The sequence below is a fragment of the Corvus hawaiiensis genome, chromosome 5 (assembly GCF_020740725.1).
Source record: "Corvus hawaiiensis isolate bCorHaw1 chromosome 5, bCorHaw1.pri.cur, whole genome shotgun sequence".
NCBI lineage: Eukaryota > Metazoa > Chordata > Aves > Passeriformes > Corvidae > Corvus > Corvus hawaiiensis.
Window position 1 is genome coordinate 69,057,676 of NC_063217.1, and position 124,391 is coordinate 69,182,066.

The 124,391-nt window shown below is 40.4% G+C and overlaps 5 protein-coding genes and 2 long non-coding RNA genes across 15 annotated transcripts; 4 read left to right on the forward strand and 3 right to left on the reverse strand.

The window, feature by feature from the left end:
* The first annotated feature begins 201 nt into the window (after positions 1 to 201).
* On the forward strand, positions 202 to 17,536 carry LOC125326793. Of its 2 annotated transcripts, XR_007204001.1 has the most exons (3): positions 202 to 572; positions 11,353 to 11,488; positions 16,303 to 17,219. It is a non-coding gene; the product is annotated as an uncharacterized LOC125326793 (long non-coding RNA). The 2 variants fall into 2 exon arrangements; XR_007204002.1 differs by lacking the exons at positions 11,353 to 11,488; positions 16,303 to 17,219 and adding an exon at positions 17,470 to 17,536.
* An 810-nt stretch (positions 17,537 to 18,346) lies between these two features.
* PGRMC2 (progesterone receptor membrane component 2) lies at positions 18,347 to 30,765 on the forward strand. The gene is made up of 3 exons (XM_048302860.1): positions 18,347 to 18,710; positions 28,346 to 28,501; positions 29,552 to 30,765. The coding sequence occupies exons 1-3, from the start codon at positions 18,383 to 18,385 to the stop codon at positions 29,647 to 29,649; spliced, it is 582 nt and encodes a 193-aa protein (XP_048158817.1). The 5' UTR covers positions 18,347 to 18,382; the 3' UTR covers positions 29,650 to 30,765.
* A 3,830-nt stretch (positions 30,766 to 34,595) lies between these two features.
* LARP1B (La ribonucleoprotein 1B) lies at positions 34,596 to 63,691 on the reverse strand. Of its 3 annotated transcripts, none has more exons than XM_048302857.1 (19): positions 63,411 to 63,691; positions 55,717 to 55,778; positions 54,912 to 54,971; positions 52,914 to 53,082; positions 51,299 to 51,442; positions 48,335 to 48,478; positions 48,060 to 48,228; positions 44,086 to 44,230; positions 43,713 to 43,887; positions 42,741 to 42,913; positions 42,200 to 42,571; positions 41,227 to 41,347; positions 40,506 to 40,711; positions 40,008 to 40,114; positions 39,372 to 39,526; positions 37,731 to 37,875; positions 37,126 to 37,235; positions 36,767 to 36,894; positions 34,596 to 36,561 (listed from the first exon to the last, which is right to left on the reverse strand). In XM_048302857.1, the coding sequence occupies exons 1-19, from the start codon at positions 63,631 to 63,633 to the stop codon at positions 36,340 to 36,342; spliced, it is 3,030 nt and encodes a 1,009-aa protein (XP_048158814.1). In that variant the 5' UTR covers positions 63,634 to 63,691; the 3' UTR covers positions 34,596 to 36,339. The 3 variants fall into 3 exon arrangements, with proteins under 3 accessions (XP_048158814.1, XP_048158813.1, XP_048158816.1); XM_048302856.1 differs by having other exon boundaries at positions 39,372 to 39,529; positions 63,411 to 63,689; XM_048302859.1 differs by lacking the exons at positions 48,060 to 48,228; positions 48,335 to 48,478; positions 51,299 to 51,442; ... (2 more) ...; positions 55,717 to 55,778; positions 63,411 to 63,691 and adding an exon at positions 47,046 to 47,292 and having other exon boundaries at positions 39,372 to 39,529.
* A 241-nt stretch (positions 63,692 to 63,932) lies between these two features.
* Positions 63,933 to 70,414, forward strand: LOC125326184. Its single transcript, XR_007203707.1, has 2 exons — positions 63,933 to 64,189; positions 65,621 to 70,414. It is a non-coding gene; the product is annotated as an uncharacterized LOC125326184 (long non-coding RNA).
* Positions 66,733 to 87,303, reverse strand: ABHD18 (abhydrolase domain containing 18). Of its 5 annotated transcripts, none has more exons than XM_048304180.1 (14): positions 87,198 to 87,303; positions 84,983 to 85,137; positions 83,521 to 83,629; positions 80,848 to 80,932; positions 80,256 to 80,356; positions 78,520 to 78,598; positions 78,344 to 78,428; positions 77,803 to 77,830; positions 75,783 to 75,921; positions 73,934 to 74,023; positions 73,553 to 73,654; positions 72,281 to 72,659; positions 70,108 to 70,270; positions 66,733 to 69,493 (listed from the first exon to the last, which is right to left on the reverse strand). In XM_048304180.1, exons 3-14 carry the CDS (start codon positions 83,610 to 83,612, stop codon positions 69,442 to 69,444), a joined length of 1,395 nt encoding a protein of 464 aa, XP_048160137.1. In that variant the 5' UTR covers positions 83,613 to 83,629; positions 84,983 to 85,137; positions 87,198 to 87,303; the 3' UTR covers positions 66,733 to 69,441. The 5 variants fall into 5 exon arrangements, with proteins under 5 accessions (XP_048160137.1, XP_048160138.1, XP_048160139.1 ...); XM_048304181.1 differs by lacking the exon at positions 87,198 to 87,303 and adding an exon at positions 85,616 to 86,975; XM_048304182.1 differs by lacking the exons at positions 75,783 to 75,921; positions 77,803 to 77,830; positions 78,344 to 78,428.
* A 210-nt stretch (positions 87,304 to 87,513) lies between these two features.
* Positions 87,514 to 97,680, forward strand: MFSD8 (major facilitator superfamily domain containing 8). Its single transcript, XM_048304218.1, has 12 exons — positions 87,514 to 87,641; positions 88,713 to 88,798; positions 89,744 to 89,787; positions 90,827 to 91,067; positions 91,384 to 91,497; positions 92,124 to 92,268; positions 92,884 to 92,942; positions 93,471 to 93,579; positions 94,551 to 94,685; positions 95,059 to 95,162; positions 95,265 to 95,524; positions 96,238 to 97,680. The coding sequence occupies exons 1-12, from the start codon at positions 87,538 to 87,540 to the stop codon at positions 96,451 to 96,453; spliced, it is 1,617 nt and encodes a 538-aa protein (XP_048160175.1). The 5' UTR covers positions 87,514 to 87,537; the 3' UTR covers positions 96,454 to 97,680.
* Positions 97,681 to 98,238: 558 nt separating this feature from the next.
* On the reverse strand, positions 98,239 to 110,726 carry PLK4 (polo like kinase 4). 2 transcript variants are annotated; one of them, XM_048304217.1, is made up of 16 exons: positions 110,571 to 110,726; positions 109,977 to 110,072; positions 109,430 to 109,525; positions 109,221 to 109,335; positions 107,334 to 108,366; positions 105,689 to 105,789; positions 104,124 to 104,497; positions 103,585 to 103,689; positions 103,107 to 103,209; positions 102,506 to 102,655; positions 101,998 to 102,128; positions 101,513 to 101,604; positions 101,157 to 101,295; positions 100,233 to 100,373; positions 99,228 to 99,334; positions 98,239 to 98,850 (listed from the first exon to the last, which is right to left on the reverse strand). In XM_048304217.1, the coding sequence occupies exons 1-16, from the start codon at positions 110,598 to 110,600 to the stop codon at positions 98,751 to 98,753; spliced, it is 2,913 nt and encodes a 970-aa protein (XP_048160174.1). In that variant the 5' UTR covers positions 110,601 to 110,726; the 3' UTR covers positions 98,239 to 98,750. The 2 variants fall into 2 exon arrangements, with proteins under 2 accessions (XP_048160174.1, XP_048160173.1); XM_048304216.1 differs by lacking the exon at positions 110,571 to 110,726 and adding an exon at positions 110,220 to 110,293.
* Positions 110,727 to 124,391: the final 13,665 nt, after the last annotated feature.

Here is a 124,391-nt window from a genome sequence, read left to right on the forward strand (position 1 = left end):
TCAACCCTGACATTTGGAATGTCTAAACCTCATGCTAAATTTTTTTTTGCACATCCAAAGTGGTTACATACACTCATGCTGATAAGTGTTTCTTATCTCCTGACATTTCAGATTAGCTTTTTAAAGGCATAATGACTATCAGGACATGTTTCCGTGTGTTCTGTAACACATTTCTACTCAGTTCAGACTTTAATTTCTGATACCCCACACACACATAACCTTTTCTCATTGAAAGCAAATTCCCATGCAAATGTGAAGGAAAAAGAAGAAATCTGAAAGGAAAAATAGTAATTTGCAACTCCTGAAAAACAGAAGAAAAAATTGATTCTATTCCGGAGAACAGCTGCTTTTATTTATGCATAATCAAATTCCAAAGCCAGAAGTTGGTAAGAATGGATTTATCTCCCCACTATCTAATATGTATCCAGAGCTGACCAATTGAGCTCATCGGTACAACAAAGCAGGTCCTGACCCAGGGTAACCCAACCCTTATTTTGCTGCTCTGCAGTGACTCCTTGTCCTGTGTCCCCGCTATCCATGCCTGACTTTGATCCTCACTGCTTTACAATGAGGTATGTCTTCTTATTAATTGTTTCTTTATTTAAACTTATGAAAATCAGATGTGGAAGTGTGCTACACAGTGTATTTCCCCTTAAAATTGCAAGTCTTGCAGTGCTTGCTAATGTGCAGATTGCGTGCCATAAATCCACCCTCATTAGCCAGCCAATCCAACACTAATAAGGGAATGGATTCCTTGAGAAGGAGTGGGCAGGACAATGCAGGGTATTAATTTCATGTACCAATATGCATTGGTATGTACCAATATGTATTCTAATTTCATGTACCAGGATGCATTTCCTCTTCCGCCATTCAGAGCCGCTGGATGAGCTCAGAGCTAATGATGACTCTGAAAATCAGTGGAATGGTGTTTATAGGTACATTTGAGACAAATATTGATGGAAATGGAGGCCACAATTACATAGAGAAAACGTACACTCAATTGTTTGGTAATTAAAAAGAGTGGTTTAGCATAAATAATAGAACTCAGTACCAATAGAACGGAGAATGTACTGTGACCTTTTTTTGTAAGATGCTGTTCTTGCATTAAGTGACTTCTAAATATAGCAGCATTCTGTAGCCAGACTACTTAGATAAACTGGAGTGGCAATGCTATTTCATCTAAAAATAGAGAAACACTTCTCCCTCGAAATACCTAGAGCCTGTACCTATGGTCTTGCAGGCAGCTGAAGGCAGTCTGTTTGCACAGTCACGGAAAGCAGCCGTCCTGTCCTGTCCTCCATCTCTGTTTGTAAGGATCTGCTCGTGGTGATAAAGCTCCACTTTACACAATGGTATTAATCCTTGGTCAGAGGCAGGAAATTTGGCCTAATTTCTTCCTTGGCCAAATGCCGTCAAACACACACCTCTCTGTGCTCTGATCATCAGGCTAACACTTTGCTCTTGGATGAGGGCCGGAGTAAAGGGAATGGTCAGGCACTGGTAATACTTGAAGTTGTGCTACTTGAAGAGAAAAGGGAATTCCAGGCTCATTGGGTAAGATGGAAAGTATGAACACTAATCCTTTAATGTAAAAAGAAACAAAGAAGGAACTCATCCTCATGACATGATGCCCAACTGTAGGTATGGGAAACACAGCTCCAGAGATGAACAAGGGGGAAAAAAAGATTCAGCTTTCTCATATGTGAGCCACTAATTACTGTCCATTAAAATCCAAACAAAAACCCCGATCCAAACCACAGATTTGTCTTCTAAAATTTTAAGAGTCTGGATTTTTTTCATGCATCCAGGTGGAACCTGCATGTTTATTATTAATTTTGCTTTATCAAGTATTATATTATTAATTTCATTTACTCCACATTAATTTACTTTATCAAGTCTGCAGTCTCTACTGCAAGGCAGCAGTCATATAGAGTCCCCAATTTCCATCTCTGCAAAGTTATGTGAATAATGATGAACAATGACGGGTATTTCTAAAATGTAGCTTAAATCATTGTCTACAGAAATTGGATTTGTTACCCCGGTGTGCAACAAGCCAAAAATTGCACACTTGAAAGGGACATTGATTATTTATTTCAGAGTTGCACAAGCCTGGGTGCTCAGTGATACTCCACAAATGAAGCACACCAACTACCAAAACTTTTTACATTTTACACATTTTAGCAAACAAAGGGGTTAGTGTTCATTGGCTACAAGTTACATAGTTCTCTTATTAATTAGTACTCTATCTTCCATGGGTTAATTATTCTCTCACTTCTAATCAGTCTGCATGCTCACTCTTTCTCTTCTTTTGGGTCAGTGGGTTTCTTGGGTTGGTGGTCCATGGGTTGGCCACAGATTTACCCCTGCCAGAATTACCTTTTATCCAGTTGGAGCTGATTATAGCACAATTGCTGAGTTAGAGTTATTAGTTTCCTCCGTATCTTGGGGGTTCTGCCAAACATCCTTGTAGCCCCTAAATTCTGCATTCTTTGTGTTCTCTATCAGTGGTACATCCTTCTTTCCAAGCTTGGTATGAGATCATTGAAGCATCTCCAGCCCTAAACCTTAACAAGGCAATTCTACCAACAAGTAATTTGTCTTTGTAACACCTGGACATCACTTAGATCTTGCTAGCTGCTACCTGTTTCAGAGTTTTAATCTCCTTTTTTGCTATTTAGGCTTGACAGTATACAAAGATCAAACATATAAGAACACCCTTTCTTAAGAAAATTTTATATATTCCACATTTTGCAACAATCAACTGTCAGACTTTTTGAAAAGGTACAGACATCGCCGTTCCTATTTTTTGGGTTCTTCTTTCCTGAATTGTACAAAAGAGTGATGAGGCTACAGAGCAATTTCTACCTTTTTCCCTTCCTTTGGGCTGCAATGGTTGCCTTTTGTTTTTAAGATGCTTCCAATTGTTAATACCAAGGAGAAGAGAATTGCTGTTATAAAGATTGTGAACAAGGAGACTGCTTGAAACCCTGTGTCATGGGCCTTCTGACATTTTTCCACAGACATCATGCACAGAACTTTTATCCTCAGCCTCAAAAGCAGTCAACACCTCAAGACTCTTTCAGATTGGACTGTCCTGTTAAACCAGTATCACTGCTGCTCTTTACCAAAGAGCCTTTTCATGAGCTGCCATTCAGTCATCCAAATTTTTAGTTCAAAGAGCTACCATGTCCTCCTATATCCACAGGAACTCTCACACCAAGGCAGAACATCTCACTTAGATGAACTCCCAAGTGCAAATCAGTAGAGAGGATACAGGAGAAAAGAGCAAGTATTAGCCACAAACTCTGCTGATCCCCAGCAAGACAATCATAAACTGCCCATTCTAATTGAAGTCTGCAGTCAGTTACAGAGCTTTGTTGCCTTTTGTTCTGGATCGTGAAGAGCAGTTGCAATATGTTATTTCTAATTCACTTTCAGAACATGGAGTAAGAAGGTATTTAAACAGGGAGACAAGGCTGTATCAGCTGCTCTTTGAAGCAGGCTATAAAAGAGCAGTTTTATTGCAGCTGCCATAATGAGGTAACACTTGTATTCCTGCCTGTAAAATGTCTGGAATTCAGTCTGATTTGAACTTTGCAGAATGTTTGCATATGTGGGTCAGTTCACAAGGCAGGACACTGTAAGTTGTTTGCTGTATCTGAGACACGTTGTACAGATCAAAGAGAAAGAAATAGACTGTTCAAGGTGGCCAGGTGGCTGCTGGTGGCTGGGAAGTGCTGGCTGAGAGTGTATTAGTGACACTGCAGCATCTCAGAACACGAGGAATTGTTTTCTAAAATAATCTGTTTTAGCTGGGCAGGAGGAAGGAAAGGGAGCTGTTTGCTTTTCAATCTGCTGCTCCTTCTGGTTGTCCACTTCTATAACTGTGATCTACTTCAGAGTAGAAAAAGAGTAAATATAATCAGCTATAGATGGGACTCCTGCAGTTCAGAAACCTGCTATTGCCTGCAGCACAGCTAAAGGCGTAGAAAATTTAGCTGAGATGTGAGATTTTATGATTGTATTAGCAAATATCGAAGTGCCACTGAAGACACACACTCCATAAATGGGTTGGAATGGAACTATTCACAGCTGATTGCAGGAGCAGCAGAGGGGAGGAGCACAGGTACAAACTACAGCAAACGCAGCTCTACTGATGCATGAAGGGCTGTAGTCTTGCCAGACCAGCAGGTGATTATTCCCCTTCCCCATCCTATTTTGTACAGAGGGAGGAACAGATCACAGGTACCCACAATGACATATCTCCAGCTGGGCTTCTTTAAATTCAAACTATGTCTGATAGCACAAATAGAATTCCTGATTTTTTATAGGCAATAATAATAATAATAATAATTTTTAAACATTCTTGCACTGAACAATGCTTTTACAAAAAATATATATTTTTTAAATGAAATCAAAAAAGAGTATGAAAGGGTGCCACAATGAAGCATTTCATCTACGAATGAAGTTGTGCTTTGTTTTCCAAGGTTAATTATCAAAAACTTCTAAGATCCTGCTAGAAGAAAGAGAACTCTTTCGTTTTTAATACTAGATCAAATTTTCTTTCTTAATAATTCTTTTCCTTAAAAGAAGAGTGTTTTTTCCTCTTCTTTTCATATGTGCAGCCTTTAATTAGTCTGTTAGACAAAAGCAGTATTAGCTAGACTCTGTCACAATTACCCACATTTGGTAGCTAATTACTCCTTGAATAGTCTTAAGGCTACCAGCAATTTTAGTACAATTGGCAGCCTGGGGCCCCCAGGAGCTGTTCCAGCAGCCAAGAATAGCTGGAACAAGGGGGCGGGCCAGCCGTGACCCTTTCTCCTCAGCCACAACCTAACATATCCACTATGCCAAAGGCAAGAGTAACACAGAAATGAAAATATTCCCAAGTGGCTAAATGTGCTCTCTTTATAGCCTTTTTAAACTAATGGAGTGGCATAAAGGGACTACGGGGAAATAGAAAATAGGACCTTTTAAATGCTAAAGCATTGGCAGGACTACTAATGATTTTTCAATTTTGCAATGTTCCATTAAAACAACAGTACAAAACACTTATATGGGATCAAATTCTGACACAAGACTTTTATTCTAGTGCAATTTTATTCACTGATGCCTCATATTGCAACAATTTACATCACTGCAATATGGGTGTCAAGACAGTAAAAAAACGCTGACTTGATTTAGTAGCATTTCACATGCATTTTACACAGGTAGAAATTACTTCACAAGGGACACAGAAATGTCTGTGATTTCAGTAAAATTACTCCTGCTGTACACTTGTGTGACATCAGTGGAAGACTAAAATTAACATAAAAATTTAAATGAGGACTTCAGTTTTAAATACACTGCTAATTCAGATTCTATTCCACAACTGCAAAAAGCATTGCTCTGCAAATTCAGCAGTAATGTGCTTGTAAAGAGGAAGGAATTCCTTTTTAAAAACTTCACAAATATTTGAGGGATCCCTTTCCACTACATTCTTTAAATTTAATCTTTAGCTTACCACTGTTGATGAGCAAATTGATATGAGTACATGGATGTGGCAGCATTGCAGAGGCTCACTGTAGGATGGACACAACAGCAATAGCTCAGCTCAGTTGTCAGCAGCAGCATCACAAGGCTGTAAGTTTGGAGACACATTGCCTTTGGCAGCAGTATTGACTTAAGGTACTTCCAACCATTTTTCCCTCCTTGCTGCCTGTCCTGTTCTCCCAAGAGCCATATGACTTTTATCAACACAACTGTGTGTTAAGGTCACCCTGTGAATCAGGTCTAGGGGATATAACAGGTATTAGAGAAAAATTCTGAAGGAAAAGCACTGTTATTCAGTTTAACCTGATTCAGTCTCATCATCCAGTTCCCAAACATAAACACATACAGCTGTGCTGGCACAGCTGAAAGGGTTTCAGGAACAAGTAGCTGGCAATTGAGGTGGGTCCTGGCAATGCCTGGAAACAGGAGGCTGCTGGCAAAAGTGTGCATGGAACAATACATTTACTGTTGTCCAGCCTGGCATTGCTTACTTGCATGTGCACTGGCCAGTTACAGGGCTGTGGTCCACAACTTCAAGTACTGCAGTAAGCTGAGGCACCAGAAATCCTTTAGCAGTGTTTGTCAGGGAATTTGCCTGCCTTTCTGGGAGCAGAGCAGGGATTGGAGAAACGACAGTGTTCTTAGCACCTGACTGGAAACCACCAGCAGGGAAACAAAAGTAACACATATCAAATTTGGGTTCCACCAAAGTGCAAACCTTGACCCTCCTGACTACCTTTAGCAAAAGGTGCTCCTCAGCTCAGCTGCTCAGTGGGAGTTATCCTAAGGTCTCATCCAAAGCCCTGTCCAAAATCCTCTCTGGCTTTAAGGTCCAGAAGGATTCCCAAGATAACTCTATGGTGTCCTGACTTGAGATTTCCTGCCAGCTGTGCTCCCTGAACATCAGAGTCCAGGACCTGAAGAACAGACAAGTGCAGCAGATTCTGAAGCGATAAAATTACTTCCTAAAAATGGTCTTGGTCATAGACTGGATAGTAGGAGAGATGGATTGTAGGACAGACAGAACAGCTATTGTGGAAAAAAAAAAAATCTAAATAAAGATAGTCCAACACTGGAGCAGGTTGTCCAAAGGTGTCTCTTGACTCTCCATTCTTCAGAACTCAGCAGGACAAGGCCCCAGTCAATCTGATCTCAAACGGTCCTGCTCTGGTCTGAGACTGACCAAGTGACCTCCAGGATTCCTTCAAATTAAATTATTAAATCCCTTCAAATTAAATTATTCTGCAATTCTGTCACCAAGGAGTGCAATGTGCATGACTGATGAGGCTTCAAGGATTTGAACTGGGTAATGCTCAGGAACAATCCGAAAGAGCAGCTAAAAAAAGCAAAGCCTCAGCCTATCCTTTTTATCACTTATCCATTTCCTCAAGCTCATAAGGTCACCAAAAAACCCCCTTACTTTTAACTTTAATTCCCCACTAAACTATGACAGGTAAGCACTTGATAACACAGGTGGCTGGAGAAGCTCAGTGTTTAGAAGCAATACCTGGAAGGTGAAGAGTTCTGTCCAATTTTCAGTTTTAACAGTAACAAAGGTTTTGATCTTGGGTTTTGAGCCTCCTTCCTGATAGTGGAGATCACATGTCTTTTCCCACCTCTTATTTCAAGTGCTTTGGAAATGAAGGAAATATCCATAGCTCTGACACTGCTAGTAGTTGCATCAGAGCAGTGAGGGAAATAGGAGTTTGTTTGTAGCACAGGAAATGCTCTCACCCTTTCTTAGTATCTCTTAGTACAGAGCTCATGGCAAGCCTTGACATCGGGGAAGCAAGGCCTCAAGTGCAATTCAGGAAACACTGAGAAGGATAAGGATAGGTAAAAGGCCTTAACTTACCTTTCCAACACGAAAAAGAAGTAAAATAAATTCTTATTTACAAGAACAATATTATTCTTATTTTCTGTAAGGCTGGAAGACCTTAAGAGACCTACCCAGGAAATCAGAAAGTGGTTTTGCCTTGCATTAGAGCCTTTCCAAGCACTTTTTGTTTGGGGGAATTCCTTTTCTATCATCTGTGGGCAAATCCTAAGTTAGGTGTGTCATTATCATCGCTGTGCAATGAGCTCTAAGCACACTGGGAGTTAACAGTATAGCAATTATAATAATTGTATATAATTATAAATTGTGTAAAATGTTTCTGTGCATTTTGCCCCACTAGTGCAATGTGAGGGCTATGGGGTTTTTACAGATTTGTATCTAAAAAAGGCTAATTAGACCTATACAAAACCTCTACACACGACATGTTAAGAGCACCAGGAATTAAAGCAAATAAATACTATGTGCACACAGCATCATATTTACACCAATGTCTTACAATGGTAAGAGAAATGGCTCTTAATAAATTCTTCTACAGTGCAGCGTACAGCCAGAGTATTTCTTTGAGAGAAGACCAGATAGCAATAGGGACGATGGGAGGAAGGGAAATAGGAAGGTAGAGGAACACAGGGCTACATCCATTCCTGAGAAATCAAGTCTCTGCATATCAAAAATCCCCTGGTATATTTCTCCCACAGGTGTGTAGTCACATCCCACTAACTATTCTCTTCCATATTGTCCATGACCAAAATGGAGGAGTAAATTGTCAATGTCTTTTCAAAATATCCTGTTTATTTTGAATTCTGATAAAGGCCCAGCACATGTGAGTTTTCCTTTTGGATATCTTCACATCTTTTGCTCTAATGCAATGTTGCACCAGGGCCTGTCACCAAGCTCAATTCACAAGTGGCCTCCAAAAGTTTGAATTCTAGTCTTCCCTGTATTTTTGCCTTTCCTACGCAAAGAGCAAGAAGATGCAGGAGTTCAGCATAGCATTCATGGGAAGGGCACAGAAGTGGCAGAGGAAAATTCTGACTCCTAGAGTGTGGTGTTACACAAATTTGCTGTTATTCCGTAAGAAAATGCATCAGGAGAAATCACATGCATGGGTTTCTTTTTTCACATGACTCTGATTCCCACCTGGTTTACCCCAAATTAACAGGCCTTATCATTCAAGGAGATTGGATCCTCTTGGAGCATCTGGGTCAGCCATACTCAATAATCTTCGGTAGCTCCTTTACTTCAAGATTTGTGGTCAGTCCTGAGACTGTGAGCATCCACAACAGCCTGTCTAAGAGAGTGCCTCTATAATATCTGCTGCACAGCAGCTGGATCCATTCCATCCCAAGTGCACTGGAATCACAAACAGCACAGCAGGTGTTTCTCTTGCAGGTAGAAGTCAAATATATAAATCACTTTCTGGGTTAAGTATCCTCATATGTAGCAAATTGCTATGTATCATCAGACCTTAACAGTGTATTTCATCAACTTTCACTTGGAAGTGTTTTCTGCTGATGAGCTTTTTGCAAAATTCAACCCCAAAGGGTGTTTGAACTTCTTTTCTTGTACAGCTTTAGTACTTGCATATAATGTAATGTGATTGCAGTTAAAACAGCACCGCTGGTGCAGATTACATCAGAATGGTCTGGAGTCCAAGCCTGTGTCTGGAGTGAGTGATGGGAGTGTTTTGTAGGAGTTGAATAGTGGTGCACTGCCAGGAGCCCAGGTTATTCCTCCACAGAAAACTGTGTTAAAAATACCAATTTCTCAGTACAATCTGGTCCCATTTGGAGAACAAACATAATCTTTTAAGAAGCAATAGTGGTAGAAGAAGTAGTAATGGAAGAACGCTAAAGATGCTTCAGCTGTGCCAAGACTGATTTTGGAAAGTTCACCAAAATGCATGCAGGGAAATAAAATGGCTCTTCAACTGCTAAAAAAGTAACTTCTTCATTCTTCCAACAGTGCTAGCTTAGTAGAGTAACAGCTCTACAAGCTCAGACCTGCATAACAGGATTTCTTGTTTAATTTGGGGTGTGCAATGTTTACATTAGATGAGTATGTTGCTTATTGATTATTGATTCTAATTTTTAGGGGTCTTGTACCTGGAAAACTTTTATTAGCATCACTCTCCCAATTAGGAGGACACTTTTATTCACACTGTTATACCACCACCATTGGTATAGATGTAGTCATACCACAACAAATGGGACTTACAGCCCCCAGTACATGCTGTACTTTCCAAGTGTTCTTGTATCCATATGACTGCATCTGCTCCAGGATACCTTTTCCTACTTTAACTTATGCCTGGGATGGAGGTACAGGTATGTTCTTACCTTACGTTTGTCAGGGATAATACTCCTTTCCGTTTATTCCACATTGCCATCCCTTTTGCCAGGTCTGCTCTAAGTTCCCAGCTCCATTTGTTTTCATGCACTTTGCAGATTAGAGAAAAAAAATCAGCGGGCAGCACAAGCTGCCATAATCCCTGCTATTCTTCAGTTAAATCTGTTCCATAGGCTAGTCTAGAAAACACCCAAAACTTGCTGTTCTAGCCCAGTAAAGACTGCAGTACAGGTGGAGGCAGAAACAGGTAGCCAGGGTGGCCTAAACAATGCTAAGCAGTGCTGTCATTGAATGTTGCATTGCATTCAGTCACAATCCCTGGCCAAAGACTGACAATGGTGCACTGACAAAAATAAGTTAATACATTCTAAGGAAATTTGAATGAAAATTAACAAAATCCCAACAAAAGTCTTACATGACCTCAGTCTATTTTATATGAAAATTGGTAAAACTTGCATATACTTACTGATGGATTTGGCCCTCCAGCTTAGATCTCAAAAGTCATTGGGTTCACACTCTAATGTTCTGGTTTGCTATCTTCACTTTCCCACAACTATTGTCATGACAATTCAGCTTCAGAACGAAATGTCAAGGATGCATAATATGACACAGAAGCTACATATTTAAAAGATGAAATATGGTGGGAAACACAAAATCAAATTGTTTCCTTTCACAATATGGGCCCAAACCTAAGCAAATAATTTCAAGAATTATGTTTCTAACTATCATTATGACTAATTTTTTTCCCACCTCATTATTTACATTTACACATGAGTACACTCAAGATTTCTATACAAATCATATTCTGGAACATTTCTGTACCTGGCTAAGATGTAAAATATAATGTGAATTTGTGACTCTCCCCTTCTTTCCCTCTGAGGAAAAAATCGTCAGTCTATTTCCAGCTAATCAGATATAGACAAGCTTTGACTTGAAACAGATTTTTCTAAGGTCTTTGCAGGGTTTATAGCATATTAGGGTGGTAGGCTATCATTCTGCGTGATAGTAAATAGCTTGAAGAAATAATTTTGTCCCAGGAGAGGTCCTATCAGATGCAATACTGTCTGTTTGTACCACTCTAACTTTGTGCTGGATCAGGCATAATTTACCCAGCTCAACTGACAGAAAGCTGGCATAAACCCTGAATAAACAATGTAACATATGCTCTGGCTCATTTGGTAAAAATGCAGTCGTGGGCTCACACCAATACAGATCAAATTTCAGCTGCCAGGAAACCCCATATTCATAAATTTTATATGACTTACTGCAGAACCACATCCTTACATTGCTTCATTTTCTTCTACACATTAATTGAGTTGTAATTACTTTATGATGGGCACAAATAAAGAATACAGCATTATTTGAAATCTCCCTGACAAATACTTGTGTGCCATGAATCTACTGTAGCATAATGGTTCTTCAAGCAGGGAAAAACACGATCTCCAGAGAGTACCAATGCCTCTTCCATAACACTGGTGTACATGATTTTGTATCTTCATGGTCTCTACAGAAGTTAACACACAGAAGGCAAAGCAGACTGTGACATCCCTCTGCAATAAAGATGTTGGACTGGCAGTGTATCTGCCCCACTGGAGACAAACTCGTGTACCTTTGTGCTGCTTTTCACCTCTTTGCAGGCACTAATGGCACTGGAATGGAGGAAACAGGTTACTCTGACTTCCAACAGTTCGTAGACCTGCACAGGCTTTATGCTGTGTCTGAGCTCCGCTATGCACCTCTGCATACTTGAATCTCTTTTCAGCACAAATTACTGTAAGTACATGGTTGCTGTTACCTTTGGAGGAAAAGTTTAGGCTCTGAGATTACTTCTGCAAGACTGCATCAAACATAGATTTTAACAGCACAGTTCCCAAACACTTACCTCTGATAAAGACAACGTCTCTTTCTGACTCTCTCCAGGCTGTTTCTAATGCCCATCCAGTTTCCAATTTTAACAAACTGATCATTAAATTATAATACTGCATTCCTTCTTTGGAACATGGATTTCTCACTCAGTTTCAGCCTAGTCCTGGTCATGACTCAAAACCAAAAGGAAGACATAGGGGTACAGAGGTAACAGATGGATATACACGCACCAAGCCTGCTTTTGCAGTGTCTCCTGTTTTATTTAGCCATACACAGGCCTGCTAGGTGAGTGCAAAACACAGGTCAAGGGCTCCTATTTTAATTTCTTAGTATTATTTACTTCTTGAAAAGAGGTTTTAATAACCAATGATTTGCAAGGTATCTAGTGTAGCCCACTTGTGAATTAGAAGCTCTGAATCTAGCCTCAGATGTTCTCAGACTAATGTGTACAATCAAGAAAACATAACAAAACACAAAAATTACATTCTTCTTCTTTCCAGTTGTCCTTCAAATCTTTAAATACTTAATGTATTTATTATATGCACAATAATTACACTCCTCTCATCACTCTAGGATCTAGATTACTCCCAAAAGGATATGGCTGTCTCTTCTCAAATAAGGCTTGCCTACATAAACTACCACAGGGAGTACTTCCCCCCAGAAAAAGTCGGGCCAATAACTTTTCCTCCCAAAAGTTTTAACACCAGAAGAAATATAACTCCACTTCTGAAGGTCTTGAGGAATTTGGTCACGCTTATGTCAAAAACACTGTTTTCCAGAGTCAATCACTGAAAGGACAAACTGGAACCTTATTCAGAACCAGTGGCATTGCTTGCAGTTGTGGATTAGCAGTTGTTAACATACTCGGGTAAACCTCATCTACGTTCTCCTGACATTATTTTAGAAGCAAGTCCCAGACAATGTGGGACCTGCAGAGAAATATCAGCTATTGTTCTCAGCCACTGCTGAAACAGAACATGGGTTTGGCAGGCAGGACAACACTTCCTTTTATGCTACCAACAGTTTACACTTGTCTGTAGCCTACTTCATTTCATTTGAGAAACTGAAAGTGAGGACTCTGACAAGGTTTGGATCTTGTAAACTTTTGCTAGGAGTTGGTTTGAGCTGACTCACACTTCTGGGAAGCATCCATGCTTTTGAAAAGAAATCAGGAAGACTAAAATTAGAACGACTGCATGCATTCAGATGAGGCCATTTTAGGGAGTAGTTTATTGCTGATATATGGGGTGGTCTGGTGCTAGAAAAATGGTTTGGAACCACCATGTCTGTATGTTATGAGGTTTTATAGAGGCCTGTGGTGCTTCTTCTTTAAAAAACTTTAGCTTAAGTAGCCATAAATTTCGGCTGTAAAGCACCACAATCATTGTAAGGTTTCCACCAGGTAAGGGTTGATTGCTTTTTTAGATGACATGTCAAATTAAACATAAATCTTGGCCTGTGCTTTTCTGTGAGCATGGGATGGTGTTATATCTGATCTTACAGGTTGGCTTGCTTTACTCTTCTTCAAAAATTCTGGCATAATGGCCAGAATGCTTTATCACTAAGTGAACAAAAAATGTCTGAATAAACAACTTCATTAACATTAAAAACATACAAAAGGAAATGTTTAAGAGCAGGGCTATCAAACCTTCTGTCAGCTAAACAAAACCCTCGTCTTAACTACCTAGTAGAGTTTGGCAGACCAAACCTAAAGTGAAATCTGTGAAAATAAACTCTATAAATGCACTGTCATAACTTTTAAGTGCTCCACTATACAAGTCAGTGCTCAGGGACCTTGTAATTAGTCTTTATAGAATTTTTATCTGCACATAAAGTTTAGATGCTGGAAACTATTTGTTGCCCTTCTAGCAAGTGCTTTCTTTCCTCATTTTTCCTCATGCCATTAAGTTGTCAGTTTCTCGTCCTTTGTTCCTGTTGTACCTGCCGCAAGTTTGGAATTTGGTGTTCCTCTTCGGCATCTCCACAGCAATGTCACTGGGAATGAGATACAGTTTTTTGCTATCTGTACCAGTGGCTTTGCTCAGTCTCCTAACAGGCCCTTCCATTCTCTGAGCACCTGCAAAATTAGAGAAAGAGAATTTGTTGATCTGAGATTCCAAAGAAAAATATTGTCAGGCTTCTCTCTGATAAAGGCCCCAGTTTACAAACTGTAACACAAAGGCTGTGCTGTCTACGAAAAGAAAAGGTGTTCTGTTCTGGTAGAGGAATGTCTTCAGCCAATGGAAAGGTTTTGTAGACTCTGGTGACAATACCATGACCATGTATCAGTGAATGTGAGTGTTAGTAACAGAAATGACCCAGCAAAACTCACCTTATTCATCAAATCAATCAAAATTCTGGCTGTGCAATAGGTCTGTAGGTAGTATTTATTAGAAAGCAGCAAAGGCTACTGATGAGTTGCTGATGTAAATGATCCTACCTGATAAGCAAAATCTGACTGTATTCCTCAACTTCCTCCCCTTTCCTTATCAAAAATAGAAAAATACAAAGGGCAAATACTGAAATGAACATGAATTTTGCCACAGAGGACCTCAACAATTTACTCCTTCCTATGGCTGCTTGCCAAAGAACTGGAGCTGTATGTGTGCGCACAGTTTTCACACACACCCCTCCAAAAAGGAGAAGAAAAAAAATTACTGACAAGGACAGACTGACTTTTGGTGACTTTGAACCCTGACACGCTTTGTCCAATGAAGAGGTCTAATTATCATGACAACTCTACCTCAATCTGTTTCCCATTACGTGTGAATGATGCAGTTCTACATTACGACACCACACTGAAGAAAAGGCATCGAATGGTATGAATGGTGCCTATTTAAAATACACAGGTCACTGCTACGACACATGAACACTTGGTTGTGTATTTACCATTCTCCCTCCTCGATAAAGAGGTGCACTTTGGGATGGAATAGGCGCCATAAACGTCTATGTAAACTGCTTAAACGGCTTTTGCCCTTTACAGAAGCCGATCTTTCCATGAAAAACCAACACTGTAACAGATATGGCTAAAAAAATTTATGTTGGCTTGAGACACTGGCTCCTTCGCTTTGATCCTACAAAACAGTATGTACATGTAAACACAACAGCATTTTACAAGGATTATCCCAAGAGTTAAAATGAAAAACACCATTTATAAAGACTAAGAAATAACAGTTGCTTTTTTACCAATGAAAAATTGAGCTCCATACCAATAAGTCTGAGAAATATCCTAGCCCAAACCAGCACAGTAGGCCAATATGAATTTTGTTACGTGACTGTTCATACTGTATTTTCAAATTTTTTAATGAAATTCCTGAATAATTCAGCAGTCCTTCATTATAAGACATGATATTAAACAATTTTAGATAGGTCTACATGTAGAACTTTAAATAAATATAAAATAAATATGTGTAAAGGAATTCGGGCAGGTACAATTTTGAAATAAGACATCAAACATTGCACTGACCTCATCAATGTTTCCAAGCTGTATCAGCTTAAAACAAAATTGCCAGCGCATCCCATACATTAAGATGTGTTTAAAAATACCCCAAATCAATGGAGCTGATTGATTGTTCTGAGACTCCAAATGTATTCAGAAATCCCTACATTACTTCACACACAGTCCACCTCCTAATCTATCCCGAATGTAGCCTGTCCTTGTGTGATAAGAGATGTTTCTTCAGCTTCAAAATCAATGGAAAATAGGCCTCAGCCATGAGAGTGGCTGGTGTCAGAGTTCAATTTCTGTTCGTAAATCTGTGCTCTCCCTGTGCTTTTCCCTCAGTTCAGTCCTCTTTCCAGAGGCTGTAATAAGCAGTGTTTGAAAAGAAAAAGTGAACAGTGTAACTCTGAGTTGAGGCATTCACCTCCTAATGGATAAGTTATCCAGAAGATGAGGAAGCAGAACAAGAACTGTGTGTGAATATAGTGATGAGTTATTCACTTTCTAGGTGTTCTTCAAATTTTCTTAGGGAAAAAGAACCCTGTAAAATTAAACAATTACTCAAAACCAACCAAAGATATAACATCTGTAATTAGAAACCTCTTTCATACATTTTTTCAGGGCTTACTAAGCACTTCATGGGAAACTGTCATATATAAATATTATTACTATTTTGTTTGCTCCTCAGATCAAATCCATATGAGTGAACTAGCTGTGCATGGATTTCAGAATTTGAAAAACTCTGAGGGTTTTCTCCCCACAGAAAACCCACAGTGCCCAACTTTCCTTTCACTCCTTCAATCATATTGCTGCAATTACTCCCCTGACACCTGCAATTATATACATTAGCTATACCTGGGCTTCCCAATCATGGATCAGGATCTATGACAGCTGGCTGTCAATTAGATCCAAGTAAGATTTGTTCACACCTAAATAATCACTGAGAAGGGCAGGTAAAGAACAGCAGAAGCAGCACAGTAACGCTGAGAGACTTTTCGAGACCATTTATGAGTTGTGTAACTCTTACACTGTACAGGGACAGACTTTTTGTCTTGGCAAACCAGTCAGGCAAGGAAGAAACACTGGAAAGTCATAGTGGAGAAACTGCGTTTTCTGGCATTTCTCTGGCAGGTCAAGCTAACAGCACCATAATAAAATTTGACAGGTTTGGAAATAGTCTAATCCAGATTTATTTAGTAGTTGTCTGTTTTCTGGTGTTTAAATTCCTTCAAGTACAACTCTTCTAAATGTGGTCTTTTAAATTATTTTATTTCCTTAGGGCAGGTTCCTGAAACTCTTCTTGGTTTCCAGCTCTTATCTGGGGATCAAAAATAGCCACCATGGCTCACAGAACCTAAGCCAAGGTGCCCCAGCCAACCCCAGGTAGCAACATAATCTCTTAAGAAGGCATCCAGAACAGAAGAAACGAAGATTAAAATGAACGGTTGAAGTTGCCACATCAATTTCTTAAAGTATTCCTGCCAGGATTGAGCACACCACGGCATTCATGCAGTGGGAAACCACAGGTTTTCAAAGAAACATGTAGAATGATTTAGCCATTCTGGATGAATTTAGAGGCAAGGTCTTTTTAGGAAGATGGGTAAAAATACTTCACATCTCTTACCACTTGTTTTTGTTTTCTGAACCCATCTTTGAAATACAAAGGAAGTTAAGAGAACACATAAAGATGATGGGGAAAAGTCTGTATCAAACTTAGGAGGGAAGGAAATCCAGAGATACAGCTGCAACTCCATCTTTTTCTGATCTGCACCATAGCTGTGCCCAGACAATTTAAACATGTTATAATTCTGTAATAAAAACTGTTGTTAACCACAATCGAGCTGTGACTTGTTCACATAAAAGGACTTTCTTAATAGTGTTTACTTATACGTGTATTAAATAGAGCCTGCTGGGTTAAGGAGAATAGTGGTAAGTATTTTAATTGCAGGTCTTTAACTAGCAAGAACTTTATCCTGTTTCCTCACAGAGGTAGTCATTACCGAACCGGCTCAGAGGGCAGAAGATTAAGCACCTAAACCATTACACAGGGTGTTGAAAACTCGGGGCTTCATGTAAATGCCAAGTATCCTTAGTGTTCATTTCCCATTGGGTTTAGTCCCTTGCACTGTCTTCCCAGAAAAACATCTGAGTTTTCCAAGCGAGTTACATGGTAGTGAATTTCTCCTAAAGCTGGTATTAGGCAGGGATGCTTCAGCACCACGGAGTTACGTCGAGTAACAGCGTTTCTCAAGTACGAAGTACTCCCTGTACCAGCCGCAGAGAGTTGCGGAGCCAGGCTTACATTCCCTGGGCCCTGCTACACATCCATAGAGCAGCTCTTCTGTATTATCCCATGAGATGGTCAGGGCTGCTTGGGAACACGTTCACAAAGTGATAGGTGCAGAAGGGCTAAATTCTGCTTTCCGGTCTTTTGTCTTCTCTGCAGGTGTCCTACTGAGACGATCTACAGGCATCCTCTCTCCCCTTGGAAATAATAAAACCCTTAAGAAGTCTTTCTCCTCGCGTAACTGAGCAAACTCACCCCCGAGCACGGGTAGTGTAAGGAGGTATACGAGAGCCATCTATGTGCTGCCAGTGATGTATTTCACAGCACGGGAGGTGACCCTACTGCATCAGCCTTCTGTTAGCAATCACCCCGTTTTCTGACAGCCAAAAATGGAAGGGTACGTTTACCCTCAGCAGCGAAGTGCACCCAACAGCCCCCTGAGCCGACGCCAAAGGCTTCGCCTCCTCCGCCTCACAGACCGGCCCTGTGTCACCCGAGCGGGCAGCGCCGCCGCCTCAGAGCCCTGCGCAGGCAGACGTGTCGCTCACTCGGCAGCTGCCGAGCGGGCGCTGCACGACGTGGCCGCACCGCGGTGGCCAAACACTGCCGGCCTTCGACCCTTTCCCCGGTGGCAGGGACGGGCGCCTCCCGCAATCCGCCCTCCCCTCCCGCCCCGCGGGTCCAACGCGGCGCCCTCAGACCCTCCCCCCGCTCCCGGCGGTTCCCGCCCTGTGCCGCGGGGCGGCGGCGCGAGCGGCCCCTCACGGCACAGCGCCGCCCCCCGCGCGCCGCCCCCGGCCCCGCCGACGCCACCTGGGCGCGCGGGTAGGGGGGAGGAGGGCGGTGCGCGCGCACGCGCGCTGGGGGCCGCGGCGCCTCTCGCGCGAGCGGCGCGAGCGCGCCGTTGGGCTCGGCGCGGGGCGTGCCCGCGTCCCGATTCGCCGGCGGGGCGCGAGCCGGGCGGGGGCGGGGCCGGCGCGGGCCGGCAGCCAATGGGGAGCGGGAGGGGCGGGGGCGGGGGCGTGTCCGTCGCCGGGCGTGTCCCGGGCGGGCGCGCGCTGTCCGGGCAGCGATGGCGGACGATGGGCAGGGGCGGCTCCGGACTGAGGGCGGCCGCGCGGGCGGCGCGGTCGTGGCGGCCGGCGAGATGCTGCTGAGCGTGGGGCTGCTGGCGCTGGCGCTGCTGGCGGCCTACCGGCTGTACCTGCGCTGGGGAGCGCGGAACGGGCCGGGGGGCGCGGCCCGGCAGGGCGAGGCCGCCGCGCTGCCGCGCATGAAGCGCCGGGATTTCTCCCTGGAGCAGCTGCGCGAGTTCGACGGCGCTCGCAACCCTCGCATCCTCCTGGCTGTCAACGGCAAAGTCTTCGACGTGACCAAAGGCAGCAAGTTCTACGGGCCCGGTGAGACGGCGGGGGGGATGGGGGAGTCCTGGCCTGCGACCCGCCGGCGGTGTTACACTGGTGATGCTCAGCGGGTCTGGGTTGTCCTCAGGCAGCCGTCATTTTCCCAGATGCCTTGATTTGGATGTGCCATGGTTAATTCTATTTTTTTTTTTTTTCCTTCTGTCTCTTCTAGTAGGTTTCTCAAGTGCAGCTGAGCAGTGCTTTCTTCGTTGTAGCGCTTACGGCTCAGGAGAGGAAACCAAACAGCTGGTTATTTATTTAGGTGTAAATGCCATATTGAGTATGACTTTTAGTCGGGATAGAGACAGGCAAGGAGAGCTCTGGGACTAGTATGTTGCTGCTGTTGGGAAGAGTGGAAATCAAGCCAATCTCGTAAACAGGCAGACAGACCACTCCTCTTCGGAGAGGAAATGTGTATTTCAAAGGTTCAGAAAAGTAAGCTTCAAAGAAATGTTCTGGTTTTGTATTCAGCTTGTACACTGTGAAACTGCAGCATATTTTCTCATGATAAACAGCATTCTTAATAATGAGGTGGGTAAACTTACTGTGTTCACAACTGATGCCAAAGGAAATGAGGGTTATGACTGCTGATAATTTTCTTCTTTAAACAATGGTGGTTTGAAAAACTTGATCTAATCAAACTATGCAGGAGTTTTCATAGTAGGCATGGCAGTCTTCCTTGTGAGAGGGGTGGAGGGGAGAGAAGATGCCTCCCACTCCCCCAGGAAATAGTTCAAATTAAGTAATCATTTATTATTATTTAATAATTGGGTTTACAAAAAGAAAAATACAGAGCTGTCATGTTACAAGCCTTTGGTTCTTGGCGGGGAAGGGACAAGCAGTTCTGTGGTTGAATTGGGCTAGAATTTTGTAACTACTTCACCCTCAAAGTTTGTGATGCCAGTTGCAGAAATTGAAACTGCTGTAATTGAATCAAAATGCTTTTTTCGCTGGCTACTGTAGAAGTTCACAATGGAATCTGAAGTACCTTGCCATGCTTTATATTGTTTATTAACCAGTAAAGCTGAGAAAATGTAGCCTGGTGAGCTGCAGCTTTCATGACATTTAATCAGGCTAGTTCTTTTGTCTCTCTTATTTAGGGGTTTTTAAAGTGAGACCTGTGAGCTGACATAAAATGCAGGTAATACATATGCTGCATGCAACTTAAAACACCAGTAAGCTGACAGAGTGCTCCGTGAAATAATACTGAACCCTGATCTAAACCTTCACTTTCTCCCTTTTGTGTATCAAACTTCAGTCAAATGTTAGGTTCTCCTCTCTAGATACCATCAGTGGTTCACACTGTCAACCTCTGGAAGCCTATTATTATGAGGAAGCTAAAACTTAATGTTCTAGGACATCAATCTGCTTTTTGATAACTGGTAGCAGCTGGTTTCCTCAAAAGCAGTGCTTCTAGCTTTTCGTGAAGAGGGACAAAGGCTTTTTATTTTTTTTGTCCCTGTAGTGAAAGATTGCCTTTTTCTAACAGAAGTGACATCATTTTCTTCTATCAGATCTGTAACTTGGGGTGTTGCATGTAAAGCTCAACCAGTGCATCATCAGCTGTGTGTTCTCTGCCAAATGTGCTGATTTTTGAATTGTCCTGACATGGTTTCCCTCTTTGGAGACATATTAGGGATTTTTTTCTTGCAACTGTTTTGTGGCTGAAAAGAAAAATACTAATAAATAGTTTGCAGGCCTTAAAGACCTGAGAAGAGTTCAGGTGGAAAAGTCTCCTACAGCTGGTTGAGATCTTTTCAGAAAGGCTTCAGCCAGAGTAGCCAGATGCCCACAGCAGTTCTCATGGCAATTTCATGTCTCATAGCTGGAGTGTGGCAAGGGAAGTGCAAAGCGTACCAACAAGCATGGCCAAATTTTAACAGAAGAAAGAGCTGAGAACATTGGCTTTGCTGATATTTCAGTTTCTGACTGTGGGCAGTTAGTAGTTTGTTGAGGTACTGATGTGAAGAAAGAGTGCTTCAGCTTTGGAGGCAGTGGAAAGCAGTGGCTGAGGGCTCACTGTCGGTCTTCAGCAAGTCTGGAGTGCTGGGTTAATGTTGAATAACCTGTCTCAGGTGGCTTCTCATGTCTTGATAGTAAGGTCTGTATTTTCTCCTTCAGTGTAGTTTGGATGCCAAGATGTTCCTTATTTTTCTACTTATAGCAGAAGGTTTAAAATGCACAAAAGAGTCATCTAGTCCAGATTTTTGTCCAACAGTGGAGATTTCATCAAAGTTTCCACCAAACTTCTGATTTTATTCAAAGTTGTCCTGGTTTTAAGTTCTGTCCAGTGAATCCTGTTACACTTTGGTCCATTTCATTGAAGAGCCCTTTACGTCCATACAGTTAAGGTATTTTTAAGTAATGGTAGACTGTTGAAGCCATCCTTTCAAACAGCCATGAACTGAAAACTTCATTTTCTCTAACACTTAATCCAAATGTTTCCCAATTTGTTTTTGTTTTTGTTTTTCTCATGTTGTCTTCTTTAAGTCTTCCACAGTTTATGTTAGTCTTTGGTATGTCTTTATGTATTTCAGCTAAGAGCAAGGAAGGGTTACGCTGTACGTATAACAGTCTGTGCTTCCAAAAACCACTTTGCTTACATTGAGCTCTTAATTTGAAACTTTACTTGCCAAGTTCTTTTCCAAAATGCTGCTCTGTCCTGCAAATACACCATTTGTTTCAAGACTTCACTTAGGTGTATTAAATGCCACTTCTGCTTGTGCCCAGATGAGTAAGTGACCTAGAATGCTTTGACTGATTATTAAATCTAATTAATTGCCTTTCCCTTTATCATCCACAAGCTCCAAAAGAAATAAAGTAAACAATTAGTGGTTCACTGTTAAAAATATCACATAACCAGACTGTCAGAGAACCTCTATTAGGACGATTTCCCATCTGTAATTACATCTCATGACTTAGGGTCTAGTCATTAATACCTTTTGTGTGTGCTGTGTTGGTTTTATATCTTATAGTGAGAGACAGATTTTTACTTTTCATTTATTGTTGCATTGAACTTTGTGCTTGTTTGCATCAAGATTTCAGGTTGTAAACTTGTCAGTAGAAGAGCGTTGTAAGAGTTAAAGTACTTTATGTCAGCAAATCTTAGTATTTAGCATTTAAATTTGCATGCCAAGGTAATGCTTTAAACAGGTTTTGATTAACTTAGCAAATACTTTGTGCATTTATGAAAAATATGCATCTTTGAGCATGACAAAGCAAGATTATGTGCAACCCTGAGTATGCAACTGTTTGCGTCACTTCTTGGTTCTTAATGTTTCATGATCTTAAAAGAATCAATTTCCTGACTTTCCTTCACTGCAGTATGTTGTCACTGTCAACTCATTTCTCATCCCACTCATCTTTCACGATGTCATGAAGATTCCTGATTTTCCAAGTTTGCCAAGAAGAATAGATTAGATAGTAGTAGTTCCTTCCACAAAAAATATTCCATCATAGTTCATTTTCTGTGAAGGGAAAACTGCCTTTATTTCGTTGTAGTAAACAGCATCATTTTTTCTGGTAATTTGTATAAAAATAATCTGATGGTGTTAGACTTCCTTCGGAACTGAGTGCTGTAAATTTCACTGTGTCTCTGTTGACCACATGGCAATGGTGCTTTTCCATCCTTTCCAAGGGTATGGTTAGAGTGAAGTGTTGCAGGAGGGACACTACATATGTTGTATGTGGAGAATACTGTTACGGGTGGCCTTATCTTAAGAACACAACAGGCTGAGGGGTTACACATAAGTACAGAGGATAAGACTGGGGGAAAGAAATGCCTTCTGTAAAGTGCATGAGGTCTTAGTGGTTCTGATGTTTGTCAGCTCTTTGGTTGTCTATGTAGTAGAGGTGTCTCTCACCTTGGGATTCAGCTTTTCAGGGAAATAGCATTTCTGGATAAAGAAGTGGAGTTCCAGCCAGAAGCAGTAAAACTAAAAGGTGTATGCAGGCATATTGGTGAGAGATTGTTTCCCTCCTTCTGCTCAAAGGGAGTAGTGCCTTTGCTGCCAGGATGGAGGTTGTTCTGAGCCTCCAGGCCGTGTTCATGGAGAGCAGTAAAGTGGTTTTGTGCAGGAAGATCAGCACTCTGTCTCCTCTGCTTCTGCTCTGTGTGTCTGTCAGTTCTCTCTTTCTTGTTTTTTAAATTTCTTTTTCCCTTTTTCACAAGCTCAGTATATTCCTTAAAATTTGAACAACTGTGTGTTTGATAAGAGGTCTGTGTAAATTCCTGGTTCCTATTGAAACCAATGATGTTCCAGTCACAGAATTGATTAGGCTGGAAAAAAGCTCTGAGATCATTGAGTCACCTGACATTTGTGGGGCCTGATCAAGCAGGTACACTCAAAGCAGGATATATTAAATGTGATAGGGACATCCTTGTTAGTGATATGTAGATGTTAAATCCAGTACACAGCAGCATTGCTCTCACTGAACCAAAAAACCTGGCCAGCTTGTCTTACTAGGAAATAAACTAGTGGTCAGAGCATTTCTCACTAAACCAAGATGTGGAATCTTGGTCCTTCTCAAGAATGCAACTATCTTCCAGAAAGCTCCTGACTGCTGAACTACATGCTCTCTTAGCAATGCTTGTTGTCTGCCCCTTCAGTTGAAATTGGGTCATTGATTCTTGCACTTTTTGTTTTCAGAGTTAAAAAGCAAGTAAGCAAAAGAGAGAGTGAGACTCTCTGGCCTTGTGCCTGAGGAGTAAGGTTTAGACCCCTGTTTCTAGGCAGTTCCCATCTTAGCACATAGACTTCACATCTGTAGAGTTCCCATTTTAGCATGTGGATTGGTCTCCTACTTTCCATGCAAGTTGTAACTTAAATTTGACCCACATCTTTCCTTTCATGTAAATCTGGAGCAGTAAAGTTAAAATTATGTCACCTTGAATTCCCAGTGATAAATGTTGTTAGAAGCCTTCTGCTTTCAAGCTACATCTCCAAATGGCTTAGTCTAACTTTCAGCTTTTTCATTCTCTCGTGAAAAATGCAACAAACTGAATAAGCACATGTCAGGATTCAGATAGAAAATTTGAAACAGCCAGTGAAGTTTTCACTTCAATTTGGAGTGGAAGAAGCAGCAAAGTCATAGAATAATGCAGTTGTTAAAAATTCTGTAGCCTGTCTCCCTTTGCTCTAGTTCACATTGAAGGGGAGATTAGTCCTTATTCTTGTCTGCAGATTAACAAATGTTGTCCATGAGTATCTGAGCTTCAGCCAAAACTGGGGTTTATTTACAGTAGCTGTATGGGTCCCACAGATGCATATTTGGTGATTGCTTTGAAGTGCTTTTTGACTACTTGAAGAAACCAAAGCTGCTGGTTTAAAACTGAATCTTGTTGTTAACCTGTGTGGCTTCTTTAGAGAAATCACATGGACCTTGTGAAAACGAGTACTTAGCTTACCTATCACTTCATTAGCTATAAAGTCCACATGTGGCTATCTGTGGTGTAGTCCCCGTGCTGCCCCTTGGAGTGATCCAAAGTTCAGTGTACAACGTTCACCTTTGTTGCTGGTGTTGGAGTAATAGTCTGGGATGTTCCACAAAGCTGCTACTGAACTGAAATGGTCAGAGAGCCTCTTTGGCAACCAGGGATATACTCTGAAGTTGGATACCAGCATAGGTTTTGCTGGGGGAGCTATTGGCCAAACTGGCTGGAAATTGAAATGTGTGCTGTTCCAAGATGCAGTTTAGCCTGTTTTGGAGGAAGTGATTTGAAGTAGTGCTTCCAAATACAAACTTCATGGTTCAAAATTTTTAATATGGTGCTTTAGGTTGAATAGATTATTCCTTGTCTGCAAAGAGAAATTAAATCTTAATTAGCGAACCAAAACAGCACTATGAGATGCAGAAATCTTAAGTGCATTTTTGTTGTCTGAAGAGACTTTGACTTCACCAATTCTCAAGCTACCCAGTTTATTGTGAATAAAGACAAGTGTCAGGCTGGAACAGGATGTCAAATTCATCAAGGCTGCTAGATTCTTAACTGGATTCTGAAGGGAAGTGAAGCTCTGCAGGTGGTGGGTAGCAACGTTTTGCATGTGTTGTAGCTTAGAGAAGGATGTACTTTATACAAGGTGGAGTTGTAAGATCGATGAGGACTTTATACAGGGGAAATACGGTGCATGAACATGGAGGTACAGATGTGGAGATAGGCAGGCAAATACATGGGCTTGATAACTGGTCTCAGGGCTAAAATAAACAAAGGCTCTGAAACAGAGTGCTTTAATATGTGAAAGCCATGATGGGAGGAAAAGCATTCTTAAAGGAACAGTTTTCCTTTATGGAAGACTCGTACCTCCATATAACCAAGTAAAGTGTAGCAGGAGTGTTTTAATTGGTTTTGACACTTCCCTGACTCCTGTTGTTGAGGTATGCCAAATAGGGGTGGGAGGAGAATTTTTAAAGGCATATTTGACTGTGAAATAGCTAATGTGGGGATATAGGAAAAAAACCCACTGAAATTTTGTGATACGGTTTCAGAAACTTGCTTTGGTTTACATACCTGTGCTACAAGCTGCTCTTCCTGCCCTCTCTTCAGCATGTCTGTCATGTCATGCTGCAATCAATTATTTACAGCAGGAGCCAGGCTAAATAGGTGGGCAGACAAAAGGAAAGGAAAGAAGGACTGTGGGTAGGGCTTGCATCAGACCGTGAAAGAACTCTGTGGGAGTGTGTCTAGGATTGCACTGATGTCTCTACCTCAGAGTCATGTTCCTGAAGTATATTTTTCCCTGGGGTTTTATGTGCTGGCACCTTCCTGGACACTTCTCCAAGTGCAATGAAATCTGATATGCAAAATACCTTTTTAAGACTGTTGCACCAGTATTTGATATAAAAGTGAGTAATAGACTAGGGTTTAGAGCAGAACCCCAGAACTGTATGTTTTGTATTCATATAAAATACTGTACTTAAACTCTGTGTAGAAGCACCTGAATGGAAGCTTTAAATCTTGAAGTAGATTGCTCATACTGGGATCTCTGAACTTCTGCTTAGCAGCTCAAGTGAAGCCAAGCTTACGCCATTTATTAATAGTCACAATTCAGTATTTACCTTCTGGTAGAGGATTAAAGAATAGGACACATTTCTAAGTTACATTTGCAGAGCTGGAATTTAAAATGCTGTCTACTGAGTCCAAAGGTTGGATTTTACAAGTTAGCATTCCATTGAGTGCTTGGACCTGGCTTGATGATTCCTCTTTGACTTCTGAATACTTCTGCAGTAAACATTCTGGAATGTTAACATTCAAATTCAATTTTAGAAAAGAAAAGAGATATTGGTGTAATAGCATCTGAGATTACAAGATACTTGCAGAAAATTTGCATCCATTAATCCTAATGCAAACTGATGAATTCTAAAATCTTTCATGCTTTCAATTAAGTGTATTACTGAGATTTAAGAATGTTCAGTGCTTGATACAGATAAATATAATATCATTCTCTTTTTAATATAAATAATTGGAATCAAGCTGGTGGACCAAGAGGTGGCATCTCAGCAGGTGCTGTGAAACTCCATTAACCACTAAATGCAGGGTAGAAGGGAAGGGGAGCAGGGCGCTACTCTCTGATTAGCCAGACTTTGGAAAACACCTTGTGCAAATAGTAGGATTTATGGACGTATTTGCTTGAAACGCTTCAGGGAAAGGAAAAACCAGGAACAGCATACTGTTGGTGGGGTCACTAATTAACAATTTATAATTGCTTTAAGGATTTACTAATTGTGGTGTTTGTAAGACCTGTTTATAGGTCCCCTGTTCTTCAATCAGAACATCAAAAACAAGATCACTTGAATGATTGCTGTTTTGCTTGCAGCAGGACTTTTTGTTTGAAGAAACTCTGTGTTGTGTTGCAGATGATGGTCTTTGCTGCCTCTTAGCCTGTTCTATGGAAGTGACTGAGCATGCAGAGTGCGTTGGTGTAGGATTGATTTCAGTCTCTAAATCTTGCTTTTCAAATAAATACCTAATTCAGGATGCAAATAGGAAAGATACCCCTCTAGACTTTGTTCCTCTGAAGTACTGTACCTGTAGTCCCTGATCCCTGAGGTAGTTCTTGTGAACACTGTTCCTGGAGCTAAATACCCGAAAGGATGAGCACAGAGATGCTGTTCATCATTATGGTCAGCGTGGTACAGTGCAAACTTCCAGCTGATAGTTCATTCTCTAATACCTACTTCTTGTGAAACTGTGCTTTGAAATCGGTTGGTTTATTTCCAGAGAGACAAGGGAATTGTCTTTGGCACACAGGACAACCTTCTGTTCTCAGGTTTGGCTGTAAGCAGTTTACAGTGCCAAGCACTCCGGGGTGGAGAGACGACATCAGTTCTGGTGAGGACGTAGTTTCTTCTAATCCGTATGGTACTGGGGTTCCCTGCTTCAGGAGTTCTTCCTGCTGTGTTCAGCCTCTGTCTCAGCCCTGGAGTCAGTGCCTGGCAAGAGCAGATAGGTGTGGGGGCTGGAGCAAGTGGCCTGGGAGGAACCAGCCTTTCGGAATGACTCCTCATGGTTCGTCCTGGTGCAGAAGAGGTCTGAGGTGCTCCAGCAGGCAATGGAGGGGGTGAAGGACAGTGTGTTGCCACTTGATTGTGTTCATTCTTGCCCATGGGTGCTGCCTTTTCTTCAGGCTGACGGCCACTGTTGAGAGGTAAGCCAGAGAAGGGTTCTGGCCTGGTCATCACCAAGTAGGGAGCACTGTGTAGCAAGCCTTGGGTACTCTGTGGTGCTAGGCTGCTGCAGTTAGTGCAGAAAATTTTAAAGTGGTTTTTTTTTTTCTTGTATTGGTTTGGGGTTTTTTAATTGATCTGAATTTAAGATATTTGGTTTTAGGTCAAGAAAATCTAAAATAACAATATGCTTAAAGTTCTTTCAGTTAATTAAAATTTGGGAAAGCCAAATTATCCTGCAAATTGTTGGTTTGCAAATCATCTATTTGTCTTGGTAATAATGTTTATTTCACAGTCATTGCTCAAAATTTTATTGGGATATTTGTGCTAATATGCACTGGTCAGAAAGTACAGAGGAAGCAGGTGCTTTATATTCGTAATGTGACAAATTTGTGCTGTTTTCAAGATCATTACAGGCTAAGGGTGTGGGGAATCTGCTGCCCAAAATAAGTGAGATGATATCCTCAGAAGTAAGAAATGTCACAAAAGATGTAGAAAGCTCTTGCAATTCTGTCAGTGAAGTGAAATCACTAATTAGCCCTCCTACGTTCTATTTATTTATAATAATGGATTTCTAATTAAGCTGTCTATGCAGTTTGCTTCTGTTTATAGCTGACTTGTAAATATTCAATGTGTTGCTTAATAGAAGTATATTTCTTTTGAATTCCAGCCTCTGGTCCCTTTGGAATTTGCATCAACTGGCTTGCATCAACTGACAGGGATTTTTCCAGATATCCCTTCAAAGCTATTTTCCTGGTTCTGCTTCTCTCAGCAGACTTTATCTCCTAGTGATATTAAAGATTGAATTGCAGTGCTGTTGAATGTCAAACAGCCATGGCATTGAAACTGCTGCTGTTCCCATCACTGCAGAAATTTAATATATGGCTTTGGCAGACTGCGTAAGGAACTGAGATTTGGTCACCATAAACAAAGACGTGAAGGTATCAATTTTGTCTTTTTGTTTCCAGAGGGTCCATATGGAATATTTGCTGGCAGAGATGCCTCCAGGGGACTAGCAACTTTCTGTCTAGATAAAGATGCACTCAGAGATGAATATGATGACCTATCGGACTTAAATGCTGTACAGATGGAAAGTGTAAGAGAATGGGAAATGCAATTTAAAGGTAAATTCTCAAATTATCAGCTTAAGGAAATGCTTTTAATAAAAATGACTGATTTGGGCTTGGGGAAGCTTTTAAAGAGGTGTTGACAGTAATATTATCACAGACTATGCTGAGTCAGAAGGGTCCCCCAAGGATCATTGATTTCAACTCTTAGCCCTGCACAGGACCATCCCCAAGAATCCCACCCTGTGCCTGAGAGCATTGTCCAAACACTTCTTGAACTCTGTCAGGCTTGTGCTGTGACCCTGGGGAGCCTATGCCAGTGCCCAACTACCCTCTGGGTGAAGAATCTTTCTCTTAACACCCAACCTAAACCTCCCCTGACAAAACTTGAGGGTTATGTCACTGGTCACCACAGAGAAGTGTCTGCCCCTCCTTGTCCCCTCGTGAGGAAGTTGTAGAGTGCAGCGATGTCCCCCCTAATGTGTGTGCAATATAACTTCGTTAAGAAAAGACCAGGGATTTCAAGCCTTTCTTCCACAGAGGGGTTTTCACTATATTTTACTACAGCTTTTTTAACCTTTTAATTTTATACAAGAAAACTGTCCTCTTCGCTCTTCAGCACAGAATTTCACTCTCAAATCTCATCAGCCTAGCTGGTGGAACTCCTCCCCGAGGTTGTTGGCTGTGGATGCCATGAAATTATCAGTAGGACTAAAAGTTGTTTTAAGATAAAAGGTTGAATGAGTTTGTCTTGAAATAATTTCTGACAAGTATGGAAGTATGCTTCTGGAGGGAGGGGGAATCATTTTTCACACTAATTGAAATCAAAACGGGCTGAAGAATTGAAGAGCAGCAGTTTTTGGCCCTTGGGTGATAAATCTTGCCTTGATCAGCTAGAGGAGAATGGAAACAAAGTACTCACAGTTACAGAAAGTAATGGTAGAAAGATTGCTTTAGGAGGCCAAGCTTGCTGCTAAATTACCATCAGTTTCAGTGACTGAGATTTAGAACTGTAGTGTGTAGGAGAAAAAGTGAATTTGCAGTAGTATGGGCTAGCAAGCAAATGCAGCTGTATTTAATTGTAATGGAATCATAAATCTCTTTCAGAAAAATATGACTACGTAGGTAGACTCCTAAAACCAGGGGAAGAACCATCAGAATACACAGATGAGGAAGATACCAAGGATCACACTAAACAGGAATGAACTTTGTAAACAACCAAAGTCAGGGGCCTTCGGAACTGCAACCTCTTACTCCCCATCACAGAATGTCCTGCATCTTTGGGTACAGTTCATCTGCTGCGGAAAAACATTCAACAGGTTTTGTACAAGGAAAATAATATACTCACAAATGAAGATTTGAATACTAGACATTCTTTGTGCTGCCAAATTTTTTGTTGCAGTTTATTTGTAATGTCTGGTTAGGCTTCGTTAGTGAAGAGGGGCCAGGGATTTAAAGGCAAACATGCTATTCCTTTTTATCAGTAAGCTGAAGCCTTCAACTAGTGTATCTTACAAGCTCTCTAAAAGACGTGAGTCTTCAAGCTCAGAGGAAGGTTTGAATCTTGTTTTGTGTGTGTCTTCTCCTTCAGCATTAAAGAAAGATGTACTCATCCTCATCAGCATCAGTAGGTTAGGCTACTGAAGCCGGTGTTAAAAATGTGAATTTCCAATTTTGTTTTGTATGTGGGCGTTAGTAGCCCGGCAGAATACTTCAGTTCTCTAAGAGAAGTCCGTGTAGATTAGGATGGGGATAAAATTCATCCTTTTCTCAAAAGGATTGGGTAAAAAAGTTTCTTCTGCAACAACTATTATCTGAAGCCTGCCTCTCCCCCTTTTTCCCATCCTCTAAATCAAATCAAATATTAATTGTGCCTTATTTCGCTTACATAGACTTGAATTGTTTTAAGGGACAGCCCCCAAATTGCGGTTTCATAGTCACTACAAGCAGCAGTGAGACTGAATTGGAATGTTCTGTTGACTGAAAACCTTGATGTCATTCTGTGTATAGAATGTAAAAGAGGAGTACTCAGTGTTACTGCCATATGTTAATACTACATATACTTAAATTAGCATTGTGATGGCCAAATGCATACTCCCATGCTTCTTTTTAATGAATTACAAACACACAAAAAAGTCTCCCTTCCTCCTCTTCCAGAAGCTGCCTAACTTTTGGGAGCATAGCCTTCACACCCCCGTAGAGTGAAGGGGCGTTGCGCGCGTGTCTGTGTGTGTGTCTGTCTGAATGCAAGACTTGGGAGGGATTGTTTCTGCAGATATTGTAAATACGAGTACCATTTTAATAAAGCATGTACAATACCACATGTGCTGTCAGACTGTGTGTAGAAGCTGTTAAGCAGAGCTGGAATATGATGCAATAAAAAGGGGAAGAAGTCTTGGCTAGATGAAGCAGCTGCAACTATTAATACTGCTCCTTGTACTGGTGGAGTTATTCTCCCTTTCAAGTCCCAGCTGTTGAGGAATCTTGAAGACTTACTCAGGTAAGCTGTATTTAAGAGACTAAACCTATGCCAGTGAATTTATGGTGGGGGAAAAAAGGGGGAACTGAGTGTATAGAGTATAAGGAAAATGTCTCATGGTATTAACAGGACAAGAACAGCAGTGTCGTGGCTTATGTTTGTACCTCTGGTTGCAGATTTCACCTGTGATAAGTCTACAGTAACAATTTTTATATATATACATTCTTTTGAACTGTAAACTCTGAAATTCCAGGGATGACTACTTTTTTTATTCCTATTTGACTGAAAGAAATTCATATTGATGTAAATGAAATGAATAAACAAAAACTCCTCTGTGGAATTGTGTGTAACTGACATGTCCTAGAAGGCAGGTTGAATTCTCTTTCTTGCATATCCATCCTTGGAATAGAATCATTTTAGCATGGAAGAAGTAACAGAAATGGGGCTGTTTCTCCATAGAAGTTATGTTTACAGGCTCCTGTACAGGCTGGATGCTCCTGGGAGGTGTGAATTCAGTAAGCGCTGGCTTCTGCTTGAGTCACGTCCTTATAAGCTGAGCAATGGTGCAGTGTCCAGGCCAGGATTGAGTGTCTGCTACTCATCTAACTCTGCTGAAATGCTGGGCATGCTGCTGTAACTAACCACAGAAATACGTGGTTTAGATGGAACAGAGGGAACTAAGGACAAATAAAAGCTTCCTTGCATAAGACAGGGGCTGGGAGTAATTAAACACCAGTTCTATATCTGGATGCTTCACTAGGGAATCTTTTTCTTTTAAGTAAGTGCCGCTATAAAAGGTTTTACACTACATTTACAGTATGCCTTTCACTTTTAGCTGTTGCACAGCTGTTGCAACTCATCATGGCACCCAGCTTGTCTAGCTGTGGAACAAGAAAAGGCAGGCAGCTTGCCCAACTCACCCTTAGGACAATTGGATAGGTTGTTTTTCCCCAGGCTTCCACGTGAAAATACATGTATGTGTACAGCTTCTACTATACAGAGTCATAGCTGGAGGTTCTTGACACTTGCTGTTTCTCTGCTCTTCAGTCAGTGCAGCTATTGGTATTGCTACATCTGGCACAGCTGTAGCATTCGCTGTTCCTCATGCTTGTATCTGCTTGATGGACTAACTTCCTACTGGAGAAAGAAAGGTGACTTTCGAAGGAAGAGTAGTTTTGCATCTGCTGTGACTTACAGTCCAAGTGCAGAATTTTCCTCTCCCTTGCTATTGGAAAGGCAGCAAAGTTTAATCACAGTGAAGTTACACATAGTTCTGTTACTGGGTTTTTAAAATTGCTTTAGAAGGACAATGCTTAAATTTTAACTTTTAGGATTAGCTGAACAAGATGGGTAAAGGGTGAGTTTTTCTTTGAAGCACCTTAATGGTAACTATGAAGAATACAAAACTTGTCCCATGGCAGCAGAATGTTGCATAGACTGAATTTTGATGTCTAGTGGATTTCAATTAACCTCATCCATCCTACATACAAAGTCACTGGTGATCTAAAGCTGGCAACCTAAAAAAAGTGCTTTAAAGCACACTGCAGCTTTCATATTTATAAAAAGTTGACACAGAGCATAATTTAGCATAACATCAGATCCATCCAAACTCCAGTGCAATTTTAATAATTTGATGGAGGCGTTCAACCTTGGAATACTTGTGTCAATCACTTGGTCAAAATTCACTGTTAAATAAAATGACAGGTTGATACTGTGTTAAATTTTGTTTAGGCAACATGAGGGTCTTGATGGAAGAATTTCTCATCTTTAGAAACAAAATACATTTCCAGTTTAATATATGACTTGTTTTCCTAGGCTAGACTTGGTGTTAAATTAGTTTTAGTCATCATTGCTTTTGACACCTCTGCCTCATTTTGTACACCGCTCCCCAAAAACGCTTCATTTTGGCAGGAGATATATTTTCAAACCTCCTAGGTTAAAAAAAAAAAAAAAAAAAAAAAAGGGCACCATGTTGTTACATGGTCTGAACATTTTGAATTTTCAGTGAGGACTACAGAATTATGTCACATGGTTGTACTTGTTTGTATCTTTTTATTGAGCTAGATCTACTTTTCTTTGAGGTTTAAATTTCTATCATTCAGAGTTGGGCATAGCACATAAAATCAGTTTGGCACTCTGTTGTTGGTGTTGTTTCACTTTAAATATCTCAGGTCTAAGCTATTTTCTAACTTTTTTTTTTATTCCTGCAAACTTAGTTTGATTTTACTGTCTTCACTGTAAAAGGCAGGGAGCCATTAAACCTTTCTTAGGCTTTGTTTGAGTCTGTTTGACAATACAGTAAGAGTTTCTGTGGTTTTATTTCCTCTAGGAAGAGGTGCTATTCCTCTGTATGGAATAGTACAAAAGATTTGGCTATTTACTCCCTTCCTCCTTAACATGAGTACTAATTTAACTCTGGCCTTGCAGACTGACTTACACGTGGAAAGCAAATCCTTCTCCTGGCTTCTAATCTATGGTTAAAGGTAAATGTTTCTTAACAGGTGCTCACAGATTTGGTTTAATCTTGCTTTGACAGAACCTGTGTGCCAGGGTTGGCTGAAGTGCAGGTGAAGGGTTGTTTACCTGAAACCCCAAAAGCACAGAGGGTGCAGACAGCAGAGAAGAAAGCTCTTGAGCTGACAGATCCAGCCTGGTGTAGCTGTGGGATTGGTCAGGAAGAGATCCTCAGCTACTCTTTAAGTGTCCTCTCTGCCTGGAGTGTCGTTTGTCACCTCAGCAGTGCCTGAAGCAAAGGCTGCAAACTGTCTTCCATCCATTCGAATGCTTTATCTCCCACAGAAATCCAAATCCCTGTTAAAACACAGACAGGCTACTGCTGCTCAGTGTAGGAAAACATCATCTGGTCTCCAACAGGAACAAGAGCCAGCTTGAGTCTTCCCTTTTAAAAAGCTGTTAGAATCCAGGATTTTGAGCATGACAAAAATCAGGTTTTAGGCAGGGTAGTGTCTTGAAGTATTTGTATGGTTATTTGCCAACAGAAGAAATGAAGAGAAACCTAGAAATTCTTCAGTAAGCACATGGGAGAATTTTTACACAAGGTCCAAAGCTTGCAAAGTGGTCAGTCATAGACCACTGTTAGAACACAACTCATCTTAAGACATAGTTAAGGTTGGAATAAATGGATGTTAAGAGGTGTGGGAAGGGATGTTGGATACACATCAAAGTTACAGCCCTGCAACAAGGACTATCAGTTACTGAGGTGCTGAACCACTTGAAGCCAGAGAGTGAAACAAGCAGCCAAGGCAAGGATCGTTTTTCCCACCTATCTGCAAGGGAAGAGAAGGCAGATTCAAGCCCATGGGAAGTGAAAGGGGCATTCCTGAGAGGCAGCCAGAGCTGTGGATGGGCTTGGGTGGTGTTTTTGTCCAGCTCACTACAGAGGCCAGCAGGTAAAGTATTCACTCTCCTTGCCTTCCCCCACATTTATCACTCACTTCTCGTATTTTTGACAGATACCCAATCATATGCCAAAAATAAATCCATCTTGAACTTGCAGAAAGCTGGCTCCCATTCCAAGAAGCACTTCCACCTTTAGCAGGCTGGGTTTCCCTCAGTGCAGCAGAAATTCCCATGCAAATCTACATCCTTACACTCTTTCAAGCTGTTTTTCTTCACACTTTTTGGGGGAAAAAAAGTTGATATACAACACTATTAGGGTTTTTTGTTGTTTTTATAAAATTTTCCAAGATATCACAAAATTACACACACTAAAAGCTTAATCTGCACATTTTCCAATGAAAAATTGAAATAAATTTATTACTTGTATATACAATTTCAATCCAAATTTACATTCGCATCATTTTCATGGGTAGCAAAAGGCATGGATCAAACACAGGATTGAGATGTGTCACTTCAGCATATTTATAGGATATTTACTTAAAATCTTGGTATGTGTTCATTTAAATTTATTTAGAACAGGCCACTGACGAAAGGCTGGATTTTGTGCTGAAATGGTATAAACTGTGGGGAAGGTCACTGCTACCATCCGCTCCTTTCAATGCAAACATCCATCATTTGTTTCAGTGATTCAGTGATTCAGTGATTCATTCACAGGACAATGAGAAATTAACAGATTCATTATAACCTCTGAGAGCTGATAGTTTAAAGCTCCATCCATGGCTGTGCAGTCAGTTTAAGGCATCTGTGCTAGATAACACTTTTTAACTTTAAAAGTTGACTGAAGTAATTCTGCAGTTAACTAATGAAAAGCTGGAATTCCTCTCACCTACACCTGGAAGAGAAGTTATTCACCTGGTTCTTCTTGAGTCTTTAAAAGCAAAGTAATGAAGTTAATAAGACATGACAGGTTATAAACATCCCCCCCTTTCAGCTACAAAAATGGATTTGTATTTGAATAACTTACATTCAGTGAAATTGTCTTTAGACCTGTTTGAAATCATTTAGGCTTAGCGAGCACGATTTAAGCAGAACTTCATTCAGATATTGCAAAATAAAGCAAATAAAAATTAAAATTTACAATACTTTGTTTCCCTCCAAACTAATTATTACTTGAAATATGGAGAAAAAAAAATTCAAAATTACCTCTCCTGCTAGAGTTCATAATCATAAGAGAATTCAAATGAAGACACCTCTCAAGCCCAGAGTACGAATAGTTGGCTATTTTAACAATCTGCACAAACTGTAGATACTGAATGTTAATTTAAGACACTATGAAATCAAAAGCTTGATTTTCCCCTGTAGTTTTCTGTTGCTTTAGTTATTAAAGAACCAGTACTGAAGGAAATACCTGCAAAACTATCCCAGTTAAGTCCACTCAAACTCCATACTTAATAAAATACTAACTATGGAGACCCTGAAAAAAATAGAAGCTATATCTTTAAATAGAATCCAGAAATGCAGTTTCATATACAGCTGCATGTTCTCGAGTGTGCTTTTGCAGAAAAACAGACTTTTTGATAGTTAGCTTTGAAAGCAAACCAATTACATAGATCCTTCTTTTCCATTTAATAGTCTACATATAATGTAATCTTTTTTGCTTTGGTAGAATACAAATAATGGGGAAATATGGGTAAGGAAAGCACAGTAAATAACATGAATATATATCATACCTTTTTAAGAAATCTGAGCTGAAATGTAAGGCATCCCTTGAAGTATTTTTTGCATATGCAAGGAATGCAGTTCTTTGTAAACAAAAGCTTGAGGAAAGCAATACTGAAGCCAAAGATTCTTCCCTAGGATCCTTCCAATGATCCCATAACCAAGAGCAACTCTCCTAGGGCAAGTGTTTTGGAACTAAATCCCGTGAAAAAGAATCCCATTCTTTGTCTTTCCATACATTTTTAATCACGTAGTAGAGATTGCCTCGCCTTGAAGATCTCCAGATTAGAAGAGTGATGCCAAAGCTGATTCTCAAGGGCACAAGCTCATCCAAAGTCTATTTTTCTGGTACATCACTTTCTATAGATTTTGTGGCAGCAGTGCTGCGGCCCACGGAGGCGTGCACGGTATTCCCACAGGAAATGCTTCCCAGCGGCCGGGACTGACAGGCAGCGGGGGGTTTGGTGGTGGAAAGTGTTTTAGAAGAGTTAGACTGATGTCTTCGATGACCTGAATCCTCACCTGATCTCCTCCTGCCAGATTCTTCACCAATAGGAGGCTGAAAATAAACAGGGGCAACCTGTTACGTGTTTTGCCATAAAGCCAGGTATTTTTTGCCTTTCCACAACTCGTAGGACTGAAAGGATTAGGCCCTTAGGATTTATCAAGCTGCTTTTTCATGAAATCAAGTGCTGCTCTCAGATTACCTTGAAGCAAAAATACTAGTACACCAAATATTATTTAAAACAGGCATTGAAACTTACATCCACCCTGAAGTCCTCCAGTCTCTTAAATTTACTCAGGTACTCTTGCAGTTTGGGGTCGACAGCTGGAGTCTTGTGCTGAGAGTATTTTAGGTAAGCCCAAAATTTTTCCAGTCCATACAGCTGACCTAGTAACAGAAAAAGATAAACAGAAAAAGATAATTTTACCACTTTACAAAGGTCAAATTTAATTAAAAACTTAATTATTCACTGGTAACGATATTTTTAAGAGAACTGAAGATAAAAAGAATACGAATAAAAGCTGTTCTCGGTCAGGTAACAAGTCAGTGCCAAGGAATTGGGATTATCTTCAACTAATGTTACCACAGTGTGAGCAGTGACAAGCCTGTGATAATTACCAGCTTCATAGTCCCTCTTTGTTTCTTGTTGGAAATCCTCAAATATTTCCTTCCTGAATTTCTTTTCCAGGCCATAGCTGTAAAATCTGAACAAGCATTCCAAGCCGTACCTGGAACAGAACAGAGAGGTACAAAAATCTACCTTGTCTCTTTGGCTCAGAAAAATAGAGGTGGGGGAAATGGGTGGAAGGAAGGGAATTATATCCAAGAGCTAAAGGGCAGTGACAATTTCCTTCGTGGTCATTTTTCTGGTATTTTTGTAAGGCAAGAACCAGTCTGAACAAGTAAAATGAGGTAAAGAATGTCTTCACCTATGGAAGGAAGAATCTTAAGAGTGTTAGTACAGAACTGACTCGTCATGGTCAACAAGTTACAGGATTTTGTGGAACTCACAACTGATTGATTACAGGTCAGGAAATGTGGCCCATTTAGCTATTCATCTGCAAAGCACAAATATATACAGATTTTTGCTATTAAAACAACTTAGACACACTGCTATTTTAAAGATTTACAAAAAGGCAAAGGTAGTACTAAAAATGTTCACTGCAGATGTATGTAAACTTCGCAGTCATTAAAAGGAGTGGTAAAGCCTCAAGAAAAAATACCTGTAGTGCTCTTTTGCATCCTCTAGAGCAAGCTGTTTGAATTCTTCATACATTTTCTTGTTGAAGTGATCTCTCAGAAAAAAGGACCAGAAACGAAAAAGTGTGTTCATTTCTTGGGACTGGCCAATTCCCAACCGTTTCCTCTCTGGAAGAAAAAAAGAAAGGGAAGAACAAAACCACTAATTTAGTTTTTCACCAGAGTATTTTAAAGTGCCTTGCCTTTAGTAAAAAAACACACCAGATCTTCTGGGAGCTTCAGTCCAAATTTGAGTGTAATTTTTTTGTCAGGGAACGTAAAGTTAAATGGAAAGCAGGGTTCCTAAACAGAAGCACCAAATAAATTTTGTTTGCCTTCTGTGATAGGTTAGCAAGCACAGTCCTGGAAGGGATGTCCTTGCTAAGGGGTGCTTACAGTTTCCTCTGGGACCTGATAGAACCTATCAGCTGGCCAGTTTGAATATGGACAATTCTTTAAGCCACTTAAAGTTGTGACCACCTCTGTGATACACACTTAAGAATAGACAAACTCCCCCCCAAGCTCTCTCTCGTTTCTGGCGCTGGGACAGGTGGCTGCGGGCCCCGTGTGGGGGCCAGCGGGCCCGGCCAGGCCCTGCTCGGGCCAGGCCACGGCCATCCTGGAGCCGATGGACCTGTTCCAGCCATGGAACCTCCCCCCCCGAGCTGAAAACCTGAGGGAAGAGAGAGAGGAGATGCTTAAAGCTGAAATTCTGTTGTGAAGCTATGATATATCAGAGTATCCCGTTGTAATTTCATGAAGATATGGGGGGTGGAGTGTTCAGCTCATAAGCAAAAGCACCTGTGCTGAGATAGGCAGATGCTGACACAGCTGTAATTTCATGAGAAGTTTGGACAGGGAGAGATGAACCAGATGAGGACTTTTGCTCCAAATGGGAAAGGAGAAAACCTCAGTCCCTAGAGATGCTCCCAGAGATAGTCCTAACAATGAAGATGAGGAGGACCCTTTGCTCCCAGGGAAGGAGAAGGGCCTCTGTTCTTAGAGATGAAATGCTCCCAGAGATGGGTGAAGAGAACTTTTGTTTCTGAACAGCTCAACCTTAAAATTGTACCCCAGTAATTCAAGAGTGGACCCTCGAAAGCAGTTGCGGGAAAAGCTGCAAGTCGGGGGAAAGGACTCACACGCAGGCAGAGAGACTCCTCTTCCTAAATGGACTGAACAATATTTGGAAGTGGGCGGCTGTCTTGTTGTGATAATGTTTTCATAGCACGAGCAAGAAGAGACTTCTCTTTCTAAATGGACTGAACAAGGTTATTATGGAAGTGGTAAACAGACTGAACATCTTAAGGGTTGTCTTTTTACATTGTCAGTGGGAGAAGGGAAGAAGGTGGGGGGAGGAGGAGAGTTCTGAAGGTGGTTTAATTTTTTTTTCTTCTTTTAGGTCTGTTAATAAACTTCTTTATATTCTTGCAAGGTTGGCTGCCTGCTTTGTGTTTCTCCTCACTCTCATCTCACAGCAGATAAACAGTAATGAGTATTTTGGACCAAACCACTACACCTTCCCAAGAAAAATTAAGGATGAGGAACAATGTGAAGAAAACTGGTATCAGACAACACCTGGGAACTTCTACCTAAAATTTGAGGAAGTGCATGGAGCAGCTTACCCGTTAAACACCTTCGCCAGTATTTGTGGTACACCTGCTGAGTAAAGCCATTCTCCTTTAACAGTTCATGAGATGGATGCTGGAATTTGGGAAGAGAATTTGGAGTACAGCCGTAACCTGCCAGTGGAGCTCCTTCTGAAGGTGAGGCATTGGAACTGCTGGAGAAAAAAACCAACATATTTCTGACCTATAAACAGAGCTTTTCTGCACAATCAGTTTTCACCCACCCTGACCTATGCAAGAGCTGCGGTACGGTCACCTGGTGACTGCTGCAGTGTATCTGGGTTTGGCTGCACCTCAAGAAAATCAGATTTTGTGCTAATATGTCAAAAACAGGCAGGTTTGGACAATGATAATTAAACATTACTGATTTTATGGTCATGCCTGATTTTTAATGACCGCTGAAGTGAACATCAGTGCCTCAAGTAACATTAATGCTGCTGTATCATGGATCAAACAACGCTGTGAACACTAGTCTGCCTAGCTTGTTTCCAGACAGTATTCCATATTTTTGTCTTTCTTGAGCATTCTTTTCTTGCTTCCATTGTATTTATAAATTGCCTTTCATAGCCTGTTTCTCCACTAGCAGTGAGAACTACCTGCCAATAAATTTTGAATAACAACAACAACATTTACCTCACAGAGGAAGTTCTTGGCCTGTGGTCTCTGGAATCCATGACCCAACCAACATGGCATTCCAAGGGAGGATTTGTACTGTGGCGCGTTTTTCTTTTTCTTGGAGTCTAAGAAAGTAAATGAAGGATTTACTTCCCTAATTTGACTTCACTCATTCTCTCCCACTTAAAACAGAGATCTAGAAGTTTTATATTCTGTTATCTAACAAGTTATAAAGTCACAAGACCACAGTTTCATAACCTGAAGATTAGTCTTATGTAACTAACCAAAAATCTTAAACACTACACTTTTTTTAGCAAAGACTTCCAAGGAAGAAGACTCAGAAAACATTTAATAGAAATAAGAAAATGATTATGGTAAATATTTTGGAAAATAACAATAGGAGTACAAGCATTTAATTTTTTGCCTTTCAATTCTTGTTAAACTGTATGCAGAAACATGAGTTTTGTAGGCTTTTGCTGGTTTTGGGGTTTTTTTTAAATATGTTTTTTCATTTACCTTTACATCAAAGGATCGTGCTTCTTTAACAACAGGGTAGAACCTGGGTGTTTTGTTGGGATCCTGGAGCCTTGGGGTGCGAGGTGTTCGTGGGATAAAGCCAGGGTGGAAACGGGGCGAATCTGGGACTGCTGTTGGCAGCGACCGAGCCATTCCTGCTGTTGGAGGTACTTCAGTACTTAGGAAATTACAGGCCAGCTCCTCTGCTAAATATGGAGGCAGGAAGGAGAAAGGTGGTTTTACTGAGCTACTTTAGAGATGCTATTAGCATGTAACCCAGTAAATGTTAATAGTACTACTCAAAGAAATACCTCTAAAGATAAGATTGGGATTTTGTGACTGCTCAGTAATGCTATGATACAAGTAGTAAATTCTTCTTATCTCATTTCCTTCCATCCCTGTGTCCCATAAAAACACTGGTTTCTAAAAAATGTTTCACAGCTTCAGTTTAACTTTACACATTGTAAATTCCAAGTCACACAAAGAGCACCTGGTGTTGATGGAGAGTGACAACAAAGCAGAACAAGCGCCAGCTTCTTGTCATTCAACTGAAACCATGCTACCCATGAACAGTTGGCAATTTGAAAAATTAGCAAAGAAAAAGCCCCCTCAGACTGCTGACTGAACCAAAATTAAAATACTGCACAGGCAGAAACCGTCAAAACACCTACAGAGTTGTTCTTTATTACAGATTCTAAAAAACAAATACTTTTATACTTACCTTTCTGTAAACCTCGAGGTCCTGGAGGAACTTCCTGCGTTGGATCAGCAGTTTCTGGTGCAGGACTAACGAATTTGTCCTTATTAATGAGGTTTAGCTTCTTAAAGTTCTCAATCTCTTGCTGAATTAGAGAAAGCAAATTGTAAATGCAAAGCAGGGTAATAGATACCACCCTGAGAAACAGATGCATTTCATGAAGAGAAAATAAGCCAGAACTGACACACAAGAACCCCCACACCTGTCTCAGGTGGGACTTGTGTATGCTCTGTGTGAAAAATCTCGTCAAATCATTGTCAAGTCCATAAAAGCAACAAAAAAGAAAATATTCTCTCTTGCAGTTTGCTATTTCTCACTGCCCTCTTCATGTTTGCTGGTTTTCTTTGTCCATTTATTTCATATTCTAAATTCTACCTTTATTTCTTGCTCTTACTCTCAACATCCATTTCCACCTTTGTCCACTTGCTTTTGGATGGACGTGCTCCATTTGTCCATGAAGCCACTACCCCCTCTTTGTGCACAGATAAAGCCCCGTTCCCTCACCACTCAGTGTGTAGGTAACTTCATTCTAACTATTCTTCTAACAAACTACAAGGCAAACAGCACCTTAATACAAAACTACTTTAAAATGACTGTATTACTTCCCTCTCATCATCTCATCTCTGACACATACCCCCCTTCCTCTCTGGGTAGGGATTTGCAGTTGTTATGAAACAAACTATTCATAGAACAAGAAAACATTGGAAAACTTGAACCATCTCCAAAATGTTAAAAAAAAAAATTCATTCAATGTTTTTGGTCAAGTCTGTGGTATGAAAACCATGGGTCTGCTTTCCACTGTAAAGGTAGCTCAGCAGACCTGCAAATTACTGTCACTTTTCTGTAGCATTTTACAACTACATAGCAGAAGGCTGAAATTAATTTGGGAACTGTTTGGACAGGCATGGTTTTCAGGTCAAAAATTAAAGAGAATTACCTTCACCGTGGCATCGTTTTCACTCTGATCCATCCACAAATCCTGTTCGTAGTAGTACAAGCCATCATTAATGACTTTAGCAAGTTCTGATGTGATTTTTGCACGGCACACACGGTTGCCAGCACGGTCTCCACAAGGATGTTTTTTCACATATGGGGGTGTCTGTGTTACAATCAAAATCTTGTTTACATCCTGATCATCAATTTCATAATCAGAATCGCTATCTGACCAATCAGTAAATTTATTCTTCCGACACTGATTTTGTTCCATCTCTTCATCAAACAAAAATTCAAGTTCTTCCTGTTCTTGTTCCTCGGGAAGTGGGGGTGGCTGGTGTTGATCTGGTGTTTGATCAGGTACAGGAACAGTCTCCTGAGTTGGAAAAGGTTTTACATTTGAGTTGGATAATGATTTCCCAAACTGTATTGCATTCTCAAGCATCACATATGTTAAGACGTTTAAAACCCTGGTTTACAGTGTAACCTCAAAGTTGGTTTTGCATGTGTTTATTTGAACATAACTTCAAGGGTTTTGATTTTACCTTTAGCTTGACAGTGGATGCACGATGCCTCTTCTTCACTTCTATCCAAGGTTCGGAGTCCAAGTCAGGCAAACTTGTAGACAGTCCCTTAGACATTGTCTGAAAATTACTTGTTTCAGCGTTTTCCTTTGGACTCAGTGGGCTTCCCACTCTTGGAGAACTTGGTGCAGACTCTAGCAGTAGAAAACAGTAGTTCAGTTCCTGTTGTCGATTGTTTTGGTTTTATTTTGCTTGTTTGTCAATTGTTTCACTGGTCTTTCTTTTAACCACAGCTACCATTTTTCTACCTCTATGGATAACTGTAACACTGATCAAAGAATTTCTTTTCATTTTTAAGAGACAGCTTTCCACAGTTCACCCAACATTTCAGAATAAAATCAGTTCTAAGAACTTGTTTCCATGGAAAGTTTCTTCATAGGCTGTGAGACATTACATTTGTTGAGGAGAAAAAAAAGCACAGCATCATTAGGATCCTATTTTCTCCACATCATTTTCTAGCTCTGTGGATGGGTGCCTAACTCCATCTTCATTCTTCCCATTTAATTTCAGCCAACATTTTAGTAAAGGATTTCCTTGCCAAGGGTTGTCAGCAAACAAATCCATCTCCCTATTAATAATGTGAATGAGTTTCACATCCAAAACAAGGAGGCACCAAATAAAGAGTGAACTTTCAGCTGCCACAAAAATGAAGCAGAGTTTAGGACTAGTTTAAGATTAGTGTTACTAATTCTACAGGACTGTAGTCCACCATTCTGTATTCTGGAGAATGGTCACAGCCATAACACACAAGAGACATTTTTATCTACTTAACATCAGCCATGTGACTTGGCAAGTGCAAGGCTGGCACGCAGAGCAGCTGAATAAACTGTTACCAGAAGTACAACTTCTATTATGAAATCAGTATCAGGAGGCAAATTTCCTAAGCTAGACCGACAGCACTAAACTTATGTTTCTGTAAAATAAATCTTTTACCAGTATGTGAGCCAAAAGTTTGGCCTGGTATGAATTCTGGACAATTGATGAGCTGAGAGAAGTCAGTTGGAGGCAGGTTGCATGGAGGAGGACCTGGAATTGGCCACTTTTCTGGATCAACCCTTTTTCGTAGTTTCTGATCCACAGTTTCAACTTCTGTACTGTCCTTTAGGGCCTGTGTGACAAGCACATTATAACATTAAAAACTACCAACAAAAAGAAAAAAGCCCACCAACTTGGCCACTTATAGCCTCTTTATAGAATCCTTGTCATTACAAACAGAAAATTTTATTAACTTCATAGTGCTGACTTTAAATGGCAGCACAGACTTAACCAAGCAACTTTTCAAATATATGCTTCTGAATGATTTTACCTCCAAAATGAGAGCAGCATTCGTTGTCAGAGCTTGCATCCGACGGAAACTGGCGATCAGTGACACAGGCAGAAATCCTTGTTGGTCCATCTTTCTCCTCAGAAAGAAGTCTCTCTCCAAATTTTCTGTGCTGAAATAATACTCACTGCAGAACAAAACATACAAACCTGAGCTTACTCTACACTTCAAGCAACCTAGATTCCTTGTTAATGTCTTCCATTAAAAGACAGAGTGTATTTTGACATCAACAGAATCATTCTTCAACAGCTGTATCACTACAGAAGACCCACAGAACAGCAAGCATGCTCGACAGCTTAAGATAGACTTATGACTCAGTACAGCGGGGTAAAAATCAAAGCCTTGTTACATTTGCACAACCAAAAACTATGCTCCAGTTTTCCTTCACCTACCCCCTCCCTCATTACTTACATGGACAGAAGGGAACAACATTGTCTTGGCCTCCATACAGATGAAGGACAAGCACTGCTTACAGTCAGGGCATAAGTTATGTCCCACACAGCAATATCAGTTCATCCTGAACTGCATCTTTTATTGTCCCAGTCTCCAGTGCATTGGAAGGTTTGAGTATCCTACCTGAGTGTGGAGGCACAGATATATACTCTGAATCATCAAGCATGCTTGTGAGAAGATGAGAAAACAAAACCAGTAATGCTGTATTTGGCATGAAACTGTACCAAAAGGCACAACAGTTCATGGAGAAAAAAAGTCTTACAGAATAGATGGTGTTTAGTGGACAAAGAAGGACAAGGACATTTCAGGAATCTGGTAATACCACAGAGATGAGGGACAAACAGCAGAAAGACAAATCTTCAGCAATGAAGCTGCTCTAGGAAATAACCCAGGTGTCAAGATGTTTTATACTTAGTGAAGACAAAAAGCAAGGAATTCATATCATGATCTGTCACACAGAGCAAGGGAATGAGAAAACGTCCTATGAAAAAGAATGAAAAACCCCCTCAGTTTAATCATGATGACTGAAATCTAGGCCTTTCATAGAGCTTACACATCATACCACGATTTTGCACATTACATCCAAGGAATACTAACCCCTCATGGCGTTCAGAAAAACGCAAGTAGGGAAAGACTTAATGGAAAGCAGTTAAAATTCTGTTACAGAAATAGAGGGGTGCAAAAAGAAAATGAGAGGGTATTAAAATGCTGAAGAAAAAAGCTGCACATGCAAATGTAAATAACGATCATTCTAATTTCAACAAAGTAAAAAACACTAAGTCTCTCCACTGAAGCTGGAATCAAGGCCAAAGTCTCCAAGAGCAGAGCACTCTGATGCCATCAATGACCCAAGCAGCACCTGGATACCATTTCTTTCTCCAATTTTGTGTAGCTGAAGAAATTTGAAGCAAAAGCTGGCTCTATGAAACACATGGAATCACACACAGAATATTCTGAGCTGGAAGGGACCCACAAGGATCCTCGAGTCCAACTCCGAAGTGAACGGCCCAGGCAGGGATCGAACCTGTGACCCTGGCGTTCCCAGCACCGTGCTCTCACCAACACTGGGCTCTAGGACAGAATGAATTTAAAGTCTCAATGCTGGACAAGATGGGACAAATGGGAACGCTGCTACTAAGTCAAAGCAAACAGAGAAGAGAACAAGGCTTTTGGAGAGTTAAGCTCTTACTCAGAGCCAAGTATGATCAGTGAAGCAACTGGGCACAAAGAGAAAGTTTCTTTCAAGAATATCCTGTCTGCTGTTCTGAGCTGCAACGTTCCTTTTCCCCTCCCAGTCTAGAAGATAAGCAAACACAAATGCCATAACCAATGTTTTACTAGTGTTACCTTTACAATCATACAGTAAAGGTAAAATCCTGTAACGATTCACCTAGATAAAAATTCCATAAGCAGAAATGGACAATGACTGAACTTGACTCAAACTGCCTCCCTTGATGTCCATCACTCTAGAAAAAGGAATGTGAAAGACCATTAATGATAAATGAAGACAATGCAGGGGTTTGCTCCAAGCAGAGGGACGAACCTAAACACACACACCCCCTCCAGCTTTCCTCTTCTGCCTTTTCCTCAGAGTCCCTTTGCTTACTCCTGAATTGATATTTGAACTTTTATTTATTTATTTTCTAAAGCAAGAGGACTTTTAAGTAGGGTTCTGCTGCACGTTGCAGAATGAGGAGCTGCTAAGCACTGAAACTTTTCAGGCTGACAACTTCAGCCTGTAATTAACAACACAGAAGATATTTTGGTATGCAATACAAATATTACTCTCTTGTAGGTCGAGCTGGTTCTTGGGACAAGCATAAACTGCTTGATAGCAGTGTGTTTCTTCCTGTAATTACACATCAACTCAGTTGGACAGTGTCTAAGATTTTTCTCTATTAAGCACGTAAACTTTTAAAATTTATTCATCCACTAGGATTCGATCTCACTTCTTTAATATATCCTGATTTATTTTGGCCTCCAATAGGAGCTCTGAGACATAACAATTTGGTGTACCTTTATTCCATATATAATTCCTTCTTTGGCATACTCACTTTAATATTTTATAGCTAAGTTATCAAAGGCAGACAAAGCCACCCCCATTTAGAGGTGAATAATAGGTAACTGATGAATAAAGTCTGTTTCCCATAAGTTTTAATGTGATAAAAGAAGGGAATAGATAAAAAACCACCTTTTTCTTTTTTTTTTTTTTTTTTTTTGTCTAGGGAGAATAAAACTAGTGGAGTTATGTTCTAACCCTGCTCAGGAATCTCCCTCTCATGGAAAGCAAACTCCATAACCAAACTGCCTTAGGAGTTCACACCAGGCAAGCAGCCAGTGGCTGTGGTTATCCAGCCATGCCAAGTCTTCTACCAACATCTGCCAACCTCTCGGTGCCAAAACGAAATACAAATATACCCAGAAGTCAGATGTGACCAATGCTGTAAGTGGCATTTTTCTCAGCAGAGGGGGACATCGTCATGTCCTACCTTAGGAGGTCTGGATTCTACACTGCATGCCCAGAAATCTGGCCAACAGTGGAGTGGCTGTGCTCCTCCCCCACTTGTCTGAGGACAGTGCAGGCCGATTATCCTGACATGGGGGTACATGTCCACTGTCAGGTCTCATAGGGGCCTGGCAGCAAGAGTAAAAAAAGACTGCAATAGAAGTTTTGAAGTTGATAGCCACATGTCAGATACTTTCTGCCCTTTAAAGAGGCTTTTCTCTTCCTTTTTGCGTCAACTGTAACAAAAGAAGCGAGAATAAAATAAGCAAGTTGCTGTACGGAACATGAGGGCAATCAAAAACCACCACAGAGGCATTGCAGAGAAATGCAAGTACTGAGGATGAAATATCTGCCAGCGGTGGAAACTGTCTCTTTAAAATGAACTAGTGCTTTCCAGGCCCTTTTTGACTTGTCTCCTGGTGATAATCAAGCCTTCCAGATGGTTTCTCATTGCCTAATGGTGTACACGAGAAAGTAAACATTTCAGATTATTGAAAAATCAAGTATCATTGCAAAACTACTCTCTCTCAGTTACATGTTTCAGGTGAACCACACTGAAAACATCAAACTAACAAGACTTCTCAAAGTGAAATTGAGAGCAAATAGGGGAAACGTCACCCAAGAAGAGCTTTATAGGCAAACAGACCAACAGTACTCAAAAGCACAAGCTCAGAGACATCCATATCTCAATTACGTGACAACATGAAGAGGGTTGTGTACCATCAATAAAGCAGTCATACGAGTTAGAGCCAGACTACAGCACAAGATGCAGAAACAGCTTCCTTAAAACTCCTCCACATTACTCAAGTTTTTCCACCCCACCAGTGAATAAATTCGAGCTGACACTAGTAATGGTCAGAGTTAACTCCAACAGTTAAGCTGAAACGCCTTAATCTCCAACTTGATACGGATAATAAGGATCCAACACTGTTTGAAGTGAGTTATTTTTTCTTAACTAGATCTCTGAAAATATTTATACATTAAGCAATCTACTTACATTTGGTGCCTTATATATTCCTTGAGAAGTGCTTCATCCACAGAATACATCTGCACTCCTGTTCCATCACCATAGTAATAAATCACACCAGGGTTAAGCTCAGGCTGAAATACTTGGTCAATTCCTTCACCATACAGTTCTTGATAACCAACTGAATAGTCAAAGTTCACTGCAACATAGATGAGAAGATAAAATAACAACATTAGAAAATGAAAACAACAACATTATAAACATAGCTTTAAAATTTTTTGCGAAGTATCCATTTCTTTGCATACTGCTGGGGCTTCCTCTGCCTCGTCCTCTTCCTCTGCTTCTCCCCCTTCCTCTGCCTCTGGAGAATCCTCGGACGCTGCCACCCTCACTCCTCACGCTGCACACCTCGTCATGGTCGTCTCTCTTTTCTCTATCGCGACGCCAATCTTGAAGAGAAAAAACCACAAAATACCTGCAATCACAATGAAACCTCCTGGTGCCTGTAAGTCCCTCATGACCCCAGAGTTCTCAGCTTGCTCCCAGGCAATCCACAGCCTCAGCCATGCTGGCTGAAGCAGGGGGTCAGAGCTCAAGCTGCAGGAGAGGAACAGGAAAGGTTTGCCAGCCCTGCCAGAGGGTGAGTCAGGCAGGAGGGGTCAGCAGTAAGGTGGCAATCGATTGACTGGCAGTCAGTCTGAAGCAACTGGACACTCTGGTGCCAGCTCAAAGATCACGGTACCTACGATCAGCTCGGGGCAGGAAGGAATGATCACGACAGTTCAGCCTCCTCCTGTGGACAACTCCCACCTCCACTAGAGTAAGATGGCAATCACAGAATTGCAGAATGGCTTGGGTTGGAAGGAATCTTAAAGACCATCTGGTTCCAACCCCCCCCCACCATGGGCAGGGACACCTTCCACTAGACAAGGTTGCTTGGAGCTCCATCCAACCTGGCCTTGAACACTTCCAGGGATGGGGCATCCACAGCTTTTTGGCATAAGCTGTGCCAGGGCCTCACCACCCTCACAGTAAATTTTTTTTTCCCGTTATCTAATCTAAACCTACTTGCTTTCATTTTAAAACCATTCCCCCTTGTCCTGTCATTCCATGCCCTTGTAAATAGTGTCTCTCCATCATGCAGGCTGGCTCCCTTCAGGTACTGGGAGGCCACAATTAGGTTACCCCAAAGCCTCTTCTTTTTCAGGCTAAACAAACCCAGTTCTCCCAGCCTTTCCTCACAGGTGAGATGCTCCATCCCTCTGATCATCTTGGTTTCCCTCCTCTGGAGTCACTCCAACAGCTCCATGTCCTTCCTATGCTGGGACCCCAGAGCTGGATGCAGCACTGCAGGTGGGGTCTCAGCAGAGCAGAGCAGAGGGGCAGAATCCCCTCCCTCCCCTGCTGCCCATGGTGCTCAGAATGCAGCCCAGGACATGTTTGGCTTTCTGGGCTGTGAGTGCCCATGGCCAGGGCATGTCCAGACTCTCCTCCACCAGCACCCCCGAGTCCTTCTGGGTAGGGCTGCTCTCCATCTGCTCATCCTCTAGTCTGGACTGATACCAGGGATCACCCTTATTCAGGTGCAGCACCAGCACTTGGTCTTGTTAAACCTCATCAGATTCCCAGGGGCCACACCTCAAGCTTGTCCAGGTCCGTCTGGGCGGCATCTGGCCCTTCAGGCATGTCAATTGCAGCACTCAGCTTGGGGTCATCTGCAGATGTGCTGAAGGTGCACTCCATCCCTTTGCCCAGTTCCTGATGATGGGATTCCCACAGCAGTGGCTCTCTGGAGTCTCCCTTTTGTTCCCGGCGGCAGCAGCTGCCAACCACTCCCCTGGCTCTGCCCATTGAATAGCAACTGTCCAAACCAGACCCCAGGGACCTTGGCTCCATCCTTAAGGACAGGTGTAATTCCCACCTCACTCGTGAGAGGAACTGTGTCAGAGAGGCTTTCATTTTCTTTCTCTTTCCCTAAGACTCGCAGAGACTTCCATGTTCAGTCAGTCACCTTTGCTGAAAGTTTCTCCAAGGTGTAACTGGATAGTCTTTCAGATGCCAGGGGGACCACTCTGCCACAGGAATGCCTGGGGATACAGCCCCTACTTGATCCAATTGAGAGCTGCTAAATTTAACAAAGGACTAACTAAAGATATGTATTAAAAATCTTGGTTTAGCAACCATTTTTAGTGAACCCTACAACCCCACATGTACGCTCATACACTCAAGTCTTGTCAAACAAGACCCTGAATTTACAGAGAATATAATCTGTATGTGTGTATCTCACTGGGGATTTGGACCTTAGAGATCCCAAATGCATAAGTATTGCTTGAACTGTTTTTCCAGACCGGTTTAAATTTTGCATCCTAATTTTGCCTATGGCTCAGACTCATACAGAAGTCCTACATAAAACATCCTCATGAGCAAGTTTGCACTTAGCACAAAATGAAGTTTTTAATTTAAACACAACATTCCTGAAAGGAGCAAGGATGTTTTATGTTCTCTCACACTGAAACTGGTCCTGAATCACTCAAACCTTGAGGTAGAATTCATGCTGCAAGTTTTCAGCCATTTGACCATCCTAAGGAAAAACTTAAAGGAAGTGGTAACTGGTAAAAATCCTCCCCTTGCCCATCCTTCAAAAATCCAGATCAAGCTCTTACATCCAGTTCCTAAAATGACTTCATGAATTCCATGTCAGTAGCATCCAGTACTTTTTATAATGAGCAAACATTCGAACTGTTCATGTATAGTGCAATTTTAAAACTTAAACCAAAGATTTACACTCAGCCTAAGATTTCTGCCACCCAACCAGCTCTGTTCACAACATCTGAGGACCAGAAGCAGCACCAGTTGTGGCGTTAGTACAGCTTTTTGTATTGCCATGCTGAGAAATAGGTCAGGGAGCTGAGGGAATCGGTCCAGCTCACAGGAAAAAACAACATCAGTAGAACTGCCAAAGCAGAGTTCAAAGTGTAGCTCCACAAGCAACTGCTCTGGTAGCAACAAGCTGTGGGAATAGCAGCAGAGTAGGACAGAGCAGACACCTTCTGAGGCTATTTCCGAACTTTCTGCATTATAAAATTGTGGGACAAGATTGCGCAGGGAGCCACGAAGAGGAAAACAGATGCTGCTGGTTACTGGCAAATATTAACAGCCAGTTTTACCTCCTGCAGGTAGAGCTAAGTTTCGACATAAACTGCCAGCTCATGTGATATTACACTTTATTTGCCACCAACAGCAAGACCCAGAGACTGAGAACTACTTACTTCTTGCCTCATTCCTTCTGTTGTTGTGAGGTACTAACTTGTTTGTTTCCAGCACAAATCTGGAGCTCGTTCGAGACCCTGGTCTGTCTTGACTGTCTGACCTCACATCGTCCAAGTGAAGTGGCACCCATTTCTGCTTGTTACCTTGAAAAGTTAATATATTACTCTTAGTTATACTAACACTTGAGGTTTCAGCTCCTGAAAAGACTCTATAGAATTCTTCTTGTAAAACTAGCAACAGTTAATTTCAAGTTTTAAAAAGCGGGAGAAGCTTAATGTTGAAATTTTAAGATATTACAAATGATTAAATAATAAATGCAGTAAACAAGAATTTCTCAAACTCAAAGGTAACCTTACCTAAGCTTCAAATATAAGAAATAAAGGTGAATTTCATTTAATGGCTTTTTAGATGCTCCATGGCCAAAAATTTATAGCTATGTCAGTGTTAAATATAGACAGTAAATTCATTGCTATGCAATTCCACAACTTGTATATGAAACACTGAGGTAAAAAACCCCCATGTAAAATTAACCATCACAATAAAGATTTCAATCACAGATCATACAAATTTTCCTGAGAATTTAGCTGTGATACTGTATTTTCACCTCAAGATATTCAAAGTTCATTCACATGCATCAAAAATTACTAGCAAAGCTTCATTTTGTTTCATTTGTAGTATTTTGTTTTATTTTTATGGCCTAAAGTATCCACTAACAATTCATTTAACTATAGTATTGATTGGTATTGTGGGGTCCATTCTTTTGTGGCTAAGAAATATAAGCAAGTACACAAAATGTGCTATCTGCACGGGGGGGGGGGGGGGAGGGGGGGGGAAGAAAAACACGTTTTACCTGTGGAATGCTTTGCTTTAGATTTCCACTTAGACTGAAAAAATTAAAAGCAATATAGGTTTTGGTTTTATATATATATATATATATATATATATATATATATATATATTTATATAAAGATTAATAAATCTAAACAGCAAAGGTCTTTAGGATCTGGAAAAACACCAGCAGGGCAGCAAGACAAAAAAGCAGCTGATGGCAGCAAGATCTTGAAACTCTTTCTGCTGTTTCTCCAGCCTATTCCAATCTCCTCACCAAATGTGAATCAGGTTTGCTTCCCATTTTTTGTAAGAGATTGGATCGAAAGGAAGCAAATAACCTGGCTTAGTTTTCAAATGATCACTTCAATGTGTAAGCTAACAGCAGAACATGAAAACTGATGTGCTAGTGTATATGCAGTAACACACACACATATATATATATTAAGTTAAATTAACACAGTGCTACCTATCAAGGGAAATAAATATATCAGAGACAGTACTGGCTTGTACAGCCATGACAAAATCTTCCAGAAATTGTCAGAGCTCCAAGGACCATCAACAGGGCACGAGCTGCTTTTCCCCCAGAATTCCTACCTGACTAAGCAGAACGCTCCGAACCCTGAGAGAGGCAGCCTGGCTGAGGCTTCCACACAGAGACAGCAACATATTCTGCATTCACCCAGCAAATGCAAATCATGAGAAGCTTTCTTGAGTCACTCAGCTGGAATCGATGCAGCTGTATCAACAGTGACTTACTGCATCATACACAGTGCCTTAGCTCACCTTTTTTCCTTTGGTTATTAGTTTGAGCTTCATCTTCACTCGTGTTCTCTGCCGGACCATCTGGCTTTGCCTCCGGATTGTCCTTGATTCCATTACTGCTTTTCTGATCAGATTTCTCCTCCTTTTCTCTTCTATTTGTTGGCTTCTTACTGTGACTTACAGTCTTACACTGTAAGAGACACAGGTAATTATTTCTGGCAGTACAGCTGCTGCTAGCAGGAGGTGCACATTTCCTTTACCTATTAAAATTCCTTTTTTATTACCTGTTCTCAGCCTCTTCAGCAGGGTGAACTTTAAGAACTGTCTTGTTTTATAAAGCATCTGTTTAAATAGCTTTATTTTCTGCTAACTTGGCAAGAATATAAAATGAATTTTTAGATTAAGAAAAGAAAGTTTTTGGTTTTTAACAGAAGATGTAAAATGACAGCGTGCACAAAAATCATTAATCAATCCCTCAGATAAGAAAATTTATTTTATAGGAAAGAAAGAAATATTCTCACTAGTATCTACTGTTCAGACTGATTATCTTAAAAAGCTGGTCTTACAGAATACTGGGAGGGAGGGCATTCTGCCCCTCTGCCCCACTCTGGTGAGATCCCACCTACAGTGCTGCCTCCAGCTCTGGGGTCCCCAACATAAAAATATGGACCTGGTGGAGAGAGTCCAGGGGAGGCCAAGGATGATGAGAGCGCTGAAGCACCTCTCCAGTGAACACAAGCTGGGAGCTGGGATTGTTCAGCCTGGAGAAAAGAAGGCTTCAGGGAGACCTTATGATGGTCTTTCAGCACTTAAAGGGGGATTATGAAATGGGGACAGACTTTATAGCATGGCCTGTAGCAACAGGACAAGGGGGAATGGTTTTAAACTAAAAGAGTTTCAGGCAAGTTATAGGAAGAAATTTGTCATGATGAGAGTGGTGAAACAGTGGGACAGGTTGCCCAGAGAGGTGTTCAGATGTCCCATCCTAGGAAACATTCAAGGTCATGTAGGACAAAGCTCTGAGCCTCTTGATCAAGTGGAAGATGTCCCTTCCACATGGGTTGGGGAGGCTGGACTAGAAGACCTTTAAAGGTCCCTTCCAACCCAAATCATTCTATGGCCAGATAATATTTACCTGCAAAACAGGAAGTCTTGCAGACATTTCTGCTAAAGAGAAAGAATTTTCCTATATTGTGGAGACAGCTTTGAACCTGCTGGAGTACATACAGCAGATACTGCAGTACTGTGCTGTAATTAATTTGAACACAAAGCCTTCCCTTAGACAAATAAGCTAAGTTTAAGTACAAACAGAATGTCATTTTGTTTTACAGACACTACATGAATTTGGACACTTTCAGTTATAAAATGCATGTTGTTGAACCCAAATGTTCTGGTTTCCCTCACCAAGAACACAGTAAAAGCACCACAGGGATCCTGCTGCAGAGCTAGAGCAGAGTGAAATGGCACCTCACCATTTCAAATAATCTGTGCTCTCTTCTTGTTTTAAATAGCATCAGAGAGGTCTAAAATACATTATGCACTTATCACTTGAGATAAAGAGAAAGGAAGATAATTTGACAGAATAGATGTTAACTTAAAACCCAGGAGGGGGAAAATATATCAGAAGAATAAGATAACTAAGAATAACTAAATTGTGTTCAGACAACAGGCACAAAGCGCTCTGAGCCACAAGAGAGGGCAGCGCATTCACAAGGCTCCAAAGGCCTCCTCATCTGTGCACAAATAGATGGAAACAGCAGAAAAGGTAAATGAAACTTTTTAAACAGTGGAGTTAAAAAATAAGGCACATTTTTATGTACATGTCCGTGGCAGACCACTAACAAATTCCAGTACCAGTGCAAACAGTTCAGCACACACCAGTAACCTGAATTACTGACAAAACTTCCACTGAAACCCTCCAACACCCAAAGCACATTCTGGGGGGGAACACTGTTAAACAGATAAGCCAATATGGTTTAAAAAAAAAAAAAAATACTGAGGATAACAAAGGACACTCACTTCATTGTTTGCTATTTCACTTGGTGTCGGCCAGCTTGCGATATCACCCAAATCATCGGCCTGCAAAGGTGACAAACAGTTTATATTCCTTCCTTGATTTAGCCCTTTCTGACACAGGGAAGATGTCAGTCATGGCTCAGATAGCAAGACTACCCCCTAGAGCACAGCTGTTAGAAGAAGCAATTCTTAAAAAGCCAAGATATACAACAGAAAACAAGCACACAACTTTTGAAAGAGGTCTTATGACTTTTGAGCTCGCATAAAACAATTGTCAGATTAAATGCTGTCTTACACATATGTGACTTAAAGGTATTTATTGCTAAAGGCTTTTAGTTTTTGGAATACCTTGACAGGTACTAACCAACCTAAAAAGGGGTGGCTGTAAAAGTTTTAGAAACTTTATGTTTCAATAAAAGGACTCAGTGTCTCCTGTTGTCATAATGGTAATTTTATGCACATAAAGGATACACACCACATAAGATGCAAAAAGGATTTCCAAAACCAATCTTGAGCACAATCACTTGTGCTCAAGTTGTGCTCTTTGCAGCCTCTTCACAGTTTTATGTCATCCCACTGATTTTTTTAAACCAAAATGCCTTTCTTTATCCCTCATGGATACACCAATTTAGCAACCCTCCTAATTTCAAATGTCCCTTCCTTATTTGTCTCTGTGTTCAAAATTATCTATTATCAAGACATAACATAACACTTCCATCCAGCTGGAACGTCAAAATACCTTCTACCTTTTTATTAGAGCAGTAGCAGCTATTTATCATATTGAATATTTACAGGCACAAATACAAACCTTGCTGCTTTTTCTTGTCCTGGGTTTTCCCGCTTTTATCCCTTTAGTGGAATTTTGTAGTTCTGAAAAGGAAGAAAAACATTTTCAGGTGAAGAATTAGGCTGCACTTTAAATGAGTAAGGCAGGTGTGTCTTAACAACTCTGCCATGCTCTATCATACTACACCCAAGTGTTTTTGAGGGCTTGATATCAAAGTCAATGAACTTTTTTTTTAGTGAATGAAGTCACTAATAGTATATGACACTGAAAAACTCACATTCATCATAAGTGCAAATACTCTCGCAAACCAGGTGTACAAGATACTGCCTAACACTGTATTTAAGCATTTTTTCAGCTAAGAAGGTCAAGACTATGTCAAAATGCTGGTACTTTAACCTAACAAGTGGCAAAGAAAACCCCTGATACACATTTAATAAGTTCTCCTATTAAAAGCTACATTTATAAGGCAGAATTTATGAAATCGGTAATTACGCTAACAAGGAAAAAAACCATAGAAACAATTATATATTCCAAATTTCCTAGTAATTTCCTTTTACAAGTAATTACTCAAATGCCAGATAGAGTTTAGCCATGTAGCTCAAAATCAAGCCAAAACAAACAAGAACAAACAAAGAGAAAAAAAATAAGGAAAATACGAAAAGAGAAAATGACTGTAAAATTATATTAAGACTGATAAATTTTAATGCCTAAATTCCTCAGTGGATATGTTTATGCTAAACATGAAGCTGACACCCATACATTTTCAGAACCAGCCTAAGTTAAGGCCTAAACTTTATACTAATGACCCCACCTGCTCTCCTGATCAAGACTTCATTATGCTTCTACCAGGAATTATTGTAATACTTGGAAATAACTCTTTTATAAGCACTGTTAGTGCGCCTAACAATCTAGGCTCAATAACCTACAATGAAAACCAAAAGTCTATTTAAATTTTCTATGTCATAACAAATAAGCAGTTACCTTTTGCTACATGAATCTGATTTTCTTATTCTGTGCAATTTTCCCCTACCCTTCTCAATTGCCTTCTACTTTTTGCATTGGCAATTCAGGGGAACAAAACCCACCAGCATCTGGCGATTTTTCTTGGAGATTAGCACTGAGAATTAAGAGGAAACCATCTCTTAACTTCTTTTGTTAAGCCCTGGTTCTCCCAGTGCATGTTTTCCCATTCAGATGGGAGTCACAACCATTCCTTGAACTTCTTATTCAGTATTTTATTGCAAGACAAGCTTGAAACACTGAACGTGTCTGAAATCACAAGTGGATTATTTTATATGGGGATAACATCACCTCCTCAGCCCTTATCTCTCTCACATCCAGTGACTAATCTCCCTTATCACCGCTCCACACTGGGAACCCCACCCTGGTGCCCCAGTGACTCTGGAAAGCCTCTCTGTCCGCTTCCTGGAATACACAGCAAATGTTAGAAGCACAAACTAATGCTTACTCCACATTCCACTCTAAATTTTAATATAATTTATAGTCATACAAATTATGAATTCCATGTATATGCTATATACAACTTGGACATCTCACCAGACACGAATCCAGTGAATCCTGATCACCATTTACCAGAACGCTTTTGCCTCTCCTTACAGATCTCCTTTTTAAAACAAAGACAAAACACACACCTCAATTAACTTCAGACTGAGAGCTTTTAGAAACGCACAGTGACCGTGTAACCCTAATTTTCACTTGCCACTCAGTAGTAAACTAATTGCCCTTTTACAAAACAAGACAAACGACTGCAGGGGTGGAGCAGCAAACAAATTTGTAATTTTCTCCAAGAGACCTGCCAATTACCCGTGCAGGTAAACTGAGTGGCCACAGCGCGGCTGCAAACACATGTCTCTGTCCAATTACCTGACTGAAGCCCTTTTTCCACCTCACAGCACTTTTACTTAAATTGCTGCTGAAGGACTGTTCTGCCAGAACTTCTACTCTGTGTGTCAGCAGGGCGTAGCGAGGCACTCAGAAGTGTAAAATTCAGTGCTGCTGCACTACCTTAGTCATGGGATATTATTCCAGGAGGCAGGGAAGCTATCTGAATCGAGCAGAATGGGACCCAACTCGTTTTAAGGAATCTCTCTTATCTGAATGGAGTAATGCAAGACTTGGAAGATGCATTTGCAAGCTAAACAAAAAGAAAATATTAGGCAACACACCGCCTGGTGGATGATGCCCTTTCAGAACTCAAAGAGCTCATCTCACCCTGTACTTCCCTACCTGACAACACCTCCACAAAGTTCCTTGTCCTCCCAAAAGAGGCATGCTCAAAACCAAATTTAACAGGTCTTTCCTGGCCGGCTTTCTGGGGCTTATCAAGTGGGAGCTGGACTTCAGCGTGAAGCATGAAAGGGAAGATAAAGGGGAAGGAAAAACTACAGGGAGGGTGGGAGAGTAAATGAACATAACATCAGATCACTGAAAGGTTTTACCCAGGTCACACCTGTTCTGCTGTCACAAACAAGCCTAGAGCCAGTGTTCAGTGTGTTCAGATAAAAGCCCTCTGCTTAACATCACTCAGGGGTTTGGTTTTAATATCCCAAAACACGACCCTGAAATGGCATCTTTAGTACATTGTCTCAGCAGAACTCAACAAGCCTTTCCAAAAAAACTTTTTCACTTGTTAATTCCAACCCAACTGCATTAAAATGGTTTATTCTGTGATAGGCTACGAGGGAACCTGTTCAGTAGTGGCATGCTGTGTTGATAAAAGAATTCATTGATCTTCAATGATTTTACTCGCTAGGTTTTAGAGTTTTGAGGGCATGGGAGAAATAAATAAAGTCAAGGATGAGGCAGTTTAATTGCCAATGATCATCTTTCAATCACTGAACTCCATCCAGCAGAGATGCCTTTCACACGAAAACAGAAATCAGCCTCCAAAGCCATTTTTATTATGGTTCTTCCAAGTTTCCTAACAGACCACATCCTAACAGGAGGTATTTTCTGCAGAAAGACAAGGCCGTACAAGCATGCCATGTGCAGCGTGTCAAGATAAACGGAATGACAGGGCTGAGAAATGAAAGGTGAATTTTGGAACCACCAAAACTGCAGCAATCCTCTGGGACAACAGCAACAGAGAAGGAAAAGCAGACTGGATGGCTGAGGAGCAATGTTTGTATGCAAGATGTGTCACCCAAGTACCCCTGATCACAATCACAATAGGATCACAAGACAGTAGGATCATAAGTAACAGGACCTCAAAAAGGATGGTTTGAAGCTCTGCAAATGAATAGTCAGCAAGTAATTTTTTTTTTTTGCTAGAAAGGGAGGCATGATATTGGCAATTTCTTCTGAAAGCAAAGTCTATTAATATAGGTGAAAGACATTCTAGTTTCGATACAAACACTGTTTATGCTGTAAGGCTTTCTAGACAATATTCAGGTTTTATTTTTACTTGGACTTACTTGCACGTGTGTTCCCTTTTGTGAAGGAAGGGCATCACATAAATACCAGAAGTGCTTCAGGGAGCAGATAAAATCACCCAGCAAGACAGCTCTACAAAACTTAATTGGAGCCTGTTCATTGAACTTGTACAATATTTTCCTTTCAATGCTCAGTTTGAAACTTGACAGTATATTCCATTTTAAACAAGGGAAGCTGTGCTTAATCTATTGTTTTAAAAGATGAAGTATTGCAAATGTAACAAAATAATCTCCTGGAGAATATAATTAATTTAAATCCAGAGCATGGATTTAGAGCTGAGATTCTGCAAAACAATAAAAAAAACCCCCTAATTGTGATCCTAACATCCTGCCCTACAAAGTTCTAGCATTTTATAGCAAAAACTACATTAGATTGACCTTCTCCACACTATTTGAACAATTAACCAAGGCAGCAAGTTACAACACCTGCACCTTTCCACCTACTTATGTTCAAAACCAGTCAATTTTTCAATACACCAGCAATAGGGGATGGGGGGGTGGGGAGAGGGGAGAGGAATCCAAACACATGATTGATTCACCATTATGCTATTTATTTTCCTTATATTTCATTTCTCAGCTCGTTTTTGCCTTATCTTCTTCATAGAAAACTGAAACCTGTGACTCAATTGCTACCAAAATTTTCACAGTTTAATGGAGCACATGCCACAGCACAGAGAGGTGGGTTTCAGTCTCAGAACAGGTCTCCAGTTCAGGAATAAAAACCCCAGACAAAAACCCACCATGCAAAATTACACACGCTGTTATGTACAACAAAAATACAGGCAGCAGCTTTGCAAGGAAAATGTTTTTAATCCCTTTAGGGCTGGGGAAATTGTCAATGCTCTAACTTCTGATACTGCTTTGAATAATTTTTAGAAGCTGCTATTAAAGCATTCCATGAATTCATAAGAACTAATGAGAACACCTGCCTTAAATAACACCCAAAAAATCACATAATCAGATCATTTATGAATTTACTAATCTAAGGTTTGCTATTCCTAGCAACACAGTACATCTTCACCAAATTGTACCTCTACAACCTGTTTTGCTCTCAGACTAAAGCAAACTGATTTATACAGTAGCACTAGAGCAAAATGGTTCTGCTACCAAAATATCAAACAGATAAAATGCATTCTTTGATGTTCAGAAATAAACACAATGGAGAAAGACAAACTGAGCACAAAATAAAAGAATTAAGTGTGCACTTATTTTAATTAAGTACATCATTCAAGCACACACTAGTAGGCAAACCTACTTCAACCACTTCAGCAGCACAAGTATTTTGCTTCATTGAATATTTTTGTGAATTTCATGAACAGTTTTTGAATAACCATCTGATAAATCATTAGAGACCCCCATCAGCTCATACAAATCACATGAAGACTTGAGAACTTGTCATTCAGATTCCCTTTTTGCAACCTCACAAAAAGGGCAGTGCTGAAGGTTTCATCAAACGAAGTGGTGGGAGAACTTTTGAAATAAAATTATTTCAACCATTCAATCCTGGGTGAATTATTTATGTGGAGGATGGGTAACTCACAGTTTCAACCTAAAGAAGTGAAGACTTACTGCAATACATTGGCTGGGCACTATGAGGGGAGGGAGGCACATCACAGAAGCACCTTTCATCACTTGGCAGCCTCTGTTAAAGCTCACTCCCTCTGACCACGATCACCAGGATTAGAATTACGGAATCAATAAGGTTGGAAAAGACCTCCAAGACCATCGAGTCCAACCTTTGGCCAAACACCACCTTGTCAACTAAACCATGGCAGAGTGATTTCTTGAACCCCTCCAGGGACTGACACTCCACACCTCCCTGGGCAGTGTGTTTCAAAGCTTAACCACTCTCTCAGGGAAACAATTCTTCCTGAATTAGACTGAAGCCTATTAATTTCACCAGCAATTTTATACTGATATGAGTCGTTCCCCACAAGTTAAAAGCAGATGAGGATGTAAAAGTAGCTGTGTAATGCCGGAGTTATTCTGCTTAAATGCAAAGTTAAATGAAAGGCTTGGCCAGAAACACTGAACTGTGGTAACAAACACACCATGAACAGTTCAGATATGTTTGCACTGGGTGTTTGGTTTACTGTAATGACTAAAACCTACTAAGGTATCTGAGACAAAAATACAGTAAGTTGTAGTAACAACTCTTTGACTGAATTCTTCTGCCAAAATTTTACATTTTCCTGGTAGTACTTGGTGACCTTAACAGCTTCAGTAACAAGAGCCAGGTTTGCCTCTGTCACAAACCTATCCCATGATAAATTGAAAGTCCAAAGATGAGAGGCTGAAGCCAATTTTCTCAAGTCTGTAACTATCACTGAACATACCATAGGTGCATGTCTCAGGAAACTTTTAACAAATTAAGCCAGGATCAACAAGTCTAACAGGATCCAGTCACTGCTTTGATGTGAGATCCTTTTACATTTTATTATCCTCTTTACGGATAGTTCTACATTCCATCCCGGTAGTATTTCTGCTCATCCACTTATTATTTCACATGACTAATTTCCATACTACAACATTCATAAGGGCCTAGTGTGACAGATTTTGCTTTGCCAACATGCAATTAGTTTCTTCAAAATGCATCCCTTGTTGCGGGTGGAGGCACATGGCAATTCCTTCCTCCAAACAGCCAGGAAGGATCAGCTACTTTGTCTTTTACAAGGGAAAGAACGGTGGCTTCCTCACGGTGCTTTTGGTGGTGGCCAAACCAAAACACACGCCCTGGTGTGTGTTCCTCACCAGTGCCACTGCCAGCAACACTGACTCCCTTATTTGCTCAGTTACACACCTGGCCACTGAAAATTATGTTCTAGTACAACTCCTCAGTTTAATTATTAATTCCATAAATGGTAAGCACAACTTCTTGCAGAAGAAAAACAATAAAAAGCTCTCCAAAATCATGAAATGAAGCAGACAACATGCACAGTGTACGAATGCACTGCCTTCTGCCTCCTCCTTCTTTCGACAACTATTTGTGAGCTTTATCTTTGCTGGAAAAGCAAACCTTACAGAGGTGAAGCACAAGGTGCTAACGTGACAAAAGCAGTTTTCCCACTGCTTCTGATGCAGCACTGTTGTTATTATGCCACAGCAAGGCAAACGAGTGACAAGTCCCCTTTCATGCATGAAGCAGACCGCAAGCTACTGCCCAGCCAGCCGGACTGTGGAAGCTCGGCATAAATATGTACTTAGGAGCGCGTCAGTACACCTAAACAAAACAGTCTAGATAATAAAGATGGGTATATACGTTGCCAAAAGTTCTGCTGTTCAGCCAAGTAGAGATTTTGTGGTCTAGAATGTGGTCTCTGTTTGTATGACCTGGATACTTGAAACTGTAAATTATATATTTCTCTTTGTCAAGGAAGTACATGTTTAATTCAAGGATAAAAGTGACCGTGAGATCACAAAAAAGGTTTGTCAGGTGCCCTCGGGAGCAAGTGCTGAGATTGAAATTCTCGGGAAGCACTGGTTGAAGTATTTATTTTGAGGTCAGCAGTTTACTTGCAGCCAAGAACAATACTCCAAGAAGCTGCAAACTTCTAGGAACACTTTGCTAGCCTAAGCATAAAGCCTGGCAATTTCAAGTCAGGTCTTTGACGACCAGCTGTGTAAAGCCATATGCCTGTTCAGTGAGTATGGTGCCATAAAGCAGCTTTATCTTACATGTAGTGATTTAAGGCCAGGAAATTATCCCGTGGCTACTCTCGCTCCCATCTCTTCCGATGTAAACACACCGAATCCCAGCAGGGAGCAAACTGTCTGCTCTCGTAAGTGCTTAAAGCCTCCGCAACCCCATTCTAGAGACCGAACCCAGGTAACGGATCGTTCCGAGGGCCTTGCTACATAATTAGCCCAAAAAGAGCTGCGGCAAAGCGGCATTTCTGAAGGAGGCTAAACGAGACGAGTGGGTGAGCAGCCCTCTCTGCGAGCGCCAGGGGCCGGCCGGAGGTCACCGCCGGGCCGGGGTGGCCACTCGCAAGCCCCGGGACCTGCAGCCAGCCCGGCGCTCCTGTCCCCGGCCGTGTCCCCCGCCCCGAGCGCTCCCTCCTGTGCCCATGTATGTCAAACCCAGCGCGCCCGGCCCGGCTCCCGCCGCGCTGCGCACGGGCCCGGCTCCGCGGCCGCCGACAAACACGCGCTTTTCGTTCCTAAAAAAAAACCCAACAAAACACAAAAAAAAAAAAACCAAAACCAAAACCAAAACCACCGCGATGCCATCGAGGCACCGTGCACACGCTCCCGGCCCCGCACCTGGTTCCTGCGGTCCGAGCCGCCCGTCCGGCCCCGCGGGCGGGGAAGGGCTGTCCCGCCGGGCTCTGCGCCGCGTCCACGCGTTCTCCTTGGGCGCCGGGGCTTCCCTGCTCCGGCCGCCCTCCTCCGCCACCTCCTCCCCGCGGGGCGAGCCGGGCTCGGGCTGCCGGGGCTCCTGGGCCGCCCCCCAGCCCCGCCGCTCCGACACCTGCGCCGCGGACATGCCCCGCCGTGCGCCCGCCGGAGGGGCCGCAGCCGGGGCGGCCGAGGCGAGGAGCCCGCGGCGGGGGAAGGGGAACCCGCCTCCTCTCCTCGCCGCCCCGCCCCGGAGCCGCTGTCAGCGCCCCCCGGCCGGGCCGAGCGCCGCCGGCTCCCTGCTGCCGGCACACGGAGCGAGGCACAGGGACAGCGACCGCGACCCGCCGGGGCCGCCGCCGCCGCCTGCGGAGGGACGGGCGGCGCTCCGGGCACGCTGCCTCGGCCGGCCCGGCCCCGCCCGCGCGGGGGAGGGACCCGGGGCTCTCCCGTGCGCCGTGACCTCACGCGGCCGGGAGGCTTTCCAGGGCCTTTCGGACATTTCGGCTCTGCAGGCCTCGCCCGCACCTGCACGGCGAGATGAGGAGCTCGATATGGCGAGCGGGGGGATGAGCGCGTTTCGTTGGTGCGAAGGGGACTCCCCGGGGCACAGCCTCGAGAACCTGTTCAACAGGCGCATGAGAACATACTTGAGGTCCCAGCAGCGAGGGAATCCCGTATCATTTAAGCATTCCAACAGACAGGTACCTCTGCCATTACACCATCTCTCCTCTGCCTTTCTACTTTCTGCCAAAAATCCCCCAGAAAATCATCCCACAGTAGCACGTGCACTCATACCACGCTCACTGGTTATACCCACACTTCTGCCGCTGCATTATCCCACAAGCACTACGGTCACAGGATGACGAAAGCCACCACAGTACGACATTAATCACCCCTTTCCCTCTTTGCCAGCTCCCAGTGCTCCCAGAATTCTCCTTGATTACACCTTTAGACACCTGCTCCTCCCCCATTTATTTCATTCATCTCTCAGCCATGTTTTACTCCCTTTCTTACAAGAGGTCTTCCAAAAAAGAATGCCAACACTTCTTGAATGAACTAAGCAAGTTCCCAAATAGGCTTCTATAAAGCTAGTCAAATATGTTTGAAGTCATGTGACAAGTAACCAAATTTCCTGGGTTTTGCAGCAGTAAAAGATGTTCTGTTTGGGGTAATGTAATTCTCTGCTCTAATGAGATTGTGTGGAGTTTCACCCCTTCATCAGAAAAAAAATCCACCCAAAATCAACCAAGAACTAAACAAATGCCCACCACAGCTGACACTTCAGGCACTGAAACATTCTTAGGATTATTCTGGAGCTGTGTATCCAGCAGCAGACCTGATCACCTGGTGGAAGTCCAGGCCTACCTCAAAGCAAACCTCAGGTGCCTGCTGCTTTGTTCAAGATATTTGGAAATTAATGACCTGTTGTGGTAAAGGCTTGAAATTAAAACATCTAAAACAATTGTTATGTGACAAGGAGCAAACCACATAGATACGTTAATGCACATTCCTGTAATTGCAGATTTCAGCTCCAAACATTAGAGGAATTTTCACAGAGAAAAACATCAGTACCGCTTCTAAGCACTTTTTGTATAGAAAGTGACACATTTTCTTTCTTCCAAAATTTATATCAAGAGTAAAACAGGTGGAATGATTAGAATTACAGCAAATCTTCAAACACTTAGAAGCATTTTTCTTTGGTACCAAGAACTCAATTTGTTTCAGATTCTGTATGTTTACTAATCAAGGATGTGCTGATTGCATACATTCCTGAAAACAGGAGTATCAGTCACACTGTTTAAAATTATTTCCATGTCTTTTATTTGGTTTCCCAAACTCAGAAGTTAAGCAGAGGTTAGAGTGACATGAAAGTAAAAAGGCCCTACCTAAGTCACCGGTAATAAGGGGATTAACCTCTTGTTTCCTCTTTTTCCCATACAAGTGTTAGAAGACAAGGAAGCAGAGGAGTAGGCCAGCTGGGACTGCAAGAATACTACAGCACAGGAACCTAAACAGAGCAGGAAAAAAGCAAGGAACTAATTAAGGGGTAATTATGTGGGGGGCAAAAAAGCACTGAAGTTGATCAGTTACATGGCACTTTAAAAGTTTTCGATACCTGTTTTGCTCTGTAGGATGGAGCTTCCTGCTGACTTTATTGGATGGACTGGGACTGAAGAGGATATAAAAAGTTGCTAAGACTCATCCTTCGCATTTCGTCCACTTGTATCCTCCTTATTACTTTCTAGCAGTGCAAATCAGACTTCTTTGGCAAAATTCTCCTTCGGGAACACAGTTCTTAAAATGCTCATGTTTGGAAAAGGGGCTGATACACACCAAGTGAAACCAAGAGAATAACAGTTCTTATTTTCATTTTAATGCTCATGTTTTATCTTGTGTGGAAGCATCCAAGCATACCAGGGAACACTGCAAATTCCAGGATTGCATGGAATAGCAGCATTTTACTCATATAGGGTAAAAATTCAGGAGGAATTACATGGCTACAGACCACCCCAAAGCTCCTTTCCATACCGTGTAACTTATCATTACAGCCAAGCTGGCAGAGAACCTGACAGTCTGAGATAAAGAAACTTCCCTGCCCAACCAACAGCAATTCAGATCAACATTTAAAAAACCCCAAAACAACACAAGACAGAAACAATTAAGATAAATAAAAAAATACCTGCTTCAAAATGTTAGCAGCTATCAAGCAAAAATAATATTCCGAGGATCCAAGGATTTTCACTTTTCTACTGTTTAGAGAGTATCTCTGTTACAGGCATTTGACATTCCAGTAAGAAGAAAAAGCAGCAAGACTCCATTCCTTCATATGTTGTTTTTCTGCAGACTTTCTAGAGTAATAGAACACAAGTGATCTCTCCTTGCTAAAAAAGAAATCCTGAGTGGTTCCTTTTGAGTTGTTTGGGAGTTGTTTGGCCTTGGGGAAAAAATTACAAAAAGCTCCACCTGACATTTATTAGATGTGTCCTGCACTGGAAAGTGTAAAACTGGAATCACAATGGTATCTTAATTAGCTGATACAAGCTTATTTTCTTGACTGGGTACTGCATGTAGGAAAACATCAAAGCAGCACCAGTGTTTGTTGTGTGAAGCTTTTATCACGTCCTGTAGATTACCCGCTCTCCTTGTGGTACAGCACTAGTAGGAACAGAAAGGATTACAGAATGACAGTGGGATGCATTTTGAAATCCTGTTAACAAGAGAGAAAAAAACCCTCACCCCTAAATGTTTTTAGGACTTTTATTGAAAAAATTTAAAACCAAAAAATTACCAAGGCCAGTCTTACAATAAATTTAAGACATACAGAATGGCTTACCTGCTACATGGAAGAAACCTTATTACAACATTTCTCTCATGCAACTCCTGGATTAAAACCACATTCTCATTTAACATCAAAATGGATTATTTATACTTTCTTAGGAGTTCACCTTAAAATATGATTTAAAAAGTCAATTTTCCAAGGGTTAAAAACACGTACACAGCACGATTCCCCCCTTCACAGACCAGCTCCCTTTGTCTGATAACTGGCAGAAATAGACCACTGAGCATGTTTTTCCTTTTTTTGTTATTCTAACCTGAGAAATTTCTTAAATAATGCTTACTGGGCTTTCATATTTGGCAACACGACTTCAGTTACTGAGCAAAGTGTGATTCCTTTTTCTTGTCAGAAACCAGTCTTTCACTGCTTGTTCCAAAAGACACTCACAACCAGGAGGAGCATTTGTCCCAAAAGACACTCTCACAAGCAGGAGTGGCATTAGCCTAAACCTCCTTCTGTGCCCTTTTGGTAAGTTAAACCTTGTTAGTAATTCCATCAGGACACTAACCTCAGGATGCAGAGTTCCCATCAGTTGTGTAATTCTCAGTATTGTGCACTTTGAAAATATTTACTTTGGCATGTTATACTTTGTAGCATAGTTGATTTTTTTTGTGCTTACTCCCGGCCTTTACAAAATCTGTCTTTTCTCTCTTGCATTTATTCAAGCCCTTCCCCTTGCCACCAGTTATCTCCCTTTCTCATAGCTGCAACAGAACCAGGGCATAAAGCACACAATTACATTAAAATGTCAGAGCTACAAAAGCTGCTGCACAGCAGACAGTGCTCTTATAAAGCACTCTTAGTTGATGAATATGCTTGTAAACCCTGTGACTCTTTTAGTACACTATTCAAGGCTTCAATTTTAAATCTGTACGCTTACTAATATTTGATTTCAAACCCTCCAAATACTTGGTGTTCTACTCTACTCAAATGTGCTAGTCACTTCACACTTGCTCCCCATATATAAAACCAACACTGTCCAAAGAAATTATGAAAAACCACTTGAAAGAAGCAATTTAACTTCCGACTGATCAGAGCTTCTTCTGCATTTTCAGTAAATTTGTATGTTACATAATTTGGGTTATTCAGAATTGTTGCTCTTCAGTTTTATCTGAACACACCTGATTTTCAAATGAACCATAATTTCTTCACAGTTACTAGTCCTGTCTACCTGACTAAAATTCACTGAGCTTTGTTTGCTCCATACTCTGACTACTAAAAACCTTTACAGTAACCATGGAGATCAAAAGTGCTTGACTGGAAAGGTGCAGAAGTCACACATTCTGAGAAATGGCTGGATTTTTCTGTTCATTTTAGTGTAATTCTGGTCGTGCCTGTACTGAATACTGAAGTGTTTCAGTTTTCTACTTCTCTGCAAACTGGTTTTAAAAGAATGTTATAGGAGATTACCACAAAAAAAAGATGTGGAGAGATATCCACACAGTTGGTAAATGACAACCTTTTATTCTACTGCAATTTGTTGGCGTTTTTGATCCCAAAAGAGGAAATAACAGACTTTGGACTTTCTTAAATGTGCTCAAAATCCAAATTTCTTTATTTTCCATCTAATTAAAAAAGACAAGTATTGAAAAATAAGGAGCAAACCTAACTGTTTCAGTAACCTTTAGTCTCACGTATCTTTTAAATTATACAGTGCAAGTGTATTTTGCATATCAGCGCTGAGTGCACTTTAGAAAGGACATCTGTTGAAGTATTTGCAACAGGTCTTTATAGCACCATATAATTGCTGTCGATTTAACTGCTTAGAATCAGCCAGTGCCTAGAAAGTAAAATGATGACATTTCTATTTCATCTATCATTCCAAAAAAGAAAAGAAATCTGGAAGCTTATGTTATCCAACTGAATTATGTAAACAATTAAATACCAGACACTTGATTTTCACTTATTCCAGTTTTGTGAACCTGGTTGAAGATTTGCTACGTGATCCTTCTGTAATGGCACAGTTCAATTCAGTGGCAGGAAAACTTCATGGATGTATTGAATGAAAACGTCTCTCTCTCACTTTTCCTTGAATTGGCAAAGTTTCTTTTTGCACGATTTGCACGATTTGGTGCTGAGCCTTCTGCCAAGGCTCATTTTCAATTCATAATTGACAAGAAAAGAAGTGACAAACACAAGAGGCTGAGTGCTGGCAAAGCCACAGTATAACACAATAGGAACAGCAAGGCCATGAGGAAGCCAGAGGTAACCGAGGTATCTGGAACAAACCAAAACTACACTAAACACAAGAGAGCAGCTTAGCCCCACAGCACATTTTACATTCTTTAGATACTTGACTGGTCTGTTTTCTACTGACACACAATTCAGAATTCATTCAGAATTGAAGGAATACACAATCTGATTAGACATGAAGTACACGAACCATTCATGCACCGACAAATGCTGCTGTTGGTTTTTCACAGGTAATGCTGAAGCAGCTGTGTCAGAATGGCACTGGGTTGAAATGAAAGCAATGCTGGTACTTTACCACTTCTGGTAATTGTTACTTACAACAGTCAGTGACCATCTGCTCAACACTACAAGAGGCTTGTTTTCCAAACATGAGTTCCAGTAAGCTGAATTACAAATGAGATCAGTCTGAATGCATTAGAAAGATCACATGGTGTATTTCTGGAGAAAGCGGTCGAACGCGTCGTAAATCGCTTGTCTGAAACAAGTAAAAGAGAAGAGAATTTGTACAATTTGGGAAAGGGCAGATATAAGTGGCATCCTTCCATACATTTACAAATATATTTACAAAGCTATCATCACAATTTATTTCCTTTATTTCTGGGATCTCTCACTTCAAACCAGTAATATATTGATGTTCCAGGAATGAGTGGGACTGTTTTCCAGCTTTAATGCAAGTGCAAATATAGATGGACTCGGAGTTTTCTACTCAAACACATCAGAGACATGCATAACTTAAAATTTTTGAGCAACTATCATAAAAATAGGGCTGAAGTTTTAAATAGCAGTAAGCTAGTGGTTAGCATACATTGACCCAATAGAGTGCTATTCTTTTTTGTTGTTGCTTAGACTTCCTAAATGGTGTGTACAGTCTTCCTAAATCCTTATATTTTAAAATTAAAAGCACAAATATTTAAAACTTTTGGAAAACTACAGAACTGCACTCATATAACTGATTTATGTAACTGTCTTTAGAAAATCAACACCTAATATTACTAAGGCACGAATTCATGCACATACTACTTATTTACAGTCAAGCTTTCATTTTAATTAAATCTAAAATTTAATTTTAAACTTTTCCGTCCATCTTACCTGAAGAGTCCTTGTTTGAAGAGGTAGGCACTGACATGACCTCCATCCAGATACCTGATTTCACACCCCGGCCAAATCTCTTGGAGGCTGCGCACCCCAGTGCGAGGAATGTACGCGTCCTCCTTAGCTTGTACAACTATGATTAAACTTGGGTCAACTGGAACTAAAGGAAAACAAAGCAAAACTGAATTTATCTGTGGTAAGAAGTAGAAACACAACAGCTGAGATTTCTGTTGTAAAAATGCTATTTTCACAAAAAATTAAATTATTCTAAGCTTTAATAAAAGTACATTTTCTAAAATCTCCAGCAGAATTTATCTGGTTTTTGATGTTACAGTAGTGAGGCCATCAGTGGAAAAACAAACTAACCCTTACCCTTCCCACCCCTAAAGCAGGAATTCCTCAAAGACTTGTGAAGTTGACAGAACTGTCTTTCCTCTTACCAACAAAACTCTATAGCATTCATGTCAGTTCTTTAAGATTCCTTTTTATCGGCAAAAAGAACTATGAAATTCAACAGTGTAGAAGTTTCATATATTTTTTTTCCCTCATGGAGGAAAAAAGACAACTTTTCATACAAGAGGTCAGAAAGTACAGCCTGCATTCACTTTCTTTTCTGTTTCCTACATGGTTTACTTGCAACATAGAAATCCCAACATATTGTTACACATATTTATTACTCACAACCAGAATTGCACCAATCAGATTACTAACAGGAATAACACCAATATGATGTTGAGCAAAATTACACCAAAATTATGTTGAACACAGAATATTTCTCTCTTCAAAAAGAAAATAAGTGATATGTTAAAGAGTGACCAGCCAAGATGTTTGGCAGTGGGGTGTCAGCAATAATTTAAACACTTCCTTCTTTCATACTAAATCATGTATTGAGAATATGCAATGCTAAGATAAATCCTAGTCTTCCATTCAATTTTCCATGAAATTTGAGCATTAGGGAGATCTTCTGAAGCTTCTCTCTGGCCATACTGGCAGGGAATGCAAAGTCTCCCAGGGAATGACAAGACCTGGGAAACTACTGACACGGTGAAATTCATCACTTTGACAAGTGCATCAGGATCACAGATCCTCTTAAGTTCCAAGGTCAGTGCTTAGCTAAGTGATACCTGGATAAGTCTAGATAAACAAGAATATCTGCACTTAGAATAAAACTTACAGGGCTTTTTCTGTCTACTGAAATAACATTGAAAGCTTTAAGGAAAGCACTTCACTGGTATTCGTCACAAAACATCTCTGGCTAGCAGTGAAAGAATCTACACTAGTGTAGGTTCCTTTTATTGTGTGTTTCCTTTTTGCTTAATTTTAACATTTATTTAAATTTAAACATTTGTACCAATGGAGTACTGAATGCCAGAATTAATAAATGAGGTGGCACAGGGGCCCAGTATCAGGAAAGTTTTGACATTAAAAGACAGCTCCGTCTGAAGTCAAAGCACGTTGTAGGAGATGCCTTTAGCAGGTACATGCACAGCCGGACCACGGACTGCCACAAAAGGAATTCCAAGCCCCCACTGCAGCAGAACCTTTTAAGGCGGCTCTAGGAAGCAATGACTTGTTTGCAGTGCTGGAAAGGATTTGTCCTGAATGCCAAGGAATGCTGGACTACAGCTCCCCCTATACGCTATGCCTGCCCTGGGAAACTCTCTTCACCAGCCAGCACCAGCCCAGAAGGACCCCCAAAATGTTTTTACTGGCAGTATCATTCAAGCTTGTTGCTCAGCTATGCAGGCTACTTTCTATCTGAAGTCAATATGAGATTTCTGCTTGAAAAACCTTATTAGCAGATTAATTAAGATTAATTACACTTAAGTATTATTCACATCACACAGGTGTTTTCTTCCTTTAGATAATACAAATATGCACTAACTCATATCTGAAAAGAGCTACAGCAAGGCAGAGGAGAAAAATGAGCAAAGATACTGAGAGGCAAATTTTTAATTCACTTTGTCATTAGTTGGCCATCAAGAAGGAACAGAAAAAACAATTAGGAAATGGAGTAGTAAATAGATGCTACAGAATAATGGTCACAATATTTCCGTATTTCAGCAAAGGTGCCACCAGGTTTGCACTTGGAGAATGAAGAAAATACCTTTCCCTCCACTGTATTTTGTTCAGCTTTCCAAAGTGCACATTGAAACAATGAGATACATACCTGGGAAGTTAGCTACATGGGTACATTCATCCATTACTCCCTTCATGAACATTAAGGATTCTCTCTGTAAAGTGTCACTCCTTCTCCTTGTATTTATCCTGTGTCCTTGTGGACTGGTTAAGTTTTTATTGCTACTGCTACTGGTCGAAAAGGTTTGATTTATGCACTGCATTTTAGGAGCATCTTGTATTAAGAGTCTTTCTGAAGAGGCACTTAGAGCACTTCTGTTTGTGGTAAAGCTGTGAACGGCTTCCTTAGATACAGTGTCATTCAAGGACTCAAAGCTGAATATTCTGGAAGTCATGTCCATATCCGCCAGACTGTCCACACTGTCAGGGAAGTTTTTAACAAAGTCTTGTCCCATCTTGAAAGAATCTGTCTAAACAAAGACAACAGGCCATTTATTAAGGGTTTCTCCCTTAGACCAGTTGGTTCATCTTATTTTTAAGATGAACTCATTATTAAAAAAAAAGAAAAATTAAAGACACAAACAGCACTGCTCACTTCTATTTTCAGCTTGCAGGTCACTCAGTTAAATCCTGATCATCATAACCTCTTGAAAATTTCATTCTACATATCTGTCAGCTTAAAAAAATGCAGGAAGTTCTTATATATACAGTAGTTCGTGACATAAACAACTGTTTTTCTTTCTAAATTAAACTCTGAATTTATAATTACAGTAATTTAAGCTTAAATGACCTCATTATAATAATAGAAAAATAACATATCTGACCAGGTCGAATGTCAGGTTTAGAACTGAAAAATCAACTGTCTCTAAATACTAGGGAGACACAAGCTGAACAACCTGAAAAGTTTCTTTTCATTTTGTCTTCTCCATCAGTGTTGCTGGAGTGTATTTAACTTTAAAATGGCAAATACCCAGGAAACAACTATCTGCACCCCAGCTTCTCTTCTCCTGCTGTAAGGTATTAGAAAAAGAACTATCACAAGGCAAAGAATCTTAGGGGGGAAAAAAACTTATTTATCAGAATTTTGACTGAATACATTTTATGTTGCAGATTACACTAAGTGTGATCAAAGGGAAAACTTGTAGCAAGGGCTACACTTAACACTCATTATACAACCAAAATATTACGTTTGTTTCTCAGGTTTTTCCTTCAAAGACCAAATTTATCAAAGCATAAAGAAACAACATGCCAGTATGTTCTAGCTAACAATTGTCTACTTTAAGTGAAAGTAAAAAGAAGTTACAATATTTGCTAGATTGGCACATGCAAATATTAGCAGATAGGGAAAACAGACCATACTTACTCCACAATATTCAAGCATTTGAATGATTTCTTCTTCGTACACAGCTTGTGTAAAATACTGTTTCTCCAGCTCTCTCCAGTTCACTGCCTTGCTTAGCACACCCTGAGATGATAAATAAAAGCATTCAGTACACAAGCAAAACCCAGAGGTCATTCTAAAATAATGATACATGCAGGAAATTGACCTGTTCCTCTCCTGATTTTTTCAGTAGAATTCTGTTCCCAGACAGCCCTCAGAATTATTGCAATCGAAGCATAAGCACATTATAACACAGGCCATGGAATCCCACCTCCCTTGTGGCCAGCCCAAATCTTTTATCTTACATTTCTGATTACGATCTAATATACTAACAAAAAATGCATTTTGTAATTTGTTAATTACCGTAGTGAAGACTGCAGAGGCTGTTGACCAGGAAAGACATGGAATCAAAGGCAATGGTTTAGGCCAGTTTGTCACTGCCAGTGAAGCCATCTAGAATCAAAGGCACTTATTACACATTTTAATATTGAATTCCCAATATGGTAAAAAAGAACTCTCTCATCTTCAATTTCTTTGTTTATATGGTATTTATGAAACACATGATGCCAGAGAGTTAAGGATTGTGGCAGGTGGATATGCTTTCACCTATTTGGAAGTTACTATCCATTCTCCACTGATTTTTTTAAAAACAAACGTTGCTCTGGAAAGGACTCATTTCAAGGCTGAATTGGATTTGGTTGTAAGAGTTCCCAACGGAATATTTACTAACTATTCCATTAATTATAATTAGTTATAATTATATTTGTAATTATATTAATTATCATTATAATTACAAAAACTAATACAAGCTATTAGTTGTTTAAAACTATAAAAAACTTCTATGAAGCTTTTCACCAAGCTCTTGCAAGTTTATTTCAAGGCAAAACAAAGGCAATCTATGAGAAGTACTATTTAAATTCTGTACTTTTAAACTTTGTGTACTGGAAACAAAATCTGAAGGAGAAGTAATTCAACATGTTAAGTGCACTCTTTTTCTGTCCTTTAAGTTTGAATCATTACTTTTGCATCAGTTCTCAGAACATATTTTTGTGACTATTCTGTTTATACCAGAAAAAAACAGGGCAAGAAAGTTCAATGTACAGAAGTTCCCTATATGGTATGTTCTTTACAAGTTTTATTCTATTAATACAAAACACCTCATGTCTGTTCTAGATGTTCTAATAACTGGATTTATGCAATTGAACTATAATTCTATTCTAACTATTTTTTATTAATAAAAAGTTACAAGAACACCACACATCTCTGTTCTGATTCTCTCCAGTAGTAGAACTCTCTCCCCTTTAGTAGAACTGAATCAATGTGTACAACCTTCCATTGTAAAACACATTCTATAGAGGATCAACATCAAATATTATTTATTTCACAGCAGTTGCTGACTCAGCAGGGTGATGTTGATGGAAATCAAAGGTACTTTGTAGATTTATGACATTTAGAGTTATAAAACTGTGCTCTAGGGGAGTATTTTCCTTTCAGTAAACACTACCATTGCCAACATTATTTACTGAGCTCCTAACAACAAAGAAATAAAGGTATTGCACCTGTGTCTCACAGACCCATGCTAATCTGCAGAGACACGAGCAATAACATTTTGACTGTGTATTAGTCTTTCAAGCACCTTAGTGATACACTGCTGGTTTAGTTTGAATATGCACAGACTCACACAGAAAATGTTAGCCACCTCACCACAGAAACCTCTGATCAGTACCAATGATCAGGGGAAAAAAAGAGATGAGTTGAGAACAGAACTGACACCAAAAGTCACCTCAATTACAACCTGCCTAGAAAGAGGGGGTATTTCACACAGTGCATTCAAACACAAAGGTTTAAGCAAGAAGAAAGGAGGAAAAGAGGGAGAATCAGCAATCGATCAGTGCAGACTTTCTTTCAGCAAACATTGCTGCCACCCCTCCTTGTGGAAAAAAAAACAATTATGTGAGAAGTTTATATTCTTATTAAGCCTGCTGGGAGATGGCTGACAAAGGGCTCTATGGTTTGTCAGTACATATTAAGGATTCTACTAATTCAGCACCACGGAACATGAGAATTGCCAACAATTTGTTTCTCATGACTCTAAGTGCTTATTTTAAAGTACTTCTGAGATCAACACTGTAAAACAAGTTATTCCCGTATGCTACATGATCAAATGAGAAGTTAAAACAAAAGTTACTGAACAGGAGATATAAAAGCTTACATGTCCTCCCATGGATATTCCAGTCATCCCTAGTGGTCCATAGCCTTCTCTCTCTAGCCAGTGCAAAAGAGCTGCCGATTCTAGAATTAGAGCTCCTCCCATCACAAACAGGTCCGAGACATTTTTTAAACATGACCGTCTTTTCTCCCCAGAAAAGGAAAATAGAGGGTTTATTTTCTAAGATTAGACTCTGACAGTTCTTATCAATATATACATACTTTTATACACAGCTTAATCACAATCCCAGAGAATTTTGGAGCTGAAATCCTGTTGATTCAACAGGAGGAAAAAGCAAGCCCAGATTTTCTGGCACTTGTAATTTTTCACCCAAATGAGGACTAGGAATAGACACCTGGTTTTAATGTAATATCACTGACAACTTGGTCTTTTGGAAACAGTTATTACCAACACTAGCATCTCATTAGTAGTAATATTCTGTCCTGTGAAGTTGTCACAGACATTTTAGAAATAGAATCAAAGTGCTAAAGTCCTAGGCATACACTATCTTGTTTGCAGAAACAACTTTTTTTTTTTCTTATTTACCTGTTTTACATCATTGAAAAATTGCACACAACATTTGAAGAGCAATCAGTATGTCAGCTTTGGAAGCACTCATCAGTGTCACTGTAAGACTGAAACTGTAAAGTGGGAAGTTTGTCACGGTGCTGAGAAATTCAGGCAGTGTACTGCAAAGCATTAAAACAGAAGACACACAAAAAAGTAGAAATCTATCTGGCTGAGCCATCAGAAGGACTCTAAAAATAATAGACCTCTAACTTGGGGAGGGGCACTGAGTATTTTCAGTACCACAGCCAGGTTACAAAGGGCTCCTGGCCTCCCCTGCCAGCATGCCACCATCACATTTGCGACACTCTGAAGCACAAGGACAAAGCTCACTGTGAAGTCACACAGAAATGAACATAGCTGCTGCAGAGCAGCATTTACAGCCTAATGCAACTCTTTCCTACAGCTTTATGAGATTCCTCTGCAGCTGCTGTATTTACTGAACACTGTCACCAGCATATTAACTACAACTGCTGGTGCTGTGTAACCCTGTATTGGAGAGCGACATTTACCTGATGGGGTATTAGACTGAGCACCCCCCCTTGAAACAATCCTTCTCTACATGATACGTGACCTACTAAAGCTGACACACTGGACAACTGAGAACAGAGTTATTTAATCCATTCTTCTGCATCAGATCACCCATAACTGGAAATAAACCTACCAATGGATGTATTCCAGCGCACGCTTTCTCCTGTCACTTTCCTATAATCTTACATAAATCACCTTCCCCGTGTCTTCCAGTCTTTTTAAATGTCCAAGTTAGGATTAAAAAGGATTAAAACACCAACTCATATTTGGACTTTCAGAAATATTGGGAGACTAAAAGCACAGCTTTGCCTCAGACACATATCCAGTTGAATTCTGATAATACTTCTGTGGTTTGGAAAATGCAAAAAGTAAAAAACCAAGACTTCCTAATTAGGCTTCTAAATTCACATTTAAGAAATGATTGAAGGAATAAATCCTATAAAACACTGAATATTGCATAGCCTCCACTGACTAAAAACTGACCAACGCTAGATTTATTTGTACGTCTTTAAATCCTTAAAAGGTCTTGGAAAAGCAAAATCCTAGCAATTATAATGGAAATACACTATCAGACCAAAGAATATTCACAGCTGACTGAAATATGACAGCAGCACTTGTACATGTGCAGCTGTGAGTCAGGAAAATAAAATGGCCCTGACTTGTACTCACACAAGATGTTTGCACGTCACTTCACACTGCAAGTCCATCTTGTGCAAACTTTCCTGATCCCTGAGATCGCCTAACACAACTCCAAAGCAGTTTAGTAAAGAGCAGACAATTTCACATTAGCACGTTACAAATGGTTTGTAGAATGTTTTTTTCTTAATAAGCTATCCACGTTTTGATAACTTTTGGCTCAAAAGAGAAAAAAAGAAAAGCAGTATTTTAAAAAGACAGTATCCATAAATGCAACAGAAATACTTACAACTGATCCTTAGGTTTCCTACAGCCATGTAAAAGACCCCAGTTAAAGAAAGTAAAAAAGGCTTTATCAAAACTGGTCATTGAAACAAAAAAAAAAAAGAAAAAATAAATAATATACATAAATAGCAAATTAATTGAAATTTGGAACTTAAATTCCCAATGTTTTACTGTCACTAAATCAAATCCAATCTGCCTTGATGATGTAGTTTGCAACATTTTATCGTTGTCAGATATATGGGTAGGAAAAAGTGTAACCCAAGATCCTATTTAATGAAACAGAATAATAGTGTTATACAAGATGACAGAACAGAACTTAACTGTTTAAAAAAAAAAAAACAAACCACATCTTAAGTGGTAATAGTAAGTTTCTCAAAATTTACCTGAGGTACCACAGAACTGTGTTTCATGTAATGGTCATAACTTTCTTTGCTTCTACCCCCTGGGAATGGATCCAAAATGTAGGTATTTTATGAGTGTGGTAACTCTTCTGCCTTCCAGAGAGGACATTAGGAATAACTACCGTGTTTTCCACAAAAGGATATAGTAAGGATTTTCTAGCAACAGGGAAGCCATACAGGCTTCTTTAATCATTGGCCGTGCCATTAATGTGCGTCTCCTCCAGAAGTGCTAAAGACAAGACGCACAAACAATACAGGTAAGACAAAATTTGACAATTTAATTTCTCAATAACAACCAATTTTACATTTTATACACTCACATGATCTCCAGTGCCTGCTAAATGAATGCACACAGGTCTGTGCTTGCTATTCCATCTTCTGGGTATGATGAACTGAAATCTGTGAGAAATGAACGCCTATTTTAGCAGAGTAAGCATTTCTACTTACAAGCTGCATCAAGAGAAATTAATAAAAAAAACAAAAACAAACCAACATAATAAAGTATTTGTAACCCAAGCAGGCAAACTGCCAGCAATTCAGCAACATCATTTTTCATGAACACGTTCAGCAAACAAAGGAATCTGAAAGTAGGACAGAAGAAAGGCCAAACAAGAAAAGGAGCTAAGATGAAAGACCATGTTCCTAAAAAAGACTACTACCTCATCATCACAATTTAAACTTTGCAGAGTGGAGAAATGCAACTTCAGATAAAGAGCAGCCTAAACAAGCATGTCCAGCTGTCCTAGGCATCATTGCTATTTTTCTCCTGAAGGCACAACAGCTGAAATTGAAGATTAAGATGAGCAATAAATTAAAAAAAAAATCAAAAACCCAACATACAAACCATGAAATTATTCTATATACCCAACACCAATCAATTAATATCTTCTGCTGCTACTTATTCATAGTCTGAACTACTGAAAAAAAAATCCCTTCTGAGACGCCACTATTCCCCACAAGATGGAGCACTGTTACCTACAACAGTGTTGTTACACTTCATTCGTACCATCTTAAGGGAAATTTGTACAGCTTTTCAAAACTGTCACAATACTGGCCAAAGCAACAATATCGTAACTTGGCTACAAAGCACAAGAGAACACAGATAAGGAAACAACGACCATACTGTATTTTCCAATATGGTATTAATTAGTTTGATAATGTTAACAGACAGTCAGAGGCAAGGTGGAATAGAACTGATTCCTTGACTACCAACCTTTTGTCTCACATTCCTTAATGTTACATGCTTAAGCACACATATAAAAACACCAACCAGTATTACTGACAAAATTTACAACGTCAGTATCAATGTGAGCTGACAAACTTTTATGTTTATGTTATTAAACATTTAATGAAGTCTAGGAAGAAAAATTCATCATGACAGTTCAGCTCAAAACTAAAAGCAAACAGAAATTATGCTCCCTTTGCAAACCCACTCCTCATCTGCAAAGCATTGTTAGTGTGAAACCAGCACTGTCAGGGAGCCTCCAGCCTTCTGTGAGAACGCTTTTTTTTCATTTTTTTTACCAAGAAAGAAATGCACCAGATTCTCTTGCTACAATTAAATGAGCTTGCTACTTCGTCACACATATAACATTTTTTGTATTCAATGTAAATGGAAAGCTGGAATGTCTCCTTCAAATACAATATAATATACTTTGATATAAACAGCTTCTCCTGCTACATACAAAACAATAACTACTGTTCTTCTTTTCCAGCATCCCCCTCATTTGGAAAAAAACAAACCCAGGGTATTCCACAGCTTTGTGCAATATTATTTCTGCGCACACACACACAAAAAAAAAAAAAAAAAAAAAAAAAAAGTCATACTTGCTAGTGGATTTTTTAAATACATAGATTGAACTATCACATGAATAAGATTTGTTTTCACATTTAAAAACAAATCTATTTTAACACATTAGTCCAAAATACCCCCAGTTTGAAATAATTTACAGATAGTTTGCTTTACAATCAATTAGTTGCACAACAAAACTACTTATAGACCATTATTACTCTGCAGCACTAATTCCAGCAAGAAATACCTCTTGGTTTCTCTTACCTTGCTACAAGAGATTCGACTGGCAGGATACCTGGGACACAATGAGCCAAGGGGGAAATGAAGTGCCCCTCGAGGATTTTACAGTCAGATTGCCCCTCAACCTGCAGAGAGAATGGGACAATAGCAATAAATGTTATGTCAGTCTTTAACTTGCTCTGAAAGCAAATCTCTTAAAGTAGAATTTGTTGTAGGATAAAAACTTGCTTAAAAAAACCCAGAGCAGAGGCCTACTCCTCAAATATAGAGATACACATTATCAACACAGTCAAAACATTTGTTTCCAGCTTTGCTTTTATTAAATAAACTTTTACAGGAATCAAAGAAAGGTGTAATGCTGTCCCATTTTAAATACATTTGATAACACATAATAAGTTTTGAACACTTTCTGAGTTTTAGTATTTGACATCTCACTCCCCAACTATTGTACTACTGGGAAAAAAAGAAACAACAGTATCTGTACAGCCACTTCTTTAGTCTCTGTTTCCTTCCATTCTCTGCTAGAAGCTATAAAAGTAGCCTGGTGTTAAGTACCTTTATATAGCATTAGGAAAATAAATGTAGTTAAATCACGTCATCTCTTGCTTTTAAGTACCTTGTCAATGAACACTGGGTAATCTTTCGAAACCAGCGTCTGGCACTTTTCCCTGTTTCCAATAATCTTTCTGAATTCAAATATTCTGTTGAAAGGAAACAAGTAGAGAAGATTCAACTTTTAATCTAAAAAAAAGAAGAGACATATTTATATAAAATTTCAGGAGCTAAAGTAAGCCACAAACAAATAAAAGTCATGAAGCCAGCTTTCCATTCACAGATTAATCAGGCCAGCATAGGGTAGGTAGCTACCATAGGATGCTTTTAAGTTAAAAAAAATGGGCTCAGATATCTTGCTGGGGAACAGAAGGCTAAGGGGCAAATCTGATTGCTTTCTTCTGATACTTAAATGGGCTGCAGAGTCACACAAAGAAAATGAAACAAAACTCTTCTCAGAGGACAAGATTACTGAAGGACATGAATACTGCAGAGGCAATGGCTGTGTGTTGCAGTGTAAGAAATCCCTACTGGAGCAAAGTGAAAGATTGCTTTCACAGTTAAGCACATGGAAAAATAGCCCAGGGAAACTATAATTGATCTTCATCCTCAAGGGCCTTTCAAATGAATGAATGGCCAAGTGACTTGAAGAAATAAGTCAGCTTTGTTTTGAACAGGGATTTTGACTTGATGCCCTCAAATTTGCCCTCTCAACCTTAAATACTCTATGCTAAGAATAACTTGCTCATTCTTATGGTCATAAATACACACGTTACCTGACCAGCTAGAACAGTTTTGAGTGACAAGTACAGAGGAATGACTTGTTCACCTCCCGAACACCACAGAAAGGCCAAAGAATGGAAAGGAAATCCAGTTTATCACCACATAAAGAATAGCTCTACTTTATAACCTTTGCTTTTCTTACACAGAACAGCAAGTGCATTAAGTATTTCTGAGAAAGTAAGGGTTAAGAGGTGAGAGTGGAGGGTATGCTAAATGAAGAGATGTTTTGTTTGACAATAAATCTTCTAAAAATACTGCATTTATGTCTTGTTTCTATAGTTAGGTGGATAGTGAAGGCTAAATCTTGCCTCTGCTGAGGAATTTCAACCCTTGCTAATGAGTTGAGGACAAAGAGCTAGGATATTAACATTCATCACATCAAGGGTGTGCACATAAAATTTCAGATTACACCTAGGCAGAGCAGTCAGTCATTCAATCTCAGTTAATGCTTGAAGTATAAAAAATTTAATAATAACTTAATAACGGAGCTTCACAGTGATGAGTTAACAAACAGAAATAAAAGCCCTCCTCCCACAAGCCAGTGTGAGGGGTCAGGAGGAGCTGGTATTCTTCCTTCTTCATCGAGGTGAAGCCAGGCTGCTAGGGAACAGCTCATCTTCCCAGTCAGGGGCAACACATAGAGGAAAACTTTCTTCTCCTTTTCAGACCAGCAAGCTTGCCTCCTGCTTCCCCCACCACTTGTGATCTGGTGGGAGAGGTTTTTCCCCTGAATGAAGGAGGAACTGTAGCTGCTATCACCATTAGCACCAGCAACACTCCCTTATTGCCATTTGGTGTGGGTGTGATCACCCTCCAGAGCCCAGTTTACCCTTGCACTGGTGAACAGCAGCATCAGTCAGAGGCTCCCCCGTACAGAGACACCACTTGTACTGGAGGGAGGTGGAGATGGGGCAGGGAAACTTCACCATGTCTCACCAAGAGCCCAAAAGTTTTTAAGAGAGAAGGTTTTGAAAACATTAAAATATCCCATTTTGGATACACAGATGGAACAGAATACAGAAATGCTGCAACCAAAACAAACCCCACTATTTTTGGTTATTCCAACCAAAGCCAGCATTCTCATTTTGCAGGACAGTCGGCTACTTAAGAGAAAAATCAACTGAAGACAGACACACGAAGCAATCCAAGTGCCATTTCCAGATCAGATCTTTCACGTGGACTTAAAAAACAAGCTCCCATAAAACTCCACTGCTATCCAGTGCACAAAATTTTATTTCAGTAGTTTTCAAAGTTTTCTTTATTGATTTTCATATACATAAGAGTGTGCTTAATAAATGCAGATTTATCATTTCCTATTTAAATACTGCACAATGCAGAATATATATATATTGTCACTTCATTTTTAAATTTAAGAAATAAAAGTGCTCAACTTCCAGGTGTTAATCTCAATAGTAACTAAGAAAAATAATCAAATGCTTAAAAATTAAGAGGTACTTCCAATTTTTTCTTATTTTCAAGACATCTAGAAGGAAAGAGTTTACTACTTTGGGCTGTGAGAGAAACGTCTGATTAAATCTTACACTTTTAAAACTAATTAGCAAGTTACAGAGAGATAGCAAGAGCCACTTTAATGTTAAACAGAAACAATTCTTCTGCAGAAATTCATCAAGTGTTGTTTTTAGAAAACACTTCCAGAGATGCTGTTTGAAGTATGTCATCATATAAACATAAGTGAAAAATACAGTTCGACACACAGACATTCTCTCAAGAAGAGCCTCTTTAAACAGGAAAAAAATTGCAAATGCTTTTAAGGCTCCTCTTAAATGCAGTTACTTCCTTGGTATAGAAACACATGATTTCCTGAACAAAACCAACTTAAACACTTCTGGTATTTTAAGTACAGGATAGCAATTACTGTTGCTACTTCAAGGTTTGGGGTTTTTTTTCTTTTAATGTAAGATATTGTTAATGCCATTACTTTTTAACAAGTCACCTTTTCAGATCCTCTGGCTTTCCCCATCCTCTGATGAAAAGTTTAGTGAGGAGAAGCTTTCGGTACAAGACATCTAATTTACTTACACCCATTAGCAGCACACTGTCATCTGTGAAAAAGAAGAGGTAAAAACAAGGCAATTAAAGGGGTTGTCAACATGAGTGGCAAACTCATTGATTGTAACACAAAGCAGTTTCTTATTCTGGTTTCTGAATTAAGGAAAAGCCACCTAATGTATTCCAAGAAAGTTAACCTTGATATTCAGGTCAACTCTTTTTGTTTTGAAGAAAATATAAAGGCAGTTTATACAACCTGTAGGAATTTAAAAAGCTAATTATAACCAGATATTCATTACACCACTGATGACAAGCTGACGGAAGAGGCACATCAGGTCACAGAACTGCATCTCTAACCAGTCCTAACTGTACTTTACCCGAAGTGATAAAACAAAGAGTGGCACTGATCTCTGTCCTCTCAATAGAGGTATGATGGCAAAACTTTTCAGTCAGTGTGGGCTGTCATAAACACATCTCAGAATGGAAGCTTGAAACAATGTTTGGGTTTGAACAAGTAGAAGACTTCATCTCTTCATCTTCTTAATGGAAAGAAGGAGAGAGAGAAAGGAGAGAGAGAGAAAGGAGAGACAGAAAGAAAAAAAAGGAGAGAGAGAGAAAAAAAAGGAGAGAGAGAGAAAAAAAAGGAGAGAGAGAGAAAAAAAAGGAGAGAGAGAGAAAAAAAAGGAGAGAGAGGAAAAAAAAGGAGAGAGAGAGAAAAAAAAGGAGAGAGAGAGAAAAAAAAGGAGAGAGAGAGGAAAGAAAAAGGAGAGAGAGAGGAAAGAAAAAGGAGAGAGAGAGGAAAGAAAAAGGAGAGAGAGAGGAAAGAAAAAGGAGAGAGAGAGGAAAGAAAAAGGAGAGAGAGAGGAAAGAAAAAGGAGAGAGAGAGGAAAGAAAAAGGAGAGAGAGAGGAAAGAAAAAGGAGAGAGAGAGGAAAGAAAAAGGAGAGAGAGAGGAAAGAAAAAGGAGAGAGAGAGGAAAGAAAAAGGAGAGAGAGAGGAAAGAAAAAGGAGAGAGAGAGGAAAGAAAAAGGAGAGAGAGAGGAAAGAAAAAGGAGAGAGAGAGGAAAGAAAAAGGAGAGAGAGAGGAAAGAAAAAGGAGAGAGAGAGGAAAGAAAAGGAGAGAGAGAGGAAAGAAAAGGAGAGAGAAAATGTAGTTCCAGGCACTGGTTTTGCCTTCACTGGTGTTTTAAACACATATCCTAATCCTTATTTTATCCATTCCGTTCAGATTTTGCCATTTCTTACGGTTTTCAAAGCAATGCTCCTCTGACTCCTTTCTGGGAAGAAATCACACTCTCAAAACCCTTGCCAGGATCATTTCTCTTTCAACAAATACACCAGCTCAAGTAGAGTTAAATCTAACAAGACTTTAGGCAAGCTGAGTATTATTTTCAAAGCAATACTTACTGAAGTGAACAGGGAGCCACTGCTGAGCTCTTCCAATGAGGAAGGAAAAAATAAAAAAACCAAACACTACTAAAAAGGAGAATTTAAGTCTGGTTTCTTGGTCAGCAGCATACAGGTTACTCAATTAAAAATAAAGGTCCAGGATCCGTGTACACCTAAGAAAACAACAGATTTAATAATCAAAGGCTTGGTTAGTAAGTTCATTTCAGGCATTTTCTCATATTTCCCTCCATACTAAATGTACTCAATCTCATCACACTCCAAAATAGTGTGATTTAATCTATGGGGTTTTTAAAATTTTATTTTCATCCAAAAGCATTTATTCTGCCATACTCCAATATGGCCATTTTTAAAAATAAACTTGTTTGACTATAACAAGTTAAAATTGTGGTCAGATAAACAAAAACATTCCTCTGCACTTCTAGAAAGCCAATATTTAAGAATTGATATACAGAAAAAAGGAGAACTCTTTAACACCTAGAATAAATTACTATCAAAACAGAAATTATAGACAATTTAAGGTACTCAAATACTAGAACAAGCATCCTAGAAAGCCACAATGGCCCCAGGATTGTTCAATCATTACAGGGTAAAAATAAATACATGAAATGAGCAGAAAGTCACAGTGGGCACCTTTTGTTTTAAAAACATGAAGATGGAGATTTTGCTTGGAGTCCAAAGTCTGGCCTGACAAGCTCTCTGCTGCACCAAGAATGTGCCAAAACATCTTTCTAGGCAAATACATTATATTTAAATGTAATATTGATTGAGGCAAAAGTATTGTCTCATTGTCTCTTCTGCTTCATTGATGGAGTGGAGACTCTGAAGTAACTCGGGATATTTCAATTAATCAGAATCAAGATAAAAGCATTACTGGAAAGAGTACAGGAAACACTAAAACAAGCAAAAAAGATATTCCTAGTATGTGAAGTATGCTGCATAGAACTTCTCAGAAATATCACTGAGATAAAAAATTTGGGAGGATGGTCCCTATTGTATCTCTGTAACAAAAGGGCAGGACATGCTTCAGTCACTGCCCATCCATGCCTACATGGAAAGACAATTACAAACACTTTTACTGCCAGGAAAGGCAAATCCAACTCCTGGAGACTGAAGTTTTATAACGTCACATTAACGGGAGTATTTCAGCAGTGAGGATTCGAAACGAAAATGAAAGAATCAGCAAAGGCCATTTCAGAATGAGACTTGATTTCTGCCACTTGACAGTACAAGTGCCACATCCCAATCCCTCTGTGAGACAGGTCAGCTGGAAGCAGTGACCTGATAAAAATGCTGTGGAGTTGTGTGGCCCGAGAGCCAGGATCTGTGTTATGAAACTTGAATGAATATATTGTTAACACGGAAAGCTCTACATAATCTTGAGCTGTGAATGGAAACTGCATTCTGATACAAAAGCACACTAAGAAGAAACATAGAAACAGACACGAAAATTCATCCAAAAATCCAACACATAAAAGATCAGCTATTGCTTTTTATCCAGTGCAAATAGCTTCAGTTACAAGAAAAACACCCCTGGAAATTACACGAGGACTTCACTCAAAGCCCACAGTGTAGTTTCTATTCTATACATGGATGTGAAAAAGCTCCCACCCAGCAGCCAACCTGAAAAAACCACGGAGGCTCTGTTTTAGAAGGCGGAGTTGCCAACTTCCCTACCCTCCCTCTCTGTTTAAAAAAATCTCTCTTACAATTAACGCCAGGTCCTTTTCTCATAGAAGAAATGACTGCTTAAAAATCAAAGAAATCACGAAAAATTCAAGTCAAGGCAGACACAAGCCCCACAATAACTCCACACAACGGGACGGACACGATGGAGCCTGGGGATAAAAACCGGGGCCTAAAGCAGGGTGCGAGCAGCTCCCTGCAAGCCTGAGCCGAGCACTCAAAGGGGGCAGGCGGGACCCCCGATCCCAAATCTCTGCAATTCCCCCGTCCAAGCCCGCCCGCGCGGGACCGGAGCTGCCGCAGCGCCCGCGGGAAGGTGCGGCGTAAGGCAGGACACGGACACGGCGGCCCCTCCGCCCCCCTCAGCTACCCCCGCGCCCCGAGCCCGCCCCCGGGGCCGGGCAATGCCGTGAGGGGGGAGCGGCGGCAGCTCCTGCCCTCAGTGGGAGCCGCTCTGGCACCGCTCCCTGGGCGGGCGGCACGGCGACCCCCAGCGCGGCCCGGCCCGCGAAGGTCACTTGCTGCTCACCCGAAGCGCTGCCGGTGCTGAGGCACCACATGGGAGGGCGGGAGCGGGAAGCGGAGGAAGAAGAGGAGGAGGAGGAGGAGGAGGGAGGGCGGGCGAAGGGCGGGACGGGACGCGCCTCACGCGCGTGGGCCTGGGGAGCGCGCGTGCGCGCGCGGGCACTCAGGCGTGGGGCGCGCGCGGGAGGCAGCCGGCCCCGCCCCTCCGCGTCTCGCGCCCGGCCCGGCCCCAGCCGGCAGCGCCCCCAGCGGCGGACAGGCGGTAGCGCGCCCCCTCGGGCGCCCCCTGGCGGCGGGCGGCGCGGGCCGTGGCGGCCGCGGGCGGGGCCCGGCGCTGCGGGGCCATGGCGGCCGCGGGCTCCGCTGCGGAGGCGCGTCCCGAGGGGCAGGAGCCTCTGCTGGGGTCCGCAGAGGCGGCGGCGGATGAGGACGAGGAGGGGGAGAGCAGGTAGGGGCTGGTTCCGCTCTGAGGCGGCGCCAGGTGTTGGGGCGGCACCGCCGCGGGTGCCCCGCGGAGCCGCCCGTGGGTGCCGGGTCCTTCCCCGCCCCGCACGGGGAGCCCGAGCCGGGGGCGCTGCCCGGCCGGGGTCCGGCCCGAGCCGCCGTCCCAGCGCTCCGCAGCCCCGAGCCCGTGTCTCGGACCGCCCCGGGCCCGGCTGCGGGAGCGGGCCGGGGGCTGCTGCCCCGTGTAGGAAATCACGAACCCGCTCGCTTGGGAAGTTCCTAAAAGACACCAGACAGGATTAATGTGGGGCAGAGGTCTGGGTGTTCAATAGCAGCCTTCATGTGTGGGCAGCAGGTGGTCACTTGGGTTTTTTTTCCCCTTCTGACAGCAAAACAAGTGTCTTGAACTTAGAATCGCAGATGTGCCGAAATCTATGACTTACATAAACAGTGTTTATAAACTATGTTCCGGCATCTATGTATCTATAACCTGAGTCCACATAATTTGAATAGAGATTACTTTGTAATTTAAATTGTAACTTCTAGTTTAACTTCTTTTTCAGCCTTCGCAATCTACAACAATATCTTTTACACACAACTTTTACATTGTATATTGTTATTTTCTCATCATAAGAACAGACTGGCTGTAGCTTTTAGTCAAATCAAGAGTTGTTCAGGTTTGTGGCTCTTTTAAGGGTACAGCTGTGAGGAAATGTCTGAGGTTTTATGGTTTAAAACACACTTTTTAAAACGTTCATATGATGTGTGGTAATCCAAAGTGTCTACGCAAAGATTTTGCAGAATTGAAGACCTCCCGTAGATCAAGATCTCTGTATGTATGTATGTATATTGGTGTGTGATAGCATTTCTGTTATTTTGTTTGATTTGTCAATCTAGTATTTTTCCAGAGAAAAATAAATCCTTTATAGTCTTTGCTGAGCAAAAAATCCACTCCTGCTTAACAAGTTACACAACTGTATTGAGAGGCTGGTGAAAAATGTTTTCAGTGTCATGTGGGAGCAACTAGAAGAGGACCTGATAATGATTTCTTTCTTGCTTTTTGGTTTGAAAACAGAGATGTTGTTGAAACACAGGAGCATTATAAGAGTAGATGGCGATCCATCTGGATCATGTACCTGACAATGTTTCTCAGTAGTGTAGGTAAGTAAACACATGTGGAATTCTATGTCATTTGTTTAATGAATATACTTTGTTTTGAAAATTACAGGGTTTTCTAGGTTTCAACTACAGGGCTTCTTTAATGCTACTGTTCTAACCTCAAAAAAGGTACATTGTTTAATTCTTTAATAGAAAATATATGACTAGCAAATCAAACAGAAAGTTACATCTAATGAGATAAGTAATAAAACTGGTTTTACACAAAATGACATCTTGCATAAGTCTGTGGTTTATGACTCCTTAATGGTTTGCTAGTGGCAAAAGGTAGTGGCAAGGTAAGGTTATTGCTCAGAACCGAACAAAACAAAGGATGCACTTTTATCATCCAAAGTGAAACTTCTAGGGAATGAGAACAGAAATAATGTGGAGTTCTTAAGAGGCAAGATCTTTAGGGGAATGTATGCTATTTCAAAATATGTATCAAAGCTTGTTTTCTTCTACTGGACTTTGCATCTCCATTGCAGAACAGATTGAAATTTTATTCCTGAATAACTCCCCCCAGAAACAAAGATTCTGTTGATTTTTGATCTGTGATGACTTTCTGTGGGCTAAGAAATTATCTTGAAGTTGATAGAATACTTCAGCAACTCTTTTTTTTTTTTATGAATTAAAATGTCTTTGACTAATGAATATAGATATGTCAGTATATCAAGAAATTCTTTTACTTTGAGGACCTTGTTGGCTTTCCATTGTGAGGACAACACAGGAGTTTTTTTGTTTAATGTGTATGCACCTATAAAATGATCTTTTAAAAATAGTTCTTCCTGATAGGAGGAATTACCACTCTTTAAAGAAAGCAGGAAAGGCAGAGGTTTAGACTATAATACACTTAGAGGCAGAAGAAGGAACATGTACTAACTGTTTCAGGAAAGAAAATTACTGATAAAAATGGCAAATAAAATAACTTCTGTTTTTACTGTGTTACAGGTTTCTCAATTGTAATTATGTCTGTGTGGCCGTATCTCCAAAAGGTTTGTAAATATGTTTGGTTTTTAATTAGTAAGAACAGAAAACTCCTGCTCAAAAAGTAGGTCATACAAAAACTGGCTTTTTGTTTAGGAAACAAAAAGTGAAGGGAAGTGTGTGGCTTTAAGAGACTTTTATTCTGCCATCCACTTAGCTTTTATTACTTCTTGCAAAATCTGTCAGGTTTTTTTCCTGAATTGGCAAAGGTGCATCATAATCCAGAAATGTTTGGTTTTCCAATATCATGATTTCTTGGACAACAAACCAATAGAAATCTTGTTATTAAAACATCATGCACAAGACTTGTCTGCATTTTGGCAAAAAAAAAAAAAAAAAAAGAAAAAGAAAAAGAAAAAGAAAAAGGGAACTGGAGGTACAAGTTGCTCTGTAAATGTCACATTGTTGCACGTAGATCTTGATATTCCTAACAGGGGATTGCCATTGTTCCTGTATAGCGATTTTAGTTTCTTTGGGGGTTTTTCACCTCTTAGTTGTGATCTTAAAAGCAGCATAAAAGTCTCTAAAACTTGAATTTAATCTGTGGTAGGATTTTAGTGCCCCTGGAACTGTAGAAGGCAGTTTTAAATGCAAATTTGGAAGGACATACCCTGGACAGGGACCTAGAGGTGTCATTGAAAGTAAGGCTGGTGCAGAATTCTTGTAGAAGAAAAGAAAATGCATTACCAGCCTTGTAAATCAGGACAGATTCAGGCATGTGCAGAGACAATGGAAGTGACTCCTTGCTGCTGGCATGGAAAGTGCCTGCCATGTTGCTGAAGTTCTGTCTCTAGCCCAGAACATCAGCAGTGCTGCATAAAAACTGCTGGACTTTACTGCAAGTGAGCCATTCCCAGGCTGGGAAGTGAAGCAGATTTTATTGATTTGGTGCATTGCTGGAGAGAGTGAGCCAAGGTTTATTACCCCAGACAAAGCATTACAGTACAGAGTCCTTGGTATCCTAGGTACTAATTCTAAAAGGGTGTTACTGGTAATAAAAACCACTCCAGTGCTTTACCCACAGAACTGATTCATGTGTTCTTGCAGATTGATCCGACAGCGGATGCGAGTTTCTTGGGCTGGATTATAGCTTCATACAGCATTGGCCAAATGGTTGCCTCTCCCCTGTTTGGCTTGTGGTCCAACTACAGGCCCAGGAGAGAACCTCTGGTCATTTCCACTGCTATTTCAGTAGCTGCAAATTGTCTCTATGCCTACGTCCATGTGCCCCATTCCCATAACAAGTACTATATGCTGACTGCACGTGCTCTCGTGGGGTTTGGAGCAGGTAACCACAGCAGAATTTACATTTCTGAAAATTACTACATTCTGTGTCTTCTGTGAGATGGTTAACGTTGTATTTTAGTACCAGATTTACCATTATGTGAACGATAATATTTAACAAAGCAAAGAGTTGGCCCATAGCAATTTGTCACAAAATTGTGTAATTGTGCTGTTGTGCAAAAATACTAGAGGGAGTGCTGGGTTTTATTTTCTTGCAAAATAAGAAGCAAACCCTTAAAATAAATGTCACTCAACAACAGTTTAACGATATGACTTGATATTTACATGAACACTTGCTTGGGTTTGGGTTTTTTTTGAAGGAAATGTGGCTGTAGTTCGATCGTATATTGCGGGTGCCACTTCTCTGACGGAAAGAACGAGTGCCATGGCCAATACCAGTGCCTGCCAAGCAGTTGGCTTCATATTAGGGCCAGGTAAAGCATGTCTTCTTTCCTCACTTCTCTTACTAGGTTGAAATTGGGCAACGGAAGTAGGAATCCTCAGCAGCTGTATGTAGGGGATCTTAAGGCATAGTTTGTCAATGATATCACAATTGAATAAATGGGATCCATTCATCTGTACTTCTGTAAGCCAATAAAAATGAAACATTCTTGTCCAAGTGCTCTGCACCAATTTAAAGTTTCATTTAAACCCCCCTACTGCATCTTTTCTCTCTAGTTTGCGCTTAGCATGAGAGATAATCCAGTCCCAGGACCAAGGTTTTCCATGTAGAAGCAAGAGGAAAAAAGTAAATCATCTGTCTGCCAAGAAAATTAACCAGTGGTACACTCAGAATTTAGTTCTTTATGTGTCATAATGTTATTTATACAGTGTGTTTATATGTAACCAAGCAGTCTTCTGGCTAGCTGAGATCCCACTAGTATCCATTTGGTTTATTTAGAGTAGGATTCTCAAAATGTAAAAGGTTTGACAGGTATAATACTTAAATTTTACTTGGTAATTAGAATAACTGTGCTTATCCAGTTTAATATGTTCTAAATATGTTCTAATATTTTCTTAATGATTCTCAAAATTTTCACAGTACATTGATGTTTTTAAGTTTTTCAGACATGTTTTACACTTATTGGAGAAGAAGGAGTAACATGGAAATTCCTTTGTCTTCAGCTGAACATGTACACAGCACCAGTTTTATTTGGAGCTCTCTTAGGAGTTATTAATATTATTCTCATCTTCGCCATATTCAGGTAATCAAGTAAAAAAAAAATTAAATATCCTACTTCGTTCATGTGGGTGACTTGTAGCAAATAATATGCTGCTCAGCAGGAGGAGTAATAAACCTGAAACCTGGAGTGCTAAAACTATAAATTGTTATTTATTTTTTCAGTGTTCCTACCTTCTTTAATACCTGTATTTTTGTTATGCTCATAAATGAATCTTGGTGATGTTGTGGTTAGAATGTAAACTGATTTAAAAAGTTAAAGATCTTAGACTATTAGCCTTGATACAGTTTTAGTGTTGGTGGTTGCTGCCCATGTTTTTTCTGTAAGGAGGAATAAGGTTGGCTTGTCTGTAGGGATCTCACTGTCTGTGTCTTTCCTTTAAGAATCTCAGGGGGGATTTTTATTCATTCTCCCACTGGTGCAGATGCATCTGGATATGTGATACTATCCCACTAGAATATTTCCTTCCTTGAATAGGATGGTATTCACTGCAGTCAGATGTGAGCTTGGTAGATGATGTTTAAAGGAGCTGTGAATAATTACCATATAGATACCATTTACAATTATTTTAACAGAAACTTGACTCAATAGTAGATCAAATAAATATTTGGAATAATGAAAAAAGTTTTAAATTTCTAGGGAGCACCGAGTGGATGACATGGGACGCCAGTACAATAGTATCAATTCTGATGGAGAAGGTACCAGTGTGTCCTTGAAAACTTACTCTGTGATTCTAATTTTGAAGTACTCTCTTATTACATAGAAGCATTTAGAAGTATTCTAAAGTCTGAGGCACTGGGAAGTTGATGTGGAAAACAGGCTACATCTCTCCCTAGCTGATCCAGAAATTGCTTCATTTGTCATGTTGTGTCCATAGTGCTGTCTGGTAGCAAAGAAGAAAAAAAAAAGAAATTGTATGGATCCTTCCATATTTTCATCCTGAGAATTCTGCTGTGTAATTTTGACCTTTCAAGAGAATGTTTTGGTTTCCATTGTTAAGATATTTAAAGAAGTTTGCTCATTTTGCTGTCACTCAGGACTCATTGGGAAAACAGACAGTGTAACCAGTTTGGAAATAATTTTCTCTAATTGTCAGTGGAATTGAAATGTCAACAATTCCATTTTGATTTAAAAACTTTATACTTTGATTCTCAAAGTAGAACTGCCTAGCTGCCCACCAACTTGCTCAAGTGTGCAGTTCTGGTAATTCTTTCATGTTGCTGCAGGAAGTGATGTTCTGGATCAGAACACAGAAGGAAGCATTGACCACGTTGCTGTGGTAGCACTCAACGTTCTCTTCTTTGTCATCTTGTTTGTGTTTGCTGTCTTTGAAACGTAAGTTTTTCTATTTTCTCTCAAAATACTCAGACATGTAGAGTAATTAGACTGGAGGTGCATATAGAAGCTTTTCCATTCATCTTCCTAACTTCCTAAGTGGAAGTCCAAAACCATATGCAATCAAGTTGATGTGTAATACAGAGTAATGAATTAAAGGTCAGTGATAACTAAAAATCTGTGGAGTTTGTGGTATAGGAAACATTAATGTAAAAGCTTTTGAATGGAGGCAAACCCATATCCTCAACCTTTTGAATGTTCAAAAAAAAAGTAGCTTAATTTGGGCTACCTAAAATCTTCAGAGAAAACATGTTTTCAGTTGAGTATCTTGTTCTATATGTTTTATTTTAGTTTTGTATGATTTCTTAGTATGATTCTGATTAGCTCCAAAAGCTTCAGTGTGTCTCTTATTTTGGTAATGATTAGAACAATTGTTTGATAGAGTTAATGCAGTTGTATTCTTAAATACTCTATTTTATATGACGGGGGGTTTTTTAGCCTAAAGATGTATGTTATCCACTCCCAAATTTCTGTGTGTAAGAAAGTAAGTAAAACATGACAGTATTATCTCAGGCTGAAATGTACTTCATTCTTTTAACTTATAAAATACTTTGAGGATGTAAGATTTATTCTGCAAGTTTTTTGAGCTCTAATGTAGCTAAAATTTGTTTTACAATATGGCTCTGTAAAATTGCATTATTTTTAGAAAACTGAGGTTTTAGAGACTGATTGGTTGCTAAAACTGAAACAGTATTAAAAGTTTATTACTTTTGTTTTCACAGGGTCTGGTTTTTTTTCTGTCTCTATTACCCTGGCTTGGCTTTAACTCCACCTGAACTATCAGAAATCGATTAATGATGCTTCAGAGTATGGCTGGCGTAGTGCACTGATGTTTGGGATAATACATGTATGGAAATGAATGTGTAGAAGCAGCTTTTTATGATTACTGTATTTTTGTTCTGTCATTTTAGTATAGCTACTCCACTGACGATGGACATGTATTCCTGGACCAGGAAAGAAGCTGTTTTTTATAATGGAATAATCCTCAGTGTGATTGGCATTGAATCAGTTATTGTTTTCATGGTGGTTAAAATACTATCAAAAAAGTAAGTTCTTGGAATTTTGTTACTTATGTTGGCTATGTGTGAAAAGTTTTATGGCAAGGCCAAATCTGTGTTACTCAAATCTTTTACTTGGTAATGAATCTGGGTTTACTATGACAATGAAATACCTCCAATTTTGGCACAGCCTTGATGTTGTGGTTGTTTTTTTATTCTGTTAACATAACCCCCTTATTTGACTGTCTTTTACTCTTGAATCACAAGAAAAGCAGGTTTTAAGTTACTGTGCTTTTGTAACATTTTTGTTGGTGTTTTGGTCTGATATAATTTCCACAAACTAATGGGCTATGTCATTAGCAGCTACATAAATTTTACATTTTTAAATGATACATTTAATTGCAATTTCAATGTTTGATAGGACTGGTGAGCGTGCCATACTCCATGCAGGCTTACTGATTGTCTTGATTGGATTCTTTATCTTACTGCCTTGGGGGAAGAAACTACCAAATATCCAGTGGCAAGGTATAGTTCAAGTCTTACTAGACCACCTACCTTTGTAGTGTTCTTTTGAAAGCCTTTTATTGCACTTTTGTTCTTAATGATATGAATAACTTATTTTTACAGAAATAAAGAACAACTCCATTCCCAGAACAGCCCCCACTGAAATGTTAATGCCTTTCTGGAGTTTGCAAGAGATGCAGCTGCCATCCAACCACACAGGAGAACCTGTGGGCTGCCCTGTCACACAGTCCTGGTGCCTGAATACTCCCGTGATCTACCTGGCCCAGTACCTCAGCTCTGATGTGCTCATAGGGTTGGGCTATCCAGTTTGTAATGTCATGTCCTACACTTTATACTCAAAAGTGCTGGGACCAAAGCCTCAGGTATGTACAATTCCTAAATGGTTTACTTCATTTGCTCTGCAAGACTTGCACTCTCTTTATTAAAATGAGGGATCTAGTAAAAAATTCCTTTTGTCATCAGCAAAATAATAGTGTGTTTTAAGCAGGGCAGAACTTTGCAGGAGTTCCAATCTTTTTTAAAATCCAAGGCAAGTCTCTAGGGCAATTAGAAAGCAAGGCTTGTGCTATGTATGCAAATCTTACAATGTGGAAATGTCATGACTGTTCTGGCAGAGTCCTTTTTGTAACTACCAATTATGTATTTGGAATACCAATATCAAATAATGTTCCTCTTACCAAGCTTATTATATAAAGACTACAAATGCTACTAGACCTTCAGTATTGGCATTTCTTAGTAGTGAAACACTATAGCAAACTTACATTATTGCTTAACAAAAGATTTTATTCCACTTTTCCCCATTTTTTTCATGTTACATTTTGGTGAGACTAAATGCTTTGAGCCAGAATGCATTTGGTTAGAAACCAGTAGAGTACCTATGAGTGGACCCTTGGAATTAATACTTAGAGAGGCTGAGCAGTACTCTTGGAAACAAAGTAATCAGTGTCTTAATGAGTTAAGAAAGATAAGTGGTTGTTTAAATACTTCTAAATTTTCTAGTTAGGCTAATGGGTTGGAATTAATGGCCAGCCAAATAATTCCTGTATCACTTACATAAGCTCTTGATCTGCTGTAGGGTGTCTACATGGGATGGCTGACTGCCTCTGGAAGTGGAGCACGGATCCTTGGGCCTGTTTTTGTCAGCCAAATCTACACTCACCTGGGGCCACGCTGGGCATTCAGCTTGATCTGTGGAGTAGTTGTAGCCTCTCTCTTACTCTTGGAGATAGTATACAAGAGACTAATTGCATTTTCTGTCAGATATGGGAGGATGCAGGAAGAGAATTGTTAAATACGTATTTAAAAAAAAAAAACAAACAGAAAAACCAACCAGAAGTAATACTTAGTTTATTACTGCTTTTTAATGAGGAGTACCTAACCACTGACCTTGCTGGCTGTGTGCCAATGACTGTACACCTTTACTTACACATTGACAGAACACTTAACTTGGTCATACCCTAATACCTGGTCACCCCTGCTGCAACTGAGCTTTTGTGTTCTGTGTTTCTAGCAGCAGAGGAAGGAATTTGACAGGTTAGAGCGATACAATGGCACATTTGAAGTGTGTACAGTTTAAATGGTGCATGTGTGCACTGAATGCAGCTGTGAAGGTCACAGGTTACGTGCATCCTTTCCAGAAAGAAGAAAAATATTATCTTGATTCTGTGAATCAGGATTGGTAACTGTTTTGTAACTACAAGATTAGTTGAGCTGCATGCACTTTGTACGGAGACACCACTACTTGAGCAAACCTTCTGATGTTGGGTTTGTTGGCTTGTAAGCACTGATTAATACAGACCATCTGGTTCTGGAACCTGTTATGTCTCCTCCAGGATTTCAAATGACAGGTGACAGAAGCATAGAGGAAGGTAGGTACCCTCCACACAGGTAGTTGGTGTGGGATTTGGGCCTTTAAATTGATCAAGAGCCACTGAAAATCAGTCTCAGCAGCTGTTACTTGAACTACAGTGAACCATATGTGCAATTTTCCTCTCCTGTTTTGCTGAATGCCTTTTTGCAGCAAGAGAGATAACCTGCACAGAGTTGAAATATGCACAGCTTTTCTTAACTACAAGAGAAAAGTCCAAGACCGATAGTTTACACTTTTGTGCTCGGTGAGAATGAATGCACTGTGCTGAGCAGAGGTGGTAATTAAGTGAAAGGAAAAAACTGGCTCCTTGGCATTCACTGTTACCTGCAGACTTCTATTTTTTCTGGTATTAGGGTACGATAAACAGGAATTTACACTTAGTCATTCAGACTTTGTTTTAAGAAGTGAGATTGTAATTTTCCTTCATAATGGGGCCTAAGCTCATCCATACGGGTTTCTTTAACTGTTTTAATGCTGCTGGGAAAAAAACCTCTGGAATAACTCCAGTTTGAGAGTTGTGGCTGCTGTTTAATGTCCCTACTATTCGATGCTTATTGAATTTAATAAATGTAATTGTGGATTCCTACGTACTCACTTGTTCAAACACTAAGAGACTACTGAATTAAAAGATGATTTTTTCAATACTGACTGAAGAGGATACAGAAGTTTTATTCCCTCATGGGCTTTCCTGCTACAGAATCACAAAATGTTGTGAAAAAGGACTTCGCTTTTATAAGCTAATTCATAGTAAGTGCTACTTGTATATTGTTCTTGATGTTCCTAGTGCTAGTTTCTTTATTTGTAAGCTAGTTCCTTGATTTGGACATGACAAAGTAATCCAAGTTCTGTCTTTTAAACAGTAGCTGAATAAGGAGAACTGGCTTGAATCAGTTAAGCTGAGCTGTGCTTGCACACAGCCAGCACCAGGCTCCTCTGAAACTCTTCACCCTCCCCTTTCCAACACCGTTTTGGATCCCACTCCATTTAAGATCTTTTCCTGCCTAATAAGGAAGTCAGAGTATTTAAGTACAGACACAAGCATCAGCAGGAGTGTTAGCACACTTGAAGCAAAATGCATAGGAGAAAAGCTACTGTTAATGCTACTGCAGTTGCTGTAAGTATTACTCAAGGTGTAAAACAAGGTAAAACTACCTAAAGTTATTAATTCCTACCCTTTAACCATTACTTGACCATGAAACAAATAAATAGATCCAGACAATTACCACTGCATTTATTTTTTTTTGTATAACATGCTTGTGCAGGGACGTTTTAAGCTGCTGCTACAAAAAATAAAAACAGAGTTATAAAACATATACATATTTACATATATTACTTGTAAGACATAAAAATATAAGTTATTTACAAATACAAATACTTGAACAGATGCATTTTCCTTGATTGTTGGCACTGAGTAAGCAGTAGAGTAAGAAAAAAAATACAACGGATTCAGATTATTTCCAAAGACTTAATGCAGTCAAGAACTAAATTGCTTGAAGTTTTGCTTGAGCAAGTTTATCCATCACTTTAATGAAAAGAATGTTTTGTATGATAATTCACACACAGTTTGCTGCACATAAACAGAGCAGCCCTCCCCTTCCTAACCTTTTACCAGATTTTGGAAGAATTTCTGCATAAGCGGAGTAAGATCAGTCACTTTACTGGGGAGTCAGTGAGTGAGTTTATTAAGATTTTGTGCTGTGACACCCAGTTGTCTTTAATCAGTGAGGACCAGCTGGACTGGTAAACATTACAAGAATAGAAGACAGACAGTGCAGCTTCTCTTTGATGTATTCTGGCAATTTATCATCTTCTCCATATCTAGAGAGGCAAAGCAGCATAGAAAAATTGAGATGCTTAAATAACTTGTTGTATTTCATGACAATATAGTTATTTCAAAACATTGCTTTTCTCACCCTCCCTGTTTTTAATATTATGCAGGAATAGTGGCTGTACTCTGGAGACCAAGTAGATGCATGCCCAACTTGTTTTATTCATTTTTTATCCAGAATTTGGTCACAGCTATGGGTGCTTCTCTTTATGTATTAAGCTTACATAAGCTACTCAACTGTGAAGTGATGGCAAAGCTAAGGTTTAATATTTACAAACCAAAATCAATAGTGGCTATGAAGTTACCTGATGTACAACAGCCTTGTACTGAGTTACCTGGACTGTTTTTATGGCAGGAACAGACTCACCTGGTTGTCTGGCCATCTGGAGAAGTGTAAGTGATGGAAGAGACACCTGCTTGGGCTACCAGCTGGGATCCATCATTGAACTGAACCCATACTGCTCCACTGGTCAGCTGACGAGACAAGTTATGTTATGGTTTGAGCATAAGAAATACAAAATTCCACACCTCGAACTTTTCTAAAAATGGAAGCTGAAAGCTTTTAAAATTGCTGAAGAGACTTAGGTATTTTGGTCAGTCTTTTAAAGATTGCATGGATATTACTTTGGAGGAGGTAGTCTCATGCAGACTTCCTCAGGTTTCAGATTCTCAGCTTTAGTTATCCTTGTCAATGTCAGATAAATAAAGAATTATCTTTAGCTTAACCACTCCTAAAGAATAGTTATACAGGGCCAGACACTAAAAAGAGGCCCATTTGTGAGAATTCACAGCTACACACAATTTAAAGAATATATATATATAGATAACTTCTTCTGTTAGGACAGGAAGCTTACTTTATCTGGATTGCCAAGAACAGTTTTTAAACCTAAAGCTTATCCAACAGAAGAGCAGAGGGAAAATGGTTTTGCAAGGAAACAGCTTTTCCTATTGTAGAGGAAGATGCATTTCTCTTGTACAGATCTGGTACAAAGCTATTAAAACCTTTGTCATGACACCTTTGCATCTACAATAATGAACAGAGAAGTTTAACATTTTCAATTTTTTACTAGAGTCAAATTTAAATGACAAAAGACACTGAAATAGGCAATGATAGCCACAGGAAAATCGTGGTAACTGAGATACTGAACTATTATTTTCTTCTACTTATGTAGTTTGCCATGGTATTTATCTAAGCCATTTGTTTAAAAGCACCTTTCCACATACAAACTTTAGATTTAAACTGTGGTGCACAACTGAATGATTCCTCACAAACCAAGTTTAACAATAATGTAAAGTTAATGACTTAAAAATACATATCTCAGATCTAATAGGAAAAGAGAATAGGCATATGCCTCCTTTATTAATTTCTCACCTGAGAAGCCCAACCAACATTTTTCACAAAAACAGATTTGACAAGTTGGGCTGAATTTGGACTGCATTCTGTTTGATGAACAGAGGAGCACGTCTTTTCAACAGGGTTAGTCAGAAATGTAGGTTTTTCATAGGACACCACCTAAAACCCAGAGATGCACAGAATTAACAGCCTTGGCATTAATCCTCCTGATAAGGTACCAGCTGTAGTGGTCAATTGCCACCTGCTCATGAATACAGACAGATTAACCTCTATGCTTCATTTAACAGCATTACAGTATAAAAACCCCACAGGAACACAACTTTCTGTTGTCAGGTTCATTTCAGTCAGGTGAAAATGGTCAGATTCTGTACACGAGCTACACAACCAAACAGACATGCAGATCCAACAAACGTAGATTGATGTACATTCAACAAAGTTCACAATACAGTGTGCCAAGACCCCAATATAATTCAGTCAGCTGAGGAAGTTTTATCAGGAACCAAAGCCTGGTGGGCCTTTTAAACAAACCAGATGGAATTGCTCACAAAGTCTTACTGGCTACACGTATATTTTCATTTGCCCTTGTTTTTGTATACACACACTAACACTCGATTATTTCAGAACACCCTCAAGTGCCAATAACCCTTGTGATACCAATTGTCATACACCACTGAGGCCACATCAGAGCTCTCAAATTGAAGACTGTGCTTGTGTCTAACACAAGTAAGCAATTTTCGAACTCTGTTCCCAGGAGATATTTGTGGTAAAGTTTTGAAGTATGCTGATTTTTCAGATGATCTTAAATTCAGATATCAAAAGTTAGGTGAAATCAAAGTTAACATTTCTAGTCAATATGCTCACAAACAGCTAATAAAAGCCTATGTCCATACAAATATAATTCTATTAGTTCAAGTAAAATATGGTGTGTCCTTGTGTACTTACAGGAGCACAGTCTGGAGTCTGAACTGGAGTAGAACTGGCAGCTTTATTTCTATCCAGTGCCACAACTTCTTTTGAATAGTTTGTCTTGTCCAACGGTGGAGGTCCTACAGCCTGTGGTGATTCAGTATTACCAGGTTTTCTAGAAAAATAATGAGAAAAACTGAGAAAAAGTCTGTCCAAAAGGGACTAAAGAAACAAGTGAGGAGACTTAGGTCTTCCTTCATTTTACCATGGACCATCCAAAGCACCTGATGGCAGAAGTCTTCTGCAGAACTGTTTTCCATTTCAAATACATAAGTATTCAATAAACACATAAATATTCAAATACATCAGTATTTTGAACTGAAAGATATTACCTTCCAACAATTATTGGAAAAAATGGAACACTTCCACTCCTTTTTTCTTCTTCCAAAACAGCAGATTCCAGTGCAAGGCATATTCGATGTCCCTGAAATGAGAAGGGGTTTATTACAGTTTGAAATTGAGAACTGTATAAATATTTCATACATGTTTAATGTGGCAAGTGAGCCCACACAAGGCAATTGCAATGGTACTGAATTTTTCAAGTTGTATTAAGCAGCTTCATCTGTTGTGTTTAATCCTTTCACCAGACAGGCAAACCTGCTTTACAAAATAGTGAGAATTTCCTCTCAGTCTTGGTTGTGAGGCATTTTAACTGTTACCTGTATGTTGATATTGCTCTTCCAAGAAACACCATCCTCCCTCCTTAGCAGTGTCATGAAAAACAAGCAAAGCAACATTGGAAGCCCACTTGTGAAAGGGAAGCTGAGTTTTCAGGAAGTTGCTTTGCACTGGAAAAGGTCTATGTAAAACACCTTACCTCATTTGCATGATCCATATAGGCCTGGATTTCCTTCTCCAACCCTGCTTCGCTTTCTCCTTTCAAAGTGAAGGATTTCCCTGACTTTTCAATCACACGAGTTATACCAGCTGTCTTATGTATTTTTGCACCTGCAAGGAAATGTGAACCCTTTCAGTGTGAGCTGTTATGATACCAGTTAACCATGGAAAGCTTGGGGTAGGGACATGTCTCTCACAAAGTAGGTTAACTATCAAAGGTAAATGTAAAGAAGAGCTCATGAATAAAAACAAAGTATAATTTAAATAACACTTTTGCAACATGTACTTCCTGAAGAAGGTATCTGTAAGGAATTAAATAATCAACTAATCTACAAGTGCTAGAATAAAGGCAGAGTGGCCAAAAAACTGTTCATAGTGCACAATTTTCTTCAGACTGGAGTGGTGGTTGTTTAGTGTTAGGCAGTATTTTAGTGCAGCTCTAAAATCATGATTTACCTACTTGCATAACTGCAAAAATGAATACATACCATCATAAAAACAAATTTCAACATCTGCAGGGGGTGAATTTTCCATCAACATGCACTTGGCATATCTTGTATAGAATGTCACTTTAGGGGTTTTTGTTCTCACCAACTGCACAAACTTAGCTGCATACTGGTATTTTTTCCAGTACTTTTCTAAAAAAGAAAATTAAAAAAAGCTTTTTTAGAAGTTAGCAGATTAAACACCGTGCATCAGCTGGAAGAGAAGTAATTATGTATTTGATAGCTGAAGGTTGTGAGTAATATTTAAGTATCTGACAGAAGTATGTTTAAAGAAACTGACCTATTTCCACCAACAGCTCCCAGTATGAATGAGGAAAAGATTACAAGAGCTTTAATTTTGGTACACTACATTGTAAAGGGGAGAGTCCTTATAAGCTCCCATATAAAAGGAATTAAAACCTGTGGGTTACACTTTTCTGTGAAGTTTCAAAACAGTTTCCTGTTAAACTGTAGTTTGGATCTAATTCTGAGAGGAGTTTTACTTCAGAGTTATCTGAAAAGTAATAGCTAAATGGATAAAGTCACAAGATTCACTTAAAATATCACATTAATCATAATAATTTTAAAATAGATTCCAGATTACCTGGCAAGTTGTCAAAACTATACGTGCAGATGCCTTCAGGAGGAGCAGGAGGTCTGTCATCAAGAAGGAAACCTCTTCCTTCATTTGGATGATAAACTGCAATCTACAAAAAGGGAACAAAAATTGTGTGAAGTTGCAACTTACTACAGCACTCTGCACTTTTAACAGGTACAGAAATTAGACACATTTTAATTAATTACTGTGATTTACCATGAAAGCTCTATTCCTCTAAGTAATGATTTAACAGCGGCACTTTTTCAGCGATACTTCACCTATTCCAAAAGTCAAATCCAATTTTTCTGTGAAATAATCGCTTGCTCCCTATATTATATGGTTTTATTATGGAAGGGGAAAGTTTACAGCTGTGCATATATAAACATTTGATTTCAAAAGAAATAATCACTTAAAAAGCAAAAAACAGCTCTAAATGAACTCTAAGCCCTTTATACAACAGTGAAGAAATCAAAAACATACTCACCACATTTCCATCACAAGATATTCTGAGGACTTCTTTCACAAGTTCCTGTGAACGATGTTCTTTCAGAAACTCCATACACACTTCCCCAGTATCTAGGATGCTCACCTAAAATATATTAAATATACAAGTTAAACAAAAAGACCTTTACTTTCCGCAAGTTAAGATTTTACATTTTCCACAAATGCTTTAATAAATGCTTTTCTTTTTCCTTAAAAGCACTTCAAACTTATAAATGCTTCTTACAGTAACTTTTGTTATTAGTGCTATTACAACAGAGCACTTTGAGATGACTGAAGGGTATCAGCCTGGTCACTGAGGGTGTGGCTTCTCAAGTGACAAATCAAACATGGACAGGTCTGCTCCATTATGTTTTAAGTATTCTCTACACAAAAACTAAGATGCATCTTATTAATATGATTTTAAATTACTCTAGATTAAGTTTCCCAAAAACATGTTTCTAGTTTACCAAGTGATTTTTAAGAGACAGTCACACTATATTAAGCGCTTCACTTGTTCCCATTTTAAGAACTGATACTTACCACTGCATTTTTGGTTTTTTGCCTGATGGGTTTCAGCCTGTGAGCAGTGAGAGGTGACACAACACTTCGCAGTGTAGGTTTCTGGTGTGCTGAATGTTCTTGGCCCCAAGTTTGGTTTTGTTCTGGAGTTGACCAAAGGCCACAGGTAGGAGATGGTTGAATTTTCTCGTTTTTGCAGAGAACTCCAGGGATGCATTTATTTGGGTTTCTCTGGTTTAAAGAATGTGGACAGCCACCAGATGCATCGTGATTCCTTATATCTTTTAAGGTGTTCCATGCATTTCTTGGTGCATCCTGCTGCACATCCAGGTGGTACCGAAAACCTCCACGTGCATTACTCTTGCCAGTCAGGTCTGCAGGTGGTCTCAGAGGAACTGAAAGCATCACAAAGGGACATTGTAAATTCAAGGAGTCATAGCCAGAAAGAAAAAATTCTAGTACAGCTTTAAAAGCTTTTCAAGGGATTGTCTTAGAAAGCTTATTTAAGGGAAGAATGGGATTTCTCTAATCCTCAGTCCAAATCATCAGGCCTTTTAGTCACTGCTAGCAAAATTCCAGTGCTACTTAAAATAAGCTGTTCCTATATTTCAGTTATGATGGTCTTCAGTTTTTATACATCAAATAATTTAGAAAAATAATTTATAAACAAAATACTAAGATTTCAAATAGATTCTTACAAAATAGTTACTTTAATCTGTTGAAAGACTGCTTATTTGCCATTCAGATAACCACTAGTAACGAGTTTCATGTAAGTTCCAGTTTGTCTAACTAGTGTTTTACCATCAACCACAGGTTTTGGTACTCAAAATGTTAAATGCATACTCCAAATCCCTTGTTTTATTTTTAAAATCCTTGTATTTACTATTTTTATATTTAACCTTCCTATAACTCCTTCCCTCGTTTTGATATTTAAGCCCTTGATCAACTTTCACCTCACCCACATCACTACTGTGCTCCTTCTGCCATGTGGCCGAACAGTTGAGAAGGGACCAAAAATCAAATAGGATTATTCAGACCATATGTTCTCTGATTCCAATTCCCTGTAGACAGGAAGGGAAGGAGTCCAGTAATATCAAACCAAAAAAGGCCAGAATAGATTTGTGGTTTATTTTTATGATTAAATTACATTATTTGTTAATGATGTAACATGATGCACAACAAAGAACACCTCCTTCCCTTCTGTGTCTTTTGTCCTTCCCTCCACCCCTCCTTCTGCAGCCTGATTATCTTTCTCATTCACTGAGGTCCCATCTTCTCTTATTTAGCTGTATTTGCACAACTAATTTAACAGGGCTTTCAAGTCACCTGCTAATATTTTGTCATACATTTACACTTACACATTTACACAACTGAGTAATTATGTCAGGGTCTAAAATTCTGGTTTCCTCTTTGTTTTTTGGTTTTGGGGTTTTTTTCTAAAATACTAATAGAAAGTAACGAGCTTGTTTTAGGAAACTTAGTATTCACATTTGATGTACAAAGAAATATAAAAATAGAAAATCCCACTGAAACTATTACAAGTCACTAACTTGAGTGCAAAAGTAAGCAACTGATGAGTAACACACCATTTTTCTGCATGCTTCCAAGCCACTGCTGCATCGTCTCAGCCTGGGACTTCTGCTCTAACAAACCAACCTGGGGCTTCACTGGGCACAGATAATTTGAGCTACAAAATAAAAGTTACACACATAACCAAGATTGCATCAAAGACACTTGCACAACAAAAGTTATAATGCTACAGCTGCAGAAACCACAACACTTCAAATATTTAGGAAATGCAGGTGGCATTTTGTAGCTCTAGGCAGCACAGAACACGTTTCTTTTTCATGGGGTAAAGCATAAGAAAATAAAATAGTTTCCAAATGGAATGAAAAGTTATGATAACGCTGCCAGCATCTGCTGTTCTTACATCTGGCTCTTATCCTCCAGCCTTGGAGAAGACCCAGTGATGACATGACACCCATGACCCCACTGTATCTCACTCAGCACAACAAACACGCAGCTGAAAGATGCCAATCCTACCACCCAAAATAATTTGAATTTCTATAAAATACAGTCAATCCCAGAAATTATAAAGATTTTTTACCAGCTTTTTAGATGATGACATATATGTAGGCGCAGGTGAACTCAAGATATAATCCACATGTTGAAGGATAAAGAATACACACAAAACCAGTTACTGCAGAGTCACTGATCTGCTGTAAATTCACACTAAGCTCCTGTGAGGTTTTCTAGCTCCATAGTCTATACCTGTCTGCACTTTCTTTTTGTGATGATTACTACCATTGGCAAGGGCTCACTTATCACCAAGACCACCCCAAACCCACAGAATATAAAGCATCTAATTTAGGTCTTATGACCTTGCATTTAAGATTGCTGTGCAAGCTAACTACAGAGGCAAGAGGCTTTCCCATAATCAACTATGTAAAAAAGTGGTAACCATTAAGTTAATCCCCACACTCACATTAATATTCTCTCATGTTTACATTCAGCACAGCTTTATGGAGTCATGGGGAACAAAGTAAGCATTACATTAACATTTGCATAAATTTTTGACTCATCAAACATTTCTCAAAGGAGAAAGAATGTACATGCCCACTGAACTTTGCTTATGTCAAACACTTGAGAACAGTCAAGAAAAATTTCCTAATCCATTTACTTTTCCTACAGGGAAAAGTGCTTGTTTTGTCTTTTCCTTGAACTGATTTGCAAAGACAAAAATTAGGAAATGATGCCACTTGTTAATGTGGAGAGAAAGGCAGGAACTAAGATATGGAAGTCCTTATATCAAAACAGAAAATGGTACTTTTGATATTCTGTTGATGTAAAGTCTATAGAAAGAACCCAGGATTTTCACACAGAAGCTACAACTAAGTACAGAACTAACTTCTAGATAATTACCTATGATTGACACTTCCCTTTCTGGTACACCACTTTTACAATCTACTACCTAATCTTTTCTGATTTTTTGTTTTATCTTCTCTAAGCATAAGAAAAAAAATCACCTAAAGAGATCAGCAAGTGAAGATGTTTGTAAATTGCAGTTTGAATGCCTTCTCCCCTCATCTGTCTCTTCTACAAAGAACAATTGCAAGGCTCTCTACTACAATTACCGTGGGGAAAGAAATGCTCAACTTGCTGCACGTGGAAAGAAGACAATAATGGACAATACCAGCTCTAAATTTCATCTGAATAAAAACTGATTCTTACTGTGGTTGATCTTTTACAGGTGGAGATATCTGCTCTTCAAAAGAACCAGAAGTACTAGAAGTCTTCTCCTTAAATACTTCTCCTATATCAGTATAGCTGTTGGCAGGTGAAAAGTATTCTGTGTTTTCCCTTGTTCCTACTTTAGGCTTGGAAAGCACTTCCAAAGAGTGACATCGATCAGTGATGTTGGATATGCCTTGAGTCTGGCTGTGGGATGTGCCAGACCTGTCGGAGGAGTGGGCTCTTCGGAGGTAGCGGGAATGTGGCCTCTCTTCACTAGGCTGCATGGTTCTTCCCCTGCCACTTACACCAATTTCCTTTCCCTGAATTCCCCACTGCTGGAAAGAATCACTTCTGTCCCCCGATGAATTATTACTGGAATTCTTGTTTGTAGGAAAAAAAGTAATTTTATTTGGGAGTGGCTGTCCAACTAACAGCTTCTTCTTTTCCTTCAAGCAACCACTGGTACTGATGCTGGAAGAGCCCGTGAAGGTTGTAGAGATGGTGGCATTTCCACTGTCCATGGAATCTTCGGAGGTTCCCAAGTCTCTACTCCGTGCAGAGCTACCCCTGGACATGAAAGGATGATCCAACACTGAGGAAAGGCTCAGGCGATCTGCCGGGTTTTTGCGCAGTAACCTGTGTATGAGGTCCTGCGCCTCTCTTGACAGAAAGGCTGGCATTTCATAATCTGCCAACACCACTTTATTCAGCGTGTTCCTGACCGTGTCCGTGTCAAAAGGCGGCTTTCCAATGAGAAGAGTGTAAAACATACAGCCCAGAGACCACACGTCGGATTCCAGTCCGTGCGGGCTCCTCGTGGCTATCTCTGGAGAGATGTAATTCGGAGTTCCACACATGGTGTAATGCTTCTCATGAGGCATCTGCAGCTGAGTCGCCAATCCAAAATCAGCAATCTTGACATTCATGTTATTGGTGAGCAAGATATTGGAGAGGGTGAGGTCCCGGTGCAGTATTCCATGGGAATGGAGGTACAGCATACCCGTGATAATCTGATGCAAGAAGTGCCGTGCTATCAAAACAAAAACAGGTGTTGCAGTCTTATATTTGAAGTCATAGCTCTGAAAATAACTCAGCTTTAAGTCTGCTATTGATCTTGCTTCTGTTTTCTTTTGTTTTTAATAAAACGAATGTTACAAGGGTGTTCAGGTGTCAGACTAGTGAAGTTGGAATTAACTTTCTCCTTTCTACTTTAAGCAAAATGGCACAACTGTGTTCTAAGTTCATGAAAACTTATCTAATGCAGGAAACAGGACTGGAAATATTTTCAGTTGGCCTAAAGTTTTTTAAATTATGTTTTTAAGCATTAAAGCTAAGCTGCTCATCACTTTTGGAAACAGATACAAGCTAAATTGATGATGCCTGTATAGCAGTACCCCTTTAATCCAGTCCTGTGACCTGGGTGCAAAAAATCCCTATCTATAGCAGCTTCATAGAATTAGGTTTGAAACTGATAGAGAAGCAGGTAAGATGGAAGAACTGAGCAAGAAGTGAGCAGTGAGGTGCATCTGGAAGCAATAAAGGCCGAAGTTGCTGGTTTTCCTGTTCTTCTTTCCTCTTCCCAGTCTTGACCCACATTTCAGCACAATTCTAAGTACAAAGGTAAGCTCTACCTTCTATCTACCTCTGCCTTCTAAGATCACTATTTTTTTATACTCCACATAGCACAAACAGAAACAAATATATATAGAAATGCAAGTGAACACATGTACAATAATAATTAATCTCTAGATTATCACTTCCCACACAATTTTGAGGTATAGAAACTCTAATGGCAGTTTTAAATACTCTTCCTCTAGAATTAAATATTTATTGAGTGAACCAAAACATTAATGCAGAAGGCTCCACAGAACAAACAAACCTCACCTTCATCTTCTGAAAAAGGTTTCTTTCTGTTCTTTATGTATCTGCTCATTTCACCATTGTGACACATCTCAAGTATCAAGTATACGTAGTTGCTATCTTCAAAATAGTTATAAAGCTGGAACATAAAATAAGGAAAATTGAAATTCCACTTTGTAGACTATGCAGCAAGTCACATATACAGCTCTCTCTACAAACCCCACGATTCTTACCTCGAGTATAGATGGATGCTTTAGCTGACAATGTATTTTCACCTCATTCTGAACCCTCTGTACCATTCCAACTTTGTGCATGGCTTTTTTGTCTATCTGTAAGTGGATCACAGCATAATTTAGATGTTCAGTGCATATTTGCCTGAAAATTTCTAAGTATAAGCAAGTTTTCACACTGTTTAACTTGTGATCTGTAATGAACAAGTATAACAGATAATTGGAGGAACACCACAACTGAAAGTAGTCAAGTGTTAACATTATCAATACTAACACTAATAATTTTTTTTCTGAAATACTTAAACAGAGAAACCTAATTCTGATTTTGCCAGGCAGATGGGCTAAATACAGTCAATACTAAAAAGCATTTCTGTTAATTAGCAAGTCTACTTGGTCGTGGTGTATCTTTCAGGATCAAATCCTAATCTTAATGTCCGTTACATACAAACACTCAGCTCAAACATCAATGCCCAACTGCATAACCCCAACCTGTTGCAACTTTCCATTTGGTCTCTAGGGAGACGGGTACTTCCTTGGCCGCCTGCCTTACCATTTTGATGGCCACTTCCAGGCCGGTTTTCAGGGATACTGCTCTGTAGACCCCTGCGAAGGAGCCCTTCCCCAGGAGGTTCCCCACCTTGAAATCCTGCAACACGAACAAACCAGCCTTGTTAGCCTGGGGCTTTGTCAGTCAGGCTTCGGAGCGCCTCTCCCGATGCGGACCCTCCCACCAGGGCTGGGGAGCCCACACACCCCCGAGATCCGGGCAAACCGCGAAGCGGCCCGGGGGTACCTGGGGGGAGCTCTCCGGGGCACGGCAGCGGGGCCCGGCGGGGCCGCACAGCCAGCCCCGCTGCATCCTCCTGCCGGCACCGCGTTCCACGGCTCGCACTGGCGCTGCCGCTGCCCGGCCCGGCGCGGCCCGGCCGCCTTCCCGCCGCGGCTCCCGCCGCGGCTCCCGGGACGCGGGATACACCCGCCCCCAGCTGCCATGGCAGCGGCCGCGGAGCCGCCGCTCCCCACGAACACGAGGGGACGAGGCGAAGGCGCGGGAGGAATCGCGCTCCCACGAACACCCGCCGGGAGCGGGACGAGCCCGCGCCCCGCGGCCCCGACGGACGGCGGGAGGGGCTGCGCGCCGCACCTCTATCCTCTCGCCGATGCAGGTCGCCATGGCGCCGGCCGCTCTCCCTCGGGTCGCGCTACCGGTTCTGCCGAAGGCCTGGGCCGCGGTTGCCCATTAGGGCGCCCCGGGCCGCCCGCCCCGGCGCAGCCCCGCTCGCTCCCGGGCCCGGGGGCGGCCGCTCCGCGCCCCCCCCCGCCGACATTTTGAAAAGTCGCGCCGTTACCGCCCGGCCCCGCCCCGCCCCGCCCCGGGACGAGGCTGCGTCTGACGCAAGCGCGTCACGCAGCGGCGCGAGCGGCCCTCGCGGCCGGGCCGGGAGGAGGAGCTGCCGCGCGTGCGCGGGGCGGTGCGTGCCCGTCCATCCTCCCCCCCTCCCCCCCCCCCCGGACAGCCGTTACGGCGCGTGCGCGGTGAGGGGCGCGCGCAGTGAGGGGCGCGCGCGCGCGATGTTGCCTCAGCCCGCGGTGTCGCAGCATGGTGGAGTCATGGAATGTTCAGGGGTGACCGTAAAGGTCATCCAGTCCCAACCCCCGCTGCCAGGGGCAGGGAGATGCCCCCTAGACCAAGTTGCTCAAGGCCTTACCCAACCTGGCTTTGAATACTGCTGGATATGGGGTATCCACAACCTCCCCGGGCAGCCTGTTCCAGTGGCTCACCACCCTCACAGTAGAACATTTCTTCCTAATATCTAACCGAAATTTCCCCCCTTTCTATTTGTATCCAGTACTTCTTGTCCCATCACTACAGTTCCTGATGAAGAGCCCTCTCCCACTTCTCTTTAGGATCCCTTCAGATACTGGAAAGTTTCTCCGAGGTCTCCATTCAACCTTCTCCAGGCTGAACAGTTCCAGCTTTCTCAGCCTGTCCTCACAGGGCAGGTGCTCCAGTCCTCATCAGCCTTGTGGCCCTCCTCTGGACTTGTCCAACAGTTCTGTGTCCTCATGTCGGGACACCAGAACTATAAGCCCGGCGGGGTCTCACCAGGGCAGAGAAGAGGGAAAGAATCACCTCTTTTCACCTGCTGGCAATACTCCTTTGGTTGCAGCCCAGGATTTCCTTGGCTTTCTGGGCTGCAAGTGCTCACGCCAGCACATGTTGAGTTTGTCATCAACCATCACTCCCCAGTCTTTCTCTGCAGGGCTGCTCTCAGTTGTTTCTCTGCCCAACCTGTTGGTGTTCCTGGGATTGCCACGACCCAGGTGCAGGACCTGGCAGTTGGCTTTGTTGACTTCATGAGTTTTGAATTTGGCCACTCTCACGCCTGGCAAGGTCCCTCTGGATGAAATCGCTTCCCTCCAGCATGTTGACTGCACCGTGCAGTTGGAGCTGTCAGCAAATTTGCTGAAGGTGCACTTGATCCCACAGTCCGTGTCACCGACAAAGATGTTGAACAGTATTGGCCCCAATATTGACCCAAGGGACACTGCTTTCAGCTGCAAGTCATGGTTTTGTGAACAAATTCCTCTTGGGTCCTGAACCTTTTTCAAAGGCGTTGCGACTCCCACTTCTGTTTGTGTGTTCCAGACTAACAGAAGGGATTCCAGACAGGAATTGTGCTGGTTTTGTGGTGGTCGTTGCTGTAATTATTGTTTGAATATAGCACAGCTTTTCTTTGAGTTGTCTTCTATGACAAGGAGGTACAATGAGTGTCAAGTACAAGCAAAACTGAGAGGCAAAGGCAGAGCAAATGCTTTAATCCTTTTGTGGATTTAATTCCCAAGTACCTTGTTTAATTTTCTGAAAATGCTATTTCCAACTATTTTTCTGCTGAAATAATTTCTGAACTGTGAGTTTAAAGAAAAACACAAGTCAAGATAATCAGGAATGAACCTCATTCCATCACCTGTCCTTAGCATGCTCTTCTTGACACAAATCTTTGTTTAACCTGAGGTACTAGCATGTTATTGAGGAGGCCTCTGAGTGATGTGACTTTAAAGGTATTGAGTGACTCTTTTGTATTGTGTTTTATCTAAAATACAGGGTAAAACGAAATCCTGGAGCTGTGTATGGAGATTCTCATGTGTCCTTTGGCTCCTTCATTTCACTTTTGTTTACTTTGTCACAGTAGCAATTAGACCTGGTCAACAGCACTTCATGGCTGATGTGAAACAAAGCATTGTAACAAATTTATTTTTATGGGCTAGAGGCCTTCACTGGATGCCAGGTGTCATTGATGAATTTCCCTTCTGCAGTTAAGGTGAATTTGAAGTGTGTGGGAACATCTTCAAGTTCCATTACCTCAGCAGTTTGTTTGCAATCTCACGTGCTTTTATATTCCTAGCTGCTCTATTAAAAATTAAATTCATTTTTGGGCAAGCATGCCTTCAAACAATATTTAGACTCAATCCATATAGTGAGCTGGTGGCAGTCCCTTGCACAGAACAAATTTTCCCCAGTTTTTGAGAATAATTTTTTTTCCATTTCTTATTTTTCAACTGGTTGTTCAGTTGTGTTTTTATCTTTTTCTTGATGTTCAGATACAGCACTGTTTATACAAGCTCAAGCACTGTTTCTGCTTTTTTTGTGTGACAAGACTGTTCATGTAGCTACACAGTGAAGCAGATCGAGGAATTGGTTTGGACTGGGAAAAAGATTTTATTTTTATTGGTTTCTATTTTTTTAGCCTGCCCTCTGAATTATCCCACCTCATAAATGTCTTGCTGGCTCCTTCTGTACCAGGGGAGTGCTCCCAAAGTTATTTTTGCTAGGGCAGGCATCCAGGATGCGAGGAGGAGGTGGAGTGATTTAGCACTTCACCTTCTCCGGTGTTTGCCAGCTTGTGGCTATAAACTCAAGCAGTTCCCCCACGACCCGCCAACTTTCATTGTTGAAATAAAATACAGAGGTGGCTTGTAATCGAGCTGCACTTTCTTCTTCAGAGAAGGAGGCTCTTGGGAAGGTTTGTGCAGTCATGGGTGTGAAATAGATTGTGGATAAATGTATGTGTCAATTGCTGAGAATCCTTGAAGGTGAACCAGAAGCTGTGTGAGTGATTAAATAGACCTGGTTTGTGGAGCTGTGGAACATTAACAGTCATCACTGGCTTGAGTAACTGGGCTGGAAGATTAGCAAAAAGGAGGCTTTCCGTTTAATTTCAAGGCTAGATTATTAACCTGAAGGGCGATGAGAAGAGTTGTGTGAGTGAATTCATGAGCTAAAAGTATGACTGATACATACTGATGTTGGGGGCAAACTAGATAACCAACAGCATACAAGATATGGTGCAAGACCATACAGGAGACAAAATTTGTAGATTTCTACAAAATAGGTAGAAGTGATTGGTTTTTTTAATTAGCCATCACAGTTGAAAAGCTGTACGTTCTTTAGGGCACAGGCATGGAATTCTCTGAATTTCTGTTGCATAGTGTGTAGCATATTTGGGGTTGCACAGTAGTTGGGAGGTTAAAAATAGGAAGTCTTTGGAAAATGATCATGTTTCTTGCATAAGATTGGGAGGTCAATGTCGATGCCAATGTCTAGTTTGGCTTCTTTTACTCTCATGTCTCCCCTTTAAAAGGGCCTTTCAGCAAGTGAGAAGCTGCACCTCCACTGATTGTCAAGCTGCGACATGCAGTGAAGTGATGCTTTCTGTCTGAAAAGAAGCTCGAATCACTATTCGGTTGTTGGGTTGCGTTTATGACTGCAGGGGTCAGCATCTGCTGCGAGCAGAGCTCATGAGACAAACCAACGATGTAACAAATCTCTTGGTAACTTTATCGCAGAGAATCTACTCTTCTTCTCAATGCTTAAGCATTGAAAGAAATCCTGTCGTGAATTCTTCTTTAAATAATTTTATGAGAGTAATAGGACTCCCTTAAAACAGGGCATGCAGGCCTTCCTTCAACTTCATTGCATGACCAAAATGTGAAGATTTAGATCACACTTCATCAAGTGGAGAAGTCTGATTAGCAACAAAAGTAAAAAGGAACTGAGTAAGAAGGACAATAAAAAGCAATCAGTACAGGGAATAAAGTTACATTTTACAAATACGTCACTGTTGGTTGCTCTGCTGGTGTGTCCTGGGTAGATGATGAGTTGTGAGCATATAACGATCCATCAGCCCTGGCTTCTGTTTGACCACTAGGACTTAAAAAAAATTACCCCAGTTTTACACTTTCCTCCTTCAATGACACTCAAGTATCATGAAAACTTCAGTCTGCCTGACATTTTACTTTTGTGATGGACATTGATCGCTGATGTTATTTCCAAGTTGAAATTGGCTCATGGTTTTATTCAGAAAATTTACCTTCCCACTAAACCATAATCACAATGGATCATTTTTTGGCAAAGAAACAAAAAATAAGGCCTAGTTGGTGATTTTCTGAAAAATTAGGTTGTGGTGTGTTGAAGGTTTGTTTCTTGCTCGAGGAGGAGAAGGAAGAGTTGGATAAGGCAACCAGTGGCTTCACAGATGTATTCCTCCCCTCTGCCCCTTCCTGTCACCATCCTTGCAATAGTTTTGCCAAGACTTGATTTCTTTAGCTAAGCGTGCTGTTATTACAGCTCCTTCATGTGTACCTTTGTAATTTGAGCATCATGAAAATTATTAAATGAGAACAATGCTTCCTATTCACTTATTTCTATTAACTGTGTTTATGCTGCTCAGGTAGTTGAGCAGCAGGGCAGTGGTCAAACAGATGCTTTGGAACAGTCTAGTTTACCAGTGTATGTGGTGCTAGTGTCCGTTTCTCTAACAGCATCCTACAGACAACATTTCTGACCTCCTAAAGCCTTTATCTTACCTCTATAGACAAGCCAAGCTATCTTACTCTCCTGGCATGTGCTATGTTTCCTGTTACCCAGGTCAATCTGTAGATTTTCTTTGCACTTCCTGTGTAACAAATCCACCTTTTTCTCAGCATGAGCTGCTGGTATTATATTAACACTTAGTGAGTGATGCTATTCTTTTAGTAGAAATACTCCTCCTGGTACTTTGGAAGATCACATTTTACTTTTTCAGTCCTGTTATACTGGCAGTTTATAATGGTCTTCATGACAATTGCATTCAAATCCATCCTTTGTTACAATTTTTCAAATTTAGAAACATCTTATAGCATAATTATTTTTTATTAATCTACACATGCATGACCCTTGAATGTGTATTACTGGATTTTATTTCACATCTGTTACTGAAATTCTGAGTGTCATCTGATTCATCACCTAGGATACCCAGCACTCTGGTTTTATGATGCCTTCTAATTCTATGTCACCAGTAAAGCTTATTCTTGCAGCCCTCATGTTTTTATAACAGAGCCATTGATGGTCTTCTAAATTTTCAGTATTTTACACCTTTGATAAAATACAAATCTAAGCCTTCTCCATTTTTCAGTTCCAAAATCTTCATATCAAACAATGGTATTTTTGCTGAACTGAGACATAAAGGGTAGTTCTGTGATTATTTCCTATAAACAGGAGTTTTTAATGGTCATTTTGCTGGTTGCTAGTCCAGATTCCAAGTAGTGCCACCTGTCTCTGCGTCAGTGTGTCTGTGAAAAGGTCTATCATAGAGCTTCTTTTAAACTGCTGAACTCTTTTCTCACACTGGCACTATTCTCTGTATTATTTCTTCTTTTAATCACACAAGAACACTTCAGCCATTTTTAAGTCTGATTCTCTCTCTTCTGGACTTTTTACCCCACCCCAGTGGAGTATCTGAATCCCAGTTTGGAATCCCCTAGTTGATTTGACCCTGCCTTATCACTGATAGTAGTTCTGGTTTATCTGGTCTGTCACATCACCAACATGTTGTACAATCTTAACAACAAAATTAATTGACTTAGGCTTTTTGCAGTAATTATTAAGATATTTGTCATGTGGGACCCAAAGTTTTGCCAGACATATGTTACTAAAATGTGCTCAAACCAAGAGAGAAATAAAGAAATCTTTGAGTTACTCTACTGCAGCTGCCATGAGCAGACAGAGTCACACCACATTGTTGTCTACACTGAAGAGAAGGAAGAGCATTGGTAGTGTGTGTGTTTGTGGGCCCACAGCTCTGCAATTCCATCTCCAGGGATCTCATTTCCATGTTAAACATGTCCAGTGCCAGTGACCCTGTGGTGCCTGGAGCTAGATTGTCTCAGTGGTTAATCACCCCACTTCAAATGTATGTGTTTCTCCTAGAGTGACTTTACCTATCTTTGGCTTCAAACCATTTAGCTTTGTGTTTCTCTTCTGCCAAAAATACAAATTTCCTATTACTAGATTTACTTATTTAGTGACAAATGTTCATGGAACAATTTTTTGGGTGTACCATGGAGATGGTCAGGCTGATGCCTTGTATTGAGTGCAGATTTGCTGGCTGGTAACAGTATTCCAGTAAGTGTTATTCTCTTCCCCAAGAAGGCACAAATGGTTTGGAGGACTCAGTCATAGCCTCCCTCATCCCTGAAGAACTGGGAAGATGTCTGTGCTTGTGAAGAAAGCTCATTTAGACAACATGGCAAAATTTGAGTTTTTCATTACTTCAGATTTATTTTTTTTAAGTTTTGCATAACTGCTCTCACTTATGACTGCCTTAATATGCGAGGATGCTAGAAATAACACATTCAGCTCGAGCTCAGGTGAAGGGGAGGAAAGGAAATAAACCACATAGTGCATCATTCATTCTCTTAAGACAATTAAGGTGTGGCACAGGAAGGTGTTGAAAGGATCCCTGTCTGATTCTGCTTTGATATGTTAACTTTCTATTCTAAATATCCTAATAAATGCTGCCTTACCTTCCCCAGCATCTGCTCAAGAGATGGCTGTGACCTGCCAGGGATGAGCTCACCGGCAGCGTGCCTGGGCAGGGCGCGTGTTTCAGTGGCGCTGCAGCTGGGAAAGCACAGCAGGACAAGCACCCAGCAGTCCTGCGAGCCTGCAAGGGTGTGTCAGCAGCATGAGAGAGTCAGTGCAATTCTGTTGCCAGCTGCTGCTGTCAAGAACAATTTATTTTTAAAAATTGAACTTTGTAGTTACACAGTCACAAAACTTCAGTGGGGTATTTTCATGCCTAACACCACTGAAATGCATGTTTCGTTTTCCTTTTTGTCATGACTGACCTGTGAAGGAAGATCCCTTACAGATTATTTTCTCCCATATTCTTCATTCTGGATGGTAATGCTAGAAAAGTTGGTCAGCGATGGACTGATTTACCCAAACCAAAACTGAATCAAACCCAGATTATGTTTGTGGTGGGTTTTGTTGTGGATTTTTTGTTAATTTATTCAAGAGAAAGTACGTGATCATGGAGACTTGGCTGCTTCTGTCTCTTTTTTCACTAAATTGAATTCTGTGTTTCTACAAAGAATATAAAATTTTATCAGATGAGAATTTTCTTTGATTTGGTGCCCACCCACACAAATGCTTTTGGAGTTCACCTTTCAGCTTTGCTTTCAGAGATGAGAAGCCTTGCTCTTGTCATTTAGAATCACCTGTCTGATAAAAACTTGAGTGGTGAGAAGCAAAATTTCTGTCAGTAACAATTCATTACCAGGCACTTGTTTCAGTCTGGTATTTCAGCAGTTTGATTATGAATTTTGGAATGTGTTTGCTGGATGTTCGCTGTTTACAGTGGTCTGGAGTCTTCATACCCTGCTTCTTAGGTAAAATGTAGTAATGTCATAATTGCAGTAAGTACATCTTACAGATGAGCACAAAAAGGTGTTTCCACTCACATACTTTATCTTAAAAGCCACTGTGCCAAAATCTTTGAGAACAAAACCTCTGAGTCTTGTTTATACTGAAGCTTGGAGTAAAACTCATTAAAAGTTTTTGTTTTGACTGTGCTCCATTAGGAGCATATTCCTTATGGTTATTATCCACACCTTCACTGTCTGTAAATTTATTTTGTGTTCTAAGTCGCAAACTATTCAAATAATGTAGTGTTCTTCTATGACTCAGAAGATAACCTGGGAAAAAACCCAAACCAAACAAAAAAATACTTAGTTTTTGGCTTATGCAAGGCACATTCCACCTTGGACTTAATCTGAGCTGAATTCAGCCTGGAAAAATGAGAAGACTGCAGCATCAATTTATTTCAAATGCATTTCATTCATGTTAAAGGTCCAGGCTGCTATTTCTTTCTCTTTCCATCTTGAGCATCACAATATCCAAAGGTGACGCTGGTCTCGTTTATCCTCAGGTGGAATTTTACCTGTTTGTCTTCTGCTCTGTAAACCTTTTCACCTGTTTCTTTGCCTTTCTCGTGGCAGCTGAGTGCCGTGGTCACTGGAAATGCAACCCTGCAGATAGGCATTGGATGAAGTGCACGCTCAGCGTGGTTTGGTGTCTCAGGATTCACTGGTCTGTTGTTTTTATCCTTGCCTAATGCCAGCATTGGTTCCACCTTCCTCCTCACAGTTTATTTAGGTGTTCACTGGAGATTTCCTTGGTCGCCCTTGATGAATATTCAGTTGCCAGCAGTGGGTGTAGCTGCCAGTGTTGACAGCCAATCTTACTTGCAAAGGCGGACTGCTCCCTTAGGCACAATTCCTTTGTTAATGGAGTTTCCAAGCCATATTGAACTATGCAAGAGTCATGAGAGTAATTATTGTCTTATATTTTAATCCTTTTTCTAATTAGTGTTTGTTCTTATATGTGTTTTCAGAACTCAGGGATTAGCACTTAGCTGTACACCGAGCTTACTGTGAGCACATGAAGTTTGCCTCTGTTCCACAGAATGCAAAAAGACCTCTGAAAAAAACCCAGCTGGATTTTGAATGGCAGTTTAATGCCTCCATGCAGGAAGACATAGTAAGCAATGGGTTTGATATTAACTAAATGAGGCATTCATACCTCAACAGTCTTTTAGAGTTAAAAAGCCCACATCTTACTGAGTACAGATATTCTTTTAAGACATCCTGGGTAAAAAGATAGAGTTAATCTGCCTTGGTAGAACTGTTTATTCATTCTTCTGTTAGAAGAGAATGAATAGATTTACTCTGTCTGTATGCTTCACACAACCAGCAAAGGAGGAATCACATGTACCTGTCACATGCAGCACAGTATGAGGTGTATTTATTTGTACTGTGAATATATAGGATCATTCATGCAGCCATCAGGTATTGCCTTGTGTCACATGAAGTGTAGAAACCTTGTGTGAATGAACAAGCTGAAGTGACCATTGCTGTATCCCGGGATCCCAAACAACCTGTGACATTCATGTAGCTGCAGGGCTATAACAACCTCAGTTTCCTCTAAAATAAGAGGAGCTTAGGAAAAGAGAGTAAGATTTCTGTCAGTTTCAGCAATAGAACCAATCACTAACTAAATAAATGTGGTTATTTTCTGTCATCTTGGCAGAAAATGAATTTAAAGTGCCTGCTTACACCATGCAACTCTTCTGAAGCAATCATAGGACAGCATTTTCCAAAGACAGAAACTGTAGTGGACTATTTTCAGCTCTAAACGTAAGCAGCTGTAGTTCCATTGAAATTAGAGAAGTTGTATAGCTTTGTACAAAGGTGCAATTTGATTCCTAGGTTGGGATTTAAATTTTTCAAAAAGGGGGATGTTATATTGCTTCTGTGGCATTTGCACCTCAATAGTGAACAGCCCTGCTCATAGTGAATGGGAGGAAAAATCAGAATAATGGGGTGGTTTTTTCGCCAGTAAAATTCACTTTTTTTTCTTTCCCCTTCATGTTCCAGTCTCAGAAATACTTCGACCTAATTGCTTCACATCTGTGCCACTTCTCTTACAACCATGGGTGCCAAGTTTTACTGGAGCCTGAGGCTGGGCCTGTGTTTGGGGATTAAGCAGCCTGTGTTGAGCTTTGTGCTGCTGTGGCTGCACCAGGACTTGATCAAGGCAGTTTCAAACTGGCAGGGGTATATTTGCAGGGGTATAGTGTGCCTGAAGTTTGGAGGTATGTGAAGCAGTGTGTTCAAAGCTTAGCTTTGAAACTCCTTTCTTAAGCAAAAGCCTATGCTCAGCTTTAATTATTGAGCTCTTAGTTCTGCTCCCTGATATTCTGTCCTACCAGGGAGACCGGACTGGTTTTCCTTGAGAACTTTCCATGGCATGTTTATTGCTTAAGTCTGACTAACAGTAGCATAGCTACAGTGCAGTACAGTCTCTGTTTTTACTTTCCGTAGCCCAGGTTTTGGTTTGGTTTTTTTATACTTTCTGCAGATTCTTCATGTGGCTCGGGAGGCTGACATTTCTCTCTTCTGCATGCTCAGAGGAAATGTTAATTCATAGATGGCAGAATCTTTGTGTCGAGAGAGGCTGGGCATTGAACAAATATCTTGAGAGCTGTATCACTTTTGATGCTTTGCCTCACACAGGAAAGGGCTGTGGCTCTCCTCTGTCTGTATGATGGCAACTTCTCCAGAGGGAGCATCTGTTTCAGACAGAAAAGAATAACTGAAAACTTCTTCATCCTGGAACTGATTGTGCCACTGCTGTGCTCATCAAGAAAGAAAGATGAAGCAAAAATTGTTTCCTCACCTTCCCTACTTCTTTGGTAGTGAAATTCCATTTATTTCAGAGAAGGAATTTTTTATTTAAATCTGTATCTTTAAGAAACAAGTCAAACTTGTTAGCCATGTGATTTAGTTTACTCATCTGTAAAACTGACAACATGTTTCATCCTTAGCTGAGGAGTGTGGCTGGAGGGAAGTCATTTGTAATATAAGTGAAGAAAAAAATAGTTTGTTGAAAGAATGATTGTTTCTGAGAAGCTGGCTATTAAATATAATCTGTTTTGAGTAAAATCCTTGGTGTGGCATAAGGCTTTGTTGCAATGACTAACACATTTTTATGGACATTCCAACTTTGAACCCTCCTGTGAAGTTACTGGCCCTGCAGCAGTGGCCTTGAGTCTATGTTACAGGAATACTGTGTTGCTTGTATTAATGCTGTCAAAGACCGGTGAGTATTTTATTTTTACTGATTGTGTTGGACTACAATGCCAGCATTTGGTAGTCCAGTGGTACTTTACCATTTATGAGAGCATAAGCTTTTTCCCCCTCAGATCTTTTGTCCATCTTAGTGAAATTACAGAATTTGTAACTTGGTGTGGTATAGTCGAGCCTGCCTCTGTAGATACCAAGGGTGAGCTCAGTCAGTGATTTACCACTAGAGCCGGGCTGACATCATGCCTGTGTTATGGAAACAACGAGGTCTTTGGAATGATGTGCTAATTTGGCTGATGCCTCTGTTGTAGGTGTCTGTATTTGTTGCTGTATAGAACAGAGCACCAGATTGTGCCCTGGTCCTGAGCAGGACATGAACCACTGTGCAAGTTTTTCCAGATGCCTTTTCTGTGATTCTTTTGATTGTACAGCACTTGTGAGCACTAAGTGATAGTTTCTAATAGAGGAAACTTTTGCAAGTCAAAATAAATTCCGTGAAAAAGTCTGGTCTCAGTATTTGAACTGTATTAAGAAGACCTGGCTTGGTCTAGAATTATCATTAAATTCATCACACAATCTGCACCAACTCACATCAGTAAAAAGAATTCCTCACCCCAAAGTGAAAATAACATCATCACAGCACAGCTAAGGAGTTTCAAATCAGTGCAGATACTCAGGGGTCAGCACTTGCATCATGTGCGCTTGTGAGTGACGTTCTGCCTTGCAAAGTGAGACAAACTGAAAACCAGGGGACAGATTTCTCTGTGTACCAATACTGCTATTTGGATACCTAGAGCTAAAAACCAATTTAAATACAAATCTATTCAGTGTTTCCCTAGGCTATTCTGTTGGAAATCTTGACTGACTCCCTTTGAAGTAATTTTTGAAAATTTTTAGCTGTAACTAGCACTCAGTTACCAAGCAAGCAGCTGGATTTGCAAAGAAGCTGAATCCCTTGGGTAATCATATCTGCTTAGTTCATTCAGGTGGATTTCAAGATGGTAGCAATGGATGCAGTGTGAGATTTGAAGGCTTCCTCAACAAAATACAGTTTGATTGTCCTAAGTCTAACTAAAATAATATTACTATAATATACTACAATAATAATATTTTTCTCTTGTTTTTTCAGTTCATACTTCACCGTCAGGATATGTGTCTGCTCTTCTGGCTTTGAAAATTGGTTTACTGGTGTCATCCATGAAAACAAAATGTCACCTGAGCATAAAGGTGTAATTTTTGCATATGTCCCGTTGTTTACAAAGGATTTTGATCAACAGTTTAGTGTATTAAGACAAATGACAATTCTTACTGCCCTTTTTGGGGCAAACAGGTTGTAGTGGTGCTTTTACTGACATTGTATTAAAGGAAAGCAAGATAAAATACTTCTCTAGTGGCTTGTTGCACCCCCAAGATAATACTGAAAAATAAGTTTCTGTTGTCTGAGCTCAGTTAGTTTGTCTTGAAAAAGCCCTATCATGAGAATTTAGCAAATTGGACTATGGTTGTTTATTTTCTTGCAAGCAAAGACAAATGCAAATACTCTCTTGTCTAATTAAAAGTTGTAGGATAATTATCTTTAAAATTTCCATAGTCTTGGCAACTTAGTGAATTTAGATACGTTTTATAGTTCTACCTGTCAAATTAGATTTATAAATGTGTATTTCATACTTTCTGTAATATGGAAGAAAATGAAAGTTTCCTGTGGTAGACAGCTTGCTTCTGTTTGACACACTGAATACTTCCTCCACTGTCATTCTAAGGCCCAGAGATGCCAGTCTGGTAAACTTTATTTGGTGTTTGTGAACTAGATGTTACAGGGAAATGCTTTTGAAAAACCAACAGAGAGATAAGCTGCGTTGTTGATTCTTTGTAAATTAGCACTCAAAGCCAGCAAAGGTAATGCCACTGATTAACAACCTGTGAGCAGATTGTTAATCTTCACTTAATAAAAGCTTGCAAGAGCTAGTGTGGTTATTATTTCATCAGTGACTTTGCAAAGCACACGTTTAGAAATGTAATCATAAATAGAGTTGGTGATCTTTGCACTTCAGACCTCATTTTCCATCTCCACTCCCTATGCTAAAATCGCCATATGAGAGTATTTTGTCCTGCCTTCATATTGTAGACAAGGCAGTGCAGGTAGATGATGGAGTAGCTGGGGAATATTTATTGCAACAGGAGCATTTGAAAGATGTGAAAACAATAAGTAAAATGGGAAAGATTTTTCCTGACAGAGTTCAAGAAGTGTTTGGACAACACTCTTGGGTACATGGTGGGAATGCTGGGGTGTCCTGTGCAGGGCCACGAGTTGGACTTTGAGGATCCTTGTGGGTCCCTTTCAACTCAGGGTATTCTGTGATTCTTCCCACGTTCACACTATTTTGCTAGAACAGTCCTCTTTTGCAGTCTGACTGTGGAATACTTTCCCTGGAGGTGAACATCCCTGCACAGCTGGTAAGCACTGGAGTGTGAAGGGGCTGATTTAGTGGTCTGAGATGCTCAGACAGCAGAGTAGGCTAAGGACAGTATTTTCTCCTGTACTGGCTGTTAAAAGTAAGACGATTTCTAGTGTACATTTTTACATATGCACAATATATGTGCATGTATACATACATGTACGTAAATATTTATGTAAATACATGTAGTTTTTTAATTGGAAGGACCTTTTCCCACCCCTAAGTCCCAAACCTGGCCTGTGAAATTAATATAGCTGAAACATTTCATTACTTATTGAGATCTAAGAATGCAAAGCCTGGAAGAAATGCAGACTGTGGGGAGCTTTTAAAGTGTACTGAGGAAGAAGGTTACAAAAATGTCGAATCAGGTTGTGTTTTGGTGCGTTTGTCTAGGTTATGCAGAATTCTACAGTCATTGCATCCTGGTGGAGGATGGAGCGATTCCCATTACACTGCTAGCGCATAAAAAAATTCCTGGAGTAATCCCACAGCTTGCTGCTTTCCAGCTGCACCTCCTCATCTGCTCAGAGAACCAACAGTGC

What these genes read in the sequence shown, in the direction of transcription:
- PGRMC2 (XM_048302860.1), top strand. Translation starts at nt 18,383, where the DNA reads ATGGCGGACGATGGGCAGGGGCGGCTCCGGACTGAGGGCGGCCGCGCG. An exon ending in CAGCAAGTTCTACGGGCCCG is followed by an intron (nt 18,711 to 28,345) that starts GTGAGACGGCGG and finishes TTTTGTTTCCAG; the next exon opens with AGGGTCCATATGGAATATTT. An exon ending in ATGGGAAATGCAATTTAAAG is followed by an intron (nt 28,502 to 29,551) that starts GTAAATTCTCAA and finishes AATCTCTTTCAG; the next exon opens with AAAAATATGACTACGTAGGT.
- LARP1B (XM_048302856.1), bottom strand. Translation starts at nt 63,633, where the DNA reads ATGTCCGCGGCGCAGGTGTCGGAGCGGCGGGGCTGGGGGGCGGCCCAG. An exon ending in GGACAAGAAAAAGCAGCAAG is followed by an intron (nt 54,972 to 55,716) that starts GTTTGTATTTGT and finishes TCACCTTTGCAG; the next exon opens with GCCGATGATTTGGGTGATAT. An exon ending in GATGCAAAAGAGCACTACAG is followed by an intron (nt 37,236 to 37,730) that starts GTATTTTTTCTT and finishes GTTCTGTTCCAG; the next exon opens with GTACGGCTTGGAATGCTTGT.
- ABHD18 (XM_048304180.1), bottom strand. Translation starts at nt 83,612, where the DNA reads ATGGGTGTAAGTAAATTAGATGTCTTGTACCGAAAGCTTCTCCTCACT. An exon ending in TAGCAGGCACTGGAGATCAT is followed by an intron (nt 78,429 to 78,519) that starts GTGAGTGTATAA and finishes TCTTGTCTTTAG; the next exon opens with CACTTCTGGAGGAGACGCAC. An exon ending in AGGAAACCTAAGGATCAGTT is followed by an intron (nt 75,922 to 77,802) that starts GTAAGTATTTCT and finishes TGGGGAGAAAAG; the next exon opens with ACGGTCATGTTTAAAAAATG.
- MFSD8 (XM_048304218.1), top strand. Translation starts at nt 87,538, where the DNA reads ATGGCGGCCGCGGGCTCCGCTGCGGAGGCGCGTCCCGAGGGGCAGGAG. An exon ending in TCTCGTGGGGTTTGGAGCAG is followed by an intron (nt 91,068 to 91,383) that starts GTAACCACAGCA and finishes TTTTTTTTGAAG; the next exon opens with GAAATGTGGCTGTAGTTCGA. An exon ending in GTGTTTGCTGTCTTTGAAAC is followed by an intron (nt 93,580 to 94,550) that starts GTAAGTTTTTCT and finishes CTGTCATTTTAG; the next exon opens with TATAGCTACTCCACTGACGA.
- PLK4 (XM_048304216.1), bottom strand. Translation starts at nt 110,285, where the DNA reads ATGCAGCGGGGCTGGCTGTGCGGCCCCGCCGGGCCCCGCTGCCGTGCC. An exon ending in ACCTTTTTCAGAAGATGAAG is followed by an intron (nt 108,367 to 109,220) that starts GTGAGGTTTGTT and finishes TTGTTTTGATAG; the next exon opens with CACGGCACTTCTTGCATCAG. An exon ending in AGACTCCAGACTGTGCTCCT is followed by an intron (nt 100,374 to 101,156) that starts GTAAGTACACAA and finishes TCTGGGTTTTAG; the next exon opens with GTGGTGTCCTATGAAAAACC.